This window comes from Cydia amplana, chromosome 10, assembly GCF_948474715.1.
Source record: "Cydia amplana chromosome 10, ilCydAmpl1.1, whole genome shotgun sequence".
Lineage (NCBI taxonomy): Eukaryota > Metazoa > Arthropoda > Insecta > Lepidoptera > Tortricidae > Cydia > Cydia amplana.
In genome coordinates, this window is record NC_086078.1 from 9,005,417 (window position 1) to 9,149,595 (window position 144,179).

Sequence of the window (144,179 nt, forward strand, 5' to 3'; positions counted from 1 at the left end):
TACTTTTGCGGTTTGATAAGTGCGAAGTCATTAAAATGAATGCAACGAGTAGTGGTAATTAGAACCGCGGACAATTTCGGAGAAGGATGATAACCTTGTCCTTAATAATTAATATCCCATAAAGGTATTTTACTTTAATATGTTTTGATACGTATAATGTGAATTTAGAGGCACGTCATTTCATTCATGATTAATAAGGCCATATAAAATGTCTATCATCTTGAGATTTGAGATAATATCTATATAATTTAAAATTGATTTAGTTAAAAAATGACCTAATTAATTAAAAGGCGCAGTTTCACACCTCGTCAATAACAATGCAATGGTGCAAAAATGTCTGTGTCAACAACATCCATTCACAACCCCTAATCTAAGGGCGCTCACATAAAAGCAGTTCCGACTAGTCAGTCGACTGATCCATTCGCGGATACACAACACGCCGTATTAATCCAGTGGAATACCGTTAATTTATTGGGAAAATTATTTGAAAATATTAGTCACGGCACTAAATATTGGGAATAAAATGTGTTCCTGGATGCGTCATTGGTCGCTGGAGTTGTCGGGCGACGGGTCGGGGCGAAAGTCGGCTGGTCACACACAGCGGCCGCGCGGTTCCACGCCACAGTCTCATCTAAGCCACAGCTATGCGCACATCTTACCCATCATAGCCGAAAATTTCACATTCGAATTCCAGAGTTACGCGTACCGGCCGACGCGAAAGTTCCAAATACGAATTTTAAATTCGCGAAACTTTTTTCCGTTATTCGATAAACGAACTTTTTTTTACACTTGACTGTTATACAATACAGGAGGAGGCAAACGGTAAAGTTTTTAGTTGGTGTATGTAAAAGTGCATTTTGCATTAATAGAGCGTTGAACATTTTGTTTTCATTTATGTGCTGTATCGTATCGGTGTGCTGAAAGATTCTGTTTGTGAAGTGTTTTATTATTAAGTGCACTTTTCTATTTGGATTTTATTTGCTCCGGATTTGGGTTGGTTATTTTTTTGTTTTTTATTTTATTTTATTTTTTAACGTTTTTATATTTTTCTTTTACCATATCAGTAGGTATGTATTTACTATTACAAATAGCATAGGTATTCATTTTAGGCTTAATTTTTTTTGGCATTAATGAAGTACCACTTATGATGCATTATTTTTTAACAAAATTTGTAGATTATGCAAGTACAATACTTACAGGATTTTAAATGTGAATACGGGTAGGCGTAAAAGTGACAGAAATAGTTTCAGAACAATATTTTGCTTTCATGTAGCGGAGCTGCTACGAGTTGAAAGCGGCTTGTAGCAATTCTAGTATTGGTAGTTGGTGCCTACATTACTGCTAGTGCTCGGAAAATAAACGATCCGTTACGCACCTAGGTAGTAAAATACCCTATTGCTATTACACGTAGTCAAATACGTGTTTTCGATTCAAAAACAAAAAAAAAATGTTGTTGAATTCACTTAATCTCTTATAAGTCCTGTTATAGATTTGCGATAGCTCTCCATTTGATTAACCGAACATTGATTCAAAATTCAAGTGAGCCTTTTATGCGTATTTTAAATTAGTTGAAACTTTCAGCGTAATAACGGTGTGAATATATTTTTATTTAACTTTATTTCACATTTATTTTTATTACATTTATAAGGTTCTACGAATGGCTAACTTTACGCTGTTAGGCATCATTTACTAGCCGACTGTTTAATAGAGGTGGTGGGCGCAAAATAGTTATTTTCGATACAAGTGCGAAATAGAGGAAATTCGAAACCAGTGGCGATAAATTAAAACACGATCGAAGGGAGTGTTTTAAATCGACACGAGTTGCGAATTACCTATTCGCACGTGTATCGAACAACGTTTTACAGTACATATGGCACTTTAAAGTTTCGACATACGCACGAAAAGTGCTATTTTACGCACTAGTGCGGAAAAGTAGCCCCATATGTACTGTAAAATACATTTCAGGCAATATTGCCTATAAATGAAAACAATGTTTCAGTTCATATACCGTTTTGAATGCTTCATTTAATCGGTAACTCTTGCGGTTTTATGTTACATTAAATGGTAATGGTAATGGTTATAAAGGCCTTTAATATATTTTCGAAGACTTAATCATTTATACCTAGGTTTAGGAGTAAGTGCTCTCCAATTTGACAATTACGTGACATTAATTTACTGTTAATCTGCAACAAGGTAAACCCTTTAGAAATTACAAAAATGAAAGTTAAAAAAGCTTTGAGAACCTTTGCCTTTTGAAGGTTGTAAATTATAAGTAGGGTAAAGACGAATTTTGTGCCCATCTGTCCATTTTCGCAACAAAATTAAAAACATAGTAAATTTGTAAAAAATAATAAGTAAGGTGTTTAGTACGAGTAGGAGGAGTCAGCTTGTTAGCAAGGTTTCGATTTGTATTGTTTGCAATAAGGAAAATAAAAGAATAAATAATTTATATTATTCAAGTTCTAAATTGTAGTTTTGAAATATTGTATTGTTACATCTTTTACCCGAGGGCAAATACCATAAAAAAATCTTACGGAAACTAGATTAAATCCAAGGGCAATCTCTAACCAACCTTAAGGATAAAGTTGGCCCAATAGAAAAAAAAACACGTTAACATAGGTATCTAATTTTAATTTCATTTGTATATTATACGCACTATGTGAATTTTATAAATATCTACCAACTGCGGTGCCGTAAGACGGACAGATGCGGAGGCCAGTAAAAGAAGTACGAAACCAAAAAAATAAAACATATAACAGTTTGATTATATTTGGTTATGTCCAATTATTAAAGAAATACATTAAATCCAATTATTAAGATAGTATGGTCAAGTTACTCGTACCTATTCTGAGTAGAAGAATTTGTGACTCATCATTGACATCGCAAATGTTTCATAAATTATATAAGTACTTGAAGATAGAAAATCTCTGACTTAATCATCGTTATAAAGATCAGAACGAAAAGTAAAATAAATTAAAAATTCGATGTCTTGGAACAACTGAAACTAGCTTTCCAGATTACTTAGATACCTACATTAAATTGAAAAATGTCGTCTCGCAATGAAGTTAACATACATCACTACCGAATAACAAATACCGCTCGTAGTTTCTTTAACGACAAGTATTCGCGAGAAATATATAAAAGTCAGATAGCAATGGTAGGTAAGAGTTGCATCTAAAGATTCATTGCTATGGTGCTATTGAACTGAACTGCAACAACATATTTACCGTCGTAGTTTCAGCAAACTCACTTAAGGCCATATTCAGCATCGTAAATTCTGCCATCAATTTGATATCAATATCATGGTCGCACTTTGTGTTAAGTCGCAGTTACACGTGTGACGACGCACTGATATGTAAAATGTCAAATTCGTTTCGTATTTTTGCTTCTGAATATGCCTTACGTCGGGTAATAGAGTAAGACAATAAGAATCTATGATCTGCATATGACTCTTACTACTTTTCAGTATCGAAGGTGCGCTTTGTCACTTATAACGTTCTTTGCCTGCCACGTATGAGATTTTATTCCGGGATAGTTTCAAATTCGCAGTTAAGTTATTCGGCGTATAAAGTTTGTGTAGCGGAGTAACGTTCTTTGAAATGGTTTTCTGATAGTGCTACGCCGCGTTGTAGCTGGCTATTACTACAGAAAGGTTCACATTTATAGATGACTAGCTTTTGCCCGCGACTTCGTCTGCGTGGAGTTAGTAATTTGAGCAGCTTATTTTTACCGAATCTACTTTTTATCGATTTCCCACACAAATTTCTATGACGGTGCAGCCATACCTAGCCCGTCTACCTCCACCCTGCACTAGCGCCATGTTTTTGTTGTTGCTTATTCTGTTTTTTTTTTTTTATAATTTTACAGTTTTGATAATTAAACGTGATTTTTTATAATTTCCACCCCCTCAAATGGTGATTTCTGGAATAAAAACTACCCATGGTCCTTTCCCGGGATTCAAACTACATATCTCCATACCAAATTACAACTAACTCGGGTCAGCGGTTTAAGCGTGAAGAGGTAACAGACAGACAGACAGACACACTTTCGCATTTATAATATTAGTATGGATATCTCAATAAATGTCTCTCTCACTGAAGATATCTATGCATCTACTTGTAATAATAAAATATTAAAAAATAATATGTCTGTTGCAATAGTATCAGATGTACTTACCTATTTTAGAGATAAAGAGCGATATGTCTCTGTATGTTAGATTTTAGCAAATGATTTTGGATTGTTGTTCTCTATTCAATACTTATAAACTTTATAAAGGTGAATTAAAGGTTATTTGTCAAGTGCACGTTACTTTGACGGAGTAGATTTGAAACGGATCATAAGGGAAGTTTGGTGTAGCAATTTTATAAATGCAATTAAAGCGAATTCCTATGCAATTATATAATTTCTTATCTGGTTATACGTAAAAATATATTCTCCAAATTATTATAAGTAACATGTTCATGTTTTGTTAAATACAAATTGTACCTATATCCTCTTCATCTTCCTCGCGTTGTCCCGGCATTTTGCCACGGCTCATGGGAGCCTGGGGTCCGCTTGGCAACTAATCCCAGTAATTGGCGCGGGCACTAGTTTTTACGAAAGCGACTGCCATCTGACCTTCCAACCAAGAGGGTAAACTAGGCCCGTATTGGAATTAGTCCGGTTTCCTCACGATGTTTTCCTTCACCGAAAAGCGACTGGTAAATATCAAATGATATTTCGTACATAAGTTCCGAAAAACTCATTGGTACGAGCCAGGGTTCGAACCTGCGACCTCCGGATTGCAAGCCGCACGCTGTTACCGCTAGGCCACCAGCGCTTTTTTTTATGTAAATTATAACAATAGATAATTTTATATTATACTAAAGGCTGTTCAGTATCACCTGACCATTATAATACTATCTGTGTACTAACAGTTTTATTATTCCCAATATGTGTTATCAACGTTATTTTATCACGTCCGCATTTACTTCATTCATATGTAATGCATAATTACATGGGTACTATATCCGATATTCATTCTAAGATGCGAAATCACTGACAACCCGCGTCTCATTGCATATTAGTTATGTAAAAGGAAATTTAATGAAATTACAAATCCATGTTGCACCACCCAGTCAGGTAAAACCAGATTATTCCGAGGGACATTCCGAACGGTCGCCTGAACTATGGGAAAAATCGAAGCGAGTACGAAAATAGCGTGAGGATAGTTTTCAATAGCTTTAAGTACAGTTTTGAAGCTACAATGAAGGTTGTACATTTAATAATACGAATTTCTGAACTAAAGCTACTTTTATCAAATGATATTCCTTCTTAATCACTTATAAGACAGTTATTTGTTTTACTCCTTGCGTTGGTATTGATACCCGAGCAAGCGAAAGATTCAAAAATTGAACCACGAGCGTGAAAAATTTGACATATGCCGACGAGACCCAGGAGAATGGCTCAGGCACCTCTACTACGATAGCAGAGGACGCTGGTTCGATTCCAGGTTTGGGCAATGGAGGCCTTGGTCACTTTTTCTTAGTAGTGGTGGTGGTGGTTTATTTCAGTTTGTAAAACATTACAAATCAAATCCAAATGAACGCTATGAAATAAATATTTTTCATTCAAAATCATCACTTAGAAGTTAGTTCTACCAGCCAACAACTTACTTTGCCTTTCTTGTGGATAAAGTGAAACTTTTTCATCAGTTTTTGAAGAATAAAGCGAGCCTTTACGAGCTGGTATGGTGAAATAGTAGTTTGTGTTACAAGGGATCAAAATAATATATTTCCGTCAAAGGCGTAGGTATATTGAATCCTGAATGAAGCGATGGATTCTACAATAGAATCCCAAACGTAGTGAGGGATTCTAAAGTAGAATCCTGAGCGTAATAAGGGATTCAAGTGTTAACGCACAAGACGAAATAATTTTGATATCGTGTGACACATACCTACTGCTTTTCACATCAACTATGAGGAAAATAAAAAAATCTTAGTGTTGACACAATCTGATGCTTAAACAGATTATTTAATTAAGCTAAAAAATAATGTGCAAAAAAATGTAAAAATAGTGTGCTAGAACAGAAAAGTGTTACTTTGATCCCTCCTAGCAGGAAGGAAAAGTGCCACTTTGATCCCTCCTAGCAGGAAGGAAAAGTGCCACTTTGATCCCTCCTAGCAGGGAAGAAAAAGCTCTTATCCGAATAGGTGGTGTGAAAATAAGATTAATATTCGCAAGGCATTTTTACTTTTGTAAGAACGATTGAAATTCGCGGCGGGGGTAGATATAGAAAGTCCAATGTGTATCCTGTTATGTAGTGGTGTAGCCTGGAATCTTCCATTTAGGTAGACGGTAAATATAACAAACCGAATGGTGCTTGTGTGTCAATATTTACTGCAGTAGAACTTTGATATTTTGTACAAAGGTTTTGTAGAAGAGCGGTTAGAAGTGCGAAATTAAAATCAGATGTCACGGGCTTGAGTCTTAGCTCTTTCAAATTAGTCAATTCTGGTACCTAATTTGTGTATGGAATATCATTTGATATTGACCTTGCCAAGCATTTGAGCCAAGGATGACATGGAGTAAACCTTTTGAAACCTGTAATATATTTAACTTTAATGTGCCTTAATTCAAACAAGGGTGACACGTAAACCATGAACATTCGCAATTTGTAGGTACGAGTAGTTAGGTACTATTCGTGTAATAACTAGATACATAAATTCAAATACGATAGTTCAGCAGTTTACAAAGCTCTTTACTAAGAGGTATATTTTCCTTGTAAGCATGAAATGGTCAATTTTCTTAAACCGAGGAGTAAACAATGATACAAGTTAAAGTTATTTTTATCGGTATTTGTTCCGATTCTCCAAAAAGTTTCCATTCACGTCAGACTCGGTGCACCATCTATTTTCGATACGTACGTTAGCTTAATTGTCCGAGAGAGCAAAATCCTTGTTCGCCGTGTTTTCGCGAACAGTTACGGAAAGAGTACGGAAACATCAAAATACTAGCGAACGTAGCTAGCACATCGCCAACATACATCTGCGGTTTTACACAGCGCCACTACCTTTTACTATTCGTAACTTAGTACGCGACGATGCTTGTTCAATATTTCACCATCGGCATAAACAACTTTGTGGCGGAATGCGCAGTAAAGTTCCAAAGTTGTTCCTAGTTTTTGAAATAAAACGCCAAAAGGAATGATATACGTATTTTGATATTTTTAGCTTGGGAGAACAGAATAGGAAACGATGGAAGTATATTGGCGGTCCATTATCGGTTCAGGGGATCTTGGGCTGTGCCAGCCTTATGGCGGTGTTATCGATTAAAATGTTTAAATGTCTGTCCGCATCTGTCGCTTATAGGAAATGAGGATGCATAATCGAATTACAAATTATTACAAACAGCCGTGACATTTGTTTATGAGAATTATGAGAAACGAACTTACGTGTTACCGTGTTTTTTTCTCAGTTAGGAATAACATTTGTCATACTCATTATTTCCAGCTGTTAATTTAATAAATAAGTTATAGGTACTTCAAGTCAACAACTTAATTTATATATAACTTGGGTGATTTTAGATGCTATAAATATAACAGTCCTACATTGAACTAGGTACATTTTAAGAATTTAATTCAGTTAGTACAATTCCACAAAAACCGTACAATATGAGTACAGCATCAGCAGTACGTACAAAGAAATAGGTCGTAACCTTCAATGTACAGTATAACATATGTACTTAGGGGTGTTAAGCAAATTAGTTACCTGAGTAATTTGCTAATTCGTTTTATGGCGCGTTTATTGTATTACCTACCTACACTTACATATATCTAGAATTAGAAAGAGTAGGTACTGTTAGTTAGGACTCTAATATGTACTGTAACACGGCAATCTCATGAAATACATACCCACAATCGTCAGATTAAGATTATCCTCTCTGAACTCTCTGTACGCGATAAGCCATAAAAAAAAATATTAACAAAAAACAAGTTACAAGTAGGTTTTGAAGTCCCTGACTTCTGAGCTAGGTAAAGACCTGTGTTACAGAAGTCAGTGTCCTCTCCTAGAAAATAGAAACAATATAAGCCATATATTATTTAGATGAATGGAAAAGTTTCAAATATGTAAAACGATTTATCAATTCGTCCTTGTTTAACGTTACTACGCCATTATACATCACTTCAGCTCTGAATGGAATCGTAAGGCTTTCAAACCGGGTTCATTCACGAAAATCATAATGCTCTTTGTGTCTTATCTTAGGTTTGCAGAGCCTTTTAAGAGCATTAGTAAGAATGGGTGCAACGAGGGAGATGCTCACGACTATTCCACACTTACCCTAAAGATAAGAATAAAATACTGACTACTTAAGATGAATAGACGGTTTTTATACACTCTTAATTGGTCTGACACTTGAAACAATACCTTTGCTTATTGGTTTAGCAACTTTTCACCCGATATTATATTATGTAGTTAGTAGCTAGTTACCTATCAGCCGTATTCGAACAATAAGATACGTCAAATATTAGATATTTAAACGATATGGATCGGGTATGTCACTGCCGTATTCGAACTTCAAGATGTTCACAAGAGACGACACGTACTAGATCCGTTCTAGGTACGTTATTGTTTAGATTTCAACTAGTTCTCTTTTGCAGCGCAATTCGGGCAACCAATGTCACTTTTACGTTAGATAGAGTTAGATGTCTGTTACCTAGATGCAGGGATCGGAACCGGTTTTTTGCAAAAACTTAGAAATAACCATATTTTTCGAATTATTTTATACTCGAAATGTAGGACTCAGTTGTGTTTTTAGGTTACGGCTTCGTATTATTAGATTGCCCAATTAGAAATGAAGTAATTAGCAAAGAACGAAAAAATACCGTTTCCGTTCCCATACAAAAAATACCGGTATCCGATCCCTGCCTAGATGTGAATTGAATCTCTAAGCCATATTTTGTGGAAATCGTTCAAGAGTATCTCCAGAATCGCGCATATGTCAAATTTGACAGGTTAGATCTTAAACACATCGTTATCGTATCTTGGCGATGTCTAAAAGATATCTAACAGATGTCTATTTCAAAATCCGAATCGGGCCCTCAGTGTCAGACGTTTTTGTTTGAAGAATAAAACACCGCGAAAATAGCACCGAGTAGATAAAGTTTAAGATTGGGCGTATAAGTGTTATATGTATGTAATTATTTTTAACTAAAAAAAAACTAATTTGGGATGCCAAAAAAATATCTATAAACCGTACCCGGATTTACTGTGTGACAAATAATTGTATAGCTATTTTATTTGAAATTGCACTTAAAAGGTGAATTATTTTAACTTACCGTGGCCAAGTGGTTACTGAAGTGGTTTGTACTTAAATTAAGATGTGGGTTCATTTGAAGCGGTTATGTAGCAAATAAGATTAAATAATAATTTTATATAAGTAATATTAGTCGTGTTTATTTAGGTTTTATTAAACGAAACAACTACTCGTGACATGTTTGTAAACACTTTATTATGCGCAAAAGAGATTAAAAAACAATTAACATAACAGCAATTTTAGGTATAGCAAATACCACATTATATACAAAAATATTTTACTTTAAAAGTATAAAAAGTGATATCTAAGTTGTTTCGATATACTTAAAGTTATTTTTAACGTTACGTAGAAGAATAAAATGTCCAACGGAAACAATGACAAAGACCTATAGTCCGACAAGGCATTGTAGAAATTTATTGAGGGCGCCACTTCCTACGTAACTGTCACATTTTTAACGTAAAATGCAAAAACATGGCAACAATTTAGTATGTGATATTTTTTAAATTCCATTTTATTTAATTTCTATTATTTTATGTCGCTCTATACGCTTGCAGTTAGCTCCTCCAGTCGAATATATAGTCATGCTTGTTATGAAAAAAAAGCTGCACTTTTGGAGGAAAGCAAGCCGCTTTGCACGATGATAGTGGAGGCCCATTAAAACATTTTTTTCGAAGAACCCGTAATTTCGTCCCTTAGGGACGCTATTTTCACACTATTTTTCTTTAAAAATATTTTGTTTTTATTTTTTTTAATAATTAAAAATGTAATTTTCTTTCAATTGACACCAAATTTAACGAAATTGGATGACCCGTAAAACTTGTAGGATTTTATTTCTGTTTTTAACAGACCTCGCTTCACCTCGGCTCCTAAGGGACGAAATTACCGGTTCTTCGAAAAAAATCTTTTTATTGAGCCTCCACTATCATTGTGCAAAGCGGCTTGCTTTCCTCTCAAAATGCAGCTTTCGGGCAAAAAAGCTTCATAACCAGTAAGACGGTTGTTCTCGCTGTAGATTTAGCTCCAGCCTTAACTGGCTGTACAGGAAAAAATATTTTATTTGGAAAAATCTCGAGGAGCACTCGTCTAATTACACATTTGTTATGAAATGGAGATGCCAAATATTATGTGCGTAAATAACATACCTACCTATGTTAAAATAGTTATTTACGATACAAGTGCGGAAAAGAGGAAATTCGAAACGAGTGGCGATATATTGAGACACGACACGACGAAAGGAGTGTTTTAAATCGACACGATTTGCGAATTCCCTATTCGCACGTGTATCGTACCTACAACGTTTTACAGTACATGAGCGTTTTCCAAAAAAAATGTACATTTCATTCGTGTCTTCAAAATATTGACTTTACATTTACATTTTAAAATTTGTTCATGTATGAGGCGTGAATGATTCTGAGTAAAATGAGCCCAAGAAGTCAATATTTTGAAGACATGAATGAAATGCACTTTTTTTTGGAAATATGCCCCTTTAAACTTTTGACATACATACGAAAAGTGCTTATTTACGCACTAGTGCGGGGAAATATGCCATGGGCCATATGTACTGTAAAAGTTTTTTTTGACTCATTTTGCACTTTTCCTTATTAAAATGAATATCTGGGGGACCGAGCTTTGCTCGGAAAACATATATAAACTCAAAAATGTGCGTTTCCCAGAGATAAAACCTAGCTAGATCGATTTTTCGCCCCCGAAAACCCCCATATAGCGAATTTCATCGAAATCGTTAGATAGAGCCGGTCCCGACATCCCTGAAATATACATATACATATAAATAAATATACAAGAATTGCTCGTTTAAACTTATAAGATTAGGTATTTTCTGTAATTAGTCTGATGGTTGAGACAGCGATCTGGCACTAAGTCCGCCTTTTGAACTTTTTTTAATAAACAAAAATATTTTAATACATAATGAATGAATAATTATTAGTTTAGACTAGCAACGATGCTCGCATTTAAAGCCCTAACTGGGCGACTTTTGTTAGGAACAACATAACAATATGGTTACAGGAACATAAAATGCATAGGAACCAACAATGAGTCTTAGCTATGATGATGATGATGATGATCCATATGCTTATTTATTTTTTTAACCTAAAAGTTAAACTGTGCGAAAAAATGCGTGCAATTCACGGAAGTACCTTCTTACATATGTACTTAGATACTTATTACATTAATGAGACGTCACAAAAATACCATGATTTAAAATTGCGAACAAAATGTCCCCAAAGAGTAAAAAAAGACCACCCACATGACAATATCACTTAACCAATTGAATTGTTACCGTTTAAGACAGTTAAATGGAAACCGCTTTAACCGTTGCTCAATATCTAAATGTTGAGGCTATAAAAGTAGCAATTAAAACATAAATTCAGTTGGCATTTTACCAAAAAAAGGTAAATATTGGTGTAGTATGAAGTGGAGAATCTTGTATCTGTTCGTGTTAGAGTACCTACTACTGATATATTAGATACGATGTTTTAAAATGCACTTAAAAAGATTAAGTTTGCAATTATATAGGTATGGTCATTCACCTAATGCGGGATATAGGTATGGTCACTAATTCAGAGTAGCTATATGCGGATGCCAGGCAAACGACATGCGACATGCCAGGCATTCGATGCGGCGAATGACGAGCAGGTGCAATCATAAATTTACTTATGTGCTGCCAAAATCAATATTATTTGACTTGTTTGCCACTTTGTGACTAATTCATGATTGCGGTTGGTTTTATGAATTGTATTACTCTTGTTTTTCCCGCTAAACCAGTAACACACTGCAGCGCATGGCCAATATGAAAACTTTTTTTTAGTTCTGTAATTAACGAAAACTCGTTCACGCTATTTAAGCAAATAAGTAAGCATTGTGGGCCGACACGTATCACTTCTATTTCTACGTAACATGCGTTTCACTATCTTCCTACGGTGCAGATATATCGGTCATTGGCGTCCAAAAGGTTAAGTAGTTTAGTTTGTCATAGCTTTCAGTAGTTAATGTTCAAACATTATGAAACAAAACCTGTAAAGAATCAAACGATCCGTGTTCTCGCATAACCATTAACTTAACTAGTTCTCAAATTTTCACCTATTGTAACCCATCGGCTATTGCGGGACAGAAAGCTAGTAAAATATAAACGAGTGGAGAGTTTTTCATTGCATATGAATATGCAAGGGCGTTATTGCAATCGTTTACCGAGCCTAAGCGAGCCTACATTCAGTGGAACCAGTTTAAGTGCCCACTTCGCTAACTTAAGATTTTACAGACATTGAGGTCACAATATCGGTGGGTCACCTGAGCGATCGACTCGATAAGCAATCGGAATAAAAGACCAGACCGCTACGCCGTCTAATCGTTCGGCAAACAGCCACGGTTGCATTCTACGTGTGGTCTTGTACCACAAGTGTGAATAATACAAGGAAGTACAGAGCGTGGAAGTGAAGCTAATGTTCACTGTACGGGGTTAGATTAATTAAATTAATACATATATTTAATGGGTTATGTTTACGGTTAACGGTCTACCGTTTAATCGTTGCAGAGCGGTTTAATCGTTCATAAATGTCACTTCTGACTTCACGGTCTGGGAAAATATTTTAGCGCAGTAGTATTATTATAAAGAGATTAACGACGAACATAACGTAATAAAATTGTTCCATCTTTGCCATCTCCATTAGTAAGTCGTCTCCACTAGACAACAAGATAGAATAAGACCGCTTCATGCCTACCAGTTATTTGGTTTTCTTTTTCGACAAGGAATGTTTGTACCTGTAACTAGGTATATTAAAAATACGTAAGTAATTCAACATTGTCCTTACTCTCGCGACTTCCTTCCTGCGTTGTCGCATCCAGCGGCGCGCGCGGATTGTAAGAGTCAACTTTAAACCAAAAGTACCTGAGATCCGCACTCAGGACCTTCACCTTTATTTATGCACACTCCAACAGAATCACCCTTTGCGACGCCCGACTCATGGAAGCAAGAAAGTATTCAAAATGATTTATTGTAAATGGTTTCTACTTTGTTGGCTAAAATAATAAGAGCCGCGTCTGCATTGCTGTTCTAAATTCGATATTTTATTGTTGTTTTTTCCTTTGCTTGAAGCCGATATGGTCAGGTTAAGATTTAATTTGCAACCCCATTATAATGTCGGCAGCATTGTGTCAGCGTTATATTCTCTGGAATTCTCGCTACTCTATACGAATAACTCGGATATCTGCGGTTTAAATATTTGAACAACTTAAAATTAAATTATGATACTCTGTTAAAGATTACTAAGCTATTTTCTAAGTATGTATAGATAAATACTTGGAACTTGCCCGATAACAATTTCATTTCATTTCTTTATTTCAATCAATCAGCACTAACAGCTAAACCTTACGTGCAAATTGTGCATTATATTACTTAGTGTCTAACATGCATTAATCACTTTTAAATATATAAAAATATACAGTATTTGGAAAGACCAGAATGAAGCCATTAATTGCAATACATAACATAAAATAAAATAGAATTAAGAATAATAACAAGAATGTTCATCAATTAAAATTATTAAAATTAATCTCTACAGACTAATTAGGTATACAAAAAATCAAATAAAAAAAAGAATACAACAACAATATCCATTACAATAATCTCTGTTAATTTTAAGATCTTTTTCAAAATTGCGTATCAGTTAACGTCATTGCTATATCAAGTACCGATATCTATTTGGCCTTTATACACATAAATCTCTCGATTTCTGTTAACGGCGCCCTAATGAGTAATGATAGAGTGGCTTTCTCATCGTCTGCCTCAACGTGTGCCTGCATGAGTCTAAACAATAATATATAATTAATTTTTGGTAGCTTCAATGACAATGGCCTGATAATTAGTGCGTACACACCGCAGTCGTAAAAGTGGAAGGAGACCATCGCTTCGCTGAATGAGATATCTGAGGCCAAATAAAAACGGTGAAAGCACAGTAGGACTTGCGGGTGTCTTTGTCCAATACACAATGGCAAGTCTCTGATGCGATTGACGCTTCGACTTCGGAGGTGTTACCAGAATTAGTGGCCCATTATTGCTTTACAGTGCCCATAGTGAAGCAGAAACCAGATAACAATAATTAGCTTGGACGCAGCAAAAAGTGACATAAATCCCGCATAATAAGTTCTCTGCTGCAAAAAAATCTCGTCCGAGCTTACCTGGACTGCAGTTTTTTGCATGAAGCAGAATGAACGTGGACCGACATAATAAACACCTCAATTCTTGGCAGAGGCATTGTTTAATGACTTCTCTGTTGTGATATTGCACAATCCTCGGCCGACTTTTGTTTTTTTTGAGTCGAGGTTGCTAGGGGAGTAAAAACTTTTTTGTATGTCTTAGTAGCGTATAAACAAAAGGGACACAGGTTTCTGTAGAGGTGTGATTTATTTACGACTACGTTTAGAGCCCCGTGTGCCCGAGTTTGGGTGGCTTCGTCGCGCGAACTCCCAGAACAAAATAAAAACATGGAATCGTCTTGCGTAATCGTGATTTTCTTTTGTTGCAGGAACAATATGGACATCGACCACTCGACCAGCCCCGGATCGACCGCTGTTAATTAGGCTTATTTTAATAAACCCGGTATTTTTTAAACCGTCATAAATACAAAGATGCTGGGGTGTGCTCTGAGAAGAGTTCCCTCCGTGTCTGCCGCCTGCCCGAAGACCATCAACTTCAGCACGGCTGACGACAGCCGTTGCTTAGACAAGTAGATGACCGAACGAATAAACTTTAACAAGCAACAGTTTTGGCCTTAACAAATTAAATTCGATCGCAATCCGAAACAGAACTAGTCACAACAAAATAAAAATCAATAGTAGATATTAAGTTACCATAGTTATCGGGGGTAGTCGTGTGCGCTTGGGCGGGTGCTGGGTAGGTACCACTGCGGTGGTATGCTTTATATTGCATCTTGTGTCGACTGTGCGCTCACTGGTCGCTACGTCACGTGGCTTCCCGGCGCGCGAGTTCAGTGCTGGATGCTACTAACTGTATACACGTAAGTACTTCTATATTTCTTGCTAGTTTTATTAGAGGAATCGTTTGAAGCATCGTTACAAAGGAGAGAACGGCAACCATAGATTATTTGTCATGAGAAAAAATGTAACCTTGAAATGGACGGATCGACATTTGTAGATGGCAGCTGTTACCACGACTATCGTATTCTTTGTACATACTTATATTGACTGTAATCGATTATTACACTTGTACAGAGAGTATTAGCCATGAAGAATCTTAATTCCCAATCGCTTAGATATTTATGTGATTCGTACACAGTTACCTAGAGTTAACTAGGTATTTATGCTTTTACGATCTTAGAGTTTACATATATAGTTGCCATTTACTTGTAAATTTGCTAATATTTCAATAATCAACATACAATTTTGTATACTACATATAAAACTTGGGTATTTATTAGCTGGTGCAACTCAGCTGAAACGTCGGAATTAAAGGTAAAAACAATGAAATTATATCGCGGTAGACCCGTTTGTGTAATTAAATATGTGTACAAAACGCGAGAGTTTAAAGTGTTATATTTATTAGCATTATTTGACTACCTACTGTAGAAAAATATTTTTTATCATATTGTTAAAGAAACGATCAACCGCCGAGAAAACGCGACGCAGAAACGCTAGTGTGTAAGAACCCTTAGAGGTGCTTCATTTTAAATTGAATTGTTTAATTAGCAATTAAGTTTGCACAGATGTTTCCCAGTGCGAAATTGGAATTCTAATACCAATCAGAATTTTAAGGAGGCTAGAATTTAATATGTATGCAAATAAATACCTATCTACATAACAAAAGCATATGTGACGGATTTCGTGTCTCGTGGCAAGGATTTGTTAGGCTCAGTATGTGAAAAGATTTTTGTAACAAAATAGGTACTATTATAAGTTCACGCTTGTTTGATGGATAAAGCAAATCGGTCAAGTCACTGACCAGGAAATTGTTCAGGAATATATAAGTTTGAAGGAAACGTTCACGGCAAATTAACAACAATGTTATTTGACCGTTAGGACAGACAGATTTAATGGTTGACAACAAGATTTAAGTAAGCACCTACATAATATTGAGTAAAATTTTTACATTTCTGACAACTATCAAAATTTGCTAGTAAGGTTGTGAATTGTGAACTTACGAAAATCTTATGAGATTTATTCTATGAGCACAATCTTATAAAAAATGACTGATTGACAAATTTCTGTTAATGTATTTTCTACCCAGTGGCAATCGACTTGTTAATTTTCCCGCATAATATTACCAGTACTAAATGTGAATAATAATAGAGAACATTCTGCTAAGCGTTTAGTACTTAAACCTATTCTACTACGATTATACACATTGCCGCGAGCGTTTGTCAAACATGTGCAAATATTTCTCGCTATTACCAAATCACAATAGACGCTTGTGAAATTAACCGGTTACGATAAGCAATATCACAACAAAATATGAAAAAGGTTAAGAACAAAAGTTTCTGATATTATTATTGGCCCTGAGTTTCATAAGGTCGGATGTGAAAATATTATTACTAACGGTAAAACAAAATTGACAATTATGTAAATATGTAAGGCAATTGGACCTTCTGATCGCAATGAAGTACGAACTTTAGCTTAAATCGCTTTTCTAAGTATGTCTGTAGGTAATTAAATAGGTATGTAGGTCATTGATCTTCAAAGCAACAAAAAAATCTGTAATGTTTTTGCCTAACCAAGTCGTCTGGGTCATGCAGAAGACAATAATGGCCGAGTGGGAGGCGCATTGTTTGGACACTATTGCGAGTAGAGTAGAGACGGCCAAAATGTAACCGCTGATGAATAACGAATAAAAAAATCTTTTTCGCAATGTAAATTTAAAATGTCAAGTTTATTTTGTATAAAATTATTAATATAATACGAGTAAATTATTCGCTAACTAAGTAGTCGGGAATATTAGATAGTGTTTTGACAAAAAGTATGTAAGGACATGAAATTGTCTGCATTTTTCGTGTAGATTAGTCGTATGATTGGATATCTTTGTTTCTTATTAGAGTGAAAGAGATTGAGCAGTATCTGTTTTGCAACTTCGTCCAAGGAGAGGTTGATTTCCTAATACATACTTATTTTAGTGACATTTAAGGACCTATATTTTTATGTACTCTTCGTCATTTACGAAATACTTTTTGATTATTAGAGTACATATTTATTCAAATAATGCCTCTCTGATTACGGCGACAGCTCGCATTACATTGCTGTGGTTACAACAGAGACGTCTAGACACCTTCGTAAGCTGTTTGTTTAGGGTTCCGTATTACGTTTGGTTATTAATTGTACGCATAATTTATAGAAGTACGGAAATGCAATGGAGGTAGTACATACATATACCTACGCGGTAAAACCAGCGAACACCTATTCTTGGTCTTATTTAACAAAAATCGTTCTATGTGGGTTTTCGATGATTTTCATCGCATTTTCAAAAAGTGGAAGCAGTTCGTGTTCCAGCTAATGGATAAAACCAAGAGACAAGGATAAATGCACCATACTGTTTCAGTTAGAATATTAAGATATTTGTCTCGTCGGGTTAGCTCAAAAACATCAATATCTATACGTATTCTATTATAAACAAATATAATTATACTCCTCCATTCAACTCCCTATTCATATGTCAAAAATATCTTATGATTTTTCAGACATAACGGTGATTGTTCATATTGTTGGCTTGTAATTTAATAGAAATTCAATATATCCAGAACCCTGCTCACAAGACTGTTACTGTTTAATGTTTATTGCTTACAAGAATTTCAACGGCGAATTTATCACGTTCGAATTTGTATTATAACGCGTCAGGTCGACATAAGATACTTTACTAGTTTGGGAGTTCGGGTATTGTCTTCTTGTTTCTTGGTAGTTGTAATAAATGTTAGCTACTTAATATGATTAAATAGTTTGTAAAAAGGTGTTGAAGGTTTATATATCATAAATAGAAAAAGATATCTGACTTATACGTACGTGCAGTAATTAAACAGACGCAGTCAGGGTGATCATAAAGCTATGTTTAATTAAAACATTATTGAACTCTGACAATATCACTTGTGTATTCATGAATAAATTATGAAGTTTTTAATCTTTATATAGGACAATGTATACAGCCGCCCACTTACTCGCTATTAGTCGATAAAAAACAGCCGATTCAGAGTATGAATTGTTGTAAGCCAATATATAAGTATAGCATCTATTTGACACATATACTACTGCAGCTTGTCAGTAGCATTAGTTCTTGCGTCTTTTGATGACGCACGCTAAAAATCAAAGTGACCGAGTACTCAAGTCACAGATTAAATATATTGTAATATGTATATAGATACGCTAATCTAAAAACAAATAAAATGACATTCATATCGTTTATTTAAGACATGTTCTAGAGGCTAGAGAATTTAAATTATCTTAATATAGTAAAATAAAATATAAACCTTAATTGTATATTATAAAAACATTTTGTGTAAAGAAAAAAACTACCCAGAGCTCGTTATTGTACACAGTATAATCGCAATTTGGAAACGTTTATGAGTGGCATATGTCATATCACTCATATTTTTTTTATCCCTGGTAACTATGTCAGCGTGTCAAAAGTCTGTCCGCGCATGTAAGTAGTTACTAATCTAATAATCTAATTAACGTCTACTGCCACTGACACCCAAACAATGTAATTCATGTGTCACTCATCGTGGTGCCAAATATAGGAGTCAATGAATTATTGAACCGGTAGAACCATGCTATTCTTTGCTTTTACAATGGAGTATCTTACTCTGGAATAATCTGTACTTAATTCTCTTTTAACATTTAACATCACAAGAAGTAGCTAATTAATGCTTGTATTTGAATCCACTATAAAAGGGAAAGCGTAATCGGAAGTCGTATGAATAACTGAATAACTTTATAATTAGTAGGCATGGTTATGGTTGTGCCACAGTAAACAATTAAAGGATGCTTCAGCTGCACAAACTTTGTGAATACGGAAATAATACTTCCTTCACAGAAACACCTTCTTCCTTTGTAGGACAATCATCTCCGCCAAAGATCTCCATTTTACCCGGTTGGTGTCTATTGGTCTCGATGGTTACCTAAGATTTTCACCAGGCTGACAATCTAAAGCGTCTTTTCCTGACGCGTGTATAGTCAGTATCAAAAGTAGCGGATCAGACTACGCGTCAAAGCTATCTACCATTCTCTACTAACTTAACAAAAAGAGATATGTCTCTACATGGAAAGCAATTATACTTTTGATTGCGAACTGTAAAGATATATCCTGTTTGAAAAAGTATTCCAAGGTTACAGATACTTTTGGCGCCTTGTTTTATCCGCTTCTATTGATGCTGACTGTACCTAACCCATTTTTTGATGTACGTGCAATTGTCTAGTGATCATCGGTCTCAGCGGGATTGGATTCTTGGTTATGATTAATATTAAAAGTTAATAATTATTCCAACACAGAAAAATCGGTCCAACTTTGAATAGGAAATAATGATAAAGCTTGAACTTTTAATTCCTACATAGTATCAAGCTATATTATTGTACTCGTACACGTTAGTACGAGTACTTATTGTAAACGTGTCAAGCTACTACAAACAGTTACAATTTTGATTAACTTCTTGCAATTTGTTAAACGAGAATATCACCTGACCTTTCGGCAAAAGTCATTGACTGGCTTTAGGTACCTACGTAAATATAGTTAAGTTAGGTATATTGAATAATCTTTACCTTTTCAATTGCCAAGCAAACCCGCCTAAACCGGCTATTAAATATCTAAACCAAATACTAGTTGACACAGAACGGACTCTGAGTAGGGCACAGAAAGAACCTTTATGCTTGCTTTTTGTTGTGACAGCGGGTATGTAAACTAACTTGCACGTTGCGACTGGAAAGCTACTTTTACTTGCCCAGTGCGTAGGCGGCTTTATTTGAGAATTGTTCAAGATTTGAACTCGAATTGTCCCCAATGATACATAGCTTGTATTTTTTTAATTTTTAAAGTGTATTTTTCTGTTACAATCGTAATAGTTATGATAAATGTCGTGCTGGCAATTGTGTTCCCTTCATGTTGCTTACCTTTCAAGATTTAAAAATATGGGATATTCTTTAAAGAATTATATATCTACTTCCTAGAAAAGTAAGTATAAATATCTGTATATTATGATTAATAGTATCTGCTAGTTATAAATTATAAAATAAAGTTACTTCAAGTATTCTCACTGCGTTAAAATTCGAATACGGGGTGGTTTCGTTGCCTAATCGTTAATTGCTGGCGCTAAATATACACTTATATTTTTTGCAACTCCACGAATGTAAGTAGCGCCTTTGTAACACGAAGGCATTAAGCAAATAAAAAGCCCAATATATGTTAGTAATATTCTTGTGATTTTAGAAGTTACCCTAAGTTATCCCAATGAACTTTAGCTTATTTTATGTACCTAAGTAAGTTGTGTAATAGTTGACAAACCTCTTAATAAATGGAAACTAGCAGTAGGTACAACTTCACAATAATAAGTCGTTTCCATTCCGCCCCACTGCCAATTCTAACTTAATTGGCCGAGCAAAAGCTGCACAACGCAAATTGAATCTGAAACTTTCAACTACTTAATCTGAATTGTTTCGTAGCGATTGCCGCTGGGGTGGAATCAAGAATGAGCAAGAATGAGAGGCAACGACTGAATGAACGGATAAAGAAGCAATTCGTACATTTTGAATACATGTAGTGCGGTGGGACCATGGTAAAAATAAATTAAATTGCAAACATTGTCAAACTCCGGTTACGTAGGCGACCGAAAGAACTGGTCACTCTACAATCTAAATACTAGATACGATGCGGCTAAACGTAGGCCGCCTTATTGAAGATCGTATCGCAATGACAATCCGGCTAATCGTCGAACCGCCGCATTTCAGAACGCCCCTGTTTTGTAAAACGGCTAGCCGTAATGTAATACGGCGGATTATACGATCTGACTACGACATATATATAATTCGGGGATCTCGGGAACGGCTCTAACGATTTCGATGAAATTTGCTATATGGGGGTTTTCGGGGGCGAAAAATCGATCTAGCTGTTTTATCTCTGGGAAAACGCGCATTTTTGAGTTTTTATATGTATTTCTCCCAGATATTAATCTTATACCTTTAAACGAGCAATTCTTGTATATTTATTTATTTATTTATATATATATATTTTGAGGTTCTCGGAAACGGCTCTAACAATTTCGATGAAATTTGTTATATGGGGGTTTTCGGGGGCGATAAGTCAATCTAGCTAGGTGGAAAGCATTTTCGAGTATTTATAGGTATGGGAGCAAAGCTCGGTCTCCCAGATATTGTAAATTAAGTGATCTCAGTAGATTCTTCTAGTAGAAACATATACATCTTGTAATTCTCCTGCAAATGAAAAGGCATAAGGTTAGCTAAATAACGTAAAAACAACAAACCAAGCAAATAGATCGTCTAATAGTAACTACATTCCACCACCACGCATGTCAAGCCGCGCGTATATATGTTTATAGGTACATAAATTGTATATCTAATACATAATATTATAAATATATGTAATATTTATAAAGAATGTTAGTTTCAGTAGATTAGACTACTAATTTACAAATATTGCAAGTTAGCTATTTCAAAGCTTGTTGGTAGTGCAATAAAAATACAACAAGATGAAAGCCATGCATTGTGTTGTTCAACTATTACTGCCCTAATATATGTGCTCCATTTATCCGTTGCTCTCGAGTTCAATGCATCTCAGACAATAAGGATTTATAATACGTTTTTTGAACCCTCGAAATACTTCCCTCTTGAGCCGAAAGGACCACCTGACCCGGGGAAGCTGACGCGGACAAATCCGGGTCACAGGGCCATGTTAATTAATTTATTGTCACGTACGGAACGATCCTTTCATTATTTGTCTTTTGTAATTGACGGATGTGTTGATGAAATGCTTTAAATGTCAGGATCAAGAGCTGAATGAATAAAAAATAAAGTTACCTTTAATTATTAGGTACGGAATAATCCATTAGAAATATTAGAAATATTAGAAATATGCAATTACATACATATTCAACAGCTACTTAAAATAACAAAATTGCAACTGCATTTTCAAGTAAAATTACGATAACAACATTATAGTTATTTTCGTGCGAATAGGTAATTCGCAACTCGTGTCGATTTAAAACACTCCCTTCGGTCGTGTTTTAATTTATGAAAAGTGCTATTTTACGCACTAGTGCGGAAAAGTAGCCCCATATGTACTGTAAATATATTAACTAAATTCACAGGAAATGCACGATATTTGAATGACATCAGTTAGATGTGTTCAGTGTTCGTTCGAATTAGCCTGTCAGACGGACTGAGGTCCCATTTCTTATAAGTTAGTTAAAAAAATAATGAATTGGTGACTGACTTTGTCAGGGTCGGCACTACTCTTTGTTTTCAGGTAATTTCAAGTTTATATTTCACATTACACGTAGTAACACGTAAAGTGACTGGCAAAATGAAATTGTTTTTAATTCGGTATGCGCGTAGACTCCCGCGCCGCTGCTTTGATCTGCTCGTCCAATATGCGTAATTGTGGGTTTAGTGTTAAAGGGCGCGGCGCAAGTTAAAGGTGAACGCTAAAACGTGAACGCTCTCTCAGTGGGCAATTTAATGTCTTTACTTGATGTTACCTACACAGTACTTTACAACGTATGTAAAAGTTGATAGCTTATTTCTGATGTTATAACTTAGTGCTTACCTATGCTATTTCTTCAAACCGGCTTCTTGAATTAAAATCGTCGTAGTAAAGTTAAAACTTAGCTCAGTCAGGTCGGAGTCAGCTGTAGTATTTCACGATTACCTACTACAACTTTTTTGTTTTACATGAAATTGTACTATTGTTAAACAAAATTTACTGATAAAATAAGCTGGAGCGATAGTGGTTCTTGGCCTTGGCCCTCAGGTAGTCAATATTCGATTGATGGGAAGTGGATCAAAAGAATGAAAAGAAAGTATCGAAGGAAGCAAAGCAAGCATTTGTGAATGAATGGTAATGAATTGATTTATTTATTTCTATTATTCGGACTCATTGATATAACCAAACCTAACTCTTATTAAATTCTTACATGAGATTCCATGCAGTTTTTGTTTTTACAGGAGGTTATAGTTGGCACACAAGTGTATTAAATACCGAAGATTAAAAGCAGATTGGCAATCGATTACAGCTAGGATTTTTTTTTGTTGTAGTAGTTATACGTATAGCTATAGTATAGTATAGTATACTTTTTCAATAGAATAAAGAGAATAATCCATAAAAAAGACAAGTGCATTAACTAATTCTCCCGCTATCTCTTTCCACATTCACCACACGACTAAACCTCTTTTAGCCTGCGCAAGTGTTTTTAATGAATAGGTATTACATTAAGTTGGGGGCCGGAGTTACCATAAACCGTTGATGTCTTATTAAAGGTGACCGACGATGTACCTCGGTTATTCATAAAATGTATGCAGTGTTAAAGTTTTTAATTACCTCTCTTTTTATACTTTTTGCAGAATAACGCCGGTAAAGCCTGTCTACAAGATTGGCCTGTCGATTAAAACGTTTATTATCCCATCATAAAATTTTGCTTTATTGCTTTTAAAACTAATTGATTTTAAGAGCTTTTTAAAGGTTGCTCATTACGGCTAGGTGTATTTCCTTTTTGTGGTACTGATACACATGTTATTTACACTTCTTGCGTACGATATAAAAATTGTGCAATACTCTGTAATAAAACAACATTAAATTAAGAAATTATCGGACACTATTGATTTATTGGATATGTTAGGAAATTTTATATCCTATTTTATGACTTAGGTTTGATTTGATTATGCGTACCTATTTAATAAACATAGGCAACGCTTTAAACATTAAGATGTAATCGAATGCAATATGGCGGCGCGGGTCGTAAACTTACCAAATTTGTTTAGATAAACAAGCATATATGTGACGTCCCACGGATAAAGGTACCTTATGGCCGTTGGCGCTTACGCTATTATTAACGCCGCTCCGCCGCCGCGCGCTATTATTATTGCGGCGATATGCGACGTAAGCGCCAAGTGCCATAAGGTACCTTTTGCCGTGGAACGTCACATATTATCATTATCTCTTTAAAGCTCATTTAGATGGTGCGAGTGCTCGCATACGATTTTCGATACATTCCTGCACTCCTGGCAGCGAATTAATCAATTGATCAAATGCTACAAATGTTAGAGCTTATTTATGTAGACGGTGCGAGAACTCGCACGCGATGCGAGTTTTATTACATTACGGTATTTGATCGGTCGGCTTACTTGAATGTAACCTAAATGAGTCCTTTAAACTTGCATTAGTTCTTGCACCGTCTCAGTAGCCGTTACTAATACTATCACACGTGAAATCAAATGTATAGTTAATATTATGTTTAGCTAATGTTTGATGAAGAGATAAAATTGAAATAAGCAGCGTTTTTGAAATATGTATGTACTTAACACTGATTTAAACTTTCACGATTTTTACACATTATTAAATTGTACAATGGGACTTAATCGCGTATCTAAGTTTTAAGATTTACCTCCGACGTTTCGAGGACGGCGTTGTCCCCGTGGTCTCGGAGAAGACTGGCTTAAGTTGACATCAGCATCTTCTAACCGCGCGAGTTTTTCCTACTACGTCGGAGGTAAATCTTAAAACTTAGATACGCGATTAAGTCCCGTTGTACAATTTAATAATGTACTTATGTACTTACCTAATTTTACAAATTTACCACAAAAATATTATTAGCTGCTTAAATATTTTAAATAAAATTCGAATACCAAAAGTTGCGAGTTTGAAAAGCCAATAAAACACCTTCCATGACTTACGGCCATAGTCGTTGTTAAGGAGGCCTCTAGCTAGTGTGTTACAATAATACGTAAACAATTTTTGATCGACAACATAACTTTAAAATATTCATATCCTAACTTCTAGCAATAAATTGATTCTGTGGTAATTATTACGGTGCCGTTAATTGTCTTTTATCAATTAGGCGTATTTTATGTTCGTCGCTATAAGTGTTCAATGGCATACGTAACGAGTAGATGAAAAAAACATTTTACGGTTATTAAACCCTACGATTGACAACCGGGAAGGCATTCTTGTCGTTCCCATATTTTTATTGCGTGTAAACCCGTCGGCGCGTTTTTATATCATCTCTTTAAGTGACATAAATTCTAATACAAAGTCCATTTGTGTATCTCGGACGTCTTAAAAGGTATGGGGATAATCGTTTTTCTGCCTTTTACAAGGAACTCATTTCAATTATCGAACAATTTGATGGGCATAAAACTGTATGGTATGTGTCGCGGCAGGCGCCCAACGGCGGCCCGCAGGACGCCGCTCTTTTACATTTTTAATTTTAGAACACGCTAATTTAATTATGAAAACTATTGCTTTTTTGTAATGTCTCACGCAGCTGTATCCTGTCGGTGACCATAATTTTCGTACGTAACGGTGTTTTCGTTCTACTCTCTGGTTGTAATTCAATTAGATACTTTTTTGTTTCGTTAGCTTTTTATATATTTTTTAACTCGGTGCCAAGTTAAATATGTCACGTTAATTTGTAACCAGATAATTTTATCTCATAGACTGATAGAAACAGTTATTATCTTGATATTCGATCTATGAATGGAGTTTAAATACGTGTATTATTTTAATCCGCGTGTAGGTGTATCGGTTGTGATACGGGACCCCGAGATTAATATTGGATGAGTGGGAAATGACTTTGATGTCACAGGACAAATGGACTGGCTTGAGTGACCGACACATTGTCCGTAAAACCACGGAGAAGTCACGCACAATAATATTTATATTTTGTGTTCATAAGAAACATTTAATAATTATTGAAATATGTCCTGTCCAGGTATGATTGAGCTGCATAACCCTAAAATCCTGTCCACGGATCGTCATTTCTACAGCAGGAAAGTACGGGAAGCCATTGAAATCAAAAAACATAGTAATTTCAATCGGGACGAGGGTTTCAAGATCTCATCCACATGGAATCCAGTCATTAGTAAATGTAAGCGTAAACGAATATCGACAGTCGATAAATCGAATATCGTTAGTGTTGTGTGTCGACAGAGTGACATCCCTAGTGCGCAAAACGTTCAAGCGGATAAACAAGACCAAGTGCGGGTAGTTCGAAAAACTCGCGCGGTTAGACGATGCTGATGTCAACTTAAGCCAGTCTTCTCCGAGACCACGGGGACAACGCCGTCCTCGAAACGTCGGAGGTAAATCTTACCTTATACGCGATTAAGTCCCGTTGTATAATTTAATAATATTTGTGTTAGGTACTTAGCCGGTGCTATATAATAACGAGACATAAATGAGCAAATGTAATAAGAAAACTATTTTAACATAGCAGCATTTTAAAATAATGCAGTACCCATATATAGTTAAATTTTAATATTTAGTAAAATTTTATGAAGGTAAAAAAAAGGATAGTAATGTATAAGACCATTTTGAATATTTTTTGTACCTATTAGTATAGTAGTGCAAAATTAAAGCTGTCGCATCCATGCATCGCGTTGTTCCTCGCCCCGAAGGCTTCGACGAGAAGAATAATGCCAAGCCTCTGCTGTCACTGATACTCGAAGTATCTATACTCTTTTATTTACTCCCCCGTACCAAATACTAGGCATTGTACTCGATATATTGGTTATAACGAGGTGGTACCGTTACGTGTCGCGTGCACGGATGATTTATACTAACGATTTATTACGAATATTGTCCGAGATTTAAATAATTTATGGGTTAAGCAGTCACGTTGCTAATCTAACGAAAAATAAGGAGATAGGGATACACAATCGATTTAACCTAAGAGCGCCACAAAATCATAACAAAACAAAAAAGTTTGATCCGACAAGTATCAATAAAAAAATCAATAAAAAAGTAACACCCAATATATCACACATCCGAATGAAAATAGTTTTCTATTCACACAACTGTCATCAAACTGTGACAGATGGGGTTAGTGATTTTATAACAAGGTAACTGAAGCGATTCATCAAGACGTGTCAATTATTATTCTGGTAGCGAGGCCCATGGCCGGTTTAATTAGAATTTATTTGACAAAGTCAGAGTCGTCTCGTGTTAGAAACTGCGGCAGAAGTGGAGTAAAAGTGGCCTCTTGTGAATCGAAAGTTGCACGTGCGACCTGACAAAACATCTGACAAGATTTATTTTCATTAATCATTGTCATCTGCCTATATGCGTCCCACTGCTGGACACATCATTTTTTCCAAAAACCACTTTGTATAGCATTGTAAATTAAGCATACAGTAAAACTTAATGACCTAGCATACCTAGGTTTATATGAGAATCATACTGAACGCAAAGCGAACATAAACATCACCTTTATAAACGCAATGCATAACCATGATCTGTTAATATCTAAAATAGATTTAAGTATCTTAGTTATATGTATTTGCTTTGCAAATGTAAATATATAGGTACCTATCAGGGCGAGTATCGCAACTGCACATCATAATTACGGAGCAATAAATATTTGACGACCAATCACTTTGTAAATATTGCGGGCGTTTCGCTACCTACTTAAAGCGTGTACAGTAAAATAATCAGTAATCACCTCGTTAAATAGGATAGCCTTCATATTAAATCCAGATTGATGATAAACAACACATAAGAAACAAAGTTCATATAGGTATAGGTATTAACTTTGTTTCTACTATTACCACCACCACTACTACTACACAATTTTTTGATACCTACTATATCTACTTATTTAGCGTTAGATCCATGGACCCTCTTGATTATAAGTTTTATTTTATATCACAGGTTCCAAACTGCAATTAAGTTTAACAATGTAGGTACTACGTGTAGAATGGTCTAAATAAAAGATCAATTTGAAACTATGTAGGTACTTACTTATAGTCTAGTAGACAATATTTGGAAATTGTAATATTTTAGTGCCTACCTAAATATCATGGGTGCTTGTTTAGTTGCAAGCATAGTCATATATGCCCGCCTACTGGCCCCATAATAGCAGCTAGTATCAGTGAGCTAGCTGATGAGCTAAACTCGGTATAGGTATATTCTAGTAAGACTTGATACACACAGACAGAAAACATACGGATGACAAAGAATAGCAAGAAAAATATATACAAAATACCGACTTATTATAGGCGCCCCCTAGCACTTTCAACGCAGAGCCGCTTAGCACACCCTACGTCTTGTATTTAAACGATCGTTCCATACTTTGCAATCTTTATTGGCGTAAAATCTTCTTACGGGCTGTTAATCCTAATTAACAACCGTGTAATTATAACCTTCGGAGTTGAGAACGATTTTCTCGTCGAGAACTATGTGATTTAACCGTCATGCTAGGGAAATTTGCAGGACCTAAAAAACCCGCGATGGCGGAAGAGGTTATATAGAGTTCTGACATTCAATTAATCTTTCGGTATGAAATGAGTTATCTGAGAAATAATATGTTTCGTAGTTTCTTTACAAAATACCAAAGTCATAAGCGATTTATGAATGGTACAATACCATTTACATTACATAGATCAGATTCGCCTTACATTACATAGATCCATGCAAATCAGGCTCTAATGTGCCTGCTTTACATGGATCTATGAAATGTCGGTGTTTCCTGTTTGATATCTATATATCTTAGTAGTAGTAGCGATTTAGGGCTACTCTTATTTTATTCCGTGTACAATAGTTAAAAAATATTGTACGTCCTGGTATTTTGGACCGTGATTGTAGCCTTACTATAAAATGTTGTATATGCAATGCGACACTAAGTAGCTGCGGTAAACCTTTGAAAGTGTTGAAGCACTTTTTCCAGAGTTCCACTAATTAACGTTCTCATGCGGAAACCCGACACCGGCCGAATCTACAATTTGTATTTAAATTAATTAATTTCACTCGCTTTGGCTCTATTAACGTTTCCAGCTTTAACGGCCCTGCCCTGACCCGTTCAGCTCAAGTTTCCATTTTATCTAGATTTTTGATCGCAGCGCCTAGGCTTCACGTAACCGCTCAAGTTCAGGCCGATCTTTATCGTGGAAACCGAAAGATCTTATCGTATCGCTATAGGCTGTACTGACTTCAGTTGAATTTTTATTGCGGTATAATAAGAATGTTGCGGTATTTTTAGGTACTACAATATAATTAGCTTGGGCAAAGGTTCCACTGGTATACATCAATACGAGAAATACGAATAATATAATTATTGAATAGGTAAAATGTCAAACTAGGGAATAAATCAAATTATTTTATGAAATATTTTTTCATTTGTGTTTTAAGTCACACTACTATATATATAGTTTACAGGTAAAATGTATTAAATAAGAATAAGAATAATTTATTTATAATTAAATAGGTACGCAATCACAAAGAGTAGGTAACATACGGTAACTAAACCTAATTAAAATGATGTGTGAAAGAGGGTGATAAGGTGTGTGTGTGTGTGTGTGTGTGTGTGTGTGTGTGTGTGTGTGTGTGTGTGTGTGGGTGTGTGTGTGTGTGTGTGTGTGTGTGTAGGAGAGCGAATGAGTAAGGACTAGATGATGACATACCTAAACATAAGAACGTATTATATTTTCCGTATCATTGTAGGATAGGGGTCACAAACCATTTTATGAGTTTAGATTTAACATTTGATAAAGTACATGTTTTTAGATCGATAATTTTGCAAACAAATGTAGTAGTACAGTACGGAAACCTACAAACAAAGGCTACATTAACTTCTACATCACTTCTTAACTAAAGCAAATTCAAATAACAATAAAAAAATGGCTCCGTCCACTAACTAATTACCAGTTCCACGTAATGAATATGCGCTAATAATTTACCCAGCAAACGATGTGCAAATTTTGCTCACACGACCAAGTGCTCTCCCAAGCAATCAGGACACATCATTTGGCCAGTTTATTTAAATAATTATCAGCAAGCATGTTAACATTAAGCATGGTTAAGTGTTGCAAAACGAGGAGCGTAGAAAAATGTCTGTATCTCAATCGGAGGACCAGTAACCAATTACCGAGTAATTTAAATGAGACGTTGCCTAGTGGTGTGTAATGTGTGTATGTAGTGGTTCGGCTCCATCCAATGAGATAAAAGCATGAGGAGTCTCTGCAAAAATCAGCAAATGATTCAAGTTCTTCTAAATAGATATTTAATAATTAAGTCGTGAATTGTTGGTAGGTATGACGATATAACGTAAATAGCTTTGAAGTAGGTACCTAATGAATCCGACAGGCTTAAAGCTTTAACAAACTCTAAATATAGAATCATTTTGAACAATTGCAGTTAATGTTGACATTTAGAGAATTTGAGGCAACATTAAGATAATAGGATAATAGGTACATTCAGATACGGGCATTTACAATTCTGTAATAACAGCCAATTAGTGCATAAAACTAACTGCAAATAAAAATAATAATTAATAAAAAAAACTCTCAATAACCAAAAAAGAATAACGATTCGTATACCTACATCCAGGTCAGCTGATTTCAACAAATAAAGTTGACGAATACCATAACATTTCCAATATCTCTGTGCTATTCTAGCTTATGGAAGCTACAACCTATCGACATGACTTCGATAAGCAAAAGTGTCGTTTGCGATGACAATAAACTATCATATTTATGCCGTTGCCTACGATTAAAAGACGTAGGCAACATTACCCACTACCTGCACGAAAGAATTCCGATGAGATTTTTATCAGATACCTTAACTGATCGCGATTACAAATACATATGTACTTAGTACTCTTATCTGGTAATTTTAATTGCAGAAACAAATTAGCATGAGTTTTATAGGGTAGTAAAAAATGTATTTTGAGCCGCGGTTTAATTACCGGCCAATCCAGGTGCTTGATGCCTACAATATTTTATGTTTAAACAGATAAACACCTTTGTCATTAAAATGTTAAATCTATAGGTGCAGTCCGATTTTCAGATGCCCGCACATGTCAAATTATTTTTTAAACTTTTGATTGTTTTGTCACATATACAGTAGCATAAATAATATACTTATGACAAACATTGACGCCAAAATACGGCCAGTTTTACTGAGTTGATTTCATTTCTCAGAACGGACGGATGTATATTTCGATTCTAACTATATTATGTATATTATGAGGGTCAAATTGAAAGTTTTTAGAATAGAGAAAATTGTAGTAATTAGGCCGTCACTCACTTTTTACGCGTGCTTTACGAGTCTTTCTGGTGACGTGTGCAAATGTTTAGGACAGGATAACCCTTTAGCAGAATAACGCTCGTCATACAATGTTCAAATTGCCAGCAATCCTGAAATAGAACGACATGACACGAATGACAACCAAATAACTTATACCTCAAAAATATATATAAAGAGTTAAATTTTCAAAAACTATATTGCTATGATCTCTGAGTGGCTTTCTTAAGAATTTTCAGTGTTGCTTATGTTCTTAATATATGTATATTGTGTAACTGTATTTTATTGTTTCAATGTTGTAATACTTGTAATATAAAAGGAGCCCTTTAATATAGCTGAGTACGTGCGTAGCGTGCAAAGCTAGAATGTGCACAGTTCCCATATGCCCAGTTGCATATTATTCATCGCTACACCCACCGCGGAACATTCAATTAAGGATAGTATCACAGTCGCGAGCGCAGCCGAAACGAATCAATGTTAAAGAGTCGGTGGCAAATTGGTACGCCCAACCTCTCAGTTATCGCTTTCTGATTTACAAGCGTTTCGTAATACACTTTCAGTTTCATGTTTATTAACTAGAACCTATTATTTTTCCATTAAAAGGTGATGATTTGTGCGTCTATTATGACAGTTATTGCTGCGGTTCAGAAGATTGGTAGTTGTGCTTTAGGTTATAGCTGCAACAATTAATACAATTTTTTTAAGAGTAGTTTTAGCTTTTTAAATGCCTCTGACGACTAGACTGGATTGAATATAATACGCAAGCATGCAATATAAAAGTCGAGTCCTCAAAAATGCGTACCATAACAAACAGTAAGTAACACGAACGTAAAGCAACTAAGGTACAAAACGTTTGTCAATGATACTGTACAATTATCATACGACCGTACAAGTACTTAAATAGATTTTATCGTTATAACTTATAAAGATGATATCCCTATCGATCAGAAAGCCAAGATGTACGTTTCATATCAACAACAAACATTATTAAAAAGCATGTTACCATTAAAAGCATATTAGCAGCGCTCTGGGAGGCTGACGCGCCAACAAATGAGGAGTTTAATGAAGAAACATGAACCGCGATTGTGGTAGCATTAATAAAATAATTTATTATTTTAATCACTTCTATCACTGTGGTTTGCCAGTGGTGTACGTTGCCGGTATTATTAATTACGCTGTAAATCCAGCTAACACAGTTCTAGCCGCCGATGATTTCAATATTATTAACAAAGAATCAATAAGTTTAAAGCAATTTTGATTGAAAGTAACAGCATTCAACGTGATTTGTTAAAACGTCAAAACAAAGCGAAGAGCAAACGTGAACGGAATAATGCGGAAGTGAGCAATCGGTATCAAAATCAATCTGTGGTAATGATCGTGCGTCAAACAAATGATTATGAAACCGATATTAAGCTTCCCGATGTATCGAAACATGGAACATAGAGACAGACAGTCACGTTTTGACAGACAACACTCATTAGCATTGTTTAGTTTAATTTTAATGAACTTTTTTTTTACGGAGATGCCAAATAAACGGTTTCACAATCTTTGTTCGATGTACCTATGTTTTATTTTTTCATCTAAATGTATAATGTGAGTCGTCTAGCTTTTTTTACATTCAGGTAACACATTAGTTATATGAGGCATATCATACGAGTACCTATGCCTACCTATAAAGTAGATAACTCGATGGAATTTTGAAATTTGAAACACATATCCTTTAGGGGTTGTCTTTAGCTCCCTAAGAAAAGATTTCCAACTCCTAACCTTTACTTGCATGGCAGGTTAGAAACTATTACTTATGTGCCAAATTCGCACAAGTAACAAAATACATCTGTAGGTAGGTACATAATTCACGTCTATAATATTAGTAAGGTTGTTATTACGATATAACTAAATAAGATGTTGCTTGTTGTGATGGCTTCCACAATAAATCTTTTTTATTCGCTTCGCAAAATGACAGCATTTACGGCTTCCGAAGCCATTTAAAGAAATCGTTTGGAATATAATGAACATATCTTTCGGCTTACAATAAAATATTTTGAAAGGTTTCGAACGTATGTCGCGGAAGGTGTTATATTTCAATGTTTATTGCATAACGCTACTCCTTCATTATTACATGACGGATTTTATGGGTGGTCATTCCTGTTTTTTCACGTTTACTACAAAAAATCCTACGTGAAGAATTCGTGGGAATCCTTCATTCTAACGTAAGCGAAGGCTTCAACAAAGTAAAACAATTTGACGCATTGACAGACGAACAATAAAGGTTATTGAAATAGCCGAATGGACTCGGCACTTTCATTGGCGCTTAGACATTTACGTGACAATCGGCGAGCGGCCACGGCACCTGCATTAGCGAACTGTCCGTGGCACAAATAACCTCCACAATGGGGACTTGTCTTCCACCAGCCTCGGATGTTCTCAGTTACGATGGCCATGTTAATGGGGCGAGGAATTAGCGCCGCTGCAGCGAACCATTATTATCATTTATGTCTTCATTTCACCCGCTTAAACTCTGACGGCCCTTCGATCCCTTCGGTAGTTTATGGGTGCTCGTTTAATGCCAGCTTTCGTTTAATTTACATGCGCGTATGCATCGCATGTCTTACATTGTTTATCTAGCTCGTATGCCGCACTGTCATTTCGGTGTTTTATGATGAAGAGAAATTTAGTTTCCCTATTCATGTCCAAACTTGCGTCCGGACAAGTTTCTTTTGTCGAAGCGAGGAGTATATTCAAAAGTGTTGTGGGCGTGTGCGCCATCATAACCCCGTGGTCGTAAATCCATAGAGTCGAGGAGACGGTGGCGGCGCCGCTCATTCCTAGCATTAAATCTTCATTCGAATCGTTCTTATCGTTTGTAAAAACTTTAGTGCCATTTCGACATTTCCGAATTGCGAATTCGATTCCAATGAAAGCCGTTCTAAAAGTAACGTCGACAGTATTTCTAGCGTATTACTCATCCTACCCAATTCATTTAGAAGGCATTATTACGATAAATTAGGATGGTGGATGTTCTCATTGCCCCCATAACTCAAGAGGCTCGCACGACGTCGTCATGTTGTCTAATGATACAGTCGACAACAGTAGCGTCCCTTATCAAAATTGAATCTTAATCGACGCGGCTATGAATTCATAAACAATTTTAATTGTTCTTATTTTGCATAAAATGCATTGTTAATAAATTGTTGAGAGTGGACAGTGGAATGACGTGGGTGGGGAGACGCGGGCGCAGGCGATGCACCGCGGCACGCAACAAAATGTCACTTGGCAACTTGTTGAACAATATTTATTCAATAGCACACCGACTTGAAAAGACGGACACTCTAAACTCTTGTGCAGGAAATTGTTAATGACATTCAGTTCTTAGATACACAATGAACGCGAGTGTACAATCGACGAGTATGTTAATATTTCCTCAATGGCCTGCTTGGCTGCGACCGCTAGCTGCGGTGATTAATTAAGTAAAATAAAAACCTTGACAAATTATGACAGTGCCAGCGGCGGCAAAGTAAAAAGTGATGGAACAAGAGGCAGGGAAAAAACTTGATACAGTTAAAGTGTGATTGATGGAGTCGGCCTGTTCGCACACTTACCGCGGACCGGTGTAGTACATAATTGAATAATGATAACACAATGATTTTGTATTTGAGCGTTGATGAACATTTCTTTTTGGCTGGTATAAGGTTCAGACTCATTATGTTTCGCGGCAGGCATTCGTCAGTAGGTTTACGTCGAAGCCGACGAGGCGATGGGGAACCCATTTTGTACATAAATTTGCCGCGCTTCGACAGCACGATATGCAAAACAATCGAGATTAGCAGAGAGCTTGTAAAGATCCCGCGAGTGCGGGGCACACAAGAGGCATATTAGGCGATTCAAATCAAAATGAACTAAATATAACGGTTTGTGACATGCCCACCATACGGCCACTTTTGTGGAACGTAATTAAAATTGTTCATCGAGTAATCGTTATGTTTGGACTGCACAGTTAGAAATTTTTATGACATTACTAAGTGTCAGTGGTATTAACAAAATAAAAGATACGATTTGCCAAAAAATATTATAATTTGCCGAATGGTGATGGCGGCAATTGCAAAAGCAGAAGAGTATTTTAATGTTATATTCACATGCGGGTAAAGACTCAAATTCTAGTTTTCGTATGAACTGCTATAACACATAACCTTGTAAACAAAGTAGGTACATTAACTTGTGATTTTTAAGTAAAACGCCGACCGCAGGCCACATGTGATGTTAATTCGACTTGTTTGGCAATTACACAGTCGTGTTGTCCGTGTCTGTTTGTATACATGCCGCTACATGCTAATTATGAGCAAAGTCTGTGACATTAATGTTTGATGAATATCACATACTTAATTACCTAGAAATTCATAGTGTGGTAGGTACTGATTAAGTTTCACTCATTACGAAGACTAAGCCATAAATGCAGGGACAATGGCTGCAAAAATCTAAAATAAATATGTTGGTCAATGAAAGGTTTCATGAACTTTCTAAATAATTACAACGGACGGGGAATCGTCAAATATTTATATTAATTAAGTTAAGTAGGACACGTACATACGTGTCCTACTTAACTATTTTATGCTTGCGGTATCAGAGCTGACTAAAATTAAATTTGCGATTGTATTGTTTTTAAAATGTTTTTAGATACTACTGCAAAATTAGATCTCGGTGTATTGCAGGCCTAAGTACAGTCCGCGGCGACTCAAAGGCCTTCGCGGTATCGGGCGGCGGTGGCGCCACCGGGAGCTATTAACCTTCCCGTTACTTCGAGCATTTTCGATTTACAGCCTATTATAAAATTGCTACATACAACATGTCAAGTAAGTACTAAATGTTGCGGAAATTTTGAAGGAGCACAAAGATAATAGTAAGACTTTCACATAACATCAGCAGGATACTGATGTTATGTGAAAGTTTTCAATCCTCCATCAGTGAAAAATGATGAATAGAATTCGATGGACGAGGCTGGAATTGAACTAACGTCTTCAGCTTACGCGGCTAATAACGTCTTGCTTTAACCACTAGAACACCCGGCCACGGCGGTACCCGCCCCAAACTCGCACCGTGCCTTGACCAACTCTACGATACTCTTCAATATTAGTGCCACAGAGACATTGGCGTTTCGTTCGCTACAGAGCGTAAACGATTGGCACCTTGGCTAGGCACCCAGGACAGTTAGCCCTCGTAGCACAAAATCTAAACAAAACGAATTTAAAGACTAACCACGCACACGGCTGTATATATTTAATCTACATTTATACCAAACCTACATACATTACCTACCCTATATTTTAGTTATTCAAGTCCAAGTAACCCACTAGTTATCGGCTCTAGATACCAATAGATAACTTTATACAAAAACAAATTCTCGAAAGCAAATAGCTTGTAGATATAAATCTACAGAGGCAATACAGGTGTCACGTCTGCCAACGATTTAAGCGTTCAATATTAATTTAACCGAATCTGATCGAGTTTACAGTCGCGGCACACACGCATGCTAGGCATTTGCTTAATCTTTCAAACCGCGGGTGTCATTTTAATATTCCGATAGCGTTAACCACAAATTGATATCTGCACCAAATCGTCAATATGATGGTGTAGGAATACCAAGTTGACGCCACGGAGGTAGCTCCGTGCATACCAAGTGAACTTTCTGGTATTTGGGAATAATTGAGGCCCCAATTTTCATACATCTTCATAGATTTCCGTACATAATTTATGATTTCCATATATAATAACTTAAAATAAAATATGTATAAGATAAGTAAATGACTAATGACCCTGTTGGGATGGGACTGTTTAGATTCTTAAATTCTACCTCTATATTCATATTAGAACAAAATGTATGGTTTATATACATAGCGGCATATAACATTTGTTTCAATGATTTCCTGAAGCTTTGAAAATACATACCGGGGTTTAACGAACGCATTGAAAAAGACTTGGGTACTAATGCGCTTTTCCTCTCCTTTGCCCATCATAAATTATAATTATAAAGATGCAAAATACGTAAAAAATGGTCAGAAATCAAAATTTCTATTTAAATACATATTTAAAGTTGTAACATTGACCCACAGAATAATGAATACGAAATGGGCATGTAGATGTTATGGTCCTAAAGCAGATAACTTAAATCTATTGTATGAGCTTAATGGTTTGTTACCAAGCCCACGGTAGCGGACACATTATATACCTACAGCACAGCGTCGCCTCACGTTATAAAGGAGCAATCACATAAAATATCCAAATATATCCGAACGACTCACAATATTGATTTCAAATATGCCAATTTACATGTAATTTTACGATATTTAGACGCGATTTTTATGGTCTGTTGTTTTTTGTCTGCCACACATTTTCTATTATGTACGGCTCCGTATTACCATAAGCGTCATTGAATACCTACCTATGTCAGACATTCTTCGGTAGGTACGGTACACATACGGCCGAGTAAAAAATTAAGCACCTCTTCTTCATGTTTGTCAAAAGAGTCAGTTGGAGCGCTTATGTTGCTTGTGCCTAGACAGGTCCTTGCGATACTAAACACTCGATGATCGAATCATTTTACTTTGCGGTAGTAGATACTTTACTTCTGTAGCTTCCTCAATGATTTCTACGCTCAGAGCCGCGACCTTTTTGTCGATGCTTATAATTTAATCCGTTACATTTTGGCATCTTATTGCCAATATTGTATTGGTAAGTTAAGTCAAAGATAAAGTCCTTTTTGTGTGCACCTACATAAAAAATACACGTGTAGAAGTAACTAACACCATCAGACGGGTATCGAATGATAAGTTTTATTAATTTGTTAATATTTCACATCAAGGATATGATTCCGTTGACAAGTCGAAATAAAACAATAAAAAAACTAATGAAAATTCCATAAAACCTGCTTGTGTCGCCTACTAGTCTTAAAATTTACATAATAATACAGTAAATTATTGTTTCGACAAATAGTTATTAGCTATGTGAAAAGATACGAATCTGTTGAATTTGCAATAATATGTCAAAAGTAATTAATTGTGCTCTACACCTTATATGTACGAAGTCCGCTTTGGTCAATAAAGATATCTCGAATGGAATATTTGGAAAACGCTGTTGAAATAGTCGTGATTTATTAATAACTTTTGAATTAATTAATAACTCCGCAGGGGACAGATCTGGGGGACCTAAGATAGGTGGGTAAGTTTTATTTATTTATTTTATTAGTTTTAATTTATTTAGTTCATACTTAATTTTAATAATAGTTTATGAGATTTGTTTATGCAATAAATAAAGTATAAAACTTTTGAAATTAAATTTGCGTTTTTCATACGATTTTGTGTGCATGATCTCGAAATAGAATTATCGCTTAATTACATAGAAAGACAATTCAATGTCATTTAAATCTGTCTATAGTACCTTCATATCTGTCGTTTCGATCACAGTAAACTTTCTCTATCAATAATTAAAACAATAGCGCGGAGCTGGTAACGGTGTCATTGGAGTGTTAAGTATTTATGCTTCCCTAGCGTAAATTTGACACCTGAAATTTATCTTGAGACCTTAAACTAGTCCGTTGACACATATTCCCATGGTAGTGGGTTGAGGCCGAAGAAAGCGAAGGCCCTCTGATATTTTATTTATCATCTATGTCGCATTCTAAATTTCGAAAATGTTTTGTATTGAGTTACGATACGAGTAATACATTCCCGCGGTGTCTATGATCAATGAGTTGGACTCGATCGCCAATTAAAGACTGAAGCTTATGCGGTGATTCCAATTTATTTCTATTGGAATCAGAGGAATTTTGAATGCATATTTTGAAGCTGGATGTAAACCTCGCTTCGAACGCGTCGTAATTATTTATTTTATCGCACTTTCACACCATTGTTGTATTTTTTTGTTTATTTTATATTAACAAAATTTAAATATTTTCTCCTTTTCTTTAGAATTATTAATGTTTTGTAGTTAATACCGACTCGATTGGTAAAGAGAAAAGATCGAAAGCTAAACTGAACCGTTTATGATATTGATTTCACCTTTTCTCAATACTATTTGCGATACATAAAGTTTTCCAACATGACCATAATATTGAAGAAATTAGTAATTTAATTTGCATTTCATTCACCTACAGTTAAGGTATGTCGCGCGGCGGGTTTGCGTAGACGATTCTTTTGGTCAAGGTCTCATAATTATGATTATGCAAAGAAATTAAAGATATTCTTCAAATCAAAACTGCACATTATAATTGCCACCAAACAGGTCGGACGTCTATAGTCATAACAGCTTATTTTACTAATCGGGCAAAGTTTATATTTTACTGACCATTTTACGAGTTTCGAAACAATATATCATTGGCCATTGAACCAGTGGTTCAACAATAATTAAGTTGTTGCATACATGTTCTGAGTTAGCATTTCCACACAAAATAGTACCGTACCTACTCATTTGCACAAAATTACTTATGTTAAATACTAACATACTGTTATGTACATGTGTAAGCCGATCGTAATTGCATACCTACTGAACTAACTACATACATGATACAAACTTTGAACTTTATTAAACATCGACGCACGTAAAGAATTTCTTAAAGTCAGATCAGTATGGTAATCAGCCTGAGAAATCAAATATTGGCATTACATTTATCAATCCTAGCCAATTATATGATGACTGGGTCTATTAAAATTTATGATATCCTTATATCATCCTTGATGTAAATGAGACAATTCCAATGTTTTATTAGTAGTTCGTTTAATTCATACGGCTGCCTGCTTAATAAGTTGGCTCGTGTTCCGATAAGATTAAGAAGATTAATAAATAACTCGTTAAGGATTATTGATTATTGATGATTACAAAATCAATTTTGATGTTGATGTGATTTCTAAAAAGCTGGTGATCCCCATATACAAAACAGATTAGCTAATAACTTGTATAAACCAGATTTGTATGTAGCATTACCACTTCCTTACTCAGGCAGTCCATACATGTAACTAAAAATGAAAAAAAAAAAATCATTAAAATTCATAGGAATTCAAAAACTATTAAGGTTTAAAAAAAGTTTTTTTTAAGTGAAAGGTCATTAACTCATTACTATAAAGGTCATTCGCTCTATAGTACAACCACATATGTGCGAGTGTGTCACTTATGTATTAAATTCCATTTTTGTTTGTTTTAAACAGTTTTTAGACGTGTAATGTACATATGTACTCTCTCCATGATTTTCATAATATCCTATTACATTTTTCATCCACTATTTGATGCCTACCCCAGCCCCATCTGCATCGCCTATCTTCTGCCAACCACGTTCCTTAACTTTTCTGTTTAGCTCTACTCATACGGCAGAAGACACATGACCGGCCCAGTCTCACTTCACAAGAATTGCGTGTTCTACCTGATGTAACCCGTTGCCGTAAAATATTTAATAACTTGCAGGCAATTTTTTTGTATTACATTGTTAATGAATCTTCGTTTCCGAATAAGACCCTAGTTCGCGTGCCATCGAATGTAGGTGAGCGCGGTAATCGGGTGGCGTTGAATCAATCCAATTTATTATGAAGCCTCACCAATGTTTTATATCACGACTATGTATTCTAACTATATATAATAGTGTATGTATCATGTCAAGGCTTATTTAATGGCAAATGTTTTGTTGACCTGGATTAAACTGTATCGAAATATAATTATGTTTTCGTAAACTTGACTAATGTTGAGATAAAAAAGTGCATACATAATTATTACTATTATTAAAGATAAGTCATATTTTGAACTGAGGTAAAATGCTACCAACAGTCAAAGAATGGATGAATCCCGATGGTATTCAATTTATAAAATAAAGTATTGTTTGCGAGATTGTTTGCGTATCTGAGTGTATAGAGCAGAAACAAACTTGTTAAATTTTCTTAACAAAAGTGTATTCTTCAATAGAATTGGTTATAGGGTCAACGTTTACAAACAATGTCAAAGAACGGAAGATGACGCTACGCTACTACGCCGCAACTACAGAACCATTGAGACTTATTCAGAAATATAAAATAATTGTAATTTCATATCAATATCATAGCATCGCCCTCGAAGACTTGTAACGTGTTGCACTGAAGTTGGAAAGAAGTACATTGCTGAACAAAAACTTTCCAAAGATCTTCACAGATCTAAACACCGCCCTGATCCAACGGTTCTCTGCGACCCTGATCAGATCGTGGTCTTCATTATTAGCCCTTGCTACCATGCTGCGTTTCCAGGGCCGAAGTGAGTAGTTGCCATTAGAGAACCTTTCTTCCTCAGCGGCTATAGGCAATAAAAAAAAATGCCTTTTCCCGAATCTATCTCAACAGTTTGGACTTAAATTGAAATAAAAAAAACAATGTCACTAATTCAATGGCGAATTTCGGCAGCGGTATATGAAAGGTAAGCCGTTAAGCCAGGAAAGTGTCCGAGTATGTCGACTAACTTGGATCAATGAAATTGCTATCACATTCAGCGTTCCTAAACAATTCTCTCAGACATTATCGCTTCATATAAAAAACCGGCCAAGTGCGAGTCGGACTCGCGCACGGAGGGTTCCGCACTATCAATAAAAAATAGAGCAAAACAAGCAAAAAAACGGTCACCCATCCAAGTACTGACCCCGCCCGACGTTGCTTAACTTCGGTCAAAAATCACGTTTGTTGTATGGGAGCCCCACTTAAATCTTTATTTTATTCTGTTTTTAGTATTTGTTGTTATAGCGGCAACAGAAATACATCATCTGTGAAAATTTCAACTGTCTAGCTATCACGGTTCGTGAGATACAGCCTGGTGACAGACGGGCGGACGGACGGACGGACAGCGGAGTCTTAGTAATAGGGTCCCGTTTTTACCCTTTGGGTACGGAACCCTAAAAAACATTCTAATATGGTTACAATTTCTGCGAATCCCTTTATCGTGGAAAACTCATGGAGCCAACCGGGCGATACAATCTATCGATAACACATCGGTTAATATGTTATTAATTGTTAACGCCAAGTTTAATATTAACAGATAAAAAGGATTATAAAAGGGATAGCACCATTCATGCCCGAGTGCGTAGCATTATGCAATGTAGACTTCTATTTTTGCACCGTTAAAACTGAATTGAAATTGAGTAATAATATAAGTATATACCGATGTTTTATAAATCGAAAGTATGTCTGTCAGTCATATTGTCTTCACGCAGTAGAAAAAATATTTACAGACTAATAACTGAACATAAAAACTAATACTAAGCAAGGATAGAAAACAACACAATTAATTTAATTACTCTGTGGTTTGGCAGAAGAATATATGTAATTAGTTGTAAGCAAGATTTCTGAATAAACGTTTTTTTTTTATATTTTTTTTAATAGTCAAAGTACTAAGATATTAAAAAAATACTTATTAACCAATTTCCCCGATTTTCTGAAAATAGCAACGTGTTTTTCTTGAAAATCTCCAGGATTTTCTTAACTACTAAATCAGATCTGATTCAACTATAGGTACTGATATGTTTAATAGTAATTAATAGTTTAACCAACAGTTAAACACTAGTTTAACAGGTATATTCTGTGGACACATTCCCAGTATACACTCGGGAGTAATTGAGATAAACGGTACAGATATCAAAAAAGATGAATTAACACGGTAATAGATGTGTTACTATTAAATACAAACGGAGATTTCCTTTGTCTTGTCATCGTTGCTACTCGTATGCTAACTAAACTTTTTTCCGTATACCTAAGTTTGCCATTTTCGTCTTGGAAATTACTTTTTCTATTTACTTACTGCTCATTAAATTCACAGTAAAATAAGGGACATGATAAAATAACTTCACAGAGCGACCGTGATCCGCATGTGGCATGGTCATAGTAAATCGGGATCGTTTTGGAGAGTGGCATATCGTGTTGAATTTTGTAATCGGTGCCCAGGCCTGCGTGTTTGTGTTTTATAATCGTAAAGGGGATGGTCGCATGTTTACCAATATTAAACTCAGTTCAAACATTTGCTTAAGTGTAAGTATTCCATGTATAACCCAAATTAAATGAAGATTGTTAGTTTTAATGTCTAAGTTGTTTTAAACGTAGCTCGGTGATTTTATAAATTCACCGGATGATTTTATAGAATAGAATTTAAGGAATTATGTAGCTGGTTCGTTTTTCGTTTTATTTATATTATATTTAAACCCGGAGCCCAAGCGTTAGGTGTAATTCTAGAAAAGGCTACAAGGATAAATTCGTAATTGTTTCACAGTCCGTTGGAAAATAATGGAATTTCAATAATTGGTATATGCCTTCGTATAAGAATGTACTTACAGATGCCAGGGAAATCCATACAAAGTGACGATAGTACTGCGTGGACTCTTTACAGTTATCGTCAGTGTCGAGGTATAAAAAGCGGTATTGTATTTAATGCTCATATTGCGAATTTGTTATACATTGTTTATTAAATGTTCCGATGGACTTACTGGCCTTGCTGATAAAATGTGAGTACAGATAACTAAATCTTTTAGACAAAAGATGTTTTTTTTTCTATGTAGAAAACGTTTTTTTTTTTTTACTTGCAAAGATTATAGATTAAAGGCTAATTTATAAATATATTTACTTATTTAGGTGAATTTTGGAGAATGACACACTTGTAACGGTGTAATCTCGATATCGAAAGCTTTGTGTAGACGGTAAGCCAATGATTTATGAAACCGATTTTTAATGTTTTAATTAACCTTATAATAAATACCTTATCTACTACCTAGTACTTATAAGTAGTAGGTACAATCACCTTAGAAATAAGGTGATTGTATTTTTTATAAGATAGTAAATATTTGAGTGACGTCACCTAAGAAATGTTGGTAGTACGATTCACCAAAGGTGACGCCAAAGTGCGAGTGGATTTGAATTTTTCCATACATTTGTACATTACATATTGAGTGGGTGGGCGGCCCTTTACTGAAGGCTAAAGCGTTTATTGCGCGCTATTCGTAGTACCTTAAAAAAGGGCTGGAACATTATGATCCACTCAAAGTTAAGATCGCTTAGTTTGTAAGGTTACATTGTACTACGCAGTTTTATTTTAATTTGACCTTTGTGTCTATTCGAGAAAAATGTAAAAAGTTACTATAATGCTTGTTTACACTAGCGCAAAATCCATTAGAATATTACTAGTGCGATTTCTTGTTTAAGTGATGTCGGAATAACAAAGGCATGCCTCAATTACATGCGACGACATTTATAACGATAATGCACTTAGCGCATGACAAATGCTGCGCTGGTGGCCTAGCGGTAAGAGCGTGCGACTTGCAATCCGGAGGTCGCGGGTTCGAACCCCGGCTCGTACCAATGAGTTTTTCGAAACTTATGTACGAAATGTCATTTGATATTTACCAGTCGCTTTTCGGTGAAGGAAAACATCGTGAGGAAATCGGACTAATCCCAATACGGGCCTGGTTTACCCTCTGGGTTGGAAGGTCAGATGGCAGTCGCTTTCGTAAAAACTAGTGCCCACGCCAATTACTGGAATTAGTTGCCAAGCGGACCCCAGGCATGAGCAGTGGCGAAATGCCGGGACAAGATGAAGATGCACTTAGCGCATGACAATTTAAAATTTTAAAAGATAATATTAGGAGTAAATTACACTGGTCTGAACGTCATGAATAAGAGTGTGGTGCACTGAAAATGAAATAACATATAAAGAAAATCATTTGACTTTATTGTTTCTGAATATAGGGTCTTATGAGTATGTATTTGTATTTAATTAAATTTAAATAGTTACACATAGATAACTTGAATAATGATTATCCACGGAACATAATTATTATTTTGTCACGAAAAATAACTACATTAAAATGCTAAAATTTGGTAACACGTTCATAAAAATACTTCTAAACCATACCGCCAGGAATACATGCAAAGTTGCAATCTGTAAAAACGGATTCTTTATTTTAATCGCTTGTGGATGATTCTTAATCCATATGTAGCTAGTTAGTAATATCATGAAATATAGAATAGTATTTAATTAGTGATCTCAAGCCTTGCATCTTTGTGGTTTCCATTGAGTATCGGCGCTTAATCGGCCTGGCGTGTGGTCGCGGTGCCATCCTAATATCAACGGCTTCAAGCCAGCCTCGCTGGCAGCTCAATGCCATCCACATTACCTACGGTAAACCGGGGTGACTTTGAAATGCAGGGGCGACTTCGATATTTCAGTCTTTCAGCCGTAACATATATTTATTCGGAATTTTTAGTAGTAGGTAAACAAGCAGTGGGAAAATAGCTACAAACGTATTTAAAGGTATATATCTTTCAGTGATTTATAATTTTGTGGAAAGCTGACAGATTAGTTAGTTAACTTTCGGTGCGGTCGGTCCTTAAATTGGTAAATAAACTACGTATGTATTTATTTATTGTAACCGTGGCCGTGAAGGGCAATCATTAAAACAAATTCCCAGAGTTTTCCCTAAAGATGAAAGGCGCGTGTGTTATTTGCCCATAATAATTATTTGCATAATAATTAACAAATTCGACATGGCGCATATGAAAATGTAAGGTTCTAAGTGGTCAAACGGTTCAGCCGTGCGCGCGCATTAATCAACCTACAACGAAACACGGAATGTTTGTAAACGACCGAGAAAAATCCAGATTGCATATGTTATGTGAAGTACTTGTGTGGTCGGCTTGTGTGGCTTGTGCTATGCAGCGTTTATTTGGCAGGCACAAACGGCGAACACTAATTAATTAAATAGTGGCATTGCCCATCTATTGCTATCAATGTCGAATAAGTGATGCGTAGTTACACTTGCGATTTCTGTTACTTTTTATAATTAAATAGGTATTACCATACGCGTTTGATCGGAACCATTTTTTCTATATTTCTGAGCTCCATAAAGAACGGTAAAGAATATGCGGACGAAATCGAGGGGAGGCTAGTATTTTTTATAGAGTTGCTTCTATTTTCAAATACAGGTACATAACATTTTTTTTCGGAAGCAATATTCCAAGGTGCAATTCTATTTAGCTTCGAGATTGGACATCGTTGCAAATTTTGTATTCAGTAGCCTAAAATACATCAAACTGGTAAAACTATTACCGACAGAAATAAGATCAAATCATTCACAAACAAAATGCAGTTGAGTTGACCTTTAGGTTTTAAGGTTTAGATTTAAGGTATTAATTTTATTATCTCTTCTTTGTGTTTGTGTGTTTTGTGTATTTTTGATTAATAAAAAGTCTAAAGTTGAGTTGAAAATTATGTAGCGTAATGTTTAATTAATGGGTAGACATTAAAATAAACAATTAATTAGTTGCATAAATGAACAATATATGTACTTAAATTTACAGACACCATAAATACGCAAGTCTAAATTTTTGTGTCATGTAATATATCTTGCTGACGGGCCACGGGTCAGTCATTCCTAAGAAATTTTCCTCCAAAAAGGTGTTTGTAGTCTTATTCATAAACCGATCATATCCTTAAAATTTTATTCATTCAAGTTATTTGTTTTAAAAATATTTTGAACGTTACGTAAAATTAAATCTCGACCCTTCTCAGCCATCGAACTTTCGACCATTGTCTGTTAGTCCGTGCCGCTCTTGGATGAGTGTAGGTTTGGAGCTCATCTTAGGTTGGCTAATGAAAAGACAAAGGCGAGGAGGTGCTAATGCAGTTTATGAACTTGGAGTGTCTGGAGGCTTGTTAATTTTCGAGTGAGTCCGGGGCCTTGACCGACCCTGCGTCGAAAGGTTTCACATCATGACATATTAGTAAGTGGAGGTTTAAAATGTCTTGGAGCTTATCCTTAGCGATGAAAATAAGCAGTATTTATATATTTATAACAAAATAAATAAATATCCTCCCAAGTCTCGATGTCCTTTTAAAATGAACTAAATCAAATCAAATTTGATGAACTACATATACCGTAAAACGGGGTGAGTAGGTTTCGCGGGGAGAGGTGGGTTATGAATGGGGAGAGAAGGTTTGAGAGGGGGGTGAGAAGGGATTTTAAGGCTACTGCTACAAAAATAATGTATTCCAATTTAAAATGGAGCTATAGTAATACGCATAATAAAAAAAATCGATCCAACAATCTTCCAAAATCACCTTTGTATGAAAACCCCTCCCACCCAAAATACGAGGCACTACGGGGTGAGGTGGGTTTTCCCTCTTTATCGTCAAAGTTATGAAATGAAACTACCCAAAATAAAACAAAAACTAAAATACAAACGTCCAGAACACTTATATACATACACCATTCAGTTTTCATATGTAAAAATAAAATGTTATCGAGGTTTGAATTTCAGTTTTGACCCTACTCACCCCATTTTAAGGTAATGGAATAAAACAAATTCAAAACTGCAAAAATGACTCCGGAACTTAGGAGGTTAAATTCAGACACGAAAAACATGAAAGATAACATTGTGTCGAAATTCTTGAGAGGTTTAGAGTGACTTCACAATTTTTTGAGATTTTTTTGCATTGCCCTAACTTTCTGAATGTAGCCTTCATATTTCCAATTTACAGTAAGCTAAATAGTAAGACGCTAACGTTAGCAGGTGAGCATTCAACATAGTGTTCATGTTTAGGTATCCTGCTATGTCACCGACCTTGCGCGGGGACTATGCAGCGCGCGCGCATGATCTCAACAATAACAGGGTTCTGGGCCCAGATACAATGGGTACAGCCAACTATGAACTTTGAATATTACTTAACAAATGCTAAATTGCTGAGCATCTTTGTGAAGATCAAATTCTTAGGACCATACCTATTTTATTGTTTCATAAGCATAAGCACAATACAAATTTTAAACGGAATTCTTGAGTAGGTATTTTCTGTAAATTTATAATAAAATATATAGACATTCAATTAGTTAGTGCGTAGGTACTTGGGTAGAGTTTGCGGTTTATAAGTGATTGAAAGAGCCAATTATTTATTTTCAGTGGTGAGAGAAATCACCGAACTGTCTTAAATTTTAGATGATTAGAATGGCTTCTTAAGAAATAGGTATTAAAGTTTCTATACACAATAATAATCAATAAATATAACTTAGGAATGTATCTACATACAAATAAAATTCAAATTATATTAATAATTTCGTAAAGATAAGTCTAAAATTCTATAGAACATAAAATTGTCTACAAGGGAAACTGCATACCGAAGCCTCTAATGGCATTTCCAGGCTCTCATCACAACCTACATTGAGCTTCATAGAAACGTTCGCCGCTGTATTAAGCTTTTCCTCATAACAAGAAGGCCGCAGTTATCGTCTATTCCTATTACTTGCTCATGCCAACCAGCGTAACAGTGACTTCAAGATCAGTAACTAATTGGCGTAATCGGGTTGTACTTAAACTGGTTCTTATAAGCGTTTGGTATGCAGTCGGAATCACACTGCTGGTCTGTTATTGCTGTTTACAAAGTGCAGTGGACTTGATAAACAATTGACAGTAGAGGACCACGGTACAAGGGATTTGACTTAACGCAGTTGATCGCAGTTCTTAGCAGCGATGTGGTAATTCTCGACACTGTAGGAATTTCTGCATGTTTTACGAGCATCTTAATAATTGTGGAATTAATTATTATTTATGTTGCTACTTGAATCTTTTGCGTTTAAATGTTAAGGGTTCATCATCGTTAGGTAAAACACATTAAATAAACGCATGCAACGTTAAAATTTATTGAAATTCAGGTAAACGCTAGTTTTATTTTACGTGACGCGATAAACGCTTAAACAAGCGGTCTTTCAAGCTAATAAATAATATTTTCCTTTGAAAATGAAAATAAAACATCCAGTATTTCAGCATCATCGATGTCTCCAAATGCAAAACATTATTTATTATCAAGTTAATGCAGGAAATGACGATTTGGACTATTAAACTCGGAAGAGATTACTGCATCGGTATGCGTATGACGAAAAATACGCAAAATCGTAAAACTTATCGCGTTGTAGGATTGCATTGGAATTTTGACGTCTGATGTCTGAACATTCGCACGCTCGGTTCAAGTGAGTACCTACTTATATGTGGTACAGCTGTGGTAATTCAGTGATACCCGGCACGGGGCCCGTGACTGGAACGGTATCAGATGAGTCAAATTTGTCAAGCAACTACCATTTATAAATATAAACCCACACATGCTTTCCATGGCAGCCCATTAATAATACTAAAGTCAATTTTTTTATTCGGTAGACTAAAATTACATTTCTTAGTATGAAATGACATTTTATGTTCATACTATGAACTGTCATTTCAGTCTACCGAATAAAAAAATAGATTTTAGAGGCTGATACCGCTCAAGGAATGGGCCCCGGACTAGTGATGTGCGGAGTATGGGACATTCCCGAAAATATTGCCTCGGTGCAAACTGTGTGGGTTCTAAACGGTATTTCATTATAATTGCAAAATTATCGAAGATATATTTTGTTAAAATTTTAATAATAATGGCTATGGAACATCGTGTTAATGTACAATAATCTGCATGTTTGAGTAAGTGTTCAATATCTTAATTTTTTATCAGGTTTTTCCTCGTATTACCTATTATTTTTACCGCTTTTTTTTTTGAGATTTGGCAATGCGATTATTAGTTATTTATTATATTTTCTTTAATAAAATAAAACGTCACCTGAACCGAAACCTTTGTGGTGATTTACTATCGTAAATATTCCAAGACTATGCAGCGATGATAAGAAACAATGAAACATCAGCCTACTGGTGAAAAAGTGAGGGAGTAGGTATTCTACGTTATATAGGAAAAGTAAGTCTAAAATGTTTTTTCGAATACTACATATATTGTTTGTATACTACGCTATACTCTTGACCTTAAGCAAGCTGCGAAACAATTCATCAGTATAAATCATTAACCCGTCTGCTAACACGATTAGCGGACTAGGGTTCTTCAAAAACAATAGATAATTCGAAGAAGCTATAATAATATTTAAGAAACAATTTGATTCGTACACTGATATTCGGAAATAAAAAAAATTCAAAGTAGTTATCTTAATTCATTTTGATTAGTTTATTACAATCAAGCGCCAAGTGATGTGTCTATATAATATTCATATTTGGGCTAAATGGTTGCGAGTTAGCTATTCATTTTGATTGTCTCTTACGTCACTGCTGAAGGATTTTTTTATCTGGACTTCAAGGCCATTTATTCAGTTTTCTATAACCGATTTGCTTTAAATTTTCTTTATATTTCAATATCCTGTAAAATGGCTATACTTACAGCGGTAAATACGATAATTAAGTAACGCATTCGTCAATTTTGTTTGCACTTTCAAAGGGTGTTAGTATTGTTTGTTACAGGCGTTAGGCAACCACTGTTGACGCAAGGCCGCTGAACAAAGCAACGCAGACTTGTATAATGAGTATAATGACTAACGTATTCGATTTGAAAATAATGGCAAGCAAAATTTTCCAGCACCTTTTTTCACTAGATTTAAATGCCTCAAATGTTCTATAATTTCTAAACAGTTCAAGAATCCTTTCTCTGTTTATATTTAAATAAAATAAACAAGATTTTTCACCTGTGTTCTCCTAATAAAAGTAGGTAAATGAAACCTTTTTACGTTCAGACGGGTAAATAACTTTTGATACCGATGATAACTTTATTAGCGGCGTGACGAAATGATATAAAACTAATGCAGCAATACGTCGTTTTCTGTCTGTCCAATTTCAGCACTTAGCCTACGGCGAAATGGAAGTCGGGTCGTTGGCCCCCGACCCGCCATGTGACGGAGTGACAATCACAGTCAATGTCGTTACGACTGCCCATTACGCATCGAACTTCCCGATGTCACAGACTACAAAAATGCATACACCCAGTTGTTCAGATTGAGCAGTATCTATATATGACATTCGATAAATACTTTATTGACGCACGCTGTTTATTTTGATAGCCGATGTATGGACGTCCATAGGTTTGATTATGCAACTGCTATCTGGCTGATATTTAATTGATGCTTTGATATAAAGTGAGCTTGGAGTGGTTTGTTATTGGAAGCTCCATGGGAGCCACTAGATGTATTTTTTATTCACTTTTTATTAGTAAACAAATTCCTTAAAGATATTTGTAACCAAGTGCATATTGAGCTGATAAGCGTTGGCGCCGCGTATTAAAGAACGTATTGATAAAATTACAACAATGCCACGTGAATGATAGATAATGATTATATTCTAGTTTTAGACCGATACTCAATATGGTGTGCTTGGTTTATTTAATGCAATAGATACGAACTAATAATGATAATATTTTATTTCATTTTTAAACTTTCTTCCTTCTTCTCACTTTTTGTTTTCTCAAATAAGGTTTTATTTCATATGTGCTTGTATTAATGCTAATTTTTAATTTCCACATCGTTCTTTAACAATAATAAAGGATAATATCGAAGCCGTCGTGTTATTAAATAAACTAGCGATTATCCTTGCTAATTCACAAATAGCAGTAACAAGTTTGTCCGTTTTGTTTGGCGACTGGCGCCTTGCGTGTGTAATTGTACGTACAAACAAGCGGGCGCCTGATATACTAATGTATCCAGTTTTAGCACTTACACAATACGTGAGGATTATCCGTTGACGTTTTTCGTCAAAACACTTGCTCAGAGAACATACCGCGAATAAGGAATGTCGTGAAAAAGTAAAAAAAAAAGCATTTTGCTGTAAGCACATACAAGGCACAGAACGTTGGTAGTTTTTTACACTAACACAAGAGTTATATACTTAAATGGTACCTATAAAAAAAATATCACGACGTTGTGTGATTCTCTCATGTCTTTTCCTTGGCATATTACTTGTTTTTCACTGTCTAGCTTAAGTTTTAGAGTCATTGTGATATTTACATGTGCCGAGAACCAATTGAGAATCGCGCTGTAGGTATGAAGTTCAGCTAGAGGTCAATTTGATTTAAAAGTACAAGCTCTCTAACGACGCGATTGGATTAGGGACCATCCAAATATGGTATGAAAAGGGTGAGCTATGAATTTCCTTGGAATTGCGCGCGTGCTTAGTCGATATTTTGTCACAAAAACAAATATTTAGCTGTGAATAAAACAATGTGTGTACATTAGCCCTGATATGACTGCATGTGTGATACATTTTTTAAATAAATTTACTGTTAATTTAATAACGTAATCTTTTTTGAAATCGAAAGATTTTCAGAAAGTTTACATCACTATATGATACATTTTATACTTTAAACTGGCAATTATCTTTAAGTATGACACCAGTCACAATAGCAGACCTACTTTAATGCATTTATCACGGATTAGCTCCAATCGGAACTGTAATGATATGGTATTAACAATGAAATTGATAAAAAGTTTCCTGCTTAGTTCTCAAGCATAGCCGACAAAACCGTCTTTATAGAGGTAATTAGTTATACGTATCAATCAATGCAAAATTATATTCAGGCATTGTGGTCGCAATAAAAGCTTCATACATACATCTACATGCTTGCTAAAAATACCAAAATAACATTCACCCGTGAAACATGCAAGGAAATTAACTTAATAATGGGTAGTGGCAGTTATGTTTAAAATGTCCAAACACCTGACAATCAAAAATACCAGGCAGAGAAATGAAATCCAAAAATGTCAAATTATAAATGATAATTGTTTTATCAGTAGATGCACATCGCAAAAAATGTTGCATTGCAAAAAAATGTTTGTGCAAAAATACACGAAATGATGCTTCTCTTGGTTCTGGGTAAATACGTTTTTACCCACGTGCGTTCGAGTTAATGAAAATTTACGTTACATTATGGAAGCCTGCGCAAGTTTGGGCCGGCATAAATTTTCAGAATCGCCGCCGCTCGAGTCGGTCGACGCGTCGTGTAGGCTGTAAAATTGGAATGAGACGTCAGGCAACTTTGTGGGCCTGTCTGTTTTGGCGGCCGGCAAACAGATAGATAAACCCGGTAAACCTAAGTAAGTTATGCTATCAACGTCAAGTTGCTAGGTATTATAATATCCAATTACAATAAGCATTTTCCTATACTAACTAATCTACATTGAGTTACGTCATACTAACTTAAGGATCTATTTTACTTAATTATAGAATAAAAAAGCGGCCAAGTGCGAGTCGGACTCGCCCATAAAGGGTTCCGTATTTAGGCGATTTATGACGTATGAAAAAAAACCACTTACTAGTTGTCGTTCAAACCAATTTTCGGTGGAAGTTTACATGGTAATGTACATCATATATTTTTTTTAGTTTTATCATTCTCTTATTTTAGAAGTTACAGGGGGGGGGGACACACATTTTACCACTTTGGAAGTGTCTCTCGCGCAAACTATTCAGTTTAGAAAAAAATGATATTAGAAACCTCAATATCATTTTTGAAGACCTATCCATAGATACCCCACACGTATGGGTTTGATGAAAAAAAAATTTTTGAGTTTCAGTTCGAAGTATGGGGAACCCCAAAAATTTATTGTTTTTTTTCTATTTTTGTGTGAAAATCTTAATGCGGTTCACAGAACCAAGTGGTCTCTACTTACCAAGTTTCAACAGTATAGTTCTTATAGTTTCGGAGAAAAGTGGCTGTGACATACGGACGGACAGACAGACGGACAGACGGACAGACAGACAGACAGACATGACGAATCTATAAGGGTTCCGTTTTTTGCCATTTGGCTACGGAACCCTAAAAAGGCATTTATTTTAATCTACTACGTAACTATCATTTTTAATTAATATTTTTGATTCCGTATAATTTTTAACTATAAAAGTTAATATCATTTTCTTTTTTCGGGTTGGTAAGCGTGATTTAATTTTTTGGCTCAAAATATGTATTTAGCAAGTTAGCAAAAACTCAAAAGCATATTACCGTCACTATGACGGCGTCATATAAAGTGAGATCAGCCATGACTTCATCTAGATAGGGTACCTAATAGCCTTTTTATTGCCTTTTGACCACTCACCCATAAACTATAACACGTATAGGTATTTTACCTTATTACTCACGCCAGTCACGGAACCCAAACGTATGTTCAGAGTCACAATTTTTCCGAGTACTTCAAAGGTTGGACGGTCAAGTACTCCGCAAGTGTGTTCTCAAAGGAGTTTATTTACTCTGGCCGGGTCATTATGGCCGGCAAAGTTACATTATAGTGTTATGGATATATTGAGACGGTAAAATAAACAAACACGCGAAAGGCTGCGGATAAAGACGCTACTCAGTGTCAAGAGTTGGCTGAAATATTAAAGGTTCGTCCGGACGTTTCTTTATGCAACCTCTGATGCGGGTTATTTAATAAATAAATTAAATAAATTAATAATATTGATATAAGAAACGGAAGTATAATTCATGACAGTGGAATAAAAATAATTGTTATTTTTGCGGGTACCTAGTTAAAAATTTTCAATACTCATACATATTTGCCTCGGTTACCGAGATAATTATTACTGAAATAAGTCATTTTGAAACGGATTATATCATGTATAATGAATTTTAAATACATCCTAACATTTTGAGCCTTTTACCAGCAAACGTGGTCACTGACTAAAAAAACATTTAAGTTAAAAAGTTGTCAAAATTACATTGTGCTCAACCACATATAAAAATTGTAAAATGTGATGTATTATTCATCGGCAAATATTTACGTAACGTTTTTACTGGGCCTCATCTTGTTGCAAATACCTAATTTATTTTCAGCTGTCATTTATTACAGTTGACATATTTAATGGTAAGTAGACTATCCTTTTTTTTTCAGTTACAGTATTGGCATGATTGTCAAGATCATAATAGCTTCACAAAACTGTCATTCCTGTCCGATTGCTGCCTTCGTCTGCTTCAGCACATCAAAATGTTTAAGTTCAAAAACCAAGCTAATGAATACTGCCCTTTAAGCCACTGACGTATAATATCTAAGGACGGGCTAATGGGGCACTAAACATCGTACTAGTTCAGCGGTGCTACCCACGAATTCTAGCCAATCGTGCAGTCTAACGCGACTAGTTGCGACCAATAGCGCGCGTAATGCGAACTCGTCAACCAATCGCGCGCGTGATGCGAACTCATCAACCAATCGCGTTGTAGCGATTTCACACCGCTGTACTGGCCCCTGTCATGCCTCATTATTATTGCCCGTAAAGCCAGTCCCTAGATATCTATGTCAATGCTTTAAGCCCACACTGCGTAATGAGCGTGCGTTATTGATACCGTCTCTCTTAATAGTACACGAAATTGCACTTCACTGGTTTTCGCGGTCACGGTGACGTATCGTGACCATGTGTGTTCCACTCGCACATTTTATTGATCGAGGATTACTTAGAGCCTCCGTATTTGTACGCTAATTTGAATTTTATTACTTTTAATGCACTTTGCAAGGTGCAATTGTTAAGTCAATACTGACTGCCGCTGTATTAACTGGCGGTGAGTTATACCTAAACACTTTAGACAGAAGCATGAGAATTGAAAGTCGAACTAGAGGCGGACCAAGCTAACTCTGCATGGCATTTGCAATGACAAAGTGTGGCGATGTCATCATTAATGTCAAATTTCTACGAAAATATGACGTTTATAATCAATTAATGACACTCCCTCACTTTGTTATGTTCAATTCTTTGCAAAGTTAGCTTAGACGGACTTTATTTGACTTGCATCAAAATTTATTTATTTTATAATTATATTTATACGAGTATTAAATATTTTCCCTTGAATTATAGACTTTATGTAAGTATCGTGCCGTATCAGGTGCCCCAAGTAGGTAGGTATTTTTGTAGTGATTAGGTTCCCGTAACTTGGTAAACCTGTAAATTACCAATGTACCTATTTGATGTTAGGCAACTAGGTATATTTACTTAGCAGATCAAACTATAGGTACCGATTGTCTCATGCGTCTATTAGGACTTCGCCCTACACTTCCTATACAAAGTTTTCCGTCACTGCTAGTACTAGTAGCTACAGACATTTAAGGCGTAAATGAAGGAAATGAAAATACTTACGAAAGGTCGTGTATTGGACACGTCGGACGGTCAAGGCGAATCTGTCAAAACAATCCTCTTTACACAGTAACCTTGTTGGGGTCCAGACTAAACAAGGAAGCTGTCGAATGTTGACACCGATGTGGTCAACGACTCCGGAACGAGGAAGTTTCCTGGATATGCACTTCACTAGTCACATTTTTGGAATAGATTAATTAGAATCCGATATTCACTATTTGTAATCTGTGCACTTGGTACGGAAGGTGGTTTTGTAATTTAATGAAACAATTTAACTTCTTTTTAATAGGAAAATTCCTGGATATTCGTATCACTATTCATTATTCATGTACGTTTGTATTGCTCACTGTGACTGTACTAGTATTTAGGTACGGCCTTTTCTTGCTTTGTCTGCTTAAACAAAAAATTATCCTAGTTTTACATATATAAATCGATCAAATAATATAGTAATTTGATTACTCAGTAACGCATAGAGTTTACGTGACCGAATGTTTACTCGCTTCCGTTTTTACCGGTTTGCCAATTTTATAGGCCAAGGTCGCTGCGGTATAAATTTCAGCTTCAGTATATGCTAAGTTGAAAGCACTTGAAATAATTACGCCGCGACCCGTCGACCTAAGGCAGTTTCTAGGAAGAGCCGATACAGCAAAATGCGGCACTATTAAGTATTGTATTGTTATTCTATTTTATGGAAATTATATTTATTTTAGCCGTGTTTAGGATGTTGAAACCGAAACGTCTTTTTGGAATCTTTTGTGTTACTTAAGTATGTTAGGTCTATGAGAAGTAGATAGATAGGTGATTTCACACCAAAATTTACTTTGTAATTCATTTAGAAAATAATCTTTCGCAAGTATAGGTAGGTACTGTATTAAAAATTAGTTGAAAATATTGCGATGTAATACATAATATATTTGGACTCAAAACTATTTTCTGGGCCCCATTTTTTAAGGCTTAAAGTTATTTTCAGGTGCAAACACTGTAAACCGGAAACATTGATAAGATTTAGGCGTGTTTCACCAATGACGTCTTTCCTTATAATTATACAGCCTACTCTGGTTGACGGTGTGATCTAGATCCTACATTCAAACTAACTATTGGGACATCCTAAAGTGTCAGTTGTTATTATTTCTTATGCTTGTGTAGCGTAATAATTTCCTTCTTATAAAACAATCATTCAGGCATAAATTCAAACCCGTTCATTGTCAGTTTCGCAAAGGAATCTTACAAGACTACGGTTGTTTAGACATTATTTATTAAGCGTCATATTCCGACGCAATAATTATGTGTTTACGATTTTAATAACGGTGGTCGTCATGCTTCACGTTTTAAGGTAATACAAGTAGGTAATAGCAAATAGCTAACTGAGAATATTATAGTTATTTTAATGGGTTGAAATGCGTCTTTTGGCACGAGGGTTTTGTTGCAAAATATTGAAACATTGTTAAGCATAGACAAGTGTGCATAAACTACCTCTTTCAACATTTTGCATTTTGAAGCATGTAGGTACGATTATTTGCGCTCACCGTGAAATATGCCCGTACTAAAAGGTACCACTATTAGCATTTTCCTTATAATATAACTGATTGAAACCTGCGCGTTTATCTGCATCACCATTTTATATAATGTATAATACAGTAGTTACACGTGGTTTTGATATTAAAATAAATACGTCAAAGAAAATTGCCGAATTAAAATGATACCTACCTACTAGAATAGTGTTTACGTAGGTAAATTAATAGTAATAATTAATTAGTCAATATCAACTTTAAAATGTGTTAATGTTTGTTTAAAATTCAAAGTTAAGGTCACTGGCCACGCAGCGTAACCTAAAAACACCAACTGTTAAAATCTAATTGACTACAATTACGTACATAATGTTATGCAGGATTTTCGGCTGTATAAACACTTACCTTACTTTACTTTATTTACTTTAGCAAACGTTTGTTTTATTTTTATGGTAGTCACAACGAAATTATAGGAGTAGGAAGAAGTATTCGAGCCATTTTATTTAACTTTTTCTTTTTTCTTAGACTTCGGATTTTTTATGTTATTTATAATTAGAATTAACTACACAAGATTTTTATTTCCATTCCGTTGTCAGTTTGCATGACGGTAACAAGAAATGAAAAATGTATGGAAATTTTGGGACACTTTCTTTTTCCTATTGGGATCGAAATTAAGAGCTCGTGATTCTGAGTAGGAATAATATAAAATTCTCAAATGTAATATAGATACGTAGGTACCATAACTCTATTCTCATTCTTTATAAAAACATTGATAGAAATTAAATAGATAATTAGTAAGTAAATAATTAAAAATATTACTTAGACGTGAAAAGCCAACGAATGACCTGAATTCGTTGGGAGTAAGGTGTAGGCTACATTGACCCATTTTGATAACTCGCACGGCAATTGCGAGTACGCACTTGCCTTGGCAACTATTATGCATTTTTGTGTACAAGTGCTTACATAATATGAGATGATACCTTTAATAGAGTCCGTAATGTCTATCTATACAACTGCAATGCGCATTGAGATACTAGTAACTAGTTATACCTGCTTGTTTCATACAATGATCAGCTTTTTATGAATTGTATAGTATTAGTAAAATATAACTAAATAACGCACAACATTTTTTTTTTTCAAAGTAGGCCTAGTGAAAACTATGAGCACCTACGACTGACCACTAACAAAAGCCTACCGTCCATACAGACGCACGAACGCACACGAACAAAAAACTTTAGCTTATAAGTTTGTAATCAAGCGAAGTTTTTATCTCGTAGTCGATGGCTGGCCGTCGTACAGCGCGCATGTCGCCGTCAGCGCTAAAGCCCCATAAAATAACGCGCGTGAAAAAAAAAACTGCCACCCGCCAACGAAAATTACAAAAAAAAACAGTTAAAAGAAGCCGTCAAAGGAGTGTTTCACAAGCGAAAAGTGTTCTATTTTTGAATTCGCGCAGGCTTAGTTGGATTTTCCGAAAAATTAACGAGTAAAGTGTAGTGAAACCGTATAGTGTTTCCGTTCAGAATTTTCTCAGTTATTTTCAATCTAATGACTACAAAAGCTATTGTTACCTCGCACCTAGGAACAAAAAGTATACCTACTTATTCAAGTGTTTTGCCTACGAATGCAAAGTGTGTTGAAAAATTGTTATATAAAAGTGGATTGATAAGTTTTTTAAAAGGATAAGTGGCAGAGCAATTAATTTAGATGTGTGTTCTACATAATATACAACGAGACACAACATGACGGCAAAGTTCGGCTATGTGAGTTGACGATTGGTTTAATAATTATTAAAAAAAAAACTGTATAAACGTTTCTTATTGTTTGCTGTATCTACTATGTTATAGCTTTATTTGTATTCACGTGAATCGTTAGACTACAAAAGTACCCTCTTTTCTAGCCGTTAATTGAATGACAGACGGCAATCAATAACACTTCATAATATTATGATGTTTATCTGGTACTTATATTTTCATATGTTATATTTTTGTATTGTTATTAATGGAATATTTATAAATTATCTATAGATATGTAAGGGAATTATAAAGATTACGAGAAAACGCCAGTTGGAATGTCTGCAAATACTTACGTATTAGGTAATAACTTAAAATAATGTAACAATAGTCTGTGTTAATAAATAATAGAGGCTGGACAACTGGGCTGGGCGGGAATTCATTGGGTACTTTTTTATGTTTATGTACTCGTACTTATTTTCCAGCTTTTAAGGTACTTTTTTTTGTTTGATCGCTTTATCTACGACATCTATCGATACAATACGAGCATAAAACTTTTCAAAATGTTCAGATTAATTGTCAATATCAATCACTTGTCCTGAAACTGTATATTTTACAGGTGTGCAATAAAGAGTATTATATTTATCTATCTCTCTATTATACATTAATTGTAATTAAAGGAAAAAAATACACGGTAGGTATAAACAAATATGAGGTAACTGCAATTATTTTTGGAATTTGTCGTGGTATGTATAATCAAATCCTACAAGATTAATTTTCAGAATACACTTAACATAAATTAGTTAGATGGCATCAAATATTAATTCAGCTTGAATTTAGCTGCTTTTTCATCCATTAACTTGTCTAAGTATATTGAATTCCCTCAGATATCCATCATGATATTGCACCTATACCAGATGACCTGCGGGAATTATTAATTAGCAACAACTCGTACAGTCGATGTTAAAGATATATTTACTCTTTTGCACTTTACTCCTTTGTAATAAGGCGAAAAATAGAAAAATATCTTTGACGTCGCCGGTACATACGCACTGAGATAAACAGTAATGGCCCGTCGTGTGCGAATTAGCTTATCACACACCGTTCGGATGCTACGTAGGTACTTGATTGGACTTAAACAGATGCCAGTCTGCGAGCACATCATTGCCATTTGATAACGATACGATAATTTGGGTATGTGTTTATAGTAGGCGCATTAAATTATTTATAAAAGCTTAACGGACTAAATAAAGGAAAATAAAGTTTCTAAATGCATATATTTATATACGTCGGCAACTCGGTCAGGCGTGGCTCACTCCGTGATTTCGTCGCTTTGCTACAGGTAGCTAAAAGTACATCCGTTCCGCCCCAATTTTGGGGAAAGCCATAAGCCGCGCGTGGCGCTGTCGCCACCTAGCGGCCATATCTGTGCTGATCGTAACAGACGCGTTTTGTTAGAGAGTGAGTCTTCTGTACTTTGTACTATTATTTATTCTGTGACTCGGTTAGGTACCTATTGGTGATCGGAACTAAAATAAATATAATATTTTTTACATATAGGTAAAGTTTTCGTTTATGATACCGAAGATTATTTATTATTCAGTCAGTTTCAGTTAGGTATAATTGTTTTTGCTGTTTCGTCTTAAATATTTGATGTTTTTATTTATAGGCAAATTAATTTCGCTTGGACTGAGAAAGAAGGTTTATGTTAAAATTAATAATTATTGTACAAAGAATGCGTGTTACTTAATGAATTAATATTGTTTATACATACTTATAATCTTAAATTTACCTAAGGACACAACAACACGCAACTGCGTTACAGATGTAGTGCATAATTGTTATCCATCGTATTTTTTCGGAAAAGTGTGTAGGGATGTATGTTTTTGTGTTAAATAAAATATATATTTTTACTGAGTAATTATTCTGCTAATAACATTTAATTATCTATTATAATCGCGTGGCAAATCAGGTTATTAAGGCGAATTATTACGTTTCTACTATCTATTGAGTTCAGCGCTCAGGGTTTCCGATAAAAAGTAATTTATGACCGAGGCGTAAACCATCTAGATTTACTTAAATTATCCTATGTAAAATTTTGCTTCGTTTATTGTAAATTTATAAAATTAAGAGCTCAGGTCACGGGTGCCCTAAACTAAATCGATTTACTTTTTTAAAATCTTTTAGATTCAAAAAATTCATTTTTTTCCTGACCTACTTACAAAAACGAACCATTATTGTGTTAAGGCGAGGTTTGAAATGTTTATTGCTCTGCTAGGTAGACATTTCCAGCATAAGTAAGCGTTTTAAGCAAATAGGTATTTAACTATTTATTTTGAATCTAGGACCTGACTGTTTTCACCATGAAGAGAAGAGACAATTTAACGGAATGTTGATATTTACGTGTAAATACTTTAAAGTTGACATTCGAATGGCAAGTGCAGCTGCAGCAGCACTGCGGGAGCGGGAAATGGCCGATCTCGACTACACCAGCAAATTATATGCTAAATAGTTAAATATTAACTATTTACATTATATACATTGTTAATTTAGTCATTTACATTTGCTCCAATAATAAGGATGCAATATTACAATTTTTTTATTATTCTTATTAAAACATATTTTTTGCAACTTTCTTTTAAACGTGTCCTATCTACAAGTTTATTATTCTAGTTTATTACATGGCGATAACGATTATGTCAGATAGACATAGATAATGTAAATATATATATATATAATAATGTATCTATGGCATTGTTGCTGTTACTTTTGCCTGATAAAGAAACGCTATCCCGCGTATAAAATACTTCCCTAACCAAAATTTTACAAACTTATCGTGGGTATTTTTTTTTGTTAGCCTGGTTTCATGTCCCACTGCTGGGCAAAGGCCTCCCCTTCTTTCCTCCACTCAACCCTGTCGTTTGTACTTTCCCGCCAATCCGTGGGTACAAATATATTCATAAAAATAATTAATAATTTGAGCCTATATACGTCCCACTGCTGGGCACAGGCCTTGGGGCTATAGTCCCCACGCTAGCCCAATGCGGATTGGGGACTTCACATACACCTTTGAATTTCTTAGCAGATGTATGCAGGTTTCCTCACGATGTTTTCCTTCACCGAAAAGCTAGTGGTAAATATCAAATGATGTTTCGTACATAAGTTCCGAAAAACTCATTGGTACGAGCCAGGATTTGAACCCGCGACCTCCGGATTGAAAGTCGGACGTCATATCCACTCGGCCACCATCGCTTTTTATAATATATTCATAAATAAAGTTTAATGTATTATATGTTTCTTGCAGTCAATTACGTTTATTTAATAATGTAAAAATACGGAAGTCTACTTGATTTCAGCTGCTCAAAATCAAATGGTCGTAAAACACAAGCGATTTTCCTGAGGACACCGACTAGACCAATAACAAGTCTACTTGAAAATGGAAAGCGCAAACACATCTGAGTATGTTTGTGTGTACTAAAACATGCCAGATAATTGACCAGCCGACATGGAAGCGATATGTTAGATAAACCACACTAATACCTAATGTCGAAATAACTGGTTCTTTTATACGATATCTGCCTAATATACCGGTAATCTCACGGATAAGTTATCTGGCTTCATTAGAAATACTTGGCTATGTTAATTCTTATAAGATTAATCAATCATAGTATCTATCTAATATGTGGAAAATAGTCATTAAACCTGTGAACTTGATCATAAATTGTTCATTATAATACCTACTTTTTTTGTTGGTACAAATAGGTACTAATTACATACCGAAATGGGGATGTCAGGAGTAAAAAAAAGAAAATAGCTGACAACGACACCTTGTAGTATGTCGCTGCAGTTTTCTCCTAGATTGAAAAAAGATTTGGCTAAATGATAAATACAGTTCGCTCGCGAGCTTCAAGGAATTGGAACGCCCGCCTGCTGCCCGTGACGCCTCCGCAATGGTGGCGGTGCGGTGGCGCACACCCTTCAGGCCGTGTAGCGATCGAAATGCAAATGTCACTGTCGCACTAATATGAAAGAGTGATAGAGAGAGAAAGAGCGTTTCGTTGTCGAAGCGATAGCGATTGTAACCTTGGCTAGGCCGGCTGTTCCTTCAGTCCTCAAATTCTCGTAGCTCGCGCGCAGCTTTTCTTTCTTTTTCGCGCGCAGTCTTTAACGCAATAAGTCTGCAAACAAGCATCGAAATGAAAATTTGCTGTCTACAGTTAGATGTAGGTAATATTATTTTTCCATTAGGCTTTTAATGATGTGATTTAGAAGAGAGGATGAGTAGCACTTTGATTGAGTATTTTGCGCTTTAACATACCTTAGATATTAAATGCCGATCCTTAGGTAAAATCTTTGCTTTTAGAAATTAGTAATTGGTTCCTTACTCTTGTCGTTAAGTAGCTAGGTGGGTAGGTTGATAGGACTGGCATAGAAAGAAGTCCCTTTCACGTTCCCTGTGCCGGTCTGAATATAAATCCTTACAATTACCCATTTAGCTTGGAACTACAAGAAGTAGAAAAATGTCTAGTTGCCTAAAGTAATTAAACAGTATAATGATGTATGCTTGCATATCATGAGATGGTAAAAACATGAGGGTCAACTTATAATGTTAAACTCATAAACAGACGTTTCTTTAAATCCAACCAGATTACTTCCAATAAGATTTTTCATTAAAATAAAATTTTCTTATCTCTTTGTTTCAGGTTACCACAGCTTGCCGTCTCTGCGAAGATATTGTGCCTCCTGATGGTAAGGGATGATCTTTTTAATTTAGGCATATAGGAAGGTTTAAAAAAAAACAGATAGAGCTATCACCTTACTTATTATATGAAAATAATAATAACGCGATTTCGAGAAATTAACATATGTAAAAGGTTGTGCATTCTCGCAAATCTCGCACTCTAATCGTGTACTAACTTTAGTAAGTATACCTATTGATAAATAATAACCTAATAGAAGTCTAATTAGATAATATAAAAGTTAAGTTATTTACTAAGTGGAATAAGCGGGTTACATGCAAAAGGTCAGTTAACCGGCAAGGATTAGTAATTTCAATCGCGGGCTATTCTGTTCGCATTAGCCACCGTAATGAGAAAACGTCAGCCTTCCGAGTGACCCGTGCGACTAAATGGAGTGCAGTTTTAACTAAATTAATTACTTTAAGGCATGAAATAATCATTAGACATTTACTGATGTTTATTGTATTTCTACAAAAATCAATATGTTTGATGTGTTTGACATATTATTTTAAAGACCAAACCTTTCCTAGATGGATGGAAACATTTCCTTGTCAGTATAAGATTTCCTTAACACGGTTGAGTCAGTTTAAGATTTTCTTAACAACACGGTTGATCAATGTCTTCAATCTTATTATTTATTCGGCGAATTTAATAGAATCTCAAAGGTGGTGTATAAAAAACGATTGAAAAAAACATTTATGCTTAGATTGGAACGGATCACATGATTAAAATGCCAACCGACTGTTTTATAAGTATGTACCTATTTTGCCTACAACCTTAAATTTATACCTTGCACATGTTACCGTAGAAACATATAGTTATGTATAACGCTAATATAAATATCTACACTCGGGGAAAGTTGAAGCGGGTCACCTTGTATGGAAATACCGATGCAAGATGACCCGCTTCTGTTGTCCTTACGTACAATAGAATTACAGGATCATTAGATCGCTTGTTTACTGAGCTATGTGTAATTAAGGGTCAATATAAAATTGTCTACTTTAGATAGGATGAGGATATTAAATTGTGGTATATATAGTTGCTAATGACTTTATTATCTTACACATGGTATTTGGATTCACTCCGTATGTTTGTTGTTTCCCGATGTCTGGTTGAGATGATATCTAGTACCTACCTACTTTTTCACATGACAATAGAATATAATAGAATATAATATATTAATAATTACTAATGGAACTAAGGTATGTCTGTTACGTATAACCGTTTGTAAGAAATCGCACACGAACAACTATAATTTAAGTAAGAAATAACTTACTTTACGATGGTGGAGGGTAGAATAAGTTTTCTGCCAACAAACTGCTATGCAGTTTGGCAGATAAGTAACAATGATTATGTAACTTCCCCTTTAAATAATAAATAAATAAAAAAATTACAATAACCCACAATAAAAGAAAACGGCACATTTGCGTCAGCGACATTGAAAACACTTATTGTTGAAACTCGTTTGCCTTTAAAAATATTTGAACAATTTTCGTACAAAACCAGTTGAGCGGGATTTTTTTATTGTTTTAAAAATCCGTGAGCTTAATCGTGACCCCCATTTAACTGTTTCGGCTGACACCTCTAAGCCTTACAAATTTTTAGTTATTTGTCAAAACGATTGTTTTTATTTTTTGGAATATTTATTCTTAATGCTCGTATTGCTTGTGTGTTTTTATTTATATATACGATGGGATTTGAATTACTTAAGCACCATCGGCTGCACCCTGCTACATAATTCTATAAATGGCGTAGGTACTATTTGTCCATGAATGTTGTCATCGCATTATTCGCATTTTCCGTTTAATTCACCGGTATTCCGCGAACGCTGTGTCGTGAAGTAAATAGTTTCTATATAATTTAATACATGAGCTATCAGAGCCTCACTCGCTGGCTGTCGCGCCCCATAATTACCTGCGCAAGCAAACACTCTCCGATGAAGAAATCTACCTTCAATCAATCGCCGGCCACTTTTCTAATGATTGAACTGAACGGTGTTTGATTTAATGATATCCCGTATTAAGGGCGAGCTAAGGGTTATTGAATTTACAGTGTAAGTAACATTGAGGTATATAACAAGAGACGACATCTCGAACAAAATGTTTCCGCACCTCAGAGAAGTGCATGCATGCATACGAAGCCGAAAATTGTTAATAAAGACGCCAATAGTATTTTTTGACTCAGTTAAACAACGTTAAATACAATACTTTTTCTACGACCAAACATTTACTTTGAAAACTAAATAGTAAATCAACAGTTATTCCATTGCTTACCGGTGAAATGTTATTCCATCCCTTTTATTATATTTTCTTGTGCTATTGTTGCAACTTGCAACTTTTTAACACGCACGAAGGCATTTTATATATTTTTTTTTAATTTTCTGTACATGTGTGGCATCTCGTCAGTGGTCAGTGACGTACTAAAAGCAAAGAAGTGCATGCACTTCTCTGAGGTGCGGAAACATTTTGTTCGAGATGTCGTCTCTTGTATATACCTCAATGGTAATTAAGTAACTAAAGGCTCATTAAGGGCTCATTTAGACTGTGCGTGAACTCGCATGCGAGTTTCATTACATTGCGTCATTTGATTGGTCGGCTGAATTGATGTAACCTCAATGGTCCGCAATGTAAATAAAATCGTATACGAGTTCGCGCGTCGTCAAAAGGGGCCCACTGATTACCAGTCCGCCGGACGATATCGGCCTGTCAGTTGTTCGGAACTGTCAACTTTTTGTTCTAACTGGCAGGCCGATATCGTCCGGCGGACTGGTAATCAGCTGGTAATCAGTGAGCTCCTTAGGCCCGATAGGATTGAATGTATATGCATTTTATTTCGATTCGCGTAGTGGGTAAGATTTTAGTTATATACCGTAAACCGGGGTGACTTTCAAATGCAGGGGCGACTTCGATATTTCAGTTTTTCAGCCGTTACATATTTTTATTCGGATTTTTTAGTAGTAGGTAAACAAGTATGTATAATAATCTAACTTGTTACACGAACAGTTCGAGAAAATAATGAATAATGATAATTTAGTGGCAGTTTTAAAACTATCAAAGTATCCCCAAAATTTCCTAAAGTCACCTCGTTTTACGGTACGTAATTATTATTATATATTACACTGTAAATTACCGTGTATTAATTGTAGGTATTTATGAAAGTCTGCATGGTTAGACAATTTGGTGTAAACAACCCTCGCTTGCGCAGTCAGGCGTGGCCGTCACTGCCACTCGCTGCTCGTTCAAACGACCACTAATTAATGGATCCATTCAGATTGTGAACCAATCTGAATTTAAAATATAACAAAGCATTAAGTGTAGGGTTTCAGCTCCATTACCCTGAATAAAGTAGTCTTGCTGTTTAGGGCCCTTACGCACTAGTGGTTAACCGCAGGGGCGGCTGGCCGCGCGGCCAGCCGCTTTTCCAATTTAATATGCAACCGCTTGTGATCGTACGCACTTAACCGCCACAAAATTTCTTAATATGAGAGTACATTTTGTATAACGGTTCCGGGATCCATAGTAGGTATCTGGTAGTACCACGTCTCTCAAGTAAATGTCTGAGGGCTTAACTGTGATTAGAATTTGAAACTATCGGCGGCGGCGCGGCGGCGGCGCGGAGGCGGCACCGTGTACACGCGCCCTAAAATTACAGCCGAAAATATGTTTAAATTACAGGTAGGTAATTTACCGCAGGTAATTTTTACCTAAATAGGTGTTGTTTTTGGCGAACAATCAAGACATCGCTGATTAACTAGGTACATGTGGCACGTGAAGCGTGTAGTAAGTACGTATAAAAATATTTGCGGTTGTTACTTAAACTTGTCTACATTTTAACATAGGCTTAAAGAGCAAATTATTCTAATCATGACATTAATCAAATACAGTAACTACCTTGCACGTCACCTCGACATTTTCGTAAACAATTACTTTTTATTTTATCAAATCTGCAAAGTGCTGTTCAAACATTAAACACGCTTCCATTAAACTGTTTGCTTGTTTTTCTACCGAAAACAATTATTATGTAGCCGTTATCTGTCGCGTGTGTGGCCGGTTTACCCGCCAAACGAGGCATAAACCTTTAGATAAGTGTGATAGTAGGTAACTTAACTGGGCACTGACTAGCTACAGGGCTACGGTTATGCTGTTTGGGGCCTCGTAGCTCGTAGATGACCAAGTAAAGGACCCATTACACAGGCTCAAATATAAGTACCTAAAATAACTGCATGATGACATATTGTATTAATTTACCTAAAAATAATGCATGATGACATTGATGATATATTGTATTTACCTAAATCCGGCTTTTTGATATATTTTTTTATCACCCAATGAAGTTGAAATAAATAATCATTCGCGTGCCGTTTTCAAATTTATTTGGGGTCGTCGTATTTCTTTCATACCTTTCTGTCATCAGCATCACTTCCTTCATATTGGTATTGTCTCTTGCGTAGTCTATCGCGTTTTAGGTTATAAACAACCGGTTGGGTAATACGTTTAAATTGCAAACCTTAACCAGGGTTCCACCTCCAGCGTGACTGATATCATAAAACCACATAGATTAACGGCTCTATTAACATCTATGAAATAAAATGCACTTTCTATAAATCCCACAAATATCAGACTTAACTATTAACATAATGAACGTCATTTATATTTGGAAATGCGACCGTTACTTCTAAATGTGACTGTTTTGACGTGTTATGATATGATTACGCGTATTTTATATTTGTATTAATATACAGATTTCGAAATTTACGTTTTAGATCGAAAGAAGTATGTGCATAAAATGTACTTATTCTGTATTAACTAGCGCTACAAGTTGATGTACCCGTGAGATGATTATGAAACGATAGAAGCGCACTGCAGCTAAGTGTAAGGCCTGAGTGGACGCTCGAAGCGGAGCGTTCGGCGGGGCGTGCAGCGTGGCGTCGAGCAGGGATTTGGGCAGCGTGCACTAGGCCGTTCCTATACGCTTGCATTTGTTCATGCACGCCGCACGCCCCGCCCCGCTGCACACCCAACTCGAGCGTCCACTCAGGCCTTACACTTAGTTTGTTTTCTTGGCGTCTTGTGATCATCGATCATGCGGGTAATTTTGTGAAAATTGACAATGTCAATGTTAAACTACCATATTCTTCTTATTTACTTATAAAGCATCATTCTAATAATGTACTCAAATTATACAATAAGTAGGTATATAGTAATTTGCCAAGTATATGTATACATTAAAATACTGATCAGATACGACTTTTTATGTTTTGCACAAATTAGTTTAAGAATAAACTGTGGAAGTCGTCTTCTTCATGTATCACGAGGTATGCGCGTGTTACATAGGTACATACATAAGTTAGATCTAGATAAGTACTCTACCCAAAACAAGGTACATAGGTACCTACTTCAAGCACCAACGTTTTTACCACAATGCGTCTATTTTTAACGAATAAGATGTTTATCGGCATTTTTATGATAATTCTTAAAATAAAACCACGTGCGTCCTTTCAATTAAAGGAAAAAACGCACATCATTTTTTATCCTACAAATTTTCCTAACATTGGTCTACCCTTTCCCACTGTAACATATATTTAAAATTAAATTTTAGATAAATTTAAAATTATGTAGTGCCCCGAGCTGGGTTTGAACGACCTTATCACATCGAGACTCGTGATTCTATTAACTGAGCTACTGGGACCAAAGCTCGTCGCAAGAATGTCTTAATCACTTTTTTTCTGTTTATTTGTACCTTCGAAGGATCACGTGTTGTCAGTAAAATAAAAGCCGGTGTTAAGTTTAGTTTATTTTTGTGCGTTGTATCGTTGTCAACTAATTTATTTCAACACCGAATTCCGACGGGTAGGTACTTAATAATTAAAGAAACAGTCGAAGAAAGTATATAACATTAAAGAGTATAAGTAATCCCAGTATTGTTTACACAAAGTTCACGTGAAACGCAATATGGCTGAGCGCCGACCGCGTCGCGGTAGCCTATGCTTTCCCACCTGAATATGACACCACCCGCCCGCATTCAAAACGTCCAAACGCATCCTTTAACACTAAACAACAAGCGACTTTCACTTAATCAAAATAAGGTTAACTATCGCTTGTATTGCACATTCCGAACCCTCAGTATGACGGATTAGCCGAGCACGCCTGACCCATTAAAACGATCGATTGTTTCCTTATTGTGGTGCTTGAAGCCGTTGTTTCTAGTAATAATTATAAATTTAATGTGATTATGGATCGAGGCTCTATCCGAAGGCCTATGCTGACAAGGAAATAAATACTACTTACCTATGATACAATTTAAATTGTGTGCGTGGATATTTGACCTGTACCGTGGAGGTAATTGGTAGTGACATGAACATGAAGATTACTGTGGGCGCTGAAATAGTTATTTGTACAACAAGAGATCAAAGTTTGATATTTCTTCGAGTGCTTATTTTGAGTCCCGTGCAAGTGAAAGATTCTATAGTAGATTCACGAGCGTAGCGAGTGAATCTAATTTAGAATCTTTAGCGCAGTAAGGGACTCAAAAGCGCACGAGATGTAAATAACTTTGATCTCGTGTAGTTCACAAAACTTTTCACCTCAGCAGTGAGAACATATTAGACAACCTGAAAAATGTAATACTTCTTCATCACTTATCTATTCACTCATGCTTTCTTAAGATATACTAACAATTAAGTTGAATTACCACAATCAAACACAAAAACAAAACGTAGTAAATTTCAGTTAAATAGGTAATATATGGAAACAACGACCATCAATTGATTGACACTTCAATCGACAACTTTATTTTGTAAAAAAAAAACATTGTAAGATACGGTCTGAATTGCGGATACTTACTATTTGTAAACTATAGTAGAGATTCTTAAAACTATAATTATTTATTTTACGTGATATTCTGTGTATTTTTTGAGTTCATTATTTTAATCGTACAATAAATAACGTAAAATATAGTGTTTTTGTCAGTTTTTATGAAATCTTAAATTTTATTTTAATTAATTAATTATTAAGAATCCATACTCGTATGTATTTTGGAACGATGCGTTCTGACGTTTTTCGGGGGTCTATTATAAACCGTCAATGTACCGTTGAATGTAGTTTGAACTTTTTTTGTCTCTTTCTTTTTGCTAAAGACGTGAAAGGGACAGAGATAATAGAATCCAAGTATTTCGAACTTGTATTAGACCCCGCATGTTGAAATGACATTTGAATATTAAGGTCACTTGAATGTCATTTTGTCTCACTCAGTGAGCAAAATGCGATTTTGCTCACTGTTTTTAAGTAGCAAAGTACCCTTGTTCGAGCTGCTGAGGTGAAAATAAATAAACGAAACTACCCGGTAAATAAGCGTAATGTTAGTACTTGTTGACTGATAATAAGTATCTGTTGAAGCGATTGGCTACAGAAACGGTGAAAGTGACAAATGTTCAAACGTGAAAACACGACTTCCAGTTTAGGAAAATTAGTGCTTCAGGCTAATATATGGCTAAATTTATGAGAACTGTACGAATATTATGGTCTTATTTATCTACGTGACAGCGTGATAATGACAGTGTTTGTCTCTCTCAATCGTGTGGTGTTAAAAAGTGACACTCATGCGTTTCACGTGCATAAAGCCATCCATAATTCGCTTTCAGGATCAACGTCAGAAGGTAAATATTTTGTTAATATTATAAGTCAACTGTTGGATCTGTAAAAAATTCTAAGTATTGTTGATTTATAATAAAATATAGTCTTATAGGTATTAGATTACTGATTGATACATTCATTATCCCCAAACGAGCAGCTTTAAATAATATATGAATTAACTGTTAAACACACAATAATACTTACCTAACCTTAATTATTACCTACGGGTAAAACTGTTTTTTACTTTTTATGCCAGTTTTCTTCAGCTTTACCATCATAATCTTCTTCGGTTCAAACAGTGTTAACAGTCTTAGCCAAATTCATCGGTGGCGGTATAACTGTATTGTGAAGTTCAGGGGTTCACGAGATGCCGATCAGATCTGCGTAATGAGTCAGCTGAGGCGCCATTAATGGTGAAATCCTAGGAGTATCATTCCTGCTGCTTGCCGACTGCAATGAATCAAGTCCTGAGACAACCAGTATAGACTGCGCTTTTCAATTACATACAGTTATTATGGAGTCACAGCTCATAATATATAATGGTTTTCTTCAGTATTTTCCTCAACTACGATGGCATCAAGAGGAATATGTGGTCCGAATAGGGAAACTAATTCAAGCTATCACACCGCGATGGGACATCGGCCACACACAAACGCGGATCTCACGATTTTAGCTTCTTCATTAGGACTGGGTAGAGAGAAACTTCCTTGCGATTTACATACATGGTGTCAACAAGATTGTATTAGTACATCTACATTAAGTTATCTTCTACTCACCGTTTTATTTATTCGTGTTATAGGTGACATAAAAAGATCACGAAATAATAAAACTAAAAAATAACAAAATTGGGTCCTGGAGCCCAATTTTCCGGACGCAGTTTTCACCGATGCCCAAATTATGGGAATTTCTTTCCGCAGTTTCCTTCACTAACTTTTGAGCGCAACACAGAAACGACAAAACTAGGAACTAGATTTCTCGAGAACCTCAACAGATCTAATGTTAAAGACAATAGAAAACTGTACATTTAAAAATTTGCTCCTAGACATGCAGTAAATCTTTAGTTATATAGGCATTTTCTTTGTCAATGCCTTATGTCACCAGGTTTGAAGTCACAAGAACTCATTCAGTGTTTAGCAGTTACTTTAAAATCTTTAAATGATAATTATAAAGTATCTGACGCTGCCGATTACGCACGCTAAATTCCTTAACAAAATGCTTCTTTTGCCTTCCTAAGTGCTTAACTGTATTGAGTTACCATCAAACGTATGTATGACGCATATTACGATACTTAACTGGGACCCAAGACCAATGACTAAAGTTGGCGTAATCCGATGATTTGCTGCCTGTAATGTTATCGTTTGAACGATTCAGAGTAATCATTTTCCGTTACACTGTGACGACATCAGACCTATACAATGACTTCCTAAGTCGTAAAATTGTACCTATGATTGTAAGAGCGGCGTATGCACGCATCTACTATGATTCAAAGTAAGTAGGTATTCGTATAGATTTTATCATTTACTTTCAAACACTGGATCAGATATAACATCTTTAAGTTCAAATTTACTTCATAATATTACAGTCATAATTATCAATAAGACCTGTGCGAGTGCTTAAAGTAGAGAATCCTTACAAAATATCGATGTTGACGACCCTTCGATTGGTAAGCTGTTAAAGAAAGAGTGATGCGCGCTTAGGTGCAGTTGAACCAACCACAATTAACGGAATGATCAACGTCACTCAATAGTGAAATTTTAATTTCCCATACAATAAAACTTAGCTTTAGCAAACGCTTTAACGGTGATAGAAGGTCTGTCTGTCACCAAACTGTTTGACATAGTTAAAGAGTTCGCAAAATTTTATTGTATGAGAAGTTTCATAGTAAATCGCCGCGGCGCGCCGGGTGACGTTGATCAGTCTGTCAAGTGCGGATGGTGCAACTGGCACTTAGTCGTTTCACTGCTATTATCCTTGCTAGAAAAGGCAGTTTGATACGCAGTTTTTTGTTTCTGTGGTTGTAATTCACTATACCACATTGGCTTGAATGCACTTTAATTAAATTTCGTAACATGTGGCGTTCCATTGATTGTGCAACACGTAGGTTGTGATTAAATTCTTGAATGAAATGTGTGTACACGTTTAAGACACGTGACATCTGAATTTCATTGACATAATGATGATAGTTTAAAGTAAAGGTTTTTTCCACTTCGACTGTGGATTTATTACTGAGTAAATATTGATTAATGAAACATCAACATAACTCAAACATTGAACTACAAGACACGTGCTTTGTTTTTAAGCAAACTAGAAAATTCCGTCAAGTATCGATTTAGTATTTATACAAAATAAGTACCTAGGTGAATAAATTTAATATTGTTGCGACTTGGTAAAAAAAAGGTAAAATTTATAGGTATAATAACTGACCGTACGTACTTAATCATGAATTAGAATAATGAAGTCCATTGTCTAATTTGTCTAGCAAAATATAAATGTTAAAAAAAAAACATTTTTGAAGTGAAAACTTCTTTAGCGGCGCTGGGCACTTTTTGAGGTGGTGAAAAAATGATAAACTCGAGACAGCGTAAACGTATGTATCGTGTTCCCGGGCGCCGGTAACATAGTAACGTGAGTTTTCACTTCTATCGGCACTCCCGAAGTGCAACGTGCAAAGTGTTGTTGCTTGTTTTTAAAGAATTTTGATATGCGTTCAGACATTACGGTGGTATAATAATAGGTATGTATTGTAGACCGGTACGACAGAAGCATAAGCGTGCAGCTTAGTTATGAACGACAATTGTATGAACTCTCCGTATCTTGCATGATTCAAAAGACAAACAAGGGGTACTTAAGCAAATGCCATGCATTGATAGCGGCTACCCTGTGATTTTCCACCCTTCACCCTCGCCCGTATAAAGGTCGTGCCATACAAACCGATTATCTTATAATCGGATCTCCCCTTACAAGATGGCTCTTTTAGTGCTTAAAGTTAAAGATCAGTTGAGACGATGATGGTACAAAAACAATAGTGACATCAAATTAAATTGACAGTGCTAAAAACTACATTTGAGTAGGTACATCTAGAACCTGCGTTTAGGTATAAGACTAAGCACATTCAATTGGAGCGTAAACGCGAAAGTGTTTTACCTGATAGTCGGAATGCCGGTACCTATCAGAGTTAATGTTAGTATTAGCTCTTTGACACCTTTGCTTGTTACACACTAGTATAATTGCGAGACAGCACTCTGTCCAGTAAAAAGATCAAAGACCGAGTGGCTGTCTCGGCCGTGTGGTTCTTTTCTAGGCCGAGTGCCCGTGATGAGTTCACACCTCGTGAGCGCTCGGTCGATAGCTCTGTCTCGTCACTTTACATATACCTATGATATAATATAAACATATGGCTTGCTCATATTATTGTCTATTCAAAACACTACTAACAGTACCTTCTAATTGAGTGTTTTTATATAATATTATTTTAACCTTAAGTTGTCCCATGAAGTGTTCAAAATATTCTTATGGTCCTCCCACATTGGCTGTTACAAAATATTGTGTGACAGGGACAAGATAATAAAACACTATCAAATCTATCATTTTGTCCCTGTCACAGGGAGTTATATAACATTTTATAACAGCCAATGTGGGAGCACCATTGATCACATTGCTAAATAAAGTTTTTTGAGAAATGTACGAGTATAAATATAAATCAGTGCTTTGCAAATAGCGCAATCTGGCAATAGACCGCTTTAAAGTGAGGATGTTAGTGTTGAAATCATTTTTTCTTTGCTGTCATATATAAATAAATAAAATGCTTGTTCTGCAGGTGGTGATCTGCGGTGCGGTGCCATCGATGGTCCGGTCGGTCCGCCTGTACAGCCAGTGCTCGCACCTCTACGTCAACGTGTTGCCAAACGGCACTGTAATGGCTCGCTCCGATGGAAACGACCAGCGTAAGTACCAACATATTCATATTCCACAACATATAACTGCTGGACAAGTGGACGTAGGTCTATCTATCACAAGACGCACACAATAACCGCTGTTCAGATTTACAGCTGTTTTTCAGCTTTGTTTTTTCGCTTATGTAATTAGTCACGCCAATTTGACGACTCAAAAGTCGACAAATTATTAGTTAAAATGTGTTTTATGTCTAGGTAAATTTGGATTCGGATTTAAGAGAAGGATAGGAAAAAAGGATTATTGTAAAAACTCCGTGGTAATAAAAGTATTTAGGTAGTAAAGTTTATTTTATTAAATTCCAGTTTTGATATCAAACGCCTTGAAAATATATATTAATTAGACTGCCAAATTCTAACCAATAAGAAATGAAATGAACCTAACGTTGATGTAATAGCCTCAATATTCATAGAAAGCATAACATTGTTTAGCAGTTGCGAGGTGAAAACTTACTAGTCCGCGTGCATAGTACGCTACGTAGGTATATAGAAGTCGTACACGGGAACGTATAGGAATATGTCAATACTTGAAGGGTCAACGGCCAGTCGCAGGTACGCGCCATAACGGGGTATGTGCGAGGTTAAAGTTTATAACAACCCCATTATGTTACACGTATTATTGTTACTGAAAATGTTGGAAATGCCAGGAATTTGCTTTATTGTGAATTCTAGGATTTAATGGTATTATAACTGTAGGACGAAGTTTATACTTGTATCACGTTATTCAAATTCCAATCTTTTATCGTCATGTTCATCTCCCGTTACATAATTATCTAATAAATCATATGCATTATTGCTATGTGCTCTAGAATTTTTTAAATTTAATGCGACCAGATACCTAAAAATAAATCAATTCAATCTATACCTACATCATTTGATTATGATACACTAATAAGGATTATAGGTAACAACGATAAACATAATTTTACTTTCAACATAATATATGTCTAGCAGAGATAAGTACTTATGTATTTTTCCTTTTCGTATTTTTTAAATCTTACGCACAAGTACTTATGTGTAAATTTGGAGGTGTTTATCTATTATATTCATAAGGGGTTATAAAGTGTAATACATTATAATTAGTGCTTACAGAATGGTTAAACTGAGTTTTGATAAAACTTGATTAATTCATAGCTTAATTTTTGTCAATGATTTTATTGCTTAGGCTTAGTATTAGGTAAAATTCGCAAACATTATTTTATTATTTGTTATTATATTAATTCATAGGTAAAAAAAATTTACTATCCTATGTTAGTATTTACCTGGTATTTATCTCTGATCTCTTATGCAGACGACATGGCTGCTTTGTTCACGCCTCCAAGGCGTATACAATTTATTATCGTAATATATTGTTTTTATTTAATGTAACATGTTACATATATTTTAACAAAATTATTGATTCAGTATCATAAACAAAACATAATCTTGCTATATTATATATACCATGTGTACTACTTATACCGCAAGGGCCTTTTTTAGATTTAGGTTAGTTTAGTTTTATTTTAGAATAATTTGTAGTTTGTATTTAGTTTAATTGTAATTTTAAGTTGTTTTTATTTATTTATTTTTTGTCATGTTTTTGTACCATATATACGAATAAATATACTTATAGTAAGTAAGTAGCATTATTATAAACATATGTGTGCTTACTGGGGTCACTTAAATAAGACGTCGATATATATTTATAAATTATTATGTGCTAATTGAAAATACTCTATTACTATAAGGATATTCGATATTATGTCCGATATTGATATATTTTCTTGTCCTATAGAACATTAGTACGTATTAGTTCCCTCAGTTAACACACGTATGAAAATTTGTTCCTAAATATATCAAGTGAAATATAGCTAAAGTCTCTCAAACATTTTTACTTCGCTTCATAGTTTGTAAAACAGAGAAATTACAGGTATTTGCCAAACCTGTATTAGATAAGTATCCATTATAGAACATTACTCAATGTTTGGTTTTTTAAGAGTATGCAACTTTTAGCGGTCATCTGCGCAAATATACTTTCACATTTCTTTTTTTCGCGCAGTGTTTATGACACCTATGTTGCGTGTTTTTTTTGCAAACATAATTAGCGGTTCACATTACAAGACGAATGATAATGTGTGCGTAATACAGTAATATGAAGACTTTGTGGAAAATAATGAGGACATACCTAATTACATAAGTTGTTTTTTATGTAAATAAATCAGTTGTTTATTATTAAATTTTGATTTGAATACCTACATTTGAGTGGTAATATCTGCGTGTAAGTATATTGAGTAAGAGTAGGTTTAATTACAATAAGTCAATTTAATGAAATAAAATCTAGTCAGGAATTCATAAAGGTATATTAATTGGAACAAAAATGTGCAAAGACGATCGATAAAAATATCAACGAAAAGAAGTTAACTCCCTAAAGTATTTGATGACAGGGTACCTCAAGATTAGCCCATGCACATGCAGGCACATTGAAATCTTCCATATTGTGTAAAGCTATCAGAAGACTACAACCATAAGGTTCGATTTTGAACTTTAAGCCGTGGTCATAGGTCGCAATATCGTGTTATTATGACGTCCATCACACAGAAAGTGTACGTGTAAAATGCGAACCAAGATTACAGGGATCATGTTACAAGCGAATAGTGACCTAATAAAGACAATAACATTAGGTACCTATATATAGATATCTATGTAGGTATAGGTACTACGAGTAAATACTCGTAGTACGGTAACGTACAAATGTATGTTAGTTTGCATAGTGATAGTATTGTAATATATTATTATGTGCCTAATGTACACCGTTGTTGATGTAAATAACTGTCAAATGCGAATAAGCGCACGCGTACATAACCTCAAAACATATATATATATATATATATATATATATATACAGATATAGTGAATAGAATAATCCTTTCTCGTCGTCACGCTACTTGAATCAGTCTCAGTACAAAAAAGTAACAAAATACGATGTAAATAAGAAAATACGATGGGAAAGGATTATTTACTAAATCTGTAGGTATAATATGTACCTTAGTCCTTTGTGATAAAACATTTAAACGGAAAATATAATCATACGAGTACCTACGGATGTGCAAGTTGCGGAAAGTTTCCATAAAATTCTATAAATTCTCGGAAATGTCATGAAACTTTCACTAGGAAATATGGGAAATTAAAATTTAAAATTGGAAAGTTTCAATTCTCGTACAAAAATGTAAGAAATTTTCTGAATTTTTCCTACGTTAAATTTCCGAAACATTTCGCAATTTTGGAAAGTTTCCTTGGGCACATCAGTACATACGAGTATCGTTGACGTGTGTAATCTGTAACTTGGTATCCAATAAGGTACCAAGGATCACACACGTTCATCGTTCATGAGAAAAAAACAATATTAACCATTAATTATATCAATAAAATTATACTTTCTATATGTTAACTAATGCTAGCCGGAAAAGCATTAATCTAATATGAACAATAATTGCGTGAGAATAAACATTTATTTGATGCTACAAAATTTTTTAATCACTTGACCCATGTTAGCATACGTGTTAGTTGTGAGGCAATAAAAGAAACGACGTGGCCAATATTAAATTTAACGATTTAATATTGAATCTCCGTTATTCCCTGACCCGTTATCCTGTACTTTTCATTCGGTTCCAGGGTTCATGGTAGCTTGGTGTGTTATGTTTTCATCGGAATCAATGTCTCCGCCTCCTGACGAATACCGCGTGAAATATGTGATACTTTTTAATTCAAATTAGATTTTGAAGTACTGATAAAGAAATTTAATTACTCGAAGTGATTTAGAAAAACGACTGTTCTGAATAACGGAAGTATCGTATACCTTAGAGTTATAGGAAAATTATTTCAAGAGATTATGAAGTCGGTTACGTAAAGTGAATCCCAAAAGATGTTAATTACGTACTTGGGTACTTTAACCTAACCCCCTCACCTAAGTGTTTAATAGTAAAATACAATTTTACCGCCCCGTATCAAAGCGTAGTCTGCCTGTACGTCTGTTAAATACTTTTTTTAAGAGAGCACACGTAGGTATTTTTAAGCGCCGTCGTCATTACGATAGCTTATTATCAGTATTACATAAAACTCAAAGTTCAATGCTTACAGATAATTTGCTCGACAAGTATTGTCACATTTGTCCGAAGTTTCTGCATTGTATTAAAAAAATCTCAAGAATTTCGTTCAGCTTTACCCCCGATTTTTATGTGGTTAATTTTTTGTGGCAATTCATCGGGAGAAGGTAGGCGGAACGAAAATTATATGAAATCAATCGATGTAGGCGGTGCCGAGCCTTCCCAAATTAAGTTGTTATTTTATAAAAAGTATAATAATATAAAACCCATAAGGCCCTCCGTTTTGCAAAAAATACCACACACATGCGTGCACTCATTATTATTTAATTGGACCAAAATAACATAATTTGGCGCATCAGGAAAACGTTTCCGTGAAAGGTTATAAAGACGTTTTTTGCTTCACAAAGTTATGATTGTTCGTGTCAAACAAAATGTGTGTTATCATTTGATTTTATAGGCAATATTGAAGGGTTTTATTAGAATAAAGTTTTTTATATGTATGTATACATTCGGCAGCTGTTACTGTAAGTTTCGACAAAAACTGTGTATCGTTTCAACAGTTTTTGATTACATCGTTAGGGTTCGGAACCGCAAGAGGCATAACGTTTGCTGCGGGGTGTCACGACGATATATTTGTATTTAAATAATTGCTTAAGCATGGCATAAGTGATGGCAAAAAATATCAAAATTAATACAATAAATGTTGTTCGTTTTTATATTAAAACGAATGTACCATTGTTAACGCCTTAAATTGATTAATTTTAAACCTATAATTGCAACGTTTACCAAACTATAGTACCTATAGATGACACTGTAGTGTGGTAAGCGCAACAGTGTTCAAAAAAACTATGTAAAAAGAAACCCCAAAAATACAGTTCATGACCGGTTTGGAGTAAATAAAACCTAACAAAGTTTTTACCTCAATACGTAATACTTTAATTTGGCACCGGCGCCAATCCCAGAATCGACCCAATAATTAACCTATCGACGGCTATTAACAATTAATAAAATACAAGTTTCATGCTCGTCAAAATCAAGGCCTCAAACGAATGATAGCATATCGTTATTTTATTGCCTGTATTATAACATCTGGTTAACAATTGCTAGGTGGGTGGTCCCGACTTAGTTTCCAATGTTGATGTCGCAAATAAAATGTAATGTGACGGTGTACGTTTTGTAAACAAAGTATTACAATGAGGGAGGTGCAAATATTTAAGAACATTGAAATGAAGGTAACGGTTAAACTTCGCACACCGCCAATTGGCTTGTTGCATTTTTTAATGGTGTCAACCGGTCCTGCTTTATTAAGGATCAAATGCCTATATAGGACCAAATGCATTAACACAATTTCTATTGCGTTAATGAGATATAAATAATAAAATTCAAGTTTTTACTATTTTCGATGCATTGTGTTTCTAATTTCAATTAATTAATTCATATATGTCTATAAACATATTCAACATAATCCTCTATAATGAAAAATCTATCTCCGTTTATACAAATAATGTAGGAGTAGAGGCCATCAGAGTCAAGCTTTGTCTAATTCTCCCAGGTCTGTCGCTTCCTTCAGTTACTTTCATGACATACAGAGTGCTTCCTGTAACAGGAGCAATAAATTAAACTGTAGGCTGTACTCCTCAAACTGACCAACATTTGTTCAGCAACTTTTGAAAATAACTCAGGTTTTGATTTTTATTACACTTTAAAGTTTATTCTAAGACGCAATGTATTGCAAATTTTGTTATGTTTAAAGCGTGGCAAGCAACGTCAAACACACTGATGTCAGCGTACATTGAAGGCAATATCATATGACAAGCTACTTGATAGGTACAAATTGAAAACGCTGTCGAGCAGACGCCACGCCCAAGATGCCACCGTCTTATTCAATATATGTACAGGTCAGTATAAAAGCCCAGAGCTACTTGAGGCTATTAGTTTCCGAGCTTCAACCTATAGGACAAGAAATTTGTCCCTATTCGCGGTCCCGATAGCTGCCACTAACGCTGGGGTGCGAGCCCCGATGCGTAGGATATGTAATAACTACAACAAACGCCTAGTCTCGGCCGACATATTCAATAATACTCGAGTTCAATTTAAACGCAAAGTCAGCTCGCTACTATAACTCTAATTTTAAGTTTCTAATAATATATGTTGTGTACCCTTGTTTCTATTGTATCTCTTATAGTGTCTACTAGCTGTAATTTATATTTACGATAAACCTACGCATGTGCTCAATGTCGCTTTGGAAGTGTCAAAAGTCGCATTGTTAAATCTTAGTGTAAGTTTGTATAGTATAAGTCTGTTTATTTAGTTCCGATCACAATGCTATCCTAAAACTATTGTCACACCTCCTAGTGGGAATTGTCTTAGGATGTAGGCTATATCTACCATTTTTGTAATTCTACCTGTAAATATTATTGGCCTGTATCTGTTTTTTTCCCCAATAAAGAAAATGAAAATAAAATAAAATAAAATAAAATATTTATTTTGTATGAAAAAGAGGAAGTCTAAAGGATTCATAATTTTTAAAAGTTGCTGAACAAATGTTGGTCATTTTGAGGAGTACAGCCTTTAGTTTAATTTATTGCTCCTGTTACAGGAAGCACCCTGTATAACGATAATGATGAGTAAACTAAGCGGTTAAATGCTCCGAATTCCAACACTCATGTTACGTCGTAGAAGACTTAAAGCGGTATAACTGAGGAAACAATTTGTGAGCATATCATTTTGGTAATAAATTATTTTATCAACGTAACATGCGTAATGGAATTACTTATAATTACGTCATAAAGTCAAAAAGTCATACTAATCAAATCTTCATAAGGAAAAATATCAATAGTCGCGTTCTTTATCAAGAGTTCAGGCTAGTTTATCTAAAGACGTAGTTTTCCGACAGTTACCTACTATTCATTTTTGACAGTACCAAGTTGAGTTAGTTGAGGCCAATAGACTGGGGTGACTTAATTATATTTATATTGCTACGAGTAACAGTATTATTGCTTCAGAATAAAGAATAGGTATGAGAAAGTGTACTAGATTTCAACTGTTCAGTGTTCTGTTGATGATAGTTGATAAAGCTAACTAAGAAGAATGGTGTTTCTATGATAATTTTCGATTTGACACAGTGTGTACTGGGGATGTAACGATAGGTACATGACTTTGCCGATACGATACCGATACCGATATTTAAAGTAAATAATCGGCGATACCGATACCGATACCGACATCGATAGCCTGGTAGTTAGATAATAAATCGAATAAATAAATAATTATATCCTTTATATACGTACGTACGTATACGTACATAAAACATACTTATGTTTAATAGACACTCGATTTTAAGAAATGTGAAAAACAGAAAAATAAAAATAAAGAAACATGCCAAATCCAAATCAAATAAACTATTTAGGTAATCAATCATCCATCAAACAATAAAAGCACAAGAAAACCAACATCAGTAATTAAAGTTCACTTTTGGTAGATTTTTGTTAAGAAAACAAAAGTTTATTTGACACATCAAGTTAAAATTGTGGTGAAGAATATTGTTGCCCAATAAAATACTTACCTTACTGTGGGTTGTTTACATTTTGTTATGATATCGGGTGATTTTAAATCGGCGATGCCGATATATATCGGCCGATATATCGTATCGGTATCGGTATCGTTACATCCCGGGTGTACGGTAGCGCATTGTTTGTCTACATTGTGGGCCATTATCGAAAGTCGTCGGTTTATCGTATGCGACTGACCTGATTCCGACCGCATTTTGTCCCTTCTCATTATCATGCGATAACACCCAAAGCAAGATTTTAGCACGGCTTTATTGCCATCTTCTTAGAGACGATTTTTGACTGCCAAATAATGGATTACTGTGATGTTTTGAGCACTTGCACCTACTCCCTTTATGTCATGAATTTAGGTCTGATTCATTTATCCTTATCTTTTCTCTTTAAATTGTAGGTCAATGTTTCTTTTTCTTTTAGTCAAACTATTTTTTACAGACTAATAACAATTAAAAATAAATAATAGATGCAGACTATTTGACATCTATGATATAACCGGGATGTTGATAATCAATAGTGTTATTGATTGATTAATATTTAATTACTTAATTGATTCCAATTAGGTATTACTTAATTTTATTATGGATAAGCAAGCTCAACAACATCATAAAAAATTATGGCAGTTTCCGGCTCTGAATTATCTGTTCCACCGTTTTCTATAAGACATTAGACTAAAATATATACGATTAATGTTGAGTTGCATTAACGAAGATGCACAGGGTTGATATAATAAATGGGATCTGTATAAAAACTTTCATACCTAGCACAAGTGCGCCGGCGTCGCGACAACGCCTCGGCTCGAAGAAAATTATAACAACAACGATATAGTCTAACGGGTCGTCCAGAAATCCTGTGTTCATATTTGGCCTATTTTTGACCCCCCTCCCCCTTGGTGATATTTGGTGATTTGAACGCAACCCATCAACTTCAAACCCATGGCACCAGACAAACCAAGGCACGGGGCAGGCCTATGGAACTCTCCGCGCGAGCTCCTAGGAATCTCGCCCCGCCGGCGGTACAAAAGCCAGCTAAGTTGGTTGCCACACGCGCTCACGCACGCACGTCACCGCGTCATTTTTACGAGAGCTACAAGCTACGTAGGTACTATTTAGAAAAAAATAAGTTGTAGGTAATATTTTTTACGAGACATTTATAGTTAGATATCTAACTAAGACACCAAAGTATTTGAAATAAGCGTGGGAAACCCTAGAGTTGTGTAGGCGCGCTCGGTGAGGCGAGCGGCGCGTTGAAGGTCACTCCACTTATCATCTGCTTATCTGTATTTTTGTGTAGGTATCAAAACGGTAGGTATTTGCGTTTTCTTTGAGAGATAAGTATCTGTTCGTAAGAACTATTATATAATCCGTGCCTGGGGTATGGTTACATCAGGATGCAACAAATGCTCTTTACTTCAGCAACATCAAGACACTGAGTAGTATATTAAGTGAATCACACATAGTATTAGTGTCAATGCCACAGTGTTTGTGGTTGTATCTGGCTAGACGGCAATATGATATGAGTAATCTAACTTATGATAACCTAAGATGCGATTTGACAGTTCTGTGAACACGATATGTTGCAATCTGCATAAGATATACAATCATCTCTGTCCATAGTGGGCATTAACATGCATTCTTGTAGTTGTGGTTATCTCGGATTAGAAATTAATTCAATATCTTGTTTACGTGATACCTATGGACGCACAGATATATATGAGCAGATGCTGCAAGTACAATCAAAGTAGGTAATTGGGGATAGAGGAGCAATATTAGATTAATTGAAGTATAAACTTCTCAATTATACGAATGCGGCGGACAGTATTGTAGATTTACAACCTTTGAATTACCAGTCTTAGAGTCAATCTTTTACCTACATCACAGTGTAAAACTGCTGTCTAATGTTATCTCTTTGTCCCCAGTAAACCCAAACATCAATATCTGAGCGACGCATATGATCTTAGTACGGAATCCATTACAATTTAATCAAATAAATTAGAAACTACACATTGAGGACATATAAATTTATATTTCGTATAGCATTGTCAGCAATGAGCCGAATACAAACTTGACGGCTTAATTAACGGTACAAGCTTTGTAAAAAACCTTAAACGTCAAAAATAAAGAATAAAAAGAGATTCTTAAAAATAAATATTGTTTAGAAATTCTGCAGAGCATGAGCACAATTGACCTGTAAGGTAGGTATTTTGCGTGTTCTATTTGGATATATGTCTGTGGCTTCAAAAGTTTCATTGACATGTCACGTGTCTGACTGGACATCAGACATGTCACAAGTCACGGCTAGCCGCGTTTCTATAAAAACGGTTCGACATATATTATTATTTTTATTCAAATAAAAATAAAATCAAATGTTCAAATCAAAGGTTACAAAAGTTACAAAAGAATGGAAAAATACACAACTGCAGTAAACTCATTACGAAACACAAACCTTATATCTTCATCTCGCAGCCCTATTTGCCCACAGATGAAGTTATCCAGATTAGCTTAAAGGATCAAGCACTGACGCTTTTAGATGCCGCATTTTCTTACTGACAGAGGCTGCGGCATTGGGGGTTATCTGTCGCTCTACAGTGTCTATGAATCTGTGTTTACAATATTAAGCGGTGCTTTCCTGTCGTCGGGGGGCGCTAGCTTCTGTGGCACGTGTCCATACTACGACATTTTAAAATTTAAAATGTTAGTACAATTGTATTATAAATATTATAATACCTACTAAGAGTCGTCGTCGTCTGTTGTGTCATCACTGATCCCATGTAGTTTTTAATAAGATAGTTTTATATGTAAAATATCTTGTAGGACTTGTAGGTAATTGCAAATGATCATGTATAGAAGCATAAACATACGCATTCACGTATTAATATACTTAATTAATTAAATATATGACTTTACATACTATGAAAATGATGTTTTAGGAATTACCACGCGCCGCTATGTCCATGTCCACCGTAATGGGTCGTTTTGCATTAAAATATACAAATTTCAAATAAAAATAGTTTAGTAAACAATTTTTTTCTAATACACGAACGCGAGGATAATACTCACGTTAACAAATTACAAATCGTTCCAAGACATCATTTAAAGGTCAATCAAATTTTGCATCAACTTACTGTGCCACTCTTGTAGATTAAATGCAACGTTCTCATCAGCTTTTGAAAGGTAAAGAGAGCCTTTCCCATCTGGTATGGTGAAAAAAATATTGATGGTTTACAGCACATGGACATGTACATAATAGTGAAACACCCGTTCACGTATTCTTAGTGAATGCCATTTTAGATGCCACGCGCCGCTGCGTCAGTAAGCCGATAATTTTGTTATGTATGTCGTCGTGATGTTTTGGCACGTTTTGCACGAAAATAATAGAAAATGGCGCCACTCAAACTTCTTATTTGAGTACCTACAAACAATATAAAAACATCAATTGGTGTAAATTATGCTATGGGCCCAATCCCGTATCGGACGCTTCTATGCTTACGTTCAGCTAGCAAGGAAGCATTCCGGAATTTACTTCAAGATTCCTGTCAAATGCTTACCTACCGCAGCGGGAGGATTTGCCGGCTTATCCCGCGATTACGTGGGACACGTTTATAGTCGTGGCTTATCTAGCTGTAACAATTAACTAGCCAGGAGGAACACAGTACGTCGTTTAATAGAGATGTGATGATCGTGTGGTATTAAATATTTGTGTACCTACTTTTGCGTAAAAAGAACTTATTCGGGCTGAACTGTGTACACGCGTATAGTGTAAAAACTCAGGAAGTCGGGCAGGGTAGAAATGATTGTCAAAACCGTGTGTCCACCATAATTTCTTTGGATTGGCACGATTGAATAACAGTGATATTATATTTATAATTACTAAGGGTATTACTATGTTTTCATGACAATAAATACCAATATCATTGATAGTCGTTACTGGATAAACATAATAGGTAATAATTATGGCCACATGGCTTTGTGATATCTCCATGTGTCAAATCGTACAAACGACATGGTCTAGATTATTATATTATACATAACTCAAATTTTGCCACAACTATAAAACTTGTAATGATTTAGGTATAATCGTATTAAACGAAAGAATATGTTTAGTATACGTCATAACTCTTGTTTTTATAGGACCTCGAAGGGTTCAAATAGCCAATGGGCATGCTTTAAATATTACATGGTAGCTCGGATGACCGCTCGAGTCGCTACTTTACGGCCCCACGGCGCCTAACTCATGGTTATTTTGTCGACACGAAAATTAAAACACCCTTATTTCTTTTTGGTGTTACTTAGCTATGCTGCTAAGCTTAGCAGCATAGGGTGGGTGGCCCAAAGTCTGTCCAAGTTATCTACGAGTAGGTATACAAAAAAAAGGTACATTAGCATGAGTTTGAGATATACTTACATCTGTATGTATAATGTGTATTAATATTTATATTTAATTAGGTTTGTCGCAGTTCACATTTCGCTCCGTGCAATAACATTAGAATAACCTACTACAGAAATGATGATATTTGCATATTGTTGATGAAACGCAGGTAATGCATAATATTAAGTAGGTAAGTAAGTGTTTTATTTGCAAATATGTGTAATTACAATGGTGTATTGTGTATAATCTTTCTAAATGACTTATTACAGAAATTAATCGGTAGCCTGGTCAAATGTAATTTCATTGTTATTACAATAAATATATGCAATATAAGCGCTAGTGGCCTAGCGGTAAGAGCGTGCGACTTACAATCCGGAGGTCGAGGGTTCAAACCCCGGCTCCTACCAATGAGTTGTTCGGAACTTATGTACGAAATATCATTTGATATTTACCAGTCGCTTTTCGGTGAAGGAAAAACATCTTGAGGAAACCGGACTAATCCCAATAAGGCCTAGTTTACCCTCTGGGTTGGAAGGTCAGATGGCAGTCGCTTTCGTAAAAACTAGTGCCTACGCCAATTCCTGGGATTAGTTGCCAAGCGGACCCCAGGCTCCCATGAGCCGTGGCCAAAATGCCGGGACAAACGCGAGGAAGAAGAAGACAATATATGCAATAGAGTAACGGATAAGAACTGCATAAACACACCTCTATACATACATACAATTTGAAAAAAATGCAATAATGAAACAACAAATACTTTAAAAGTGTAACCACGTAATCGTCTACGCCTCATTGAATAATTTTACGGTTTAGACTCACTTGTTTTAAGTCACTCGCGCGACATATTTCGGACCTGTATGTATACACGGCCGTCGTGAACGCTGCTCGCACTGTTAGTGCTTGAGAAAGGAGACCTAGGCTCTCCGAAATATGTCGCGCGAGTGACTTAAAACAAGTGAGTCTAAACCGTAAAATTATTCAATGTTAGCATGTCTCACAACAGTTTAAATTCGTCTACGCCTCCTTTCTATCTAATTAAATATAAAGCCAGTCATGTATACTGTAGAGCCTACACACCTAGGTATATTATGTACTAGAATAACCTTGCCAGGCTAATCTCTAGAGCTCCAAAATGTTTCCACATTGTAGCAAACGCCGCGACCGATTTTTAAAAATAAAAGAAAATGGGACATTTTAGTTAATTGATATCAAGTGTCAGTTGTTATAGGTACGAGTTCTAGAGCAAGTGTCCACTTAACAGAGGAATCCACTTTGGCACAAACTGTCACTAGTATAGTTATCGCATTCCACATTTGTCCCCTTAAATTTATAGCATGTAATCGAAAATTAATTTTGAAGTGTAAGACAGCAGCTTGTGATTTGAAATTCGTTGGTCTTGGATTCGAGTTCAATCCATTTTATCTTCGATTTGCCGATATTTGCTGATAACGAGACCTCGTTATTTAAAGTAGGTCATGAAAATTCGGACATTATCATTTACCAGGTTTATACAGTTTCACATTAAAAAGTATTTGGTTCATCTTTGTTTTCGTCATTTTCGATGATACGTTAAATATAAACTTAAACAGATGAATTAGGGAAATGTTTAAATAGTATTTTATGCAACCGTTGTTTAAGAGAGGTCAAAAAAGGCGAGTGGCGTGAGTAACGATTTGAGGCGAAGCCGAATATTGTTAATAAAGACGCCACGAGTATTTTTTGACTCGGTTAAACAACGTTGCATACAATACTTTTTCTACGACCAAGCACTTACTTTGAAATAACATTGTAAATTTAACAAATATTTTTCATTCAAGAAGTAGCAAAGATGGAGGGTACAGGCGGGAAAAGAATGAATGAAATGAAAAAAAAAACATGTCTGTGGTTCACTCATCTATCAGAGATGACAATTAAAATTAGGTTGGCAACAATGTATTTCATACAATATTTTTTAAGTGGTGATTACACGAAGTATCGTAAAAATGCCAAAAAGATACTGTATGTATGCACAAATACTTTTTTGGGGAATAGACTAAAGACTTGTCTTGACAACTATAAGATAGGGGTTTAAAGGTGCGTGCACAACCGTTTAAATGACAAATAAAAGTACGGGAGTAGAAAAACATAATTATATGTTGCACTTTGAAACAAGGACGAGAAAATAAAAGGAAATTTTTATTATGTACACAAAAATATCGGCTCCGTTAAATGCAGGTGAGTTGGGAGTACCGAGATTAGTTACATCGATACGGCTACTATCAGTGCGATAGCCGGCCGTTGACCCCCGATTGGTCATTTACTGACATGGCGCGCTTGCACGGAGTAACTACACATGCTTGAGTTTTGCTCTCCAGTGTACTGGCGTTTAGAATAGGCGATGCGTGGCGATGCTTAATAAATGTGTGTGTAATTGTGTCAGTCCTAAAATAGGTTAAAGGGTCATTAGGTTCATCGTCACAGTCACAAAGAAGAGGTTGTTCAATGAAAAACGTTTCATTTTTAAACAACAATATCGTATTTCTTTTCTCGGGGCTCGTTTTCAATCACAGATTTTGGCACAAATATGTTGTTATAATTCTACATTTGTACTTACTCATGAATTAAGAAAACATGTGGTGTTCTTATAAAAAGTCCTTTTCGATTTCACCTCATAGGAAACTAGCTTATTAAGAGTGTCACAAAAATATTGTCACAGTATAACTACTATGCGAGGAAAGAGAAAATTCACGCGTCGGCGAGCTCAAAGACTCGTTTGCGGCGGATCTTGTTGTCTTTTCGAAATTAACTCTTGGGCAATGTTGACAGGCCGCTGCTCGCTTGGAATCTATGTAACATCACATAACACGCTGAAGGCTAGTGTGGGGCAAAGACAAGTGAAAAACTGCGGTCACTTAAACCTGACCGAAACAAAATATGTTTAGGCGTTCGCTTTGCTTGACCTATCAAGCGAAGCGAACCCTCTGTAGCTCATAAAAAGCGAGCGAATACGTAATCCTTAACATATTTTTTTTGAAGAAAACCATACTTCCTTTCAACAAAAACCTTTACAAGTTCCCTGTCGACAGTTTACAGTACTTTGCCGGAGAGTTCGCGGGAAAACTCCTCTGAAATTACGGTTTCCGTGCGCGATTCTTAAGAGCCAACAGGAGCTAAGATTTAAATATTTTAGGTAAATATACCTGTCTCGCTAACGGAAGCGGCTCCTAAAACTAGTGCGATAAGGACAAGGCGAAAAATCCTGCGTAAAAATCTCATAAATCGAGGTTTCGTACTCGACTGTTTCCTCCTCCAAAACTTAACCAATCGTAACCAAATTTGGAAATCTAAATGATAATGACATTATCTGTGTCGGACCGTTTTGCTTTTTTGACTAATTGATATCAGTTTTGAATAGCACGCCTCTCATTGCGGCATAGTCAATTAAGCCATTTTGGCCATTTTTGAAGGGCTCTAGCGCCTTAAAAAACAAAAATATCAAAAAAAGCAAAACGGTCCGACACAGATATTGACAATATTAATCTGTGTTGAAAAAATCATTGCTCTAGCTTCAAAACCCACGGAGGAAACAGTCGAGTACGTTTGTATGGAGAAATGACCACTCCTGTTGGCTCTTAAGTCGAGGTTGTAAGGTGTTAGGTACACTGTAATTTGGGTTTCCCAAATATGTACTCATTATTAGTCAGTATATATGTATAACAAGCTGAAAAAGTCCGAGATTTATCACTTACTATGTTCATGTTGAGGCTATCACGAAAAATTAAAAACAGTGAATTTTATTCTTTTTACTTCATATAAACACGATATCAAAAATGTCTCCAATGGACCCAACGGTGTGCCTAAGTGTTTTCACTTCTCCAAATGTTAATTGAATTGACTTGACCATCGGGTCCTGGCCTTTTTATTTTATTAATTTTTATTCGGCCCCTCGCGCGATCATCAAATTCCGACGAACTTTCTTACATTACCCATTGATGACCGCGGCGGGCTTACATGTTGCAGTGAAAGTTGATAATATTCATGTAAATTTAATTTTATCAATTATTAAATGTCAGTGCATCGCCTTTTTTATTACTTTAAGATGGAAATGACGTTTGATATATCCTTTCTTATAATGCTGAAAGTTTAGAGTACCAAATTGAAATTGGAACTTCAAGACAATTAAAAAAAAACTGATTTGCAAGACCGAAGTGATTCCATAAGTGTACCGCGAACAAAGTTTTGTGCGGTACACTAATTAAGTTGACTTGTGTATATTACCTATAATAATTAATATATATCAACATATTGTACTTCTAGGATCGTTCAAACTGTTCAAAGTGAAATATCTCATTAATATTTTTAAATAAAAACCCGAAGATCATCGACATGTAACCCAACTCTTAACACCTCAAGTATTGAATGTCCAGCGATAGATTAATATTTATTGACATTTTATTTTTATACTTTATTAGCGTTCAGTGTCATTAGTTGTCGCTCCTGACACTCTTACTCTCTCCCTCATATTAGTAATTGAATTTACTATGTGACCGACGCATGAGGCGGCGGCGCGTCATTATTTAAAAGCATTAAGCCAAAGCGGCGTATACGCATTTAATTCGTAAAACCTCATAAGCTCTATTGGCTTAAACCGGTAGTATATTGTAAGCATTAGTCGATACATGTAAATGAGAATTCTTAGAATATTTACTTTCTATTTAATAAACATCAGGCTAATTAATGTATTGAAGCGCGTGTGAGACGAAAGTTTGGTAGTCCGTGATTGGATGTTAATAACTTGGAGCTTAATTACATTTTTAATTAAGTCATTTGAATCCTTTAATAGGGCTTGGAGGAAAGATAGAATTTCTCTAATTGTAGTCGTCTTTTTAAATATTCAATGATCAATTTATATAAATCGATATGAGATAATCTTATGTATGAGTCTGTTTATTACTTTAATAACGAATTAAATTGAATCAAATGGAATTAAATTAATAATTTTAACTATAGAAATTGCAATTTTGCCTCAGAATGGCCCTTTTTTTGGGTCTTATTTTATCACAATCAGCAATTTGTTAAGTTTGAAACGTTTTTTGTTGCAGCGAATCTCACCATCAGTTCGCGCGGCTACAGTCTCGAGCTGCTCATCCACTCGCCCGTGCAGGACATGTACCTCTGCTTCAACAAGGCCAAACTTGTCGGCAGGCGACTGGTAAGCATATCCTTACCTTTAATAAAGACATGATGTACTGTCATTGTTCAAGAAAGTTTCGTTTAACCTCGTTTCCTTGTTCACAGACGCATGCCCAAGCGATGAAACAGCCCAACTGCCTCTTCAAAGAGGAGTTTGTGGACGGCTACAACAGATACCACCTCGTGAAGAACACCGACCGCTATATAGGCTTCAACCGGCGCGGTCTGCAGCTTCGGCGCGGAAAGAGCCTCCTCCCCGAGCGCAGCCACAAGTGTCTGTCCTTCATGAAGGAGGCCCACGACTTCGACATCAACCGACACAACACCTTGCTCGCGGGCGACCCGCCCAAGTGGCGCCAGCGTAGGCTCCGGCCACCGCCACAGAACTCCATCAGCCCGCCGTACCGCGTGCGGCACCACCACCGCCGGCAGTGGCCGCGGCGGAAGAGCCCCAACGGCACGTAGGTGCCTTAGCTTAGCAGCTTCTTTACGCTTCAACGCTTCGCGCGTTCCGTTGCCAGCTGTCGATGGACCTTGTGAGTGGACAGAGTATTAGTCAACTATCGCAGTATTATTACAGTGACGAGGACTGGATAGCGTTAAGTTAGGGCTCGGTCGCGGTGGCCGCGGCGGCTCAAACGCCGCATGAATGGTAGCTGAAGCGAGAGAGCAAACATTTGAATGGAGGAAAAAAGCCGAGCCGGGACGTCGTTCGGAGCTGTGAAATTCCTTAAGGTCGTGTAATATCGTGGCGCTCGTTTGCTCTTGTGCCTGCGGTCAGACTCGTGCTCTAAAAGGAAAAAAAGGTTTTCTGTGGAAAGAGTAAATAGTAGTCGCGCTAGTCACGAGTCTTCCGACAGACCACCGCACTGGAGGCGGGCGCGCGCGCCGATCGCTCCGCCGCTCGCCGCGCATGCTCGGTCGCCACGGCTCGGCCGCGCAAGCATGCTTGGGCTGGCTCGCCATGAATGTAGCAAAACGCCTTCACGTCAATTCTCAGTGTGTTATTATTTATATGCTTTACTGTTACTTAAGAACGAATTGTGTTATCTGCTTGTAAATATAATGAAATAATTGTGTTTACATACTTATTTATCAAAAGACTTTAATCGGAATTTGTAAACGTAGGTGTTAGTTGTAAAGTTGTATTAAAATGTTTTGTATTTAATTATGGGTGTAAAACCAATCGCTCTCTCCCGCTCGCTAGCCTTAGCTCATACTCTAGTTCTCTCGGGTTACTATACATTCCCATTGTGCAGTAGTTTATGTTCAACTTGGTACCTATTGAATGTTTGGTTTGGACGTTTGTACATATTATTTTAAGAGTTCATCTGAGAGTGATAGGTTTCTATTATGAATCTCTTTTCTGTCCTTGTTTTCGCGTCATCCATTTTGAATTATTGGTTTCGAATTAATGTAAATTTAAATACTTACTTAACAAACGAATGACAATACTTCTGCTTCTTGTACAATTACTTTTTCATATCCATACTTAATAGAGGACATTATAATCTTAATATTTTAATAAGATCTGTGCCATAGTGTGGTGGCAGTGTACGACTTTGTGTTCGCATTGTAACTAGTGTATTAAGTGTATGTCTGTAAACTTGGAGTAACTAAAATAAAATGTTTAACATTAGGCGGAGAAAACTGTTCAGTGTATTCAAATAAAAAGTAATATTCCGATTGTTGGAGTGTTCGTCCTCGTAAAGCTGCCGACTGGTTCCCCGTACCCATCAATAAATGTATGTTAACTGCAACGCCGCGCCGGCGCACGGCAAACATTCCACACAATGGGGTGTAAAACAAATTCCCGACCATGCGCTTAACACAGTATGTCAACGCGATGACATTGTCTAATGTATTACTGTGTCTAATTATAAGTACCTATCAGATGCTGAGATCGAAATCATATAATTGCTAAGAAAAATTACGAAATTAAATCATATTTAACTCGCAAATGCCTGTTGTTTTTTTCCCGTATGCCATTTACCCAATGGAGAAAAGTAACTTTAGGTATACCTATCTAAGCTAATGCTTTATATTTTTCTTTAAGAATATGTGTACTTTTAACGGACATAACGGGCCATTTAATATATTATTATTACTACTCATAAAAACATACATAGCATAGGTACATAGGTAACTAACACATTGAGGTAAGGACACTTAGTTAAGTACCTACCATCAACCAGTAAAACACCATTCGTGCTTGGATTTTATTTTATTCTGCCAAGTAAGTTCCACGGGATCAAAAAGGCTGTAAATCTGTCTTACATCAGGAACCTGGCATTATGTTTACTCAAAAGTAGCCGGTCAGGGGCGGTCAGAAAAAAGGGCGAGATTTCCAATAAGTGGGCCGGAAGAGGTCGCGGGTGAAATGTAACCAGATAACGCTTTCGCTACTAAACGACGTCACAGCCGAGAAGCTGTTAGGTTCTTAATACATTTGGGAGGTGGAGGAGTGTAGCGGAGGAGCAATGCGCGTGCGCGGCGCGATTAGCACCTGCGCAGAGTACTGTTGCGTAGAGGCAGCAGAGTTGTTGTTTTGTGACAAAGATCTTAGAACGTTATGTACATCATTTATATTTATACATTTTGCCAGATTATTAAATTAATGTTCAAATATTTGTTACAGTTTTGTGTGTGTTTGTTTTTTTTTTAGCCTACGATTGTGTAGTTGTAGATGTAGTAGGATAGGGCACAGATAAAGGTCCGCGGGTCAAATCTTATTCGAAATCAACACTCGATTTGGAAACGAAGTGGCCGTAACTAGTATTAAACGTTTTTGTCATATTTTATGATAGATATTGTAGATGCGTTTCATTTTGCGTGGCTTTGTCTTTTGAAATTGAACCCTGAGAGCCCTGACACTGACTGAACACGTGAGAAAAACTATAAACCAAGTATACAACTACATGTATAATAATTCTCATTTCGTATTGTAACGTGATTCGTCAAAGAAGTAATAAAGGGTAAAGTTTCACGCTATAAATGTATTGCAACACGTATTCATAAATCGTAACGGTAACGTCATTTTAGTGTCTATAAAATTGTTGATGTTACTCAAAATTAACCGTGAATATTGTTGAAAACTATAAATGGTATTATGGCACGAGTTTAACGTTGAATAACGTGTCGTGTTTCGAACTAGAGATTTTTGAAGTGAGAACTTCTTTAGCGGCGCTGTGCACTTTTTGTGGTGGGGAAAAAATGTTAAACTTGCGAGAGCGTAAGACGTAAGACGTAAGATGTCATTGAGTTTTCACTTCTGTCGGCACTCCTGGAGTGCAGCCCGTTGTTTTTTTTTGTTTAAAATCTGACAATTAGATATTTAAGTAGTTCTACTAAAGACGCATTAATGCTTCTAGAAACACCAATTAATCAAAAGGTGCATCAGTTACAATTTCAGTCTTGTAATTAATTTAGTAGTCTTCTCCTTTGGTAATGAAGACCGCATAATTCGATAAGTACTGACGATATGACTGGAATTTATATTCATCTACTTATTTTAAAATTAATCCCCTGAATTGAAATGAGACCAAAGTAGTTTTCAATACATATATGTACGTTTGTTAACGTTGACGTTGGCCTTTTGAAAGTAGTCTTTATATTAATTATTTATTATATTATAGAGAGGTTTGGAAATGACGCTTAGAGTTTAAAACATGGATTTAGAGGGACATAGGAAGCAGGGGTGTGTTTCCAAGCACATTAGTGGTGGGCGTGTGGACCAAGTGGGGTTTCATTTTGCTTTCTAGCAGCTCATTTGCATATTGTAACCAAAAGTCTCTAGAGCATAACTTCTCTATCTAACAAGAATCACACAAGTCAGTATACAACGCCGTATCTCGTCGATAATGTTTGTGGACGCTAACATACTGATGTAAGTGCTAAGTAGCCCATAGTGCGCCGGTATCCACACCTGCCGTGTACAGTGCCGAGGGTTAATTAGGAATTTTGGTTTATTGTGTTAGACAAATTCCATCTTATAATACCTTTTCATGCAAGTACACATTAAAACTTTTGGGAAAAGGCGTTCTGGAAATGTTTAAGAGGTTTTACGAAGCTATAAGGAACATTGAACATCAGATAGGATAAATTTTAAAAACAATATTAGTTATTTCGAGTCGGAATTCTAAATAATAATCTTATATATAAATATAAACCTATCTGGAATAATTCCTTACATATTATTAAAATTAAATATATTTGGAAGTCGCTTTGGAAGACTTTAGATAATAGATATACAATAAATATACCAGTAAAACAGCATGACGTCCACGATTTATGCAGACAACACACTTTACCCTATTTGCCAAAATGTTTACGGTGCCTACATATTTTCCCGTAATACCGCAAACGAAAGGGACGTAGGTACCTATATAGAGTATATAGTCATATTTGTAAAATACGAAAGCGAAGTGAGTTGTGAGCATCTTTAAAATCTTTCAGATCCAGATACGAAGATACCTTACGTTTACCATACCTTAAGTTTCAACGCATATTTATAAAAAAAAGTAACACGGAAATTATATATGGTACTAATAATAATAATTCCGTTTGAGGAGTACAATCTATGTTTTAATTATTTGCTCGTGTTATAGGCCACACCCGGTACAGCATAATGTATCTGGCTTACGTAACATGAAATCTATTCCCCTTTGTAGCAAATAGCCTACTTAACCTAACTACCTAACTGATGATGTTGAACTTGAAAGTGTTGTTTGCCATACAAATGTAACGTTAATCGAGGATGATGCCCAACTAGTTGGTGCCGGCGTTAACCGTTTGACCAAACATCCGAAAGCAGGTTCTGAGTCTGAGTAGTTCTGGCTAGCGGAGGTATCATGAATAGCGAGTGGTTATTTCAGTTTTTTACTGAGATGGTAATAGATGAATGTTGGAGATTCCGGATCGGAGTAAGTAATATTCATTCATAAACCGTCATAATAATAAAGCCTACCAAACCTAGTGTCATAACATCAACCTGTTGAAAAGTGAAGTCTTAATACGGAAATCTCCACGTCTTGAGCTAGGTAGGTATTATATTATTATCCTACAACAATAAAGGTAACGAGGGAGTAATGAAGAGGTGAACGATTTATTAATAAATGGAAAAGGTACATGGAGACTCAAATCAATATCATATTTACCATCCAAATTGCCTCTACGTACCCGATTATTATTCATGAACAGAGATTGAAGGATGACTTGAATGGGTAATTAGCAAATTGCGATTAAAAAACAATGAACATTGAAAATAAAAATTCAGCATTAAAATTATAATGTTATAGTCAAATATTGGGTTAGCCGCGCTTCCCTCGACTCTGTACAATAGCGGTGGAGAGGTCAGCAAACATTCCCGGCCCGCTAGCAACTCTAGTACTTGCTTTAATACAAAAATTGGGCTTTAAGTAACCTTGGCTTTGAGATTTTTTGTTATTTACTTTGACGATTAAAATACTCTAGAAACAAAAAATGCGAAAGGAATAAAAATACGGTTTTTATAGAGCTGCGGATTTTAGATAAATCGAAAATTTAGTAAAAAGCTTTTAATTTTCTGGTCTGATAACTCTTAAAATGTACCTAGATGCATAACTAGTTTAGATATGAGATAAAATACTACCTTAATCTTACCGATTTTCTTTTACCAAAAAGCCAGTACTTCCTCCTACCGCCCCATTCCCATTTTTCCTTTCCTCTCTAAAGTTCTTGAGTATCTGGTACTACATCAGCAGCTTACTTCTTTGTTGAACTTGAACAGACACGCGCTCTAGAACTCATATCAATCCGGTTAGGTACTTTAAGAGGTAAAGCACAATTAATGTTCTTGTAAAAATTACTGACATATTTATCATTTTTTACAAAACGAAATATTTACAAACAATACAGACATATTTTCCGTTCCATAAACAGTCAAAACTACAAAATTATAAAATGACTATTAAACAACCAAATCGGGAACGAAACGTGGGCATAAGTGGCATCACGGACTTATAATTAAAACTAAAAAAACATGTTTCCTTCCTCTAATCCCGTCAAACATTGGATCCATCAAAGCAGTCCAAATAACCCTCACTTGTCATCGCAACAATAGAGATCCCTTTATTATATTATTTATATTGTTGCGGTACAATTTAAGGAATTCCATGATGAAGGTTGTTTCGTCTCTCCAAACACCCTAGCCATTCAACCCTTGCTGGGCCTGACAAAAAATACTCCACTTGGTAAATATTGGACTGCAGGTCTAGCCGCTTGGTGCAAGCCAAGGAAGAGTGCATGTTTAATGAACCTCATACTATAAGAGGAAAGAACATTAAAGGATTTAAATGTTTCCGCTTTTTCATTAGTCTCGTCATCTTTGTTTTTTGGTGTGATAATAATTTATGTTCTGTATGTAGGTAAGTAATCTACAGTCAGCTGCAGAGTGGTGACCCCCCTGCATAGACTGTTTGTATGCAGCTGACTGTGAATTCGCTGGGTGTTATTCTGAATAATCAGAAATTCATAATTTTTTAAGTCGGTCTATCTGAACAGGATAGGTAGGTTGTCGCGTCATATTTTCTTCGACAAAATGTTAGTTTTAGAACATCCAGAAAATTTAGTGCTTTTGGAGCGCGATCGAACTTTTTCATGGCGCTGTTCGTCCTCGAGGTAAATCATGTGGCATCCTGTCTATGCTTAGACCATACGTTAAAAAATATTGTGTTGTGTCGAGTCCTTTTAACGCCACTCGTGTGTTTGAAGTCGTCGGGTATTACATATCCATTAGGTTCGCTTGCGGATATTTTCTGAGGCCGTCTTCGGAGCAGGAGTGCCGAGGAGTTGACGATATTAAAAAATAAAGCATTTATATTTATCAATTGTTTTAGTAATCAAATACTACCAAAGATGTTAACCTGCCGACGATTACAAGCAAGATAAGGTTCTGTATTCGGTTGTTGCAATTTTTTCTTATATTTTAATGGAGCCATGGTGGTTAGTGGCATTATGCCCCTGCACCCCTAGCACATGATTTGCGCGAGAGTATCTCGCGGCGAGATAGACTACCTGTCTTTTTCTAATTATGTTAATAAAAGAGGGATGCGTAGTCTATCTCCCCGCGAGATACTGTTGCGCCAATCATGTGCTAGCCCGGCTGGCACTTACACTCGTACTTACCTATACTATTGTTATCCAATTAATTTCTAAAACGATTTCAATAACCCAATTGTAGATTTGGTATGCCGCGACAATAAGTCGGAAGCAATACTCTCATGAATATATTTTAAAGCCAAAACTTTGGCTTCGATGTCACCAGGTATCTTTTGGGACCATATATTAAATCGTTTAAATTTTCCTCTAATTATCACTCATCCCATTGGTATTTATTTGTCAAGGATGTCTTATCCAACATTGTTCATACGTCGTTCATTTAAGTGGCTCTCTCGAGACGTCTAACGCCCCATTGAAGTCTCCTTTTTTATTATTTATCTGTTCCCATTACATTTTCGGACAAAAGGCGTCTAGTGTTTGGTCGGCTTCGAGAGGCCAACAAAATGTCCGGGCAAATAGTCCCGTTTCCCACGGTGACTGGTTGGCTTTGTGACGTGACCCGCACTGACCCGAAATGTATTAAAATGAACTTAGATTCGAAAACTTTAATTTTTTCATTATCTTTGTTAAATTTTTCCCGCGAATTCAATCGCAATTCGTAGGTACTCCAATTAAAACTTGCACCACTCTTTCTATCTTCTTAGGAAACTGATCTCTCAATTAAAAAATATCTCCTAGTCTCATAGTCGAATTTTCTCCTCCTCTTAATTAAAGTAAAAAAAAACTTTATGCGATACCAACGTCGTATATTAAGATTAACTTGGCTGATCCCAAATCTAACGAATTCAAACATCTAAAACGAAGATAAACATTAAAAGTCAATCGTTCATCCGATAAATACTAATGAGTTCTCGTTGAAAACAAACTTATCTTGATGAGACAGTTGAGAGGCACACACTCCATTAATAACCCCATATAAATAATAACATCATTACTTTAAAGGTAGACCACCCAAAATCATCACCTTCAATATACGTTTATTATGCTGAGATCATAAACGAAAAAGATACCGAAGAAAATGAAGGGAAATAGGAGACGAAAAATTAAGTGAAATCACCGGCCGTAATTGTGGCATCCAAGTTGTCGGTGATTTGCATATGATATGAGGCGGTAATGGTGAAGATACGGCTTTTTCAGAATATTCTCAGATGACCGTAGCGTGCACAATTGCTATTAGCATAGATAGCATCCAGATATGAAGACAAAGATGTTGCATAGGGTGCGGTGGCCAGTGTTGGCCTAAAGTTAATGCAAATTGAAAATGCTGGCCATTAACCATTATAAATTGAATCGTAAACTATAATCGTCCGATACGGTTTAAGGTTCAATTTATAATGGTTAATGGCCAACATTTTCAATTCGCATTAACTTTCGGCCAACACTGGCGGTGGCATACTCTTGCCTTGGATTGTAGTCTGATGGAGCGTGACCTTACCGTGTGCGATCACTACTGCTTATATAGATAGATACTGTTGGCTATATTAATGTACTATATTTTGTTAAGATGACATGCCATAAAATCACTACGATTAAAGTTGTGACCGTGGGAATATTTCAGTGAACTACATTAACTTCATTATTTGAGCAATTCTAAAAAAGTTTGTACATTTCGATCACATCTCGGATTTCTATAATAATTGGTATGCTGGTAAAGTAGATACATGAAGCTGAACAACTTCCACCACATTTCCCAAAATGTCTCAGAAAGTTTCTAAGAAACATTCCTTTTTTGTTACCAGATTTCCTTACACATTTGGTAACAAAAATGTATGTGTCGTAGCCAGGTCATCAGATTTTGATCATTTCATGATATGGTTAGGTTAGGTTTGCTTAGTTCGTGATGTGGCCAACCGCCCATTTCATGAATTGATTGCCACATCATGAAATGATCAATTCTAAGATCTGGCCACGACATATGCATTGCAATAAAATAAAAAAATAAAAATAAAATAAGTAGGATGTTTGGTACAAGTTGTCCGTACCTATAAAAATACTGAAAACATTTTCCAACCACTAGCTACGAGTAGTATAGTGCAATTAAACTGAAATTTGGTAAACGTGCATATGCTGAATGCCACGGATTAGTAGAATTATCTAATAAATAAAAAAAATCTCAATGACAAACGTGACTGTGCAAAAAAATTTTCAATAATAGCTTGTGTTTATCAACTGTAGGACCTTCTGAATTGACATATCGTAGTCACCATTTTTTATAAGTAGCTGGGAAGCAACAAGCAACGAATGAAGTATGAGGTGTATTCTTTTAACAATACTTACATAGGGTAACAGCACCAGTGGCCAGCCAGGTACCAGTAGTCAGCCTTTTGAGTCGTTTATTGGTCATAAATATCTGGTATATTCGTTTAAACAAATCACGAGTACTCAAATAGGAGCTTTGATTCCTTATTGGTTAATACGTCACACGACAGGTGCGGTGAGGGAACGGGGGGAAGAAATATACTCGTTCATACAGGTGCTGTTTGTCGACGAGTGCAATATAGTCTGGAGTTAAATTAAACACAAGTCGTCTCCTTCACGATTTTCGTAGACATCTCTTCTAAATACCTAAAACTGGTATGGATGTGTTCCTCGTGGTCTCTAGAATACGAATTGACCGGTTTTAGTTTATGGAGAGGGGGACGTGTCGATAAAAAGGGGGGGAATGTGGGCGGCCGACCAGCATTGATATTTGTTCACATCTTGAGTCCTATGGGACCAATCGGTTCGTTTCAGGTGTCGTTTGAAAGAGTATTAAACGTACTATTATTGCTTCATAATAACTGTAGTCATAACTGTAGTCGTTTAGAAAATATTTTAAAATATATGATTTTTTACCGTGCATGGATGGCATAAGTACTGACAAAACATGCATCTAACTCAATAAATTATAACTTTACCGCAATTAATGTTATTACAAAATATACGAGAAATTTGATTAGCTTTCTAAAAACATAAGGTTTATTGGTGTATGGTATTATATAACCATGTAATGATGAATTTTGTTCAGCATGGGTCACTACGCACCGTCACGTAAATGGCGGGCGACCGACCTCAACTGTTCATTGTTTCTCGGGTTCTATTTTACTGATCAATTGGTGATGGATACCATTAGAAAGAATGTTAAATGTACAATAATTGGTTTCTAATAACCGTAGTCATAACTGTAGTCATTTACAAAATAATTGAAAATATATGATTTTTACCGTGCATGGACATAAGTACTGGTAAAACATGCTTCTAACTCAATAGATTATAACATTACCGCAATAAATATTTTCAAAATATACGGGAAATTTTATGAGCTATCCAAAAATATAAGTTTTATTGCTTTATAATGTTGTATAACTAAGTAATCATGAATTTTGTTCAGCATGGGTACTGTGCACCGTCACGTAAATGGAGCCCGGCCATCGTTGAGTTTTCATTATATTTCAGGTTCTATTTTTCTGATACATGGTGGATACCATTTGCAAGCATATTAAATTTTCTGTGAATACTCGATTGATTGAAATCTGAGGCCCAAAATAACCATTTTAAAAATATTAAAGAAAATGTTTAATTTTTACCTTAGAGGTTTGCTTAGTGACTGAAATAATTTGAGAAAGAGATAATGTAGTAAATATAGCGTGAAATTTTTAGAGTAAAATCAGCAAACTATTTATTAACTTTCCAAAAATATTGTTTAGTTACCGTACAACTATAAACATATATGTAGGTATGCCACCAATTTCGCCAAGCAAGCAAACACACGGCGCGGCGAGCGCCTGGTAGACCAGCAGCATTCTATTATTGTTTGACAGTACATTTTATAATGTAGGTATCCAAAATGATAAAATATCGATATAAATGATGGTTTGTTTGTTTTGTTTTTTTATCACAGGAAACTTAAGTATATTTTGACTCTTTTGACAAAAGCCCAGTTCTAGGTTCATAACATCGTTAAGTTCGTAGCTTTCATGATTGCAAAACCACTGCATATGAAGTACCTACTTAATATCTGTGTTGTTATTTGACTCACGCGTCTACACGTAAAACGTTTTCAAACCCACTCCGTAGTTAATAATTTAAAATCACCTTTTTAGTGAGATTGTGGCGTTAAAGAGATATTTGTCGCCGCACGCTCCCTGGATGCAAAATAAGTGACTACTATTTGAGTAGCAGCGTATGTCCACATAATAACTATCCGTGAAGTCCGGTTTTAAGTATAGTAATAGTAAGATAAGGTCAATATTGAGTAAACTATCTATATTATATTTATTTACTATTTTATTTTACGGTCTAATTTATAGTTTTTGCTTACCTATTGATTCATTGGCGTTTGGCATTGTAGTTTTAGCTTGTAAGTATGACTCTATTGACAGTTATAAGATGTACTACGGTATTTAAATAACGCTCGTCTGTAACTACATGATCTTAGATCTATAATAGCGACTCATAACTTCTCTGTTCGACTGTAAGTCATACAAGAGAGTTAAGTAGCGATTGCGATATAAAAAGCTATAAGTAGAAGGCTTTATCACACGTTTAGAACCTTAAGTGCAAATTGCAGATTATTACTCATATAGATGTTAAGGTTGTTCAATTCACTTTGAGCTATAAGCTATAATACTAGCAGCTTAACATGCAATATAGCGCCCAAAACAGCTACTGTAGATCTTAAATCTTTAGATGAACCTTTTAAACACTTTTATCTCACCAGAGCCTGTAAACTGTAAACTAAGACTATAGATGTAGCTATTCTAGAGCCAGGCTGTCTTTAGGTAAGAAAATAGGTGCTAAGTGTCGCCTAATTGTTTGTTGGGATTTATATGACGGTGCGCAGTGACCCATGCTGAACAAAATTCATTATTACTTGGTTATATAATATCTTACACCAATAAATCTTATGTTTTTGGAAAGCTAATGAAATGTCTCGTATATTTTGTAAATACATTAATTGCGATAAAGTTATAATTTATTAAGTTAGAACCATGTTTTAGCAGTACTTATGTGCATGCACGGTAAAAAATCATGTTTTCAATTATTTTGAAAATGACTAAAGTTATGACTACAGTTATTGAAAACCAATTATAGTACGTTTAATATTCTTTTAAATGGTATCTATCACGAACTGATCAATAAAATAAAACCCGAGAAATAATGAAAAGTTGACGCCGATCGCCTGCCATTTACGTGACGGCGCTTAGTGACCCATGCTGACCAAAATCGTAATTACTTGGTTATATAATATCATACACCAATAAAACTTATATTTTTGGAAAGCTAATGAAATTTCACGTACATTTTGTATGAATATTATTGGAGTAAAGTTATAATTTATTGAGTTAGACGCATATTTTATCAGTACTTATGCCATCCATGCACGGTAAAAAAATCAAATATTTTAAAATATTTTGTAAATTACAAAAGTTATGACTACGGCTATTAGAAACCATTTATTGTACGTTTAATAACCTTTCAAATGGTACCTATCAGCAATTGATCAATAAAATAGAACCCGAGAAATAATGAAAAGTTTACGTCGGTCGCCCGCCATTTACGTGACGGTGCGTAGTGACCCATGCTGAACAAAATTCGTTATTAATTGGTTATATAATATCATACGCCAATAAAACTTATGTTTTTGGTAAGCTAATGAAATGTCTCGTATATTTTGTAATAAAATAATTGCGGTATTGTTGTAATTTATTGAGTTAGGCGCATATTTAATCAGTACTTATGCCATCCATGCACGGTATAAAATCAAATATTTTAAAATATTTTTTCTACTCCAGCACTTAAATGTGTCAATTAAATGACTGACAGTGATATCTAAAGCAATGTCATTTGAATGCTTTGTCTATAGGCTCATAAGATGACTGCTAGCAGTCATCTTATGAGTATAATACAACTGCTTTATTTTTTTTAAAGATACAAGTTCCGATCATCTTGATTGAAAGAGGTATGTTTTCATTTACAATAATAACTCTTTTTTTTTTTGAAATAATAACTCAATTTTTTTTAAATAATAACTCTTTTTTTTTAATAATAACTCTTTTTTTTTAATAATAACTCTTTTTTTTTAATAATAACTCTTTTTTTTTAATAATAACTCTTTTTTTTTAATAATAACTCTTTTTTTTTTAATAATAACTCTTTTTTTTTAATAATAACTCTTTTTTTAATAATAACTCTCTCTCTTTTTTTTTTTGCTGCAGCTGTCATAGAAAAAGTAATGTATACAACAGCTCATAATTGGTTCTTAAAATTCTCGGGTCTTTTTTTACAAAACTCGACTTTTTTTTTTTTTTTTTGCTGCAGCTGTCATAGAAAAAGTAATGTATGCAACAGCTCATAATTGGTTCTTAAAATTCTCGGGTCTTTTTTTACAAAACTCGACTACGTCTCGTTTTGTAACTTCGACCCTTGAATTTTAAGAACCCTTATTATATCACTATTGCATAAACTACTATTGTAAACGACTACAGTTATGACTACGGTTATTATGAAACAATAATAGCACGTTTAATATTCTTTCAAACGACACCTCACACGAACCGATCGGTCCCATAGGACTCAAGATGTGAACAAATATCAATAATGGTCGGCCGCCATCTTTGCCCCCCTTTTTTTCGAACCGTCCCCCTTTCCATAAACTAAAACCGGTCATTTCGTATTCTAGAGATCACGAGGAACACATCCATACCAGTTTTAGGTATTTAGAAGAGATGTCGACGACTTTTCTCGAAACAGGCCGATTTCCACCTGTCTAATAGTGTCATGTCCACCATATTTTTTACTGCACGTGGTGTTCTCTTAACAGGCAAGAAAAACTATGTTTTAATGTTAAAAGTTATTGTTTTTGTTAATGATTGGTTTATTTATTAGTTTATCTATTAGATTGCATTATATTTGAATGAAAATATCAATATTTTACTTATAAATTGAGGGGGCTGGCCACTGGATAACACTTTTTTCCAAAGAATCCAGTGCCCAGCCCCCCACGGCTGACCTTTGGGTTATTCGTTTATTTTATTATTTTCGAGCCAATGCGACCGTTAGAACCGTTAAATTTACATTTTCAAATTTAGTTAGGCATGCCCTAGTCAATTTAAAGTAAAACCCAGTAGTCAGCCGCATTTGAAATAACGTTTTAATGCGGCTGACCACTGGGTTTCGCTGATCCAGTACTCAGCCATTGACCTTGCTTGGTACGTCGCCGCCAAAAATATATCCACGTTTTTAAACCCTATCTCATTGAAATAAGGTTCAAAAGTGTATACATAGTTTTGACGTTAACTATACATAACTAACATTTTGCTTTTTCCTGGTCGGTATAATACGACTTTGTTTATTAATGATAAAATGATAATTAGATCTGAATAGACTCGTTTAATTATTTTTTACCGAATACCTACTAGGAACATAATTATATATTAGGATTTACCTTGTTAATTTTTGACGGATTAATTATTAGAAAATAAATATTGCGATTCTTAGTTTGCAAGAATAGTGTTAGTTAAGTACCTATGGCCAACAAATTTCGTGTCATAAGAATTGTATGTACCTATAAGATTTTTTTTTTATTAAATAAGTAAACAAGTAATACATATAAGCAAAAAAATAATAAACTAAAATTAAAAACTACAACTAACTACAATAACAATAACTAAAATATAGATATTATAACATCGTTGATTTTGATATATGCAAAAAATTATAAACTAAACTTAAAAACTACAACTAACTACAATAACAATAACAAAAATTATAAAGAAAAAATAAATATTATAATATCGTTGATTTTGATATAAATATTAGTGATTTTGATATAATTATTATGAATAGTTTATATAGGCTGAGTACTGGGTACACAGAGGCTGCTTACTGGATTTTGGAGGCTGACTACTGGAGAAAAGTGCCACTTTTTGTTTAAACTTAATTAGAGATATTATAAAGAGGATTGTTATTTTTTTAAATATTTTGTTTTAAAACTATGATAAACAATTGATCTAACCATGTCATTTGTTTAATTATCCGACTAATCCTGTAGAAATGCCGAACGTTCAAACTTAAAAAAGTCGTTATAGGGCTGACTACTGGTGCCTTTACCCTACTTTAATAACGAAATTCCTCGGTTAATTGTAGCACGAAATTTAAAAGTTGCTCCCATATTTCTTTGTACCGTTGTACTCGGAACTGCTTCTAAAATATGCATCGACAGTTTTGGAGGCGTTCCGACGCGTAATGAGGATATTTAATGTTCAGTGCTTGAAAATAATTTATGTCATGCGTGTTTAAGGCGTAGCCTTTGCTAAATTTGCAATTGTAATGTTAATGTAAAAAATAATGCTCGAAATGTAAAACGTGTCGGTCTGTGTGAATTGTGAATTCTGAAGGTCAATAATGAATAATATTACGAGTACCTTTTTCTTCCTTTATTATAGAACACGTGTATAAAATATCAAAAGAAGCTTTGACGGCATCGTCTACATAATTATGTATGTAAATGATTTTCTAATTCGTGAGTGATGTCTTACATCATGTGTCAATTACCCCTGTTACACGAGAAAATATGACTTTGAACTAGTTGGTACACGGGCGTTTTTTTTTGTTGTCCCCTACACTTTTTTTTTCAAATTTGGGATTTTTTATGTTATTTCTACTCAGAATCACGGGCTCTTTCTATCCTAATAGGAGAAAAAAAGTGTCCTAAGGTTTTTATTTCCATTACGTCACCATTTTTCATAGACTTTGTATGGCGGTCGCGGAATGGAAAGATCGAAGATCGAAAAATGTAAGGAAATTTTCGGACACTTTTTTTCTCCTATTAGGATAGAAAGAGTTCGTGATTCTGAGTAGAAATAACATAAAAAATCCCATTTTGAAAAAAAAGTGTAGACGACAACAAAGACAAAAACGCCCATCTATCTATCTACCTAATGCTGGCAGGGAGTGCTGGCACACAACAGGTGCAATAAATAAGGAGTACGTCACGGGGCTGACTGTTTACCTCTCTAAACATAATGTTTTTTCGTTAAATACAACTTTTCGTTCTGCATTAGTAGTTTTATCTAAAATTGTGTGAAAATCGCGTTTGTACGGAACTTACAATGGACATTGCAGTACGCCACATAAACACGTTATGTAAGTACCATCCTATCGAGATGTGTAATATAATTAACAAATTTTTAGCGAAGAATTTGTCAGACAAATAATATCTGTCTCTCCCTTAAGTGAATATTTAAAGTGCGGTTATTGATTAAAGTGGGGTGAGGATCGTGTAATCGTTCAATTTGTGCCGCTGCGTCGGTCAATTATGGGGAATTAAATACTTCAGCCTACTTACCGCCTTTTATTTTGGTTCGATAAGTAGATGGTTATCATAAGTCTATTTTTTTTACTAATTTTAGATTCGCATATAATTACATGCTTTAGTCTTCTTACCCGTCTGTCCTAGGGGAGCGAAGTAAGCTACGTCTATTTACTAGAATGTTTAAAGTTTTACTTCATAAACTCGGAAGAGGCTTTCTTTATTTTGTATAGTCGCCATCAGATATATCGCAGCGGCCAAGGTGCTCATAAATATCTGAACACGCACTTTATCCTCATGACAATAGAGGCGTGTTCAGATATTTGTGAACACCGATATATTTGATGGCGACTGTACATCACGTGCAAGTAAAATATTCAAAAATAAAAAGCGTCCAACGTGTCTACATCGGATATAAAGATACATTATGATAACATTAAAATGAGGACTGGTTTGGTGACATATAATTTTATCTAAAACATGCTTTATCAACATTGCATACCACTTAAAGGTAAAACAACGGAAATGCGACGATTATCGGCACCCGACCCGATATCTGACGAAAATAGCGCGTAATATATTTTCGAGATTGTTGAATTGGTATCTTAGATTAGAAACAGACGTTTTGTTTCTATGTGCGAAGTACAGTCACCTGCATATGTTACATAACGAATGCCACAAAAATATCTGACACGATCTTATTTGTAGAGCCATAAGAGCGTCATCTTCATCTTCCTCGCGTTGTCCCGGCATTTTGCCACGGCTCCCATAAGAGCGTGTCACATATTTTTTAAAGCCTTTGAATTGTAACATATTATTGCAGATGACTGTACGTGGTGGGGGAAATACAAATGACAACGCACGGGTTGGGAAAAAGGTGTTACTTCATGGAATGACATCTTCACACTATTTGACAGCTGTAGACTGACAGACAACTAATGTTTCCCATACCCGTCAGGGTGGCACCAACAATTATGCACAGTACAAATACGAAAAACTAAAAAAAAATTGTAGCCCGGTGCTTGGAAATCAATTTTGAGACTTGTCATTTTAGTACCTATTTTTAGGGTTCCGTACCCAAAGGGTAAAAACGGGACCATATTACTAAGACTCCGCTGTCCGTCCGTCCGTCCGTCCGTCTGTCACCAGGCTGTATCTCACGAACCGTGATAGCTAGACAGTTGAAATTTTCACAGATGATGTATTTCTGTTGCCGCTATAACAACAAATACTAAAAACAGAATAAAATAAAGATTTAAGTGGGGCTTCCATACAACAAACGTGATTTTTGACCGAAGTTAAGCAACGTCGGGCGGGGTCAGTACTTGGATGGGTGACCGTTTTTTTTGCTTGTTTTGCTCTATTTTTTGTTGATGGTGCGGAACCCTCCGTGCGCGAGTCCGACTCGCACTTGGCCGGTTTTTTTTATCAAAAACTACTTATCTGACACAAAATGTCTTGAACTAGACTGTACTCGGGATTTATTTTTTAGCAGCGGGCAACGATATTAAAAGTGCTAAATGGGTTCATAGAAATGTACCTAAATGGTTTAAAATGTAGCTCACTACATAGTATAAAACAAAGTCGCTTCCCGCTGTCTGTGTCTGTCTGTCTGTATGCTTAGATCTTTAAAACTACGCAACGTATTTTGATGCTGTTTTTTTAATAGATAGAGTGATTCAAGAGGAAGGTTGATGTATAATTTGTTAACCCGTGCGAAACCGTTGCGGGTCGCTAGTCTTCTATAAGATAATCCGCCAACCGTCACGAAAATTCAAATGCTTCAGACTCGACTGTTTTGTTGTTTTGATTTAGGCACACTAAGTAAGTACAGAAGACGCCTGTCTGTCTGTTGGTCTCTAATAAAACGCGTCTGTTACGATCAGGGGGCCGATTTTTGAATTTCGACTGTTCGATTTCGTGTATTTCGTTTAGTAATATCTCCAATAGTAGGCATGTAAATTCTACTAATAGAATTGAAAACGAGTGGTCAATGGCACTAGATTTCCAATTTATATCGCTCGTATTTCAAAAATCAGCATTTCGCCGTTTTCTACCGATTTTCGAGTGACGAAATCGAGCGATCGAAATTCAAAAGTCGGCCCCCAGCACAGATATGGCCGCTAGGTGGCGACAGCGCCACGCGCGGCGCGCGGGCTTTCCCCAAAATTGGGGCCGAACGGATGTACTTTTAGCTACCTGTAGCAAAGCGACAGAATCGCGGAGTGAGACACGCCTGATTTAAGTATGCCACCAAATACGATGTGTCTTTTCTAATGCTAAAAATCCGTCAGCCAATAACAAGTGGCATCGAACGGTACTAACAATAAAGGGTACACACAAATAAAACCGGTATGAAATAAAAGATTAGGTTTTAAAATGTGAACCCATTATGAGAACGGGTTGCGGCTTGCCACTCATAGGGACAACTCTAAATGATTTTTGTCATAATTATTATTCGTGTGTGGAATTTGCATACAATATGAAGTGGGAGCAGTGGCGCCGCGCCACCTACGCGGCCCTTTTCGGAACTAGTAATAGTTTTGTCGACTTCTTCAGTAACTACATATTTGTATATCTACTACCGGACAAGTTGCTGACAAGATATAATACACATATAAATCAATACTAGTACATAAAAATGAACAATATTTTTAATTTTACTGATACTGATTACTGACCCTCGTTTCTATTGGTAAGTAGGTACTTAATTAAAATTTGGTATAAGACAGGTAGAAAATAGCAATTAAACATTTTTTCTTCTTCTGATAAGCACTAAAATAGAAAAAACAGAACGACAGGTGCCGCTGGCAAACACGTTGTCATTTTTGTCTGAAAACGTAAAAATTGTAAGAAACACCGAGTATTATAAACTAGTTATTACTTATTAGTTCCACTGCTAACGTTCTCATTTATTTTACAAAACAGGGTCGTTGAGCCCTTATATTACTTGATCTCTGGGTCCATAACAAATTATGCGCAATCGGATGTCAACTTATACTGGTCAGTTTAGATGAAGCGTTTGGCAGAAGTCTTGTATAACAACTAGTAAAAAAAATATTTAGTCCTTCATTGTTTCCTCGTCCATTCATAAATTATTAATTATATTCCACCTTGAACATATATATTCACCATCAAAAGCATTAATTTGTTCGCATTTACATCAATACTATGATAATTTGCCAACAATATACACACACGTGGATTTAGGGCGTAAGATCCGTGACAGCTGTCAATTTGGATTTACGAGCCAAATTGTTTACGAGACGTTTCTGGCAAACGACATTATGTAACGCTGTTAGGCCTTGTTTTGATGAAAACTTGCCCATTGGTGAACAAAGGACTATTGAATTACGTGCTACCAACTAGTTAAACACTTTTCTTGATACCAAAGGTTGTGGTAAATAAACGTAAGGCCCGCTCGATGGTGAGCATACACCGTAGCGGTACCTAGACTGTATGGGCCCTTGCAAGACTAGAGGAGTCCTCATGAAACACATATACATACGAGGGGCGTTCAAAATATTCTCGGTATTGATATCTTACAACCTCTTCTAAAATTTCTTTCGTTACTGGCCGCTAAGGTTTATTCATTGACATTAAAAAAAAGTATAATTCGAACCGAGATGTTCTTTTGTTTTTCTGCAATTGCTGAACAAACATGAACATCATGTGGGAATTGACAATGTTAACTAAATTAGAACATCGATGCGTGATAAAATTCTTGACAAAACAGGGTAAAAATCAAAAAACCATAAAAGAGGAAATGGATTGTGTTTACCGTGAGTCTGCTCCTTCTTTATCTACCATTCAAAAGTGGTCAAGCGAGTTTAAACGTGGAAGGGAGAGTGTTGAAGACGACCCTAGACCTGGCCGGCCTGTAGTAGCTACTTCACAAGAAAATATTGATAAAGTGGAAAAACTTATATTGGAAGATGGTCGAGTGAAGGTAAAATCTATAGCACAAGTAACCAATCTCTCTATTGGTACCGTACATGATATTATCCATGACCATCTTAATATGTCAAAAGTAAGTGCAAGATGGGTTCCGCGAATGCTGACTCGGCTTCAAAAAGACATGCGTGTAGCTTGTTGTTCCGATTTTATTGACCTGTGCGGTGAAAATCCTGATGAGGTGCTGCAAAGAATAGTTACTGGAGATGAAACCTGGGTTCATCATTATGACCCAGAGAGTAAACAAGAGTCCATGCAGTGGCACATTAAGGGTTCAGCTCATCCCAAGAAGTTCAAGGTCATCCCTTCAGCTGGCAAGGTCATGGCCACGATATTTTGGGATTGTGAAGGAGTATTACTGATCGATTATAAAGAAAAAGGTGTAAATATCACAGGACAGTACTACGCTAACATTCTACGTCAATTAAAGGATGCAATCAAAGAAAAGAGGCGAGGAAAGTTAACCAAAGGTGTTATGCTTCTGCATGACAACGCCCCCGTCCATACTGCTCATATTGCCAAGGCAGCTATTGTTGAATGTGGGTTTGAAACTGTTACTCACCCACCGTATAGTCCGGACTTAGCCCCCAGCGACTTCTTTTTGTTCCCCAATCTTAAAAAGGATCTGCGTGGAAATAAATTTTCCGATGATGAAGCATTGAAGGCGGCAGTGGAGGAGCATTTTTACACCAAAGATAAAAAATATTTTTATGCAGGTATAAAAAAATAATTAATCGATCTTTTAAGTGTATGAACATAGGGGGGGAGTATATTGAAAAATAAAAATATCAAACTTTTCGTACTTGTTTGTTTTCATTCTCATACCGAGAATATTTTGAACACCCCTCGTATACCTAACGCTGGACCACCACGCGTAAGAGCCTTTACACTCACACTGTCTGATCCGATAGGTATCGTATGTCCGATATCCTTGAAAAAAGACAATTGCTAGAGAATCTATTAAATTGGCAAATAAATATCCGAAATTAGATATCTGATCGGACAATGTGAACGCTTTTACAACTATAGAAGACGTTTAAAACTCAATCAATTGTTTAACTCATTCTCACACAATAAATTCGAAGTTCTACAGTTTACTCATTTTGCAAAAATCACTTACCGTTGGCATACGTGGTGGAGCCTGGCCATGATGACAATCGTTCGCAGAGAAACGAAATGTAACGCTATATCTGTCTCTATCGCACTAATATGAAAGAGTGATAGAGCGACAATAGCGTTTTGTTCCATTTTCTGCAAACAATTATCACCTTGGCCCCCAGATCAGCAGCACATTAACTGTGTTGCCAGCTTAAGGTAACCTACAGAAACTGGTAAACGTTTAACCATCAAACTTGCTGTGATTGATTTAGATTTAGATTTAGATTTAGATTTAATTATTTCAAGATGAAAATTACACTATAAATTTGCTACATTCGTCAAAATTATGTTTATCTTCTCATCATGATCGTCAAAAATTACATTATAAATTTAAAATAATAAGATTAAGATTAATTGTGTCTCCCAATAAGGATCGTCATGTACAAAGGAAAACATGTCAGAAAACATTGTAAAGAAATTTATAAGTACTTCATAAACCTGTAGTTATAGTCTGTGCGGAAAGAGAAGAGTCGTAAAATGTATGGGATCCAATACATTCTACGACTCTTCTCTTTCCGCACAGACCTAGTCTTAGTTAATACGTATCGTTAATAATCTAGATTGTTATCATCGGTAGATTATTACTTCAATAAATATGGGAAGGTTTCAATAAATAATGACAGAACCCTCTTCAAGCCTAGAGGTAAGGTCGCGCTATTCCAAATATGTACGTATATATTCCCGCGAGCAAATATTTTTCTATTTTATTCACTGTCTGCAATAGTTCAACTCAATTTAACGAGGTAAATCGGTACGCGCGCTGTGCCTAAACCAGATCAGTACGAAAATCCAATTTCAGACGCAGCGGGCTGAAAGGGCATAATTTAATCCCCAGTGCAGTGCTGTAATGCAGTTAGGTGCGTGAGTACGTGCCTTGTAATCCTAATTCCTGACTGGTGAACTGTGGGCACTATTTTGACCTATCATCCTGAATACATGTGATACAAGACTAGTATGCCATATTTCATATTATTATTTACTTAACCGGGACTTAAGTATAATTTTATTAAGCTTTAAAACTACTTTCGAGGTTTCGAGGATGGCATTGTTGCCGTGGTCTGGAAGAGTATTATAATATATTATACCTACGCTATGTTACATACATTAGGTACGAAAAAAAAATTTGACAAAAAATACACCTTCGGCATCTTTGCCTAAGTAACATATTTGCAAAACAACATTTTTTTAAGCTACTTCAAAATATAATATGCAAACATCATTTAAAAAAAAGCGGCCAAGTGCGAGTCGGACTCGCCCATGAAGGGTTCCGTATTTAGGCGATTTATGACGTATTAAAAAAAAACTACTTACTAGATCTCGTTCAAACCAATTTTCGGTGGAAGTTTACATGGTAATGTACATCATATATTTTTTTAGTTTTATCATTCTCTTATTTTAGAAGTTACAGGGGGGGGGGGACACACATTTTACCACTTTGGAAGTGTCTCTCGCGCAAACTATTCAGTTTAGAAAAAAATGATATTAGAAACCTCAATATCATTTTTGAAGACCTATCCATAGATACCCCACACGTATGGGTTTGATGAAAAAAAATTTTTTGAGTTTCAGTTCGAAGTATGGGGAACCCCAAAAATTTATTGATTTTTTTCTATTTTTGTGTGAAAATCTTAATGCGGTTCACAGAATACATCTACTTACCAAGTTTCAACAGTATAGTTCTTATAGTTTCGGAGAAAAGTGGCTGTGACATACAGACGGACAGACAGACGGACAGACAGACAGACAGACATGACGAATCTATAAGGGTTCCGTTTTTTGCCATTTGGCTACGGAACCCTAAAAAAAAGCAAAAAGATTTGCCGAAACCAGGGATTGAACCAGGGACCTTTAGATCTTCAGTCTAACGCTCTCCCAACTGAGCTATTTCGGCCGATGGCAGGTAGTGCGAAATTAGGTATCGCTTTTCTATTATTTTGTGTAGGTGATATGGACAATAATTTTTACAGGCATTTAATGTAAATCAAATCAGGTTGAGGTCAAAATTAAAGGTCAAGGATAAAAAAAATGTTTTTATTTTTGCTGTTTCTGGGTGAATTGTATGAGTGTACCTATAGTTGTAGCAGTTTTTTTTAAACTGTATACAAGTGCTTGCGAATTTCAATCATATTAACTTACAGTTCATAATCAACTTGAAGAATAAAGATAAATCACATTGCACTATACGAAACTTAAAATTCACACGTTCTCTTATAATTATATACCTCTGTTAAGTGAGAATACCTGATCTTAATTGGCGGAAGATATACGTTTCAAGTGCATCCAAGTATTTTAATGAACGACAATAAATCGGTAGTGATGCACCAAAACGCACGCTATTATTAAATTGGTCCCGCCCTATCTATTACACCTCCATTTATCCAATCCTCACTTACATGGAATGGAAACAAATTACAAAATAAAGTATGCTTGTGCACAGTAAACGACTAAACAGTATTTTGACTTCATTCATATCATTACCATCATCTTACTGGCTTTTTGCCACGGCTCGAGTATGCTTGCGCAAAATAAATGTCTATAACTAACTGAATTTAGCGTCAATTCAATTGGTTTGAGTGTGCGTAGTGTCGTTGCAACACTAAATTCTTTATTTTATTATATAAAAATATAAAGGAAAGAGGTTCTGTAGTCGAAAATAGACACAGATTGTCGTGGCAAAAAACTAACGATAAAACCGGTACTGCATGTGTATGTGGTCTGCTTGTATTTTGTAAAGTCAAGCTACTGCTTGGAATGCTGTAATCTGTTTTAATAGTGGCTATTCGCGGGTGAATTAATATCGAATAGTGATAGGAAGAAACTATTATTAATAGTGGGATTACGGGAATTAAACGGCTTACAGTTGCAACGGTTCCCGTGGGGACTGGGATTACCGAGGAATTTTATCTTGCTGTAGGAAGTCACCTTAAGAGTAGGTACAGTCGCCATCATACACATCGGAGCGGCCGAGGTGCTCAAAAATATTTGGACACGACTCTAACGCCTTGACAATAGAGGCGTGTTCAGATATTTGTGAGCGCCTTGGGCGCTCCGATGTATATGATGGCGACTGTACAAGAGTCATCCCTGTAGGTACATCACTTACCTATGCTTAGTGTTTTTCACATGGCTTGGGTACGGTGTCAGCTGTCATTCACATCTCAATACAATGTATAGTTGTATACGTTTAAGATCTTAAATTTTACGCAGATGTCAGCTGACACAGTACCCAAGCCATTTAAAAATACTATAATTGAGTTTATTTCCTTATTCGTCACTCAGGTCGTATCTTATCCGGGTAAGACGCAAACCACAGTACCTACTACCAGTAGCACTAATTAAGGTGACGGTAGAGGTGGGTAAATTTTCAGATTCTGTCAATTTACCCCATTTCACACACAAGCGCACTTCACGCACACTACCTCACTTTACTGGGACAGGTCATTGACCCATCAAGTTTTTTTAAGATAGCGTTTTGAGTTTAGTGTTAACCACTGACCTCTTTTGAGGAACAGAAACTCTAAAAACGTTCCATTGAAAGAAGAAAGAGAAACAATACATTAAATCTTGCTCTCCTTGTCTGTTCATGTCACACGTGACGTATTTAAATTCTAATTTAATTCATTTGATTGTTAACTATTTTCTGCATATTATGGCTTTGTCGAGATACGCGTTTTGTAAAGTTAAACCGAATAAACCCAGATGTCATTAAGTCAGATGTAAAATGTTATTTACTACTCTATACGGTTATTCATAAGGCGAAAAATCAATTCAATTAAAAATTTAAATAAATAAAGTTTCGGCAGGGTGGAAATTTAATTAAGGCCGACAAAATAAAATTTAATAATATATGTCGGCTGATGTACCCCTAAGATCTTTACAGATTTACTTGTACGAGTATCGTATATTCGCTATTTATTTTGCTATTAAATTTATAAAATTAAAATAAATAATTAAATATTATACTGGCATTCCACCGCTATTATTTCAGTGCTGAACTGATTATCTTCGATCGTAGCCTTGATGATGTAGTTGTACTTACACTTACGGCGGTAGGAGCGGCAATGAACCCCGCGCAGCGTAGAACGAGAGGTGCGTTGGGATAAGTGCATATACATATAATTCTTCGTGCGTCTGTCTGTCTGTCCGTCCGTCTGTCACAGTCTATTTTCTCCGAAACTACTGGACCAATTCAGTTGAAATTTGGCACACATATGTAAATTTGGCACACAAATGTAAATGTGACCCAAAGATGGACGTGTAACGTAAATAAAATGTATTTTAGAGAATTTGAAATACGATAGCCATTTTTGGGGGGGGGGGGGGGTAAATGAAAAAATTAAAAAATATGTTTTTTAAACTATATAGTGTTACATATCAAATAAAAGCTCATTGTAAGAATCTCAAAGATATTTTTTTTTTATAATTTTAGGATTAATAGTTCAGCAGTTATTCATGAAAATAGGCAAAAAATGATCATTCTCCGCCCACTTTCTCCGAAACAACTGGATCTAAAATTTTGAAAAAAATACACAAAGTAGTTCTTTACCTATATATGTCAGGAAAATCTATAAGAAATGTGCAGTCAAGCGTGAGACGGACTTAATATACGGAACCCTTAGAATGCGAGTCCGACTCGCACTTGTTTTTGTTTAGCTCTTATTAGGTTTAAGGAGTTTTATGAGTGAAAAAAGAAGTTTTTTGTTTTATGTGCCCGCGTTATTGCCGATCGATTGTGTTTTAAACGATAATTAGACAAAAAAACTTGTTTTTCACCCAACGAATATAGATCCCCATGACACATCTTCCAAGTCGCCTTTGGATAGGCTTAATTTTAAAAATAATTGAAATAATGTTCTATATCATTCATACTTGCAAAAAAAGACTAAAAATAATTTACGTGACCAATGCTTATTATTAGTAAATATCTTACAATTTAATATCTGATATATCACACGATACAAAAAAATGGCCGCAAAGTTAAAAGTTTATTTATTTACGTTACTAGTCCATCTTTGGATCACCGACTCTTTGTCATATGTGAAAAATGTGTACCAAATTTCAATTGAATTAGTCTATTAGGGGTAGACACACGAGTGATCTTAAAAGGGATTTTTTTCTTGAATGATTTGTATGTACTTACCCCAACGCACCTCACGTTCCACGCGGCGCAGCGTAATCAGTAAGTACCTAATAATTAGTGTCCGACCGAAACACAAATTTCTGTATATATAAATATTGTATTCCTACTTGCCCCCCAACTTTTGGTCTTTGTCACATAGTTTAGTTTCATAATACGAAGTACTATTTCGTATGTTTCGGCCAGGCCGAAAGATTCGGCCGTTTTTTGGCCGAAACCGAAACTACGGCCGAAACATGATTTTATGGCCGAAACTGGCCGAAACCGAAACCGAAACCGAATCTTCGGTCGGACACTACGAATAATCACAATGGTCTTAAGTACCACAGACCCTACTGTCGCTTAAGTCCTTTATGACAATCTCTGCTTATTAGAACTTATAAAAAAAAGAAACCGAGTAATTATATCCAACTACCGAACCTGCTTACAAATTTTCTCGAGATATTTGAGAAATGTGATATGCAAAGGAGAACATTCGAACAAACGAAAGTATTTTTGCCCAAGCTGAAACGGAGACCTTCGCCTACGCTCGGTCAGTGATGGTTTAGGTACAGTCAGCTGCAGGTCACCCCTGCATAGAAGATTGTATGCAGGGGTGGTACCTTTTCTCTGCAGCTGACTGTACACCTATAAAACATTGTTGTACCTGCTGCAATTTTATACCGGTACCGTACTTTATATTTCAACAGGTATAGTACCTTCAAAACGAAGCGGTATTGATAAATAATAACGGTACCGTACCGCCTACAAATAATAATAATAATTCAGCCTATATACAGGGTGGTCCAAACCTTGACGTCCAAAAATTTTTTTTTAGATTCCTCACGTCGTGGGCTATCAGAATATACCCCATGTATGTTAGCCGATTTTTCGTAGTTATCGAGTTATGATTTTTTTTTACTTTTAACTTTTCATATGAAATTCCGGGGTTCCCATACAGAGTGGCTAAAAAATAACTGCATTTCCGTTGCCAGGGAGGTTTTGGGATTATACTGAGCAACTTTTACAATGGGGCCAACCCCGAAATCGCGAAAAAAAATTACCCTTCCATAGAAAATGGACTAGCCAAAATGTATAAAAAGCCAATTTTTTTTTCGCGATTTCGGGGTTGGTCCCATAATAAAAGTTCCTCAGTATAATCCCAACACCTCCGTGGCAACGGAATGCAGTTATTTTTCAGCCACTCTGTATGGGAACCCCGGAATTTCATAGGAATAAGAATAAGAATAGAATAAGAATAAGAATTGTTTATTGCCACATACATGAACATAAAATAGGGTTAGAATTACTTACATAATAAAATAAAACAAAAGTGAGAAGATCTTTGTATTAGGCAAAGGGTTCCAGTCTCAGCGTGTGCCGGGCCTAGGTGCCCGGCGCTGGTTTTCAGACCGGTCCCAGACTAAGGACGGTCGGAGAATATTACCTACATAGGAAAAGTTAAAAGCTTAAAAAATCATAACTTGAAAAGTACGAAAAATCGGCTAACATACATATGGGGTACATTATGATAGCCCACGATTTTTGGACGTCACGGTTTGGACCACCCTGTATAGACAATAATCTCAACGCTAGCCCAATGCGGATTGGGGACTTCACACACAGCTTTGAATTTCTTCGCAAATGTATGCACTACGAGTATGCAGGTTTCCTCACGATGTTTCCTCCTTCACCGAAAAGCTAGTGGTAAATATCAAATGATATTTCGTACATAAGTTCCGAAAAACTCATTGGTACGAGCCAGGATACCAATGAGTTTTTCCTTACCGCTTATACCGTAAAGAAATAATGCAGTCTCTGCTTTGCACGATTATTGTGTGGACATAATTCTTATAATCACCGAAACATACATACCTCTACGCACAGAATGTCATTGAAATAAAACATTGTTTTTTATAGTAAATTAATATAACATTCGATTTATACACATAACAATAAGCAGGCCAGGCCGCAGCGATATTGGCCTGTAAGCTTCATCTCGGTCTCCAAATCCGCAAAACTCGCTGGTACTAAATGCTGGTCTTGCCGTTATTAATTATCTTGATTCTTGAAGATTATCAGAACAGCACGTTACGTAATCGCATACATAGACGGAACGAACGTCAACAAAGTACTGCAAGTCTTTAGGTATTAAACGAATTACGCTTCGTATTAATAGATGAGTAATATTTAAATGAACATATAATATTCTCTAACATAAATACAAGATTACAATTAATTGACATCAAAAGTCATTGACGTACAGAAGTCATATACATTTTTATAATGACGCAAAATTGATACCAGCATAATGAAAATCAATCCCAATCAGTAAAACGAGTCTTTAAACTTTTTTCATTTTAAGCGGGTTTTGAAGGAACAAGTTACTTAAATTCGATTGTAATCGTATTGTTTTTGGATAATTTACTGCTGTTTTCGACCGTTACGACCCGTAAATAACAACAACTCACATTTAAAATTTGACTGGAGCTCGACGTGATTATATTTATTTACCCTATTTTATGAAATACAATTTATCTACTGGTATACATTTTCGTATGCGTATATGATGAAATGTCTTTATTAATGTCAAAAACGAGCTATGACGACGTACACGTCTGCTTCGATGCAAGGCCAACGGCCATCTGACTCGAAGAAGAGTTTTGAGTGATGTCGTCAATGTATGGAAATTATACGAAAGTTTACATTTGGGATTGAATTTCTGTGTTGTATTTGTGAGTAAAAATATAAGTAGATAATAATCTGGTAGTTTAGTTATCTAGCCTTCAAAATCCCACAACAACTCAATTACTGTCAAAGACAAAACTGTAATGCGTCTTGCTCAAACGGAACTCCATATTTTGATTTTTGGACACTTTTAGTGTCGATTTGTAGATAATTACAGGAAATAAAAAAAAATATGGCGTGAAGAGCCGGTACACGGCTTCTTCGTGAACAGATTTACGTATAATTTAATGCAGTTATTAATCATTCATTGAACAAATTGATTGCACAAAGTGAGGTCTAAATCGAAAACGTCATATACCGTCCCCTTAAGTACCTACTTCAATATTTTAAAACATTTTCCATAGAGTTGCATTTCCTTTATTTCGTTCAATCGATAGAAATCCAATCATACATTTTCTTCACTATTGATTTTAAATTCAACTCGTACTTTTTTAAGACCGTTTATAAGAAAAAAATACCGCAAAAAATAAAAATGAAAAATATTTTAAATTCATACATTAATACAAAATTAGTTTCTTTACACAACATAGGTAGTCATATACTTCAGTAACAATAAGCGTTAAGTTTCTTTGAAAGTCAAGCCGTGTAATAAGCTAGGGTCAAAAAAGTCCCTGGGAACACACAAGTCGGCCATAAGGCCATAAACACCGCCACCCAGACCATTGCTACCTTTTATTTGGGAAGCCAGTTATGGTCATTGGATTAGACCCTTTTCTGACAAAACGAAGCCAGTGATGGGCCACTGGACATACACGTGTTTTTTAATTTGTGGTAAATACATTTATGAAGATTACGAGTACTAGTAGCCCTAGTAGGTATCTTGTGGTTCTATATTAATAAAGGGGCCCACTGATTAGCAGTCCGCCGGATGATATCGGCCTGTCAATTAGAACAAAAAGTTGACAGATCCGAACAACTGGCAGGCCGATATCGTCCGGCGGACTGTTAATCAGTGGACCCCTTAAGATTGTATAACATATATATCAAGCAACGAATACGTTGTCCAAGACAATATTGCGGGATTTGTGTACATTTAAGTTAAAGCTCTGCAAATAAGGTTAAATTAAATATAATGTCGTAGGAAGTAGGACTTTTGCTACAAGTATATTATTTCATACCTATATATGTACCTACAACTTACTTAACAAATAATATATATTTTTTTACATAATTACTAAATAAAACAAGGATAACTATAAAAGTCTACCTTTCTTAATCTTTAGTAGGTACCTATATCATGTCCCATATTCTTTAACAAGTTCATAACGACGTACGAAAGGTTAAGATAGCAAGGTGTCTAACGCAACAACTAGAGCAAGAAAGTTTCAATGCTAGAAAAAAATAGATATATAAAAACCTCGTTTTTGAAGTTATTAAGTTAACCATATACTTTCATCAGTCGATCACGGGGTTAATCGGCCCATTACGGGCCCCGCCCGGTCGAGGGCGCCTCCGAAATTACAATTTTCGTTGCATTCTTTTTATATTGGTGCAATTCGAACGTGTGATATCCTAATGCGGTCGTGTTTAGGGTTCCGTAGCCAAATGTCAAAAAAACGGAACCCTTATAGATTCGTCATGTCTGTCTGTCTGTCCGTCTGTCCGTCTGTCTGTCCGTCCGTATGTCACAGCCACTTTTCTCCGAAACTATAAGAACTATACTGTTGAAACTTGTGAACTTGTGAACCGCATTAAGATTTTCACACAAAAATAGAAAAAAAAAAAAACAATAAATTTTTGGGGTTCCCCATACTTCGAAGTCTTCGAACTGAAGCTCAAAAATTTTTTTTTCATCAAACCCATACGTGTGGGGTATCTATGGATAGGTCTTCAAAAATGATATTGAGGTTTCTAATATCATTTTTTTCTAAACTGAATAGTTTGCGCGAGAGACACTTCCAAAGTGGTAAAATGTGTGTGCCCCCCCCCCCTGTAACTTCTAAAATAAGAGAATGATAAAACTAAAAAAAATATATGATGTACATTACCATGTAAACTTCCACCGAAAACCGCACTTAGCCGCTTTTATTTAATTCTGTGCTTTTTAGTTATGGTATAGGTAGATTAATTATATTAGTGAGCCTAAGGCCGTGAAATGACAACGCGCAATTTTTTTTTAATAGTCAGGGGTAAACATACTTAGACAAAAACATAGAATAAAGAGTTTTCAGTTTGGGATTCTTCAAGGCCTAATGTATTTATTTATTATTTTAACTTAAATACTACATACATAGTTACATAAACTTAATAAATAAGTAGGTAGTACTTACCTATGCTTTCTTACCAACTATATTCATTTTCCATATAAGTAAGTGTTATTTGATGAATTGACATCGATACAATACATATCGGATTGGAATTGATACCCGCCGGCGTCGGCGATATTTCAACGCTACCGCTATTAGAGAACGTAGTACCTATGTATGCAAGATCCTCTCACAATATATTGCCTTTTTTTGAGTTACACACACACACACACACACACACACACACACACACACACACACACACACACACATACACATATCATATCACCAGCCGTGTGAAACACTTAAGCGAACTAGTGTAAACTGTGACCTAAAGGTCCGTATCAACTGGTTGTAATCAAAGATCAATCTTATTCTGGTTTGCCAGAAACAAATGGTCCATAACCTTTGGGACTGGGCCCCGCCGCAGGGCCCGGGTTCAGTTTCAACCCTTAGCAACTAATTTGGGACAAAGGCGCCGCCGTCCATTAATTGACTATTAAACACGCATCGGCACAAAAAGGCTAAAAGGTTAAAAACAATGAATTTCACCAAAGTTGATAACTCAATTTGGTGGCGGTGGCGAGGAACGAGGAATGCTATGGAGTCGGTGTAAAATTGTTAGTAAAATAACTTTAAAATTTAAAGTTTATACAGCCCGAGATTCAAAGACCCAATCTAGTAGGTCATCCAATATGGAAATAAATATCAATTAAGTATTAACTGATTGACACGACGTCCCATCTTATGTAATATTTTTTTTTTTGGTTAAGTATTTCGTTTCTATTACCTATATACTTAATTAATTGAGTAAAAACAGTTGAACTAAAATAAATATCGTATCCGTAAAGAGACCTCAACATCCATTTTAAAGCCATCATAACTAAACTTATCCATAAATCAAATATGTATGTAATATTTATAACAAGGTATTTTATTGTAAACTTACAAACGTAATACTTATGACAAAGTTCTAAGAGACAACACTCTTTTTGCAAGTCAGGTAAAATAAAATGCACGATTGATGAATTACAAATACCTAAAGTCCTAAACATTACACATTTGTCGCAATTGGATGACATTAGATATAACCTTAGTGAGCAGAAGCAGCAACACATACCTAATTGCACAATGCATGGAGCGATAATGATGCAATAATACCACACTTTGGTATCATTATAACGCCATTATACTTATAGTAAAGTAAAAGTATTCTTAGTATTTCTCAGAATGGCCAGTTAATACTAAGTAAGCTTAAATGAATAAAAAAATGATTACGTATGAAACTAATAACTAATAATGGAAATATAGCGAAAACGTCTTTAAGATGATGCAATTTTTGCTATTTGTATCGGGTGGGCGTAGGTGGCAAGTGTCATTCGATCACATGAGACATTAGACTTTCTGTTATTTGTCGTACAGGTATTGTACGTAGTTAATCAAAATATTCTTCGTATTGATGTATTAATTTACCGTAGAAAGAGGCCATTCGCTCAATAATGCATTGTGTATTATTTCAATCCCTCATTCCTTCCATCCGCCTCTTTCTTAACTTTGTTTTTAAGTTAAGTTTATTTCAATAAAATCTTTAAGAACATATTTTGTTCAGCATCATCTAGTTACAATTAAGGATCTCTCAGAACAGTATATGTCCTTATGAATTTTATTTTTCTAATTACACAAATATATACAATCGACTCCATGCCTAACCCAGAACCACTCTCGATCATTTTTGGCGGCACCGTTTGTGAAAAGACGTAAGCGGAATAATAATAATGTAGCATCAATAACGTGGACCGCCGCGATCGGCTGATAACCGGAGCCCTTAATACCTTTTAATATCCCAATTACTTCCTCATTACCTTAATGAAATTGTTTATTGAAAAGTTCGATAGTGAGCCATATGAGTGGAGAGAGAGTTCAAAAACTGTAGACCTAGCACATGATTGGCGCGACAATATCTCGCCGCGAGATAGACTACCCGTCTTTTTCTAACTGTATTAATTAAAGAGGGACGGGTAGTCTATCTCGCGGCGAGATACTGTTACTGCTAGCCGAGCTGGTACACTTTTTATACTTATTTTGTTTTTAATTAGGTACCTACTTGCTTTAGATCGATTACGTTTTAGTTCAAATGGTTAGAAATTATCAATTTTCTTTGAGATCTCCGTAAATCTTTATCGTTATCCTGACGGTACCTTTAGGTCCTCAAGATACCTGTGTGAAGGATACCTAACATGCGTTTTAGTCGATAGCGTCAAAGCTTCAAATTTAACACCGAGTCCCGGATTTATGCCATGGCTTATGGGATCCTAGAAAACTAGGTCTTATTAGGATTTGTCCGGTTTCCTCACGATGTTTTCCTTCACCAAAAGGCGAATGGTAAATATAGAATGATAAACTCATTGGTGAACCTATTGTTAAATACCAATGAGGCTGGCATGTTCACCTATAGACTGTCCAAACACTCAATAAAAATCATATTAAGTTAAATACCAAACCTGACTATTAGGTAGGGGATCCGGGGCCTTAATGTAACAGGGGTAAGTAGTAACGCTCAATTTTGTCGGGGAATTGAAAACATTTTTTTTTTGCTGAATGACTTGCTTATAAGTAACTCGAGGAATACGGGGTAAGTTGTAACAACTTTCAAAAAGTGTCTGGTGTAAAAGATGTGTAAACATTTACAATTATTTTGTAATCGGAATTAGTGCTTAGATAAATACTTTACAAACCCTCATACTCAGAATCATAAAATTATACATATTTTAGACAATACAGGCCTTTTCCCTAAAACTGTTACAACGAGCCCCCCGCTATTACGTGTATTTTATTACAACCAAATATTTATATGCCGTGAAATCTTCTACAATCAAAAGCACCATATAGGCGGCGATGGGCAGCAGGTGTTCTTATCGCTAAAGAGCGATCTCTTCCAGACAAACTAGGTAGCGATGGTATGCCACAATAATACTGTTCCTTTTTACTAACAACCGTGTCCAATCAACAAAGTCTAATGACGAGCCATAAATCTCCCACTTAACGGCTAATAGCTGAGAGCGGTGCTTAAAAGGGGTGGCTATAATTGGGTAGTTTTAAGGGTGCATAGTCACCTTTACTTAAGGGAAAGCGAGCGTTTTTCGTAAAAATAATCTTCCGTAACGAGTAAAAAATAATTGCGCTGCCCAGAGGTCTAAAAGGGCCTTTCAAATCTTTGAATAATTGAGATGAGAGAATTCTTAATATTCTTAATATATTGCAAACGATGACATGGAACATTATGTCTAGAAATATTAAAAATAGAAATTGAACCAACAAAGTAATTAATTACAGATAAACCAAATAGGATGCCGTTCAGCATATGTCGGGTCACAGACACAGACACGACACTGAGCCCGTACCATGAGTCATTGACAGTGTCAAAACTGACATATACGCTATTGAGAACGTACTTTACTTTCTATACATATCGCTCGCACTAACAAGCGAGTGCGAGCGAGATGCATAGAAATTAAATTACGTTCTCGATGACGTTTATGTCAGTGCCAAACTGGTGGTAGTGGTACTGGTTTTCAGAGCAACAAGGAAAACTTAAGCTAAAACATCCATGGGTTTATTGAGTACGCTTCCCCTTAAGCCCATTTTAATTGCTTGGTGGTAGTCGCAGCGGGTTCCAGTGATTTATCTGTAACAGACCTCCGTCCTCCAGCCACTGACGAAACTGATCTGCTTAATGAATGTTTGATAGAAGATAATCAACACAAATGGTCAGGGGATCCAACAACTTGCCCTGACAATATAAACTCTATGGTTATAATAGAGAAATATAGTAAGATAAGAGTGCTCACTCCATACATCAGTTTTGGTACCAAAAAGACTATTAATTTCAGTGTCTACATATTTCTAGCATCGAGTAGCGGAACTATCAGTACTGCTACTTGACAATAGATGTAGCAGCGACCGGAAAGTCTTATATTGTTGAGCACTGAAATTAATAGTATAAAAAGACCAAAAGGTACCAAAACTGATGTATGGAGTGAGCAATCTATGTATTTTTTTCTCTATGCTATAACCGATTGTTAATAATCAACATATTTTTAGGTGCATATATGCTAAAAAAAAATTAACACAGCCCAATATCGACCTCCGTGCATTCCGAGAAGGTTCACGACGACTTAGGGCCCGATTCGGATTTTGAACTAGATATAGATATCTTGGTGGTGTTTAATAGATTAAACACCACCAAGATACGGCAACGATATTTTTAAGATCTAACCTGTCAAATTTGACACTTCCGCGATTCTGGAGATACTCTTGAACGATTTCCATAATGTCTAAAACGTCTCGTTATGTATTTTTAGATCTCAAAACGATTTTGAAACGATCTTAATACGATAGTTTAACGTAAAAGTGACATTGGTTGCCCGAATTGAAATCTAAACTACCAGGTACGAGGGGCGTTCAATATATAATGAGAATGAGATGTAAACTCTTTAAATATTAGGAAAGTAAATACTGGCCGGTAAAGCTAATCTACCTAGCTGATCGCCATGAAAAAAAAAACTAACTGTTTTTTGTTTAAAAAAAAATACGGCGATTTCTTTGCGATGCTATTGAGTACGTTAGCGAAAATGGAGAAAATTGAACTGCGCGCCGTTATCAAATACTTGTGTTTGAAAAATTTTTCTACGGACCAAGTCGATTTAGATTTACGGGACACTTTAAGGTCTAATGCTCCTCCGTATTCGACAGTCGCACGTTGGTGCGCCGAATTTAGACGTGGAAGAACATCGACCATGGATGACCCCCGCTCCGGACACCCTACTACAGCAGTAACTGAAGAAATTGTGAAAAAAGTCGAAAACTTAGTTTTGGCGGATCGTCGTGTCACGGTTCGTTTTATTGCTGAAAATGTAAAGATTTCAACGGGGAGCGTGCATAATATTTTACATGAACGCTTGGGTATGAAAAAAGTATCAGCGCGTTGGGTACCCAGAATGCTTACTGACACGCAAAAACAAACTAGAGTCGAGATTTGTCAAGAAGGTTTGGACCTGATACAGCAAGACAGGGAACTTTTTTTGGCGAGGTTTATAACAATGGACGAAACATGGCTCCATCATTACGACCCTGAAACGAAACCGCAGTCTATGACATGGAAAAGGCCATCATCTCCAACTCCGAAGAAATTCAAGGTGGGCCATCTGCCGGTAAGGTCATGGGCTCTGTTTTTTGGGATGGTAAAGGGGTCGTAATGATTAAGTATCTCGAGCATGGAGCCACTATTACGGGCACTTTATATGCCAAACAAATAGCAACATTGCGCAATGAGATCCGTGAAAAACGGCGAGGTAAACTCTCGAAAATTGTGTTGTTCCATCAGGACAATGCACCGGCACACAAGTCCGCCGTTGCAATGGCTGCAATACGTGATGCTGGGTTCGATATCCTTAAGCATCCTCCGTATTCACCAGACCTCGCCCCTAGTGATTTCTACCTATTTCCGAGATTGAAGGAATACCTGAGAGGCAAGAAATTTGAAGACGACGACGCGGTAGTCGCTCCAGTACAGGATTTTTTAAGTACTCAAGATGAAACCTTTTTTAGAAATGGAATTTTAAGTTTAGAAAAAAGATATACTAAGTGTATTATGCTAAAAGGTGACTATGTCGAAAAATAAAATAATATTTAATAAAAGTTGTATATAACATACTCATTCTCACTTTTTATTGAACGCCCCTCGTATCTAGTACATATCGTATCGTTCTCTTCTCTAGAACGGATGTCGTTTTCCGAATACTGCGGTTAGACGTGACGTTCAAAGGGTTAACCTTTCGATTCTGTGCAAAACAGTATCCGCTAAAAACGGGATGTTTAGTGGTAAAAACCAACATAACCCACTCCGATGCTAATTATGATTAATATGAACTTAGTTTCAATTCACACCTAGTTTTATTAGCTTAACCGAGGTCGTTTACCTATAAAAATACGCCCATTTACACATAGCAGAGTGTTTACGTCAAGTTTTTAATTGCCGTTATCTCTGGTTACCATTGCGCGAGTTCATTTGATAAATGATGACCTGTTAGTAAACAAACTGGGGTTAAAAGTTATTGCCTGTAAACAATCGAATTAATCAAAAAAGTGTACATACTCGTGCAAAAATGCTGAATAGTTGTGAACCTTAATTCATTTCAAGAAAGGACCAAATGTTATTTTTTTTTCGACTAATTAATGTAAGGAAATCATGTCACCTAGCGTTAATTGGAAATTTTGGAATTAATACTATTAGGTTTAATTTTACAATAAAACGTAAATATTTTTATGTAAGTATCAGAATCTACTATTTTTGATAATAGATAGTTAGGTAATAATACTAATAATCGTACGGCAACTTGATTTTACTGTGCGTTGCTAAAACCGAATGTCCCTTATGAAATTGAAACTACATTGCAGTCATTGCACGTTAGAGTCTCTAGACTCTGACTCTTGTGAGAGTCTGTTCTTGTTAGAACAGACTTTTACAAGAGTCAGACTCTAGTATTACTTAGTTTAGCAGCTTCAAAATGATGTTCCTTACATTAATTAGGTCCTCGGCCCGATTCGACCTCAGAATCAGGTCGATTGCTTTTTAGTAAATACGTATTTACATCGTTACCTTTTCTTGCGATGTTTCCTATTATAAAAAAGTTGTATCAAATAAACAACCTAATTGTTACATATAATAGATTGTTGAGCTTTACCTCAACAGATAAGTATAAATCTAAATCAATGAATATCAAGATTCAATGCCAGGAAATATCGTTAAACAAGTATTAACATGACCAAGTTAATTGGCTAATCGTGATGACTGCATCTGTCAGTCAACATACTAAATTGCAGTATAGGAACAAGTGTTATGTATACGTAGGTACTAACTGGAAATTAATTTCAAGGAAGAACTACTTCATTCGAACTACTTGGGTGATGTGTTAAGTTTCTTAGACTTAATCTCTTGATTTATTCAACTTAAGGTTTGATTTCCTTAGGTTATTTTTGGTTAAGAAATTATAGTTTACATGTGTATCTGTTCTGTTACATATTTATTACGAATACAAATACAAATTAGTTGACCAAGTCGGTTTCAGTTGAGTTTCTTGATAACCAAAACTTGACCAGTAGGTAGTTAATAGTTATGTTAACAATACCTAATAGTTTATTTTAAGAATAAATAAACAAATATTATGGGACAAATCGATCTAAAGTACGGCTAAATACGGCTGGGGTAGGGTAGTATATATAGGAACTTATATACCTACTCTTACTTACATGGAATACATCCATAGTATCCATACCTCAGAAACAAATATCTGTGATAACACACAAATAAATACCCATACCAGGATTCGAACCCAGGACTTGCTTTATAGGCAAGGACACTGCCGACTAGGCTGGGCTAGGAGTAATTAATATATGCATACAAATTCATTTTAAAATCAACGATTTTGTCACAGCGAGGATTCAGGCAATACAGCAAACTCAACGCTCTTTGAACTCGCCATACGCGTAGATAGTTCCTAGAATAAGTTTTTGGCAAAAAATTAATTTTTGGTACAAGCTTTTATCGCTGACTGTACTTTTCTTACGACAGACAACTAATACCCATCGAGACAATTCTAAAAACCCCTAACACAATTAGGTTGCGTTGTTTCATCACAGAGTTCCTATGGCCACCTCCTGTCTCTATCATCATATCAGTTCGAAAGTACCATATTATTGTATTGTCATCAGAACTACATACAGCTGCCAATTTTCATGATGCTACGATCCTTGGAAGATGGTTAAATTAGTTACCTTAGATTCCATTACATAGTTACACACAGGTCGACCTAATAAAAGCTTGTTAAAAAAAACTACCATTCACATTCACCCAAGTACGTCAGGTTTTTAAGAATTCTGATTACGTATATACGGATCTCTCGAGAAGACAAACACTTCTGTCATAGAAAAGTTTATTAGCGATGTCACTATCATTAACCATTTCCGAGAACACAATGCGGATTCACTAGCTTTAAGTGTGTCAATACGGAAAAAAGAGTTTTATTAATTTTCCATAACTAATAGAGGTTAATTAATATGTGTGGCTATGTACGTAATCTCCGTTTCTGACTTTTATTGGCGTCATAAATTTACAGTTTTTTGCAGTGTCGTTTACCTATCAAAATTCAACACTTAGGCATAGGTAGAGCGACGTACATAACTAAATACGTACATAACTAAATATCACTAGAAAAGAAATATCAGCCTTGCGGATGCGGAATGCACGGAAAAAACGTGAATGTACAGTCGCCATCAGATATATATCGGCGCAGCCAAGGTGCTCAAAAATATCTGTGAACACGCACTCTTGCCTTGACATTAGAGGCGTGTTCAGATATTTGTGAGCAGCCTGGCCGCTCCGATATATCTGATGGCAACTGTACATAAGTAGTTATCATACGATGGTGCTAAACTGGGACCACGTCATTTAGGGGTAGGTATTTGAAAGAGAAACAAAGGGTTGTGAAAAATCCGCGCCGAGTTGTGCTGTTGTCTTAGCAATGAAACGCGCGTTCCCTGCAGGTTGTAGCACAAACACTGCACTATAGGAATAGCGTGAGTTTGTGTAGCGATAACCAGAGTCCAGAGCCCGGTTTCACAGAAGATTACATCCTATTTTTGCTACCCCACTCTAACAGTACGTTCTCTATAAATGAGAAACTAGTAGATAAGCAAATTTATCATTCACAGATCTTAGAACAAAGTCACATAGATTCAACGAAGTTTAGTATTTATCTATTTTAATAGTAGCTAATAAAGGTGAATCTAAATCTATGCCTGAACATGAACGTTTCTTTTAATAAGAATATCAAAGAGTAAAGTAAGTGATGAATACTTATAGTCTTACCGGTGACAAACATGCGAATACTAGATATGTATACCTAAACTAGATATCCAATATTCGCATGTGTGTCACCGGTAACTCCGGTAAGACACACCCCATGTCAGCGGTAAGTGTGTTATATCACTTACAAACGTTCCAGTAAAGTTACAACGATAGTTTTCCATGAAGCCGTGGTATGGTGGCCTTAACCTGCGTGTGCGCGTGAAGGAATTCCACAACAATGCGCCATCAACTACTCACGGTTTTGTTGCTCCTGTAAAAGTGCAGTAGACCTCAGGTATGGCGATTAAATGCCTTGTTTCTAGCCGCCTTAGCTGTGTCCTTTTTCAAAGTAAATTATTCATACATCTTAGACAGTTACATTGAAAGTGTTTTTTTTTTGGAATAGGTACTCTGTTTTCTGTCGAGGTCGTGAGGAAACCGGACTAATCCCAATAAGGCCTAGTTTACCCTCTGGGTTGGAAGGTCAGATGGTCAGATATGGCAGTCGCTTTTGTAAAAACTAGTGCCTACGCCGATTCATGGGATTAGTTGCCAAGCCGACCCCAAGTTCCCAGCATGAGCCGTGGCTAAATGCCGGGACATCGCGAGGAAGATGATAATGACTCTGTCTTCTGTCTGTTACGCTATCAATAGTGTGCATGTTATGAAAAAAGATAACTAAGTACTTTTATTTACGTGACTCCATGCCCCATCATATTCTTGATCTCACACTTATCTCAAGCGATTAATAAAGTAGTTTTTGGTAGTTTAGCGATGGTTTTCTACTAGAAGACAATTTAACTTAGGTTTGGGACTAAATTTAGTTGAAGTAAGTATTTAATTTTAAATTACTTAAACAAATAACGTTAACTTGGAATCAAGTCTTCAACCAGTCCGTAATTAACAAACTTAAGGTTTCAACGACGGTATATAGAATAGAGTCTGTTCGGAAAGAGGAGTCGTGGAATGTATTGGGCCCCATACATTCCACGACTCTTCTCTTTCCGCACAGACTCTATAACTATTAGACTTGTAGAGTGGAGATATTAGAGTTACAAGCGCCCAAGTTTGTTTGTCAAGTGTTATCGACTTAGACCAAAATATTTAAATTAAACACGTAAAAAATTAATTATTAAAATATGACGATCGGAGTCATATAAGTAACACTTTAAAACATCAGACCAAAGAGTTATGACTAAATTTGTTAATTTGTAACCAAAACCAATTATCATCTTCACAAAAGATTTTTTATTGCTGGCGTCAGTGTGACCTTTATATATATTTCATTCTAAACTTTGTCGATAATAAATTATTGACTAACAATAAAGTTTTTCTTTTTTATCGATTGTAAGATATCAAATAACCGAAGTAGAGTTGAGTAGGTAGGTAGTAATAAATCGTTATTGACGATTGATATTCAACAATAAAATTAATTACCTCAAAACTTACGGAATTTAAACATGTTTAAAGATTTGTGTTTTACGCCATCTCTTAGATGTAGTTAGTACTGTTTGATTACCGCCATCTTTGAGAAATACTTAGTACTACTTAATATGTGGTCGCGTCGTACTCGCTTGCATTCAAACATTAGTTACGGTGTATTTCTGCTAGTTCAATTACAATGCACTAGATGGCGCTTAAATCAGTTTATTTATAGCGCTCTCTGTACGAAATTGTAGAAACTACTTGAAATGCTTATGAAATGAAATCGACAGTTGCGACATCTGTGTACTGAGTGTAATAATTAAATATGAATGCTGGCGTGCCTGACTTGTTCACTGAGCAATCTAAAAGTACAGATGTCGCTACTAGCAATATTTTTGGATTTGGTCTACTGCTGATTTTCATGATTTTCAATTAGCGAAGTAACTGCGGATAAATAAACATTTACAAAATAATACAATGGTTTTAATGCTGATTTCGCAACATCAAAGATATACGTATGACGTAGTTTAATAATACCGAAGACATATGTAACTCCGTAGTCCGTACTATCTATTCTCTTTGATGCTTTGATAATACTTTAATATTTGGGAGAGCGAGCTTTGCTCGGAAAACATACTTACAAAAACTCAAAAATGAGCGTTTTCCCAGAGATAAGACCTAGCTAGATCGATTTTTCGCCCCCGAAACCCCCTATATAACAAATTTCATCGAAATCGTTAGAGCCGTTTCCGAGATCCCCGAAATATATATATAAATAAATAAATAAACAAGAATTGCTCGTTTAAAGGTATAAGATTGCATACTGTAGGCAACGCAACGGTAGGTTTCATAATATCCATAAAATGAAAAAGTGTTCTGCCATCATGCAATTTATGCAGGTGATTCAATTCTTATTTTTATTTTTATGCCAGTTTTTCTGATTTTTAACTGGAACAGTAAAAACTATGCCCCGGGTGAGGATCGAACTCACGACCTTAAGATTATGAGACTTACGCGCTGCCTACTGCGCTACCGAGGCCTATGACATCCAGACGAAAATAACGAACAGGTAGCCCCATCGTAGTTATCTATTCTGGTGAGTGCACGTCGTGCAGGTAGAGTGCAGGATATTCAGCTGAAACACTAGACGTTGTCGGAGTTGTGGTAAAAATAGTTGGTGATTCTAATATTTTGGACAGGTAGAAAGCAAAAAGTCAGACACCCGCAACACCAGAGGGGTTGAAAGTGCATTTCCGGCGTTTAAGGTCGCATCGGTCCGGAGATTTCGTAAATCAGTGAAAGATTTTGTAGAACATACGGTGAAATTGCGCTTATGTCGTACAGAATAGGGAACTAACATTTCATGAAAAATATAGGTATTTAAGAGTCGAGATCCGAACATGTCTTTTTTATAATGCATTATAAATACCTACATATCTCAACTTACTAAAAAACGCGTGAGGAAATAGTGCACTCTTATTGAGACACCCGTTCTATCTACCATAGACAGTATAGGTTGATATACTAGATATTTGAACCGATAAATCCCAACAACCACGTTATACAAAATATGTGGATAAATTCTAACAATCATCACAAACTCCCACTAAAACTAAATTCAAATTAAACTTGTCAAATTGTCTGGCTACACATTGCCAACGGGGTGGCCAGTCTAATGAAAATATCTCGAGTTGCTGGCCACGTCTGTCGTATGGCCTTTAGGGACCGACGGACAGGGATAAGACAGTATCACTCAAACTTTAACTTAATCTGGACTTAGATTAGAGAGCTGGATTCCACCTTCAATAATACTTACATGTTATAAACATAATTCTATTTTTTGTTGGCATCCCTAACGTGTGTTATTATACTTAAATGATGTAAATGATATTAAAATTAGATTAGTATATCAAATGTTGCGTACACTGTTGCGTTAGTTAAAATCTATCTACCAATAGATACTTACCTACATTCTTTTTTTATACACTTATTATACATTTATAGATTAATAAATATTTTGTCAAATATATTGAACACGTGTAAAAGTAAAAACATTAATAATTCGTCACTTAGGTTATGACAAGCCTGAGCTCCAAACTTTCAACTTTTCCTAATCGACACCTAAATATCATTATTTTCGAATAAATTCTCCCAGGAGTGATAAATTTGCCTCGTTTGAGTGGCAACCCTTCCTCTGAATATTTAAAAAGTCGTTGGCAACATTTTAATTGGGCAATCCTGCAAGGATTAAATTATCAAGACACCTAGTTACGGCACCTCTTTGAAGTTAATGAATTCAACAGGAGTTAACCGCTGGCTTGCGTAATCCTGTATTCAACTCTTACAGATTATGACACTTTCATGAAAAAAATGTGATTTGTATTGAAACGCAAAGGCACCTGCTTCCAACTACGCCTAATACTGGGCGGTCACAACGACTTGGACTACAGAGTAATACACGCACAACGCTATTTTGTAGTTGTATCTGTAGTCCTCAAAATAGTGATAAAACTTATAGCACTATTTTGATGACCTATTCTAACTATTTATTTTGCGAATGCAGTAACCGCTCCTACTCCAATTTTATTTCATCTATATTAAAAAACACAATTGTTTTTTTCTACCTATGTGTTTCTTGAGCTTATTTCTTACCCATTTAGCTGCGCGATAACACAGGAGTAGGTATGCACAATCCAATTACGCTTAACAAAATTATTTAATGAATGCGAAAACTGACCAGCTAAATATTTTATTGGGTGATCCAAGTCTGAACAAACACCATCGCTATTTTTAATTCCGACCTGTTCCTAAGCGAACGTAAAATGTTTATTCTTCCGAAAGAGGGGACATTGTAACTTTTTGGAGTCTTTTATGCCTTAATTTTTTACGGAAACTCTCCCGAGACCGATCCGGGATTTTGAAACACGACGGAGCTTGAAGTTTGAAAAGTTTGTTAAAAAGACACTTTGCAATGGGTTACAGCATGAGTTGCTGCATAATTTTATACCTCCCCAGACCGAGGCAGATTACAGTTCATGTTAACGCTAACATTTGCCTGAAGAAATAGTTGACTTCTTATCTTTTTATTACGTTATATAAATATGGATCTGAGGCGTATGGAAAGTGCAACCTCAAAACCAGTTGTAGGTAATGAAACTTTTTGATTGTAATTATCACCACCCGTTTTGTTGGAAATTACTAAGAAGTAAGAATGTCATTTGATCTCGTACTAATATGGTTCACTATTAATATGTATATTATTTATTAATCAAAAATGTAAAATTATAAAAAAAAACCAGAATGAGCAACAACAAAAACATGGCGCTAGTGCAGGGTTGTTGATCTTCAATAAGGTATCGTCGAATTTGACCAGCGGCAAGTAGAACTACAGGGAATAAATATCTGGCAGCAATGATGACTAGTTATTAAATATTTTCAACTGCTATTTAATAAGCAACTACTAGAACACGGAGATATCCACGAGAGTTAGTCTCTGAAAGCTCTCAATAATTACATACTTCCCTTGGATACGAATTATATATATGTGTAACAGTCAGATTAATGCTGTAAAGGGGCCCACTGATTAACAGTCCGCCGTCAGTTAGAACAAAAAGTTGACAGCTCCGAACAACTGACAGGCCAATATCGTCCGGCGGACTGTTAATCAGTGGGCCCCTTAAAAGGAACTGACTGAAGATGATGGATAACGCCCTGCAGCAATCAACAAGAGACAAGTAGTGATCTAGTTTCTCAAAGAAAGTATCCACCGGCAGCTACGGCGATGCTCAAACAGACAAACAAATGAATTCACTCCTCAAAAATTCACACCTCCTTCCAAGTTAAAACCCTTACGCGACAATATTTCGTTGGCAACATTAAAATTTATCACTAGCAAGTTTACGCAGAGCCGGGCATAAAATAAAATGACAGTTGTTTAGTATAGACCGGGGAATATTGTAGGTGCAATATGTAGAAATTGAAAGGTATGGGGCGCGCGAGACCTCTTTTATTTATGGTGGTAAATGGGTTTTGGATTGCCGCGAGTTTATGTGGCGAGGTGATGGGAACAATAATAGGTTTTGGATACAGTTTCACGAGTCGTATATGTGAGTGCACGACATTTCAGGGGTACCTATCTCGTGATAGGAGGTATTCTCATGAATGACATCCGAGTAGAGTCCGTTTAAGCAGCTTCTGCACCGACTTTTACAGAACAAAGTGTTGGTGTCATTAATATTACACCCACATTTAAATAGCATATTAAACGGTATATTTTCATAGAAATGTGACATTTATGATTACATTTGCATACTTTCCCATTGCATACAATCCCATGCTAAGTTAGCTCCGACTTAGATCCGACTCTAAAAACAATCCTTCATTGGGCATTAAATTGTTAAACGTGATGTTTGTATTAAAATGAATATCACAGATTATTTACTTTACCTATCTCATGATAATTAGTAGGTACCTAGTTAGGATAGGTTAATTAATGAGCGTTTACCATTTCGTAAAACTTGTGTCAGGCTATTCTAGGATTAAATATATACTTAAATACACATGCACTCGTGTAGGGGAAAATGTTGTTCTAATGTTGAGGGTTTTGTGGTTTTGCCCGTGGATATTTATTGATTTAAAAAAATAAAAAAACACTTAACCAAAAGTTGACCACAGGTAAATCTGTCCATAGGTAGAGTTCACCAAATACAATTTGAACCGACCTGTCGTGGCTTCCAACCTCCGTGGCGAGCTGACATAGACCAACTGACTGACTGGCTGACTGACATACATATTTGGAACTACGGACATTTAAATTCAAAATTAGACATGACAACGACACGGCAAAATAAGAGCAGTTCAAGACGGACAGCTCCAAGACCAGACAGACTGTTCACAACCTATCGAACGTCATATCATATACTATATATATACTAAACATAACTGTAAAATTTTACTATTTCTTTTGCAGAAACAGAAAGTTCAAGTAGACATAATATATCCGCACAATATCCAAATTATATAATTGTAAAGATTCAGATATTAAATACATAACCTTAGGCAATTGGTTTTTGAACATCTCGTCGGCGTCGTTACTACCTACTGTTCGAAATCTACTCGCCACCATAATAGCCAATTCCCTTTGCCCTCCAACCGGCCAATCACCCACGTCCTCTAATAAACGTAACACTGCCACCGCAACGGCCCAACTTCTACAATCAAGTTCGGCCATTCTGAAAAACGGCCTGACTCCGCACCATGTGCCCTAGCACATACTACGTTTTAAATAAGGACTATGCAGTTTTCATGACACGTTAAAATCACTCCGCGAGTCGTTAAGCTGGATTGTTACTGGCAGGTACAAGATGTTTGTCATTTTGTTTTAAATATTAAAGAAGTTTCTTTGATAGCGGCAGTTTATTAAAGTCGGTGTTCTTATTTGGAATTATTAAATTATAAATTGATAAAAGTCGGTGGCGAAAATTTTTTTGTGGATTTTGGTAGAGTCAGTGACACGCCACACTTTGACACTGCAAAGTCGGTGCAGAGTTAGCTTGGACGAAATCTATCTTATACCATTTTTTTAAATACCATGAACGTATAAGAAATAATAAATTTTCGTCATTCAAACTCTATAAATATAAGTAATTACTTACTTATATTTATAGAGTAGAGAGTTTTTTATTTTAATGTATAATTTAAGGATTAAAATGTTTTAGGTTATTTTATATTACTTACTTGATTGTTTTAACTAAAATGCCTTGATATGAACGAAAAAGAAAATTTTCTGAGACATTTGGTGAAACCTAAATCTTCTACATGCATGCTACATTTTGATTTGAACATTTTCAACGCTCACATAATTAAACTCTTTTTAACTTGTTCGTCTACAACACTTATTTGTCTCTATTGGAAACGGCGTATAGGTTAGTATAATTAACTACGCCTAAATAAATCCTTCATGTTTCTCAAAAAGGTGAGCTGTTAATTAAGAAATGCTTAGTGTATTTAGAAATGTAGGAGTTTGTAACATTCATATGAATTCAAGTTTTTGTTCCATAAGCAAACAAGCGGAAACAAATAGCGAACGAGCACATTTTCCCAAAACCTGTGTAAATAAACTCGCACATAGGTAAGATTTTACAGTCCAACGTAACATAAAGGGGTAAGTTTACGCGCGCGGGATGAGCCTGGCCAGCGCGCAATAAACTGCGCGGGATTACTTTTATATCTTGTAACGAATAATAGCACATAAAACTTGTGTGAAAAACACTAGCCGGCGGATGGACGGGTACGGTCGGCAACAAAGTAGGTAAATGATTCATTTATGTTTCCAAGAATGTTATTTATAATTTATAAGTATGGTATTCTTCTGTAAAAAATGCCATTTCACTCGGAACTACCAGGATTAGGATACGCGTTGAATCCAAAGATTTTATGGAACAGAAATATTGTTTTCACCGCAGCAGCTCACACAAAGTTAGGTACTTTGCTGCTTAAAAAAAGTGACCAAATTCGACTTTGCTCACTGCGTGAAACAAAATGACATTAAACTGACATTTACATTCAAATCGTGTCGTGAGTTTATACAGAAACGTAGGCATCGTGTTAAGAGACAAATTAAGAAAAGGCGACAAAAAGACATATTTTAATACATGTAGATTTAAATAGTATTTTATGCAACCGTTGTTTAAGAGGGGTCAAAAAAGGCGAGTGGCGTGAGTAACAATTTGAGGCGAAGCCAAAAATTGTTAATAAAGACGCCACGAGTATTTTTTGACTCAGTTAAACAACGTTGCATACAATACTTTTTCTACGACCGAGCACTTACTTTGAAAAAAAATTGTAAATTTAACAAATATTTTTCATTCAAAAAAATAATACTTAACAAGTGGAATCATATAGGACATATATGTAGGTAAACAAACCAAACCCGGCCACCGCGCCCCGCGCCCCACGGCCGGTTGGTCAGCGACACCTTCTTGTAACTCACTTGCTCTTAGTTAAATTACAATTTTGGATAGTTTTTTTTCTCGATTTTGGCCGCAGTAGCCTATGGAGACTAACAAGCAACGCTAAGCGGTGTTCGTAGTCTATGGATCTTGCTTTACGGGTGTCACAAATGCACTTAGTACTCATCTGTCAGAGATGACAATTAAAATTAGGTTGGCAACAATGTATTTCATACAATATTTTTTAAGTGGTGATTACACGAAGTATTGTAAAAGTACCAAAAAGATACTGCGTGTATGCACAAATACTTTTTTGGGGAATAGACTAAACACTTGTCTTGACAACTATAACATAGGGGTTTAAAGGTGTGTGTACGACCTTTTAAATGACAAATAAAGGTACGGGAGTAGAAAAAGGATTTAATTTTCTGAAGTAGAAAATGCATATTGCATAACTAAACTGAAACAAAAATAGAGGAAAGATTGTTCGTTTGTTGCCGACGGTGGGTAATTGCTAATTCGGTCTAAGCAATAGGGGTGAAGCTCTTATAAAAATGTCAGGGAGAGATTTAGATGGGTAGCACCTCTGTGCATTGGGATACGTGAAAATACATATAAATCCTTTGTTTTACGCATTTGCTTTACAAATAAACATCTAAGTACTTCGTCTATTTCCTCTTATAGAAATAATTACTAATGTAGAACTCATGTTTTATATTTTTCGCCGACTTCACCAAAAAGGACGAAGTTCTGAATTAGGTGATTATTTAGTTGAAAATAAGTCAGAATTTTGCTTGCTTGCTTAGGAAAATAGTAAATTTTGCTTTTAAATATTTTTTAGCTTACATTGAAACTAAAGGCCAGAGTTGTAGAAGGACAGTGGATTTCAGACGAACAATATACGAGTAGGCATCAAAACAAAATCCGGATAGCCTTTAACAGCAAAATTTACCGTTATCTTTGAGAAACTGTAGCTATATTAAATTAAGTAACAAAGATAAAAGGTGAAGTTGAACAATAAAGTAGGATATTGCCGCCAAAGCTAGTGATTAAAGACTAAATAATTAATCGTCAAGCAGTCGTATCGTTCATCATAAACCGGGCAGTAAACTATGAAAGTTAAATCAGGACGAGTTGTTCTCGACGCTTCGCCGACTTAACGGGGCCTTTACGGGATCTTTTATGGATAATTGGCTGTTGTCTTATATTGTGCTCAGGCTTAAAACTAGCAGTGTATTATACAAGTTACTGAACGTTAAAAACCAAATAGAAACGTCCTTATAGTTTTCTTGAATCTTGACCGAGAACCTAAAAAATTGGTAGGTACACTACCACCAGACGAACGTTATTAAAAGTCTTATTTATTGCAAATGAAATCAAGAGGTAAATGAAGATTATTTGTTGCACAGGGAAACTATTTTATTTGTATCAGTAAAGAACCATATCAGCAGCCAACCAATTTTTTTTTTATAAAATACAAATATTTTGTATAAAATACAAGTGTTCTCGACTTCCTCTCTCTTAATTTATCAAAAACATACATCGTAACTAATAGCAACGTATTCTCCAAAATATTTAGTATCTGTATCATCCTTCAAAACAGTGACCCCTCAGGGTTGTCATCTGGAATATAATATATTGCGTTAGCCGGACCCAGGGCTGTCCCCAAGGAGTCTACGTTAATTATGGAGAACAAGTCCGGCCCGGGAAGCCTTTTAATGTGCCGTTTATCTTATTCAATATTTTCATATTTTTGAATACAAACTTATTTAAATCAGTGCCATTGAAGGTTCAATTAAAAATAGGATGGTTGCCAGATTCGTATATATGATACATTTTTTAAATAAAATGACATCCGTTTTCTATCTTCATTAAACCCTAGTTTGACGAAATTGAAATAAGGCCACAATAGGTATTTGAGTGCTCTAAAAATCATACTCGTAAAGAATCTGTGGATTAAAACAAATATACGGGCAAATTCAATTTAAAATTGCGCCACCTCTGGCAAGAATAAGAAAAAATTGCCAAACTGAATCAAGATTGACCCCAACAAATTTAAACAATAGAGT

At 35.7% G+C, this 144,179-nt stretch overlaps 1 protein-coding gene and 2 non-coding genes across 4 annotated transcripts; 1 reads left to right on the top strand and 2 right to left on the bottom strand.

Moving 5' to 3' along the window:
• Positions 1-489: 489 nt before the first annotated feature.
• LOC134651420 (uncharacterized) lies at positions 490-95,179 on the top strand. 2 transcript variants are annotated; one of them, XM_063506523.1, is made up of 6 exons: positions 490-822; positions 14,835-15,326; positions 64,417-64,462; positions 75,901-76,027; positions 93,128-93,237; positions 93,324-95,179. In XM_063506523.1, the coding sequence occupies exons 2-6, from the start codon at positions 15,223-15,225 to the stop codon at positions 93,681-93,683; spliced, it is 747 nt and encodes a 248-aa protein (XP_063362593.1). In that variant the 5' UTR covers positions 490-822; positions 14,835-15,222; the 3' UTR covers positions 93,684-95,179. The 2 variants fall into 2 exon arrangements, with proteins under 2 accessions (XP_063362593.1, XP_063362594.1); XM_063506524.1 differs by lacking the exons at positions 490-822; positions 14,835-15,326 and adding an exon at positions 59,192-59,743.
• A 21,359-nt stretch (positions 95,180-116,538) lies between these two features.
• Positions 116,539-116,611, bottom strand: Trnaf-gaa (transfer RNA phenylalanine (anticodon GAA)). Its single transcript has one exon. It is a non-coding gene; the product is annotated as a tRNA-Phe (tRNA).
• A 19,515-nt stretch (positions 116,612-136,126) lies between these two features.
• Positions 136,127-136,199, bottom strand: Trnam-cau (transfer RNA methionine (anticodon CAU)). The gene has a single exon. It is a non-coding gene; the product is annotated as a tRNA-Met (tRNA).
• Positions 136,200-144,179: the final 7,980 nt, after the last annotated feature.

Bases quoted from the DNA above. Each gene is read 5' to 3' on its own strand.
- LOC134651420 (XM_063506523.1), top strand. From the start codon at position 15,223: ATGCTTTATATTGCATCTTGTGTCGACTGTGCGCTCACTGGTCGCTAC. The intron at 15,327-64,416 runs GTAAGTACTTCT...TCTTTGTTTCAG, and splicing joins ATGCTACTAACTGTATACAC to GTTACCACAGCTTGCCGTCT. The intron at 93,238-93,323 runs GTAAGCATATCC...CCTTGTTCACAG, and splicing joins AACTTGTCGGCAGGCGACTG to ACGCATGCCCAAGCGATGAA.